The sequence below is a fragment of the Vanessa cardui genome, chromosome 11, assembly GCF_905220365.1.
Source record: "Vanessa cardui chromosome 11, ilVanCard2.1, whole genome shotgun sequence".
NCBI classification, from domain to species: domain Eukaryota; kingdom Metazoa; phylum Arthropoda; class Insecta; order Lepidoptera; family Nymphalidae; genus Vanessa; species Vanessa cardui.
Genome location: NC_061133.1, coordinates 11,698,534 through 11,805,216, shown reverse-complemented (window position 1 = coordinate 11,805,216; position 106,683 = coordinate 11,698,534). Strand labels below are relative to the sequence as shown.

Below are 106,683 nucleotides of genomic sequence, written 5' to 3'. Positions count from 1 at the left end.
TTATAGGTTATTTCGATATTTGAGTCACCTTCCGTAATGTGGTTATGTAATTATCGTTGTAGAATATTATAATCAACAAGCTACCCACCCCGGCTTCGCACGGGTGCGATACTGATACTAAATATACTACAGAATTTGTTTATTTACGACATCACATCGCAAACTTCTAAAATTATCAGTGTTTCTTTACTATATTGTTCATGTATTATATACACAAACCTTCCTCTTGAATCACACTATCTTTTAAAAAAACCGCATCAAAATCCGTTGCGTAGATTTAAAGATATAGAGACAGAGAAAGCGACTTTGTTTTATACAATGTAGTGATGGAACTCCTATACCGGCTCCAAATATACCAATAACTATAACTACGTTATATAATCGTAAATCGACTTTTAATTAGTCTAATATTTTTTATTTCATTTTACTTAGGAGGACTCTAAAAAATATGTTGAATACGCAATTATTTTTATTACTTTTTCGTGCATATTCATTTGTTTTAAAATAGTGTTTTGTTTGAAGTCGGTTTTTCTTTTTGTTAAAATTTTTATTTATTATTACTAACAAGCTATACCCGCGACATTGTACGCGTTTGAATTTAACAAAAAAAGAGAATATTGTAGCCTAAGATACTCTTGATTATATCAGTTATTACTTTTAACTAATAAAAATTGTTTCAAGCGTTCCAGAGATAAGCTGGAACAAACAAACAGACAGACAGACATACATATGCATTGAGTAAAAGAGGGCTATTTTAATATTACAAACAGACACCCCAATTTTATTACATGTATAGATAGATAAAACATAGATAAACACAAGATAGTTTTAGTAGAATTACTTAAGTAGTTGTAGTTTTATTAAATTTAGCAAATAAATCAGTTATGTTATGTGATTTTATTTTTATGACGGTATCTGTTATTGAGAGTCATTACAAAAAATAAATTCTAAATCTAAAATGAGCAACAAAATAAGTCAATAAAATATTATTTGCAGCGTAGGCGTACCGGTCGTCCTAAATAAAACTTCCTCGTAAAGCATTCGAAAATATTACATTACTGCTTTCCTAAATTTGGTCTAGTTTCCCTTTACCCCGAAATCTGATAACTGATAAGAAATCCATTAAACAATTTGTACATTCATATTACAGATAATATTATATTTTAATTACAGAACAATTTTTATTGCCCGTTATATAAAAGTTATGTCATGGAGCGTTTTTATCTCTTTTTTTATGATGAAGTTAAGTAGATTGCCAATGGACCTCCTGATGGTCAGTCATCAACACCGCCTTGCACTTGCAATGCCAATGCGCCACCAAACATGAACTAAGATGATATGTCCCATATGCCTGAACATATTACTGAACATAACTCTGATTTATGCAAATTTTTTATGGTATAGGTTGGTGGATGAGCATATGGGCCAACTGGTAAGTGGTCACCATCACCCATAGACAACGGCACTTTAATATATATTCACTATTCCTTGCATCACGAAAGCGCCACTAAGCTCGGGAACTAAGATATTATAACCCATGTGCCTGTAACTATACTGACTCACCCACGCTTCATATTGGACCACAACAATACTGATTACTGCAATTGTCGGTAGAATATTTGACGTACATAAATTCCTACCACCAAGTAAAATACACTGAAAGCCAACAATTAAAAATCAAATCCCAAATAACATACATCATTTTTATTTATTTTGGACTGATAATAATTTTTACGCTTTAAACAAATTAAAGTAATAAAAATTATTACATTTCGAAGTATGATTACATTACAAAGCAAATTAAAATATAAAATTCAATTTTAATCTTTGCGTTTATAGTCAGACAGGACATTGTCTTACATATAGATAGCTTTTAATCCAAGAGTATCTTCCCTCCTGCTAGTCTCATTAACTCAAAAGTTATTGTAATTACTATATAGTATAAAACAAAATCGCTTGCCTCAGTTTGTCCCTATGTATGCTTTAGATCTTTAAATCTGTGCAACGGATAAAATCTTAGAGGTATCTAATATCTTAAATAAACATATTTCTCTTTAGCTTACATTGCAAAAACTTGTATAACCCTACAAGTTGGATCCAAATAATGTACGACAGTATTGTAGACCTTTAAAAGGTCTACAAAAAAGTCCTAGATGGTCATTTTTTTGTATCTCAGGGGTAATCCACAATAAACATTTTTATTCTTTACTTTTTACGAGATATAATGGCTTATTTGCGAATCGATTTTAACAATACAGCATTAATCCTTAATATTTTAAGTACTTTAAGTACACTGTGCATTCAATAACGAAATAACAGAGAACTGATGTAAAAAGTTCTGAATGTTGTACATAAATTAATTCAAATAAAACATACTACATATTTAGTATTAGCTAAGTTCTTCTACGTACAGGAGTCCATGCACTATCATATTACACAGTGTGTCTATTGAAAATTTAAATTAAACATAAGAAGTAGGTATAATAAATAAAACCAATGAGATAAACCATAAAATTAGAATTGAGTAGAAATATCGTGGCGAATTTCGTAAGATCTGTATCTCGAATAGGTATTTTCATATATGTATATATAAGAAGCGTATCTATATAATCTGGTCTAAAAGAAATGCCTCATATTACTGTCATCCAAATTCATAAACAAGAACACTCCTGCACGACTTCTACGTTTTCTGTATTTATAAAAAGCTGTATTCTTTTTTAAACGAGCATCACGCAAAAATGTTTGACGAATAATTTGCACCATTATTTCCAGCATGTTTCAGAGAAGTTATTTTGCTGAACCTTAGCATATAATACAATGCGACTCTTAAAACATATATGAGGATCTGCTAGTATATACATACATTTATTTAAGTATTTTTTTATCTTATTGAGTAAATAATATAATATATAAATCTTCATTCCAAAGGTTGGTGGTGTAATGACGATGTGTTAATATTTCTTATTCACTGTCTATGGGCTGTGATGACTTACTTACACTCACCATATATTTTTTCATAATAAACAAATCTCTTTAAATAAGGATTATAAAAAATTAAATTCCAAGAAATATACAAATTAAAATAGTTACTGTATAAATTTTGATCGCGTGTAATAGTGGCAAGAATGCCAGCAGCCTTTCCCCGTTGAATCGTTATTTATATGTGTACCTATATATATATTATATATATATATATATATATATATATATATATATATATATATATATATATATATATATATATATATATATATATATATATATACTCTGGGCAAAAAACAAATATTATATCTACATATGTTATATAGCTTATTATTTATATTAAACTGTTACACTGCTGCGTAAACATTCGTGTTCTTCTCTATAGTATCATACAAATAACAAAAGTGAAATAAAGACAAAACAAGGGCAATACATTTAATTAGCAACGGAGAGCAACCGCATCTCACTTTGTATTCAGCGGAGAACACGTAACGATAATGAAATCTTCGCAAGAGATGTTCAGACTCGAAAATTACATCCTGCAATACGTTCTGTTAACCTGGAAATTGAGCCGGGATAGCCGAGTGGTTAGAACGCGTGTATCTTAACCGATGATCGTGGATTCAAACCCACGGAACACTGAATATTCATGTGCTTAATTTGTATTTATAATTCATCTCGTGCGCGGCGGAGACGGAAAACAACGTGAGGTAATTCAGCCACATGAGTATTCCACCAACCCTCATTGGAACAACGTGGCGGAATATGCTGCAAACCTTCTCCTCAAAGGGAGAGTAGACCTTAGCCCAACAGTGGGAAATTTACAGGTTGTTGATGTGCACCTGGAAATTGAAGTTGTGCAATTGGAATTGAACATAATAAACGCAATAAATTTCAAACTTTTAATTTTACTAACAATCTTTTCGATATGATTAAATACGCGTTACTGTCTTTTTTTTTGTGAAAAAATTACCCTACGTCTGTTCCAAGACATAATCAACTTTTGTTTATTGTTTTTGTATAAAAGGTTTTGTGAAAACAAAAGAAAAATACACGAAATTTCAATAGGAGGGTCAACGGCCTTGACCATGCCGCTTAGAAGAATATCTTCAAAGAAAAACTCAATAATTTTATTTGGTCCCATTACTTCCCTTCCTAAATCCCTTGCTTATTCTACTCCACGTCTTATCAGTTAGCTACTTGATGAAAGGGGCGTTTATTCTTAAAGAAATCTTACTTAGTAAGAGTTTATTTTTAGTTATTAAGAAACAAATAATACAGATATTTATGTACCAATTTTATATGTGTAATGTCGACCATTGAGGAGATCTTTCATCTGGAGACAATCATGTGTCATCTACCACAAAAATACACTGCTTTCGTGACTGATTCGATGACTAACAACTACATTATTCTGATGCAGTAATAGATTTGTTCGAAACAAACTAACATTACAAATTAACCTTACTATTAACGATTTGAGTTTTTCGGCGTTTCATCATAAAAGCAATAGCTGTTTTCACCACAAAGGCGCTGGAAATGGATTTAACAAAGGAAGCCAAAATTACTTTAGAATATAAAACTTCAGGCCATTATTTTCTATTGCGGTTAATCAGCAGAACATCAAACGATCCTTGCCACAAATATTCCCCTGTGATGTGTTGCTAGCTATCAAAAATATAATCGAAATATATTACTCCAAAATATTGTTGTTTTTCGTTAAATTTTGTTGATAAACCGATTTGGGCGAAAGGAAGATTAGTCTTTGGCGTATGTGAGGCTTCCAGACATTATATGGCAGATTATTATAATTTTCTATTACGGTAATCTAGAGTATGCTGTATGACAGATTATAAAAAATATTTAAAATAATATATATATATATATATATATATATATATATATATATATATATATATATATATATATATATATATATATATATATATATATATATATATATATATATATATTGTGTTTATATATAGATTGACATAACGAGTTTTGAAGGGCGATTGAGCCAGTATAAATGCATAGAGTAATAGTTACTCTTTTGTTTGGCAATGTATTCGTATCTACAACAGGATACCAGAAAATAAAAATAGTTCCAAAAAAAACCTCCTTGACTTTTTCGCCAGTTCTTCTTAGGTTAGGGAAAGCGGTCATATAGGGTACTTGGTGGTAGGGCTTTGTGCAAGCCCGTCTTGGTAGGTACCACCCACTCATCAGATATTCTACCGCCAAATAACAGTACTCAGTATTGTAGTGTTTCGGTTTGAAGGATGAGTGAGCCAGTGTAACCACAGGCACAAGGGACATAGCATCTTAATTCCCAAGGTTGGTGGCGCATTGACGATGTCAGAAATAGTTAATATTTCTTACAGCGTCATTGTCTATCGGTGATGGTGACCTCTTACCATCAGGTGGCCCATATGCTCGTCCGCCAAACTATTCCATAAAAAAAGGCGTCAGCCGAACTGATGGTAGTGTTTATTTGACTATCAATAAGTAGGTATAATGCTTCTATATTGAATGAAGACATTTAAGTTTGTGTTTGAATTACGGTCATAATATGTCCTTACATTGTTACTTAACAATAAACGGAATGTTTAATATTTCTCACAGCCCTTATGTCGCTAAGAACTGTAAAAAAATAAGGGAGTGACGTGCTTATAAAGTGTATGCTTGAGATGAAACTAAAAATAAAGTAAAGAAAAATATTATAATTATCAAAATTATTTCATTAAAAATTAATTAATTTTACGTAGAAAGCCGCGCCTTGGCGAATGAATAAGTCTATGAGTACTTACTATGGACTGTATAGTTGTATGTTGAAGAATAATTTTCCAAGAAGTTTTGTCTGAGTCTTGCTCATATCTAAGAAAAATACTAGAGGTCCTATTGACCTTGACTGCTTTAGGAGGAACATTGACATTCGCTCGGGTACCGTACAAGGTCACCTCGATTTACAGCTTAGATAAAAGGGATTTAGACAATTCACTACATTTAATAAAAACTACCAATACCCGCTACCTCGTGCGAATTTAAATTTAACAAAATAAGTTGTTGTTGTCGACTAAGTAACTACCTACTACATACTTACATCAGATACCTGCTAGTGAAGGTTCCGTCACAGTCGGTCCAGTCTTTCCAGATATTAGCCGGAACAAATAGACAACCAAAAAGTTAAAAAACGTTATTACTAATAAGCGACTATTTTAAAGACAAAGAGACATTCCAATTTTATTATATGTAAAGTGAAAAAAGGAACGACTTTTCTTCTACGTTATAAATAACAAGTATTTACAAAATATATAAATAGCTACCTATTCTTAAATTGAAGAATTTTCCCAAGATAAGAATCCTCTTTTTTTCTAAAGACAAACTGTAATACTTTGTACAGTTGTTTAGTGTTAGTGATAGTTGAATTGGTGAGTGAGCCAGTGTTACAATGGACTTGACGACTTAGTTTCCAAGGGTGGTGGTGCATTGGAGATGTAAGAAAATATTAAACTTTAATACAGTGACAATGAATACGGGCAGATTCATATTTGCCTATTACCTATCATTACGCATAAAACACAGTCGCTCATGGCCGTAGGCAGGCGGGGGTTTTGGGGGTTCAAACCCACCCCGAAATTTTTTTGCTACCCGCTATCGTATTATCAAAAAAATATTTTGCGCTAATTAAACAAACAAAACGTAAGTATTTATGGGTTTCTTCAGAAAATTAAGCAGTTTGGTCTAGATACGACAATAAATCTAAACAAAATGAATCATTTTATGCAAAGATTAGGCAATAATAACCATACTCTTATTCACATTATATTAAGATACTAATTTTTATGTCATAATGTCATGTTAGTAATTTTAGATACTAAAGAAGATAAACTTTTTACAGAATACCATTACAGTTTTAAATGTGCAAGACAGATTGTAAAATTTCTGATACATTCTATATACATGGTTATTGGTAACTCTACGTATATCCGTTAGGAGATGATAGGGGTGACTATTTGTAATAATTTTAACCCCCATATGTATCATCCGAAAGTGAACCAATTCTGAGTTATCACGTTTTTTTGCTTTTTTCAAAATTTATCAAAAATGCAACTTCAAAAATTTTGTTTAAAAAAAAGTATCAATTAACATCTATTTTTTTCTTTTGTTTTATAAAAACGAGTAAACACTGGATATTTGTCAATATTTAAACAATAATTATCGGTCCAAATTTAAAAATGCGAGACGAAAAACTAAATTATTTCAATATTTTTTTGATTTTTTTTTTCCTCAAAAACGCCTTAAAAACTAAAAAACATATATAAAACTTGGCCTGCAGATTACTTAAAAACATAACCGTTTTCTTAGCTTCCCACAAATGTATAAAAAGAAGGAAATTATTTAATATCAATCGAAATAAAATGATCAGAAAGGACGCTGGTGGAAATTCTTAGTCGAACATGAACGAAGTCGTACTCACTCTTTGTTCTCTTTTTTTTGTTTTAAAACAAAATAAAAATAGATTTTAATTGATACTTTTTTTAAAATAAATTATAAGTTGCATTTTTGACAAATTTTGAAAAAAGTTAAAAAACGCGGTAACTCAAAATTGGTTCACTTTTGGATGATGCATATGGGGGTTAAAATTATTGCAAATAGTCACCCTATCACCTCCTAACGGATATACGTCGAATTACCAAAAACCCTGTACATTTTATTAAGAATATTCATACTATATTATTAAAAAACGGATTCGGCACTCTTTACCGAATAGTCGCTGACTCCAGCCGAACTCCTGGAAGACTACTTTGGTGCATCCTATCCCTAAAAAGAGGAACCGCCCAGACCCGTCCAATTATAGGCCAATAGCCATCACCCCCTTGTTTCGTTTCCGTTGGGAGCGTTCAGCCAGTGATCTTCTGGATTACCTTAGTCATAGACTCCCCCGCTAAAATTAGTCCACTTCAACCCCAAAAAGAAACAAGTTTGCGCGTTAGCCGCTATAAAATTACCATTTCTCGTATCTCCACGATTTCAGAAGATTTCAATTGCCGCTACAGCTACTATTGGAATACTTGACGTGGATATTTCGAGCCTCGTTCAGTTCCGCGGTCAATTGGAACGCAAAGCCAAATTGGCATCAAAAAAGCTCGGTGTGCTCAGCAAGCCAAGACAGTATTTCACACAAGCCCATCGCCTAAAACTATACAAGGCGCAAATTGAACCCCACATGGAATATTGCTCACACCTCAAGGCGGGTGCTCCCCAATACCAGCTCCTTCCATTTGTCCGTATCCAACGCAGAGCGGCTCGAATTATCGACGATCAAGCCCTTTTCGACCTGCTTGATCCTTTGGCTTAGCGAAGAGATTTTACATCGCTCTGCATCTTATACCGAATATTTCACGGAAAATGTTCCGAAGCATTGTTTGGATTAATCCGGGCTGCTAAATTTCACCTTCGAACATCTTGTCAAAATTCAAAGTTTCACCCTATTTTTAAGACATTTTCTACCTTGCACAACCACTCTGTTGAACCAGCTTTCGCCGACGCTTTTTCCGAACCGATACGACTTCGGAACCTTACAAAAAAGAGCGTACTCCTTCCTCAAAGGCCGACAACGCTCCTGCAAGCCCCACAGATGTCCATGGGCGGTGGTAATCACTTTCCATCAGGTGAGCCTCATGCTCGTTTGCCCATTAACATGCCCAAAGAAGTCGTCGGGTGTCTTTTAAATAAATGTGTATAAATTATGTATAATTTTAATATATTTATGTTTATTATAGAATAAACCTTTTGCTTTTTTTTCTGGAGCACGAACCCCCCCCGAAATGAAATCCTGGCTACGGCCCTGCAGTCGCTTACCACTGTCTGTTACTGTGTATACTTAGATCTTTAAAATTACACAACGGATTTCGACGCAGTTTTTTTTTTTTATTTTTGTATATAATACATGGATGATATAGTAAAGACACTCATTGTAATTTGATGTCGTACATCTTTTGTAGTATATTTATTAATGTATCAGTATCTACCCGTGCGAAGCTGGGACAGGTCGCTTGTTTTATAAAAAAGTTGTATAAAAAAGAAAACACATATACTTTTATGTTGCAGGTACCAAGTTTCGACGTCTGAATATTTACGCTGGTCTATCTGAGTGGCTCATATAACGCTACACTGCCTTCATCACTTGAAAGTCTTTACATTAAAGTCAATTTTCAATTAATTAGATTTTTATGTGATATAAAATTTCGGGTATTATAAGGCAGGTTTTTTGCGAATTATAAAACAAACTTTAAAAGGATTTCAATTCTATAATATTATGTTTTGTTTCACATTTCCCTAACATTTTGACATATAGATATATCAGGATCACAGACTAACTACTTATCAGGTACCTACGCATTACTTGGTCCGTAAAAGTAAATTAACAGCCTGTTAATTTCCCAATGCTGTGGTAAGACCTATTCTCCCTTTGAGGATTCGGTTTGAACATATTCTAACACGTAGCTCCAATATGGGTTAGTTAATAGAAATTTGGAAAATATACGTTCAAATAGGACAAAGTTTCTTCATGATCTTTTCTTTCACCGTTGAACAAGAAATAAAGCACATGCAAATACAATGGTGCTTACCTGGGTTTGAAACCGCAACCATCAGTTAAGATGCACGCGTTCTAACCTCTGGGTCAACTTGGCTCCGAAAGCCATATATATTTTTTTAGTTTTAATTTTTTCCTACAATCTGCACACGACTTAATACGTGAATTAATGTAATGATGTGGGTTTGAAACGTAAATAAAACAGTATTTAGTCAAAGTTAGACAATTTTATTTATTCGGGTTTATTTATCTGAACTTTAAACAAAGCCTACAAACACAATTAAAACATTTTAATTGTGTTTACTTACAGCCTGAACAGTGATTTATATAAGTTTTTACAAAGCATTTTGTGAACTTCTAAACATCAATGAAAGTAAATTGGCACAGACCATCTGTAACCCTACAGATTATAAATATTATTTTAATAATAATATATATTTATCGAAATATTTTTCGTACATACATTTAATGAAACCATGGTGTCCTTCACAAGGGCGAACCGTATCTTAGGAACCAGTACCATCTCATTTGGTGGTCATATTTTTATTTACGTTACACGCGTATATACATATATGTATATATTTTTTTGTTTTTTTGTTACTTGTGAATATCTTTTTTACCTAGGATGTGATGAGATTTATGATCTTATAGCACCTCAAACACATCGTACCTTAAGACATCTTACATATAAAATTATAGTTTTAAAACTGAATTGACAAAAAATAATATTTCGTAATAAATTTTGTTTTATCCACTGCAGAGGTGGGATAATACATAGCGCATTGCATTACTTTATCATTTCATAAACTTAGAGGAAATCTAAATAAATGTATCTATACTCGTTTTAAAAATATATTAAAACAAATGAAAAATGAATATCTGTCCGTGATATGCCTATCCACTGCAGATTGTTTAGTATACATATGACATCTGACTATAACCCGATCCAGGCCGCATTCCAAAGTTTCTTTCATCACCGTGCACGAGATAGCTTTGAACACAAACATATAAAACCTACTTGCGCAGTTTTTGCTAGAACTACTGCCATCCTTTGTAAGAATTCCGTAAGCTATTAAGGCTTAGCCAACACAAATTTGACGATTTTAATTGAATGAAGTTGAGTCCGATTGCTGATATATATGTATGCTCACCAGTTCTGTTATCTGTACTTGGCTGATACGCTACCGCGTGTCTAGATTTTACGTAGGTTAATAATGATTACCCAACACCAATTATTCGCTTTAAACATCCTGAAGTTGACTCCAATTGCATATATGCAATTCCAATTGCATGTGACATATACATATATGTATTGCAGTTTTGCGGTAAAATACTGAGGAGTGGATTGCACAAATCCCTACAACCTATTAAGCAAATATAGTCTTTAATTATAGAGTCGAGATGGCCCAGTGGTTAGAACGCGTGCAATCGATGATTGCGGGTTCAAACCCAGGCAAGCACCGCTGATTCATGTGCTTAATTTGTCTTTATAATTCATCTCGTGCTCAACGGTGAAGGAAAACATCGTGAGGAAACCTGCATGTGACAAATTTCATAGAAATTCTGTCACATGTGTATTCCACCAACGCGCATTGGAACAGCGTGGTGGAATATGTTCTAAACTTTCACCTCAAAGGGAGAAGAGGCCTTAAGCCCAGCAGTGGGAATTTACAAGCTGTTTTTGTTGTTGTTGTTGTTGTATCGTGAAGTGCTCCTTATATATAATAACATATAATATATGAAACTTATAACAAAGTAAATAGAAGAGATGTTTAAAGTTTATAGTAAATATTATTTGAAATAGACTTATCGATAGTAAGTAACAATGATTCAACGATCATATTACTTATATTAAAAAAATGTTTGAGAGTTTGTTTGGTTGAATAACAACTAGAGTTCGATAGTGATCGAAAATATCATTAAATTAATTTAGCAATATCATGCATTGATGATGACAAGTATTCTTATCAGAAGTGGTTAACAATATAAATTAAATTCATCATGATTATCTTGCTTTCTAGGGCTGCTGATTTCTCTGAATGTATACAAAAACATATATGCTCTCTTCTTCTACTTTTTTTTTAAATTTGCTTTTATTGATAACCCTTGTGCTCGTCAAGCGCTACCAAAAAAAACCTTTGTCGACAAACATATAGCTGAGATAGAAAATGTTTATATAATAGTTAGTAGAATTGGAATCTAACTACACATATACTAGCAAGGTGATAATTGGCGAGTACTTTTTTTATGGAATAGGTTGGCGGACGAGCATATAGACCACCTGATGGTAGGTGGTCACCATCACCCATAGACAATGACGATGTCAGAAATATTAAATATTCCTTACATCGTCAATGCGCCACCATACTTGGGAACTAAGACACAATGTCCCTTGTGTCTGTAGTTACACTGGCTCACTCACCGTTCAAACCGGAACACAACAATACTGCGTACTGTTGTTTAGCGGTGGAATATCTGATGAGTGGGTGGTACCTACCCAGGCGGGCTTGCACAAAGCTCTACCACCAAGTAAAATACACTACCATAATTAAGTTGGATTTTAGCTATTAAGTATTTTAATGTGATACTCTATGCAAATATACATATACTAGCCACCCGTCCCGGCTTCGCACGGGTGCAATGCTGCTACTTAATATACTACACAATTTTTTCTTTACTGTCCATGTATTATAGACAAAAACCTTCGGCTCGAGTCACTCTATCTATTTAAAAAAAACTGCACCAAAATAGGTTGCGTAATTTTCAAGATCTAAGCATACATCCCTATGTATGCTCATATAGCGGTAAGCGACTTTGTTTTATATTGTGTAATGATGATATAGTCTAAAGATATTAAATAGAAGCAAAGTCGCATACATTGTAGAATAATGCAATTAAATTATATCAGCAAATGCTAAGCACCCGCACGTTTGACGTTCAAACATACTTGAGATTCTGATTTATTTTACGATTAGACACACCAACATACTATGTTATTGATTATATATATATATATATATCCATCCATTTGTAATATGAGTATATTATGTAGTATTATTAAATGTTACATATACTAATGATATAAATGAGACAGCCAGTTTAAAAATCAAGGAACGGTGTAGTATGATAATAATGTTTGTATGTATGTTAAAACAAATTGAAATTAACTTATTTAGAAACCATTTATACATTAAAGGTTAGTACTATATAGTACAGAAATGTAAACTAGCTTATTAGTGAAATCAGAAGTAACGACGACACCACAAACACCCAGACCCAAGACAACATAGAAAACTAATGTACCCTTTGTACAGTCAGGGTAAGAAAAGGTTCGTCAGCTTAAGATCTATTTTCGTGTGCTCAATATGAGCGGTAGTCTGCTTTAGAGCTAGCGCGCACCGGTGATTTTTGTCACGTCACGTTTCCAAAGTGGAGTGCGCTCATTAATAGAGACAGTGACAAAACATTTTCGAAATCGAAGTGTCATTTGCCACTATGGATTTCGAAGAGACGGTGGTTCTCTGTAAACTCGTGAGACTCGGCAGAAAAAGAAAGTCACCCAATTGTCACGTCGTAAATTTTTTATATATAAATAGTTTAATTATATATAAATAGTTGTCAGTTTAGTGCTTTAGTTACAAAAGGTACTAAGAGTTTACGACTTGGTAAAGGAATGCATTCGAAAACTGACGCAGGTTTTCTTGGACTGTACATCGACTCGGCTGAAAATCGAACCAGGCACCTCTGAGTTGTAAGCCCATGAAAACCGATGTATACAGTACTCGACCACGGAGGTTGACTTTGAATGTTAATAAGTTGTTATTGAGAGAAATACAACATAGCATACAATAGTATCGCAATCAATGGAAGACAAGTTTTAGTACACCAGAATGTGCATTCATTACTTGAATGATTTTATCTATTGCTTCAGCTTTTAATATATATAGGACAATGGACTAACGATTGTTGTTCTATTCTTAAATTAATTTCCAAAGTCATCACAAATATGATTCGGAAGTTATTTTTGATTTATACATTCCTCTATATAAATGGTTCTAGTTCTATGAAATTGGAAAATAATAAGTACAATAATTATAAGTATTATTACGTCAAAGGAGATGCAAGTGCATTGGATCATGTAAAAAACTATATGCTAGACAAGGATGTAAGTTTTTTTATATATGCTTTGTATTTTTGTACTACGCCAAACAATAGATCGTTTTTTTTTTCGAATTAACTAATTTGACTTTCGTCTAAATTGTGATTGGTCAATGTCAAAGCGACGTTAAACTGACCAATGAGCATTCAGTATTTAAAAAGGGTTTCAGAATTTGACAAATAATATGGGCCCTGTTTGTTATATTATTCATAGCAGTATGAAATATTACGAGCATTCAATAACATTCATAACATACATAGATATAAGTAGTACTTTTTGCTGGTCTGTTGCAAGCCAGCTCGGCTTCAACATTTTTTTGTTGTGTTTTGGATTACAATGTGAGTGACCATTATTGGGGACTCAACGTTATGAGAGAAATAGCTTATTAAATTTATCAGTCATTTACACGCGTTCAAATAGTTAATGTTTAAAACCCTATACTAAGATAAAAAAATAATGAATTATTTATTCATTTGATTTAATTATACAAATACGTATAGGTATTTAAATAAACGCAATATACTCAATAGTCGTTACCATAAATATTACAAATTGAAACACATTAACGCAGTTACGTCATAATAATGCCATCTTACACGTGTATCTGTGATTCGAATTTCAAAAATTACATATCTTTTGACGAAGGTACAAATATTAGTGGATTATAAAAATAATTAAATACTATGTGATCCAACCTCTTTACTGAATGTACTTTCTCGATGGATAGATAAACTAATTGTTTGATATAATTTGAGTACTGAACATATAATTTGATGCTAGATTAGAATATTTGATAAGTAACTAACATTTCATGACAAACTTTTATTAATTTATTAATTATATTACTGGTAATAAATAAAAATTTTAACAAAAAGAAAAACCGACTTCAAACAAAACACTATTTTAAAACAAATAAAAATGCACTAAAAAGTAATAATAATAATTGTCTATTTAACATATTTTTTAGAGTCCTCCTAGGTAAAATGAAATGAAAAATATTACACTACTTAAAAGTCAATTTACGATTATATAATGCAGTTATAGTTATTGTTATATTTGGAGCCGGCGTCAGCCACGGGCACAAGCCTCAACAATCAAAAGAAAGAAGCGATACGAGCCCCTTGATTAACCCAGTATATTATCGTATAAAAGGTAATTTGTAAGAAATATATTATAGGGGTATACTATAGGGTTTTCTTGGCTGACACCGACTCCAAATATAGCAATAATTATAACTACATTATATAATCGTAAATTGACTTTTAAGTAGTGTAATATTTTTCATTTCATTTTACCTAGGAGGACTCTAAAAAATATGTTAAATAGACAATTATTATTATTACTTTTTAGTGCATTTTTATTTGTTTTAAAATAGTGTTTTGTTTGAAGTCGGTTTTTCTTTTTGTTAAAATTTTTATTTATTTTTTGATTTTAAGTGAAGCTTATGTAGACTAACTATTTTTTCTTAATATGGATAGATTAAGCGTGCCTTTAATATGAATCAGAAATAACTTCGGGGACAATTTCAAAAGAAACTTTTGAATAAAGCAAAAATACACTTTCGAAATGTGGTTTTAATACGTCATGCGGCATAAACTACAAGGTACCACCCTCGAAAGAGTTGTAATCGACCTCAATAAAAATCTTTGCAAAAGAGTTATTCGTATGCTATGTCGTACATCATATGACATCACATCATATACACAAAATTTGATTAAAGACAGTAAGAAATTCTGCCCCAAATCGCACCCTAACTGTAAGTCGTTTAGGAGTTCCGTCAATACATAGTATAAAACAAAGACGCTTTCTCTGTCCCTATATCTTTAAAACTACGGAACGGATTTTGATGCGGTTTTTTTTAATAGATAGTGTGATTCAAGGGGAAGGTTTGTGTATATAATAAATGAACAATATAGTAAAGAAACACTGACAATTTTAGAAGTTTGCAATGTGATGTCGTAAATAAACAAATTCTTTAGTATATTTAGTATCAGTATTGCACCCGTGAGAAGTCGGGGCGGGTCGCTAGTTGATTATAATATTCGATTATGACAATTACATGAACATAACCACGTTCCGGAAGGTGATTCAAATATCCAAGTAACCCATAAATAAAAGATTCGACCGAGTATTGCTAACGTGCTCCTCAGAATTGTTCCGTTCCCTCCCGTTCCCTTAATTTGTGATGGATCCTATGCACAGAACCCTACCAAACTTTCACCAAACTACCCTTAAAGTATATCCTTTATAATAAAAAAAGAATCATCAAAATTGTGCGAACCAATTGTGAATTATTCACCTATTTATCGCGCACATACATAATGCAAATTTAAGACTTATGTCGTTTTCATACGGATACCATCATCGGAAAAAAATAAAAAAAAAAAGTGAGACCCCACGGGAAGCACTACCTTTCAAACAAAAAAAATTATCAAAATCGGTCCACCCAGTAAAAAGTTATAAGGTAACAAACATAAAAAAAAAAAAAAAAAAAAATACAGACGAATTGATAACCTCCTCCTTTTTGAAGTCGGTTGAAAATAAATATTAACGTCGTTACAATATAAAGTGCGATCTGAGTGATTATAGTAATCAAAGATAATCTTACTTGTTACTCTAGTGTCTTGTAATATGTCAGTCTGCCTTTCGATTTAAAATAAATATTCCAAGAGGACATACGAGTACGATTGTTCGTCCAAGATTCTAGTTAAATCAGTATTAGCAACGGCTTATATTATATATTAACGTTACATCCTACTATTTTTACAGGAATCTTTTCTATATATAGGCGATATAAAATCAGCTCAAGTAATAGTACCACCGGAATTGAACTCAGCTTTTCTAGAAATAGCTAAAAATGACAAAGTAAATGCGACGCTTCTTTATGATGATATTGCAGAGTAAGTTAATATTTTATTTATAGAATTAGAGCCGAGACAGCCCAGTGGTAAGAACGCGTGTATCTTAATCGATGATTGCAGGTTCAAACCCAGGCAAGCACACATCTCAGTAAGTCTCAAAAAGCAAGAAAATCAATTGTTTTTCGAGATACGAGATAAGAGAATTTATTCTTAAAAAAAAACTATCTATACATAAAAAAAATATATGACCTTACAACTTAAAGGTTTTTAAGTTGATAAGGTATCAGAATTACATTAAGTGTTATTTTAAATAAATACAATATCGAATAAAATGAAATTATGTAAACTTGTATTTTTAGAGTAATTCGTGCCGAGAAACCGTCAATTTTAAGAAGCAAGAAAAGAGGGTTTTCTTGGGACGCTTATTACGATGTTAACGACGTAAGTTGAATCATATTTTTGAACCGAAAATTCAATTTGGACTTAAGTCGTATACTAGCCAACCAATTAATATTCTCCCACAAACATCAAAACATTCAAATTTATTACAATATATAAAAATAAATGACAGCTACAAAATAATTAAATATCCTAATTTAAAATTTTCCTTGAATTGAATCTTTACGATGATATCCAATAGTCAAATGATAATAATTAATTGAGAAATAAATAAATTCAAGAAGATCACTCTCAAGACATTGGTTATAAAATAAACATTTTCAGATTTACAAATATCTGTCCAATATAAGTAAAACTTACCCTCAATGGACAGAGGAAATTGTAGGTGGCAAGACTTACGAAGGTCGTGAGATACGAGGTCTTCGTATCAACACACCGGCCGCGGAAGGCGTAGAAAAACCAGTGTTTTTCATCGAATCAGGTAAAAATTATTATTCTGCAATGATAAGAGTAGCCCATTCCCTACAGCTGACACAAAATTCCTACAGCTAGAACAAACAGCACTTATATTGTTTACGAAGTTTAAGGGCTCTTTTTCAAACAAAGCTCCGATACGGGTTGGTGAATAACTCTGTTATTATTGGAAATATTAGTCGCCAATTTTAATTAGATACTCTTGTCCCAATTTTGTGCGTATACTTAGATTACACTAGAATAAAAAGACTACAGCCCTCAAAATATTACAGAATTAAAGTCCGATTAAAACAAATACAGTCATCGATAACGCTTAAATTTAAATTGAATTGCTGCTAAAATAATAAACACAATAAAAATGATTCATTAAATAAACGAACAAATCGTCTGTGAAGATTTTATTACTTAAGAAAAAATCTTCAACAATCACACATGCGAAATTCGAATTGGGCACGAGCGATCGAATGACCACACGTGTCTCTTCCTTGACATACAAATACAGAATCCAAAAAGAGCAACGTAAATCTAATATTGACAGTTGCTTCTTAGGTATACACGCGCGAGAATGGATCGCCCCCGCCACGACAACGTACTTCATCAATCAATTGCTCACGAGCTCAAACCCTAATGTAACAAGATTGAGGGATCAGTTCGACTGGCGGATCTTCCCGACTGTTAATCCTGATGGATACCATTACAGCTACGTTGTTGTTAGTACTATTCAATATTACTATTCTACATCAAATACTTGTTTACGCTTTAGAAGCCTTATAACGAATAATAAAGATACAAGAATATATTTTTTGCAACAATATTTCCGAAATATGATAACTGGATCTTCATATCTGTCTTGGTGACGGCTGAAGATATATCTTTTCAATTGTTGCGTATTTTGACAATACTTTTAATTATTAACGCGATTTATCAAACTCGTTATTAAATAATTTATTTCAGAAACACCAAAACAATTATACAACAAAAAACTGTCCCAAAAAGACAAAATATTAGAGCTCTTTTTTCTCATATTTCTCCTGATATGTTCCGAAACTGAGATTATTCGAAGGATAAATGTTTTTTACCGAACTCGTATTCAATCAAGCATGGATAATTGTGTAATAAATGTGATTTATTGAAATGTTTTAGTGAACATATGTTTTCAGGACCGATATTGGAGAAAGACTCGCTCAATATCGTCCAACGGCTGTATAGGCGCTGACCCAAATAGGAATTGGGATTATAACTGGGGACGTGAGTAATTAATAACGTGAATCTCCCAATTGACTTTCGCTGAAACGTTCTAATATGTAATCTAACAAATTACTTGTCTTATGTAGGCGACAGCCAAATCTTCTACACCACAGATGATAATCCTTGATATAACAGTATTAACAAAAAGATCAACCTTAATATAAATAATTTTATAGCTATTGAAACGAAGTATTTCTACGCAGTTTACAGTAATATGAGCTAGAAGAAATCGTAATGTAAAGAAAAAGCGTTCTGCTCTGATCATATAATCTTCCCTCTCTTTCTCTCTATCTCTATCTCTTTCTTGTATAGGCTTATTTTATTATTTTAATAATACATTGTTTAATTATTCTTTTTTTAATTGTTTTCTTTTATAGAATATTCATCATCAGATAATCCTTGCGATTATCAAGTGTACGCTGGATCACGTCCGTTTTCGGAAATCGAAACTAAAACATTATCGTCATATATATCAGGAATAGATAACCTACTGTTCTATGTAGCCTTTCATTCTTATGCGTCTCTATTGTTGCTGCCTTACTCTGATTCTACTGAGCACGTCCACAATTACGAAGATCTAGTAAGTTATTTAGAATAACTATGATATCGATTAATTTTATTACCTTGAAAAATAATTATTTAGACTTCTTCACATTCATTATATTTATATTATTACAAATACAACAGACGTATGGGCCATCTGATGCTAAGTGGACGTTTCCTATTTGCAAAGGTTCTGTTAGAAATTTTAAATAATCCATAGAGTGCATGCTTATTAATGAAACTGTAGTTGATTGTGGCTTATGAGCCTCTTCGTCGCTTTAATAATAAGTCATTCAAATAGTATCCAATTAATTACTTTACTTATTTTAGGTGCAAATTGGTAAGGCTTCTTTAGAATACGGATACAAAGTTAATGAAGAAAAGTACAGTGGCCCTGGGACAGCTGCGGAGACCTTATGTAAGTGTATATGCGCTCGGATAAAGTATTCATGATTATCAGGTCATGCATAGATGAATTTATATACACATAGAATATTCTCACTCATTCTCTCTTGCACATGTTTCTCTTCTATTTTATTTCATATATCTTATCTTATAACCATGGGTACCTATATATACCGTGTCCTTATTATTCTGTGGACGAGATTTTCCACGTCAGGACACGTGAATCTTAATCAAATTTTACAGGAACAAAATCATCCAAAAACACATTTTTTTGGGATCATCTCGTGCTCATCGATGAAAAATAGTTCAGAGGATTTCGACTGCATAGATCGAATACAGGTCTCCATTGACATTGAATATATTGAGATGCAAAAAATGGTCTCCTCAAGAGACCATATATCAAGAGAATAAGACCCTTTGATCAAAAATACATTTAGGAGTTTTTATTATTATTGAATTATTTTTTAATTTACTTACCTTATTTGGTACTTTACCTTCGTGTTTTTTGGCTGCCTCGTTGATCTCATGCCTTGATGTAAAGCCACTGATTCTAATGTTCTGAGTTCGTGCTCCTGGTACTAATAAAAATGCATTGATTTTTTTCCGAAAAAGTAACAGCCCGAAGTTGGAAGTGTGTATTTTATAGTTAGTTCAATAGTTAAGAGCAGAGATGGCCCAGTGGTTAGAACGCGTGCATCTTAACCGATGATTGCGTGTTCAAACCCAGGCAAGCACCGCTGATTCATGTGCTTAATTTGTCTTTATAATTCATCTCGTGCTCAGCGGTGAAGGAAAACATCGTGAGGAAACCTGCATGTGACAAATTTCATACAAATTCTGCCACATGTGTATTCCACCAACCCGCATTGGAACAGCGTGGTGGAATATGTTCCAAACCTTCTCCTTAAAGGGAGAGGAGGCCTTTAGCCCAGCAGTGGGAATTTACAGGCTGTTACTTTACTTTTACTTTTTTATTTTATAGTTCGCGTCTGAACAATTTCCGGGCGTGTTAGATTTGTCGTCCTATCGGATTATGAGAGCGCACTTACGTTGCCGTGTAGACTTTAGCACAATAAAAGGTCCTGCTTCGTAAGTTGGGCTCCAGATATTGGCCACCGTCACCGGTAAATCGGCTAGACGACACCAACTTTCTAACAGGTAAAACTGAACCCTTTGTAATAAACTGTTTTTTTTTTAGATAAAGCCTCAGGTGGTAGCATGGATTGGGTGCGCTACGCTCTTAACACGCCGCTTGTTTTCACATATGAACTCCGTGGCTCCTCTTTCCACTGGCCTGCAGAAAGAATACCCGAGCAAGGAGAGGAGGTCACGCAAATGATGCTCGGTCTAGCAATAGAAGCAGAAAACTTAGGATACTTTTATAGTGATTCCTCATTAAGTTTAAAATAACCATTGTTTTCAAATCAAGTTATATATTTTCAAAATATGTCTATAGTAATCATGATTTATTATTGTAAAATGACTGGCAAGTCTACTTCATGAAATGCTTGAATATAATTAAGTAAATTGTACTACAAAAACGACATTTAATTGCACACCTAAGACTATATTTCTCAGTAAACTAAACACCTTCATCCTACGTTTTCTTATATTATATAAGGTTAAAATAAAACTCTATCAAAATGTTTAGCATTTTATAAAATATATCAGCAATAAAAAAATACATAACGCGAAACATATTTTTATTAAATATTTTCTTTTAACTTGTAAAATTTTGAGTCACTATTCAATAAATTCTCGAAATTTCATAAATTCTACTCTTTTATTAATACTTCTGAATCGTTTGTAACTTCGAAATTCCTCAGTTGCATAGGTATGGCATCCTCTATTATTTCTATGTCAGCCTGGAATTAAACGAGGATTATTTATTTAACATCTAGTATTGAGATTCTAGGCCCTAAGGCATGTAGTTGTAACCTATATGGCTTGAAATCCTAAATTAGAATGTTTGGGATACTCAGCACTCTTGGTATCCGGGCAAGCACTTATATTAATTAACATTACGCTTCATCTCTCGGCAGGCGTGTTGTATTCGTTCCTTCTGACTTTAATAGGAAGGAAGTTGAGAATGCAATTTTATTTGCGCATACTTTTTTTTAGAGTCGAGACGGCCCAGTGGTTAGAACGCGTGCATCCTAACCGATGATTGCGGGTTCAAACCCAGGCAAACACCGCTGTTTCATGTGCTTAATTTGTCTTTATAATTCATCTCGTGCTCAGCGGTGAAGGAAAACATCGTGAGGAAACCTGCATGTGACAAATTTCATAGAAATTTTGCCACATGTGTATTCCACCAACCCGCATTGGAACAGCGTGGTGGAATATGTTCCACACCTTCTCCTCAAAGGGAGAGAAGGCCTTTAGTCCAGTAGTGGGAATTTACAGGCTGTTGTTGTTGTTTGTTGTTGTTATACTTTTTTATTTAGTTTAACAACATCCACGAGCTCACATTTGTCCAAGCCTAATATGCCTATAATGTATTCCATTTCTTACAGTGCCAATTAAATGGGTGGTAGTGAACAAAGAAAATATGTGCTGCAGTTTTTGGAAAATAATATTTTCTTTTTATATGACTTTACCCTTGACATTATTATATCCCAATGAAATACCTTATATTTTACCATCTTAGATGCTGGTATATCAAAATAGAATCTGTCTCCAAGGTATAGCTATATCCTCAACTAATTTCGTTAAAAATCGACTCAGCATTTAGTCTGGACAATACAGCAAGCATACGTGATTACGATGACGTGTTTTAAACTTGAATATGATATTACAATTTATGACAAACTCTTTAGTTAGAAAAATAGAAGAAATTAATAATGATACATTATATAATTAAAATGATATGAAATTTAATTAGGTTAGATGATCAGTGATGATAAAAACCTTCAATAACCTGAGTGTCTTCATGGGATGAAGTGGCTCCATCGTCAGGATTGGGTCGACGCTGAAACCGAAATCATATCAATATTTTATTCATATTCACCGTATAGTAAACAATATTTTTTTCTGTACGGATAAAATGTCTTAAAAAATACACAAATGACGTTCGAAGGCTTTTCCTTTCGTCACTTCAATAACAGTACCCTTCATTCTCAGATTCAACCCATTTTTATTGGCAGAATCAGTATCATTTACTGTTTACTAGGTATACATTACATAGTATAAAACCACGTCGCTAACCACTGTCTATCCCTATGTAAGATCATGATTTTGGTGCGGTTTTTTTTAATAGGTAGAGAGATTGAGAGGAGAAAGGTTTTTGTGTATATAATACATTGACAACATAGTAAAGAAACACTGATAACTTTAAAAGTTTCTAGTGTGATGTTGTAAAAAAATCTGTAATATTTAGCATCAGTATTGTACCCGTGCGAAGCCGGGGCGAGTCACTAGTAAAAAAATAAGGCAATGTAATGGTGTATCAAATATTGCTTAATGATAACCGGTGTTAACTCTGCAAGGGCGTCGACATTATCGTTCGGTGTAATTGATACAGGCCATTAAGGGAATAAAATTACACTAAGAGGACACTTACGATACTCTTCTGTCTTATCTCCTCTTTCAGCGCGTTGAGTTTGGTCTTTTGCTTCCTCTTGAAAAAGCCAACCTAAAAACAACGTCCATTTAATTTCCCTTTTCACTTAACTGAGCGCTGACTCGCGACACGACTGTCTTGATAAAACTAACTATATATCTTTAGAAAACACACTCGCAATAACACCTCGCCTGATTGCCTCCACTGGTGACAGGAGGGCTGGTTCGTTTTTTGCTCAGAGGATCGGAATTGCGATTCAACGGGGAAATGCTGCCAGCATTCTTGCCACCATTCCAGACGGTCAAGATTTATACAGTAACTAGTTTTAGTTCATATTTGTATATGTTTAAGCATTTAGTGTTGTTAATTCTTATGTTAATAAATTTTTCTTCAGAAAACATATTCAAATAACAAAACTAGTAAATGCAATAGCGGTATTACATTTTTTTATGTCATACGTTAGTGGACGAGCATGTGGGCCACCCAATGGTACGTGATCTCCGTTCATAGACAAAGGCTGTAAGAAATATTAACCATTTACATCGCCAATGCCCCACCAACCTCGGCCACCAAGATGTTATGTCCAATGTGTCTATAGTTACACTGGCTCACTCACCCTTCAGACCGGAACACAACAATACTGTGATGATTTTAATTATGTTATTCTGATTTAGAAATGGTAACACTGTTGCGTCGTGGTTGGCTGGTTAAGATAGCCGACTTTGATCGACTGACCAATTGGATGACTGGACAGATTGTGAGATGACAGGAGAAATAAAAAAAGAAAAACAGAAGAGAGCGGTCGGTGGTCAGAATCCGGGTTGATAACGGGGTTATCTTAAAAATTAAGGCTGATTGATGGTATAACTTGGAATTATGCCAATTGAACGTATTTTGTTAAATAAATGTATTTATATCTAATCGAGTGAGTTTGGATTTATAAAAATACTAAGTACTATTCTTTAGTAGAATATCTGATTTGTGGGTGGTACATACCCAGAAGGACTTATGTAATTGGGACCTGGACGTGGAATAGGTCTAATGGTAAGTAGATACACCACCAATGCACCACCAACCTTTGGAACTATCACGCTATGTCCCTTATACATGCAATTACACTAGCTTAATCACTCTTCAAACCGACATACAACAATAAAGAATTCCTGATTGTCGCTAGATTGTATGCCAACCCAAAAATATACACAAGCCGTAGCATTATTTCCACCATTCTACGCGTTCTTGGTTTATACAGACTATTTTGATTCTAATGTTTGTAATTTTTTTTGTCCTTATAGTAACTAATAAACTCAGATTTAATTAACAGAATTATGAATTCCATATTATCCCTTCATTTTGCTATTGAGATTTAATAACCTGGTATCTAAAATGGTATACTAGAATAGAATCAGAGGGTCAATTTAATAGATATATCTATATAAATTTAATTGTATTTGATTAACATAACTATAATGGAAGAAGTGAGATGGAGCCCCTTTTGATGGATTTGTACAACCAGCTCCTTTCGGTATAGTCTGTATTCGAACCAGTGCACGTTCTTAAATAAATATTCAAAAGAGCTTGAATAAAGTTTATTTAATAATTTAGATTCATGTTTATGTATATTTGTAATAATTTTGAGTTTTGCTTATCATTTTCTATCACAATGAACAAGGATGTCAATAATGAAAGAAAGACGACGAGGCAGTTCCTAAAGTACATTTTCTACCAAATAAACCAGATGCTTAACAAAACTTCGTTTAAATTCTACAGATAAATAAGAACTTTTCATTATTAGGCAAACAAGCAACAAACTGCTCAATAAGAGCGTATAGTACGACACAACTTAGATGTAGCATCGGCAAATTCAATAAAACCGATTACTGCCGATTTACACAACCAATAGGAATAGCTCCCTATCGCGCCATTCGACGCTATCCGTCGCTATAGATTCTCGCGTCTCGCGTTCAACCCGAGAAAGTAAGTGAATGTAAATCGACGTGTCAAATTGACGAATATATTAGGTCATATGATATTCCAGTTATTACGTTCCTGTAAAGATCATATTCACATAAGAAATAAATATTGATAATTTGGGAAAAGTAAAATAGTAAAGGAACAGCCTGTAAAATCCCACTGCTGGGCTAAAGCCTCCTCTTCTATTGATAGCCCTACTCTTAAGTGGAGAGGGTTTGAAACATATTCTACCACACTGTTCCAATGCGGGCAGAATTTCGATGAAATTAGCCACATGCAGGTTTCCTCACGATGTTTTCCTACACCGCCGAGCACGAGATGAATTATAAACACAGATTAAGCACATATGTATATATATATATATATATATATATATATATATATATATATATATATAGCTTACCAGGGTTTGAACCCGAAATCATCGGTTAAGATGTACGCGTTCCAACCACTGGGTCATCTCAGCATTAATTTGGAACAGAGTAATTAATTCGGATGAGATCGGTTTTATGATTTTTGCCGATGCTACGTCTAAGTTGTGTCGTACTAAAGATATCAAACAGTCGAGACTGTTGTCTGCGTTACTCTCTTAGACTAAAGTTTGGAATGCATCAGCATTAAACCCAAAACGGTCGTCTTAAAATGAGTATAAAAAACATTTTACAAGCTTCATGCTTTTCTAAAACTTTGTAGCGAGCGTTTTTCTCAATTTAAAATATGTAAAGAAATTGATCCTTATGTTGATTAAACAATAAAGTCAGTTAATATCCCTCTGCTGGGCTTAAGGCTCCTCTACCTTTGAGGACAAAAGGTTGAAGCTTACTTCACCTTGAATTGACGGATACACATGTGGCGAAATTATATTGAAAAAAGCATATGCAGGTTTCCTCACCATGTTTTCCTTCACTGCCGAGTAGGTGAATTATAAACACAAATTAAGCACATAAGAACTCAGTAGTGCGTGTCTGGGTTTGAACCCACAATTATCAGTTAAGATGCTAATCTAAACACTGGGCCATCTCAGCTCAATGCAAAAGCTACGTAAATGAAATAAAGTCGTCTTAAATTTTCGCGATTATTACACATTTAAATAAAACTAGTTATAACGGATTTTAATCGCGTATAGACGATACGGGTAGATTATAAGTAGACTACCCGTGACCACGAACGCTGTAAAGTGCTCGAAACGTCGGGATGTCCAAAATAATTAATATACGCGATTAAAATCCGTTATAACTAGTTTTATTTAAATGAAATAAAGTCTTCTATTTATAATTTTAATTATAGCTTAAGAGCTAAGATTATTAACTTTGAATGCTGACTTTTCCTGTGGGTGGTTTGATAAAGACAAACGTTAATAGGAAACCTTAACTCGTATTAAAACAGAATGGCGGAATAAACTCTTAGTTATTTTCGAAAGATGGAAACTGTAACTTTAAGTATAATTTTCATTACAATCGCTTAACAATTATAATCATTTATTCTACATTGTGCTTTAAAATAAAAACAATATGTCATATCTAAATATTAATATATCTGACAAATATTCATGCTATTAATTATTGCTAATTATAACGTAGCGCTTTAGTGCTATCTAATTTATATGAAATTTATGTTCGGTTTATCTTAAAAGTATATAAGTACTATGTATAAAAAGCGCCTTCTCAATTCTTCTAGATATTCTGTACTGAATATATTGCGTGCTATTAATTACGGGACATTAACCTTTTTTTTTATTTTTATCCGTTGGTGCTCGATATTTCGACATTATCTATATATGGAAATATATGTAAATATCCCGTAGTTAATAACTGTTATAATAAAAATAACCATGTTAATTTAAAATCTTACATATCGCGTGCTGTTCCAAAATACTTTTAAAAATTTGCAGCCATTTAAGCAAATCAACATTACGTACTTTATGAGGAAAAAAGTTACTAGCAACTTTATTCGCTATTCAAGATAAAAATCTAAATCCATCCAAAAAACTAGAAATAAAACCATTTGGTGAAACGAGGCAAAATGAAATATATAAGCATTAAGTAATCGTTTCCAGCGATTATTCTAATGCGAAAACACACTTTAACTCCACAAATAACGCCATTATTTATATTTTACGTAATTATTTAACAGAAAAACCTAAATGACCCACAATTACAAATCTTTTTAGGTCATATGTAAAACTTGTACATTCATAACAAAATCCTTGACATTATCCGTTACAGTAAGAGCTATACCTAAAATGGAAAATAAAATTAAAAGCATTTACTATAAACATGAGCTCAATTTCGAAATGTTGTAAAAACATATTCAAAACATGAGAGTACGCAAACTTTCAACCACTCAGATAGGCCTTTTTACAACCTTTTATTCAACTTTACTTGTTAGAATATAATCGAGTTTTGTGTATGTTCATATCAAGTGAACTGAAATCCTATTAATATTATAAATGCGAAAGTTTGCGAGGATGGATGTTTGTTATACTTGAACGAAAAAACTACTGAACCGATTTGAATGAAATTTTACAATAATATAGGTTATACAACAGAATAACACACAGGCTACAATTTATAATGTTTTTGCGTAATTTAGTGATACATATCATAGATACATATCAAGTAGCCGTGTAAAACCGGGGCGGGTCCCTAGTATTCATATATGTATTTGTAACTTTGGTGACCAAGCAATGACTTTACAACCAAGAAAATCTCAAGAGGGATTATGAACACCTGTTTTACTAATATAATAATAGATACTGCTCTTCGCAACGTTTTTCGAACTCATTAAATTTTAGTAGGTACATGGCTTCAGAGAAAGGTTCTTTAATTGGTAGAACGTATCTTGAGCCAAGTTAAACGCATGAACAAGTGTTTGAGGGTAAAGATCCAAGCAAGAAGAACAGTTTTCATGTGCTTCATTTATGTTTTGTCGTGGTACGTGAGGTTAATATTGTGAGGCAATATCGTCAATTGATGTGCAACATATGTACCAAACTGCTTGGGTGGACGATCGCGGAAAAGGCCCCGAAAATGTCTATGGGCATCCCGTAAATCGTTAGTATACTAAGAAAATATTAATTTTGTTGAAGAATCTGCTAACAAAGTGAGGAAATGTTTACTGGATTGAGTGATTTTGGCTATCGATATAATTTATTCGTATACAAGTAAGAATCATTGAGCCAAGGTAGTTGCAGTAATAAGGGACATAAATTCTATTATATACCATTGGATTGCTTCCCATATGATGAGCCTGCATGCCCTGAACATGTTACCTTCGGCATTGGTGTATATGATCCCAAACGATGAATCATTACTCAAGTTTAATGGATATAGGGTTGTGAACTGTGGAACCACCAGGAAAAAGAATAAGATTAGATTACTAAAAAAACTAAAAGTATAATAAAGCAGCTTACTCAGTAATCCACCTATTGGATATCGCTGCTATGTACGAATACCGTTGAATAAAATATTATATTCTAAGGCAAAAAATATCTGTATAAAGTGGTAAGATTACCTTGTATAAGATCAACAGAATCACAGCTAGCACCAGTAATCCGACTATTATAGCTACCGCAATTATCAAGTTCTTATTGTTTCCAAAGCTCGTATCCTCTTGAATGTACAGCGTCGAGATTAATCTAAAAAATAAAATATATATTTACTTGTACTTATTCCTGTAAGAAGTTCTACTTCACCTGCGTAAGAAAAATAGTTTTTAAGTTAGTTTTTGCGTGCATATCAGTAAAAGTAATTTATTCTTTTTTCACCACATACATATCACAAATTTTAACATTCCATTTGTAAATTATTCGTTATATAAACATTGTAAAAAAGTCAGTTATTCTACCGCCAAATAACAGTAACAGTAACTACAGGCACAAGGAACGTAACATCTTAGTTTCCAAGGTTGGTGGCATATTGATGATGTAAGGAATAGTTAATATTTCTTACAGCGTCCTTGTCTATGGGTCATGGTGACCACATGTGCCACCAACCTTGGGAACTATGATGGTATGTCCCTTGTGCCTGTAGTTACACTGGCTCACTCACCCTCCAAACCGAAACACAACAATACTGAGTAATGTTGTTTGGCGGTAGAATAACTGATTAGTGGGTGGCACCTACCCAGACGGGCTTGCAGAAAGCCCTACCACCAAGTAACATAATATATAAATTTAAGGTTTAATTAATCTCTCCTTCATTAATAAGAATAGGTGAATATATATAACGGAGAAGCATGCGAGAGCCCGTTTTTAAAAAAACATGACGTCAGCATAGCTGACGTCACGAATGTCAGAGTTTCGCTCTTTAACCATCTTCGGTGGTATGAAATAAAACTCAGGAAATAATCCTCTCTGATTTATTCCAATATGAGACGGTCCGATCACTCCGACGGCTCGACCAAGTCTGTCGATACCGGCGGGCGCTTGATCTTTTATAACAAAAATAGGTGGGTAGACTTATTCACTCAAGATAACAGTTGTTTACAAACATTAAAATATTTCAGAGTAATTTAACATTTCAAAATTCACTAAAAATTATTCATATAACAATGAAACAGTTTTAAATTATTAAAATAATCATTTCTGGACACATGTTTTTCTTAAATGCGTGGCGCCGCGCCGACATATATTATTTGAGACATGTCATAAAAACATATATAAAATAATGAATTAAATTATACATACGTTTTGTTAAGGGTTTGTTGAGTTGGTTTCAAATATACAATATAAGTCGAAGTGACACTCAATTTTCCATCCTTAAAGTTTTCAACTGAAAGTAAAAGAAATATATATACAACATAAACTTATATTACGACACAAATTAGATGTAGCATGGGATAATGCAATGAAATGAAAATAAAATCGATTACTGCCGATTTACACGACCAATGAAATAGCTCCCTATCGCGCCATTCGACGCTATTCGTCGTCATAGATGCTCGCTTCAGTTCAACCCGAGAAAGCAAGTGCATGTAAATCGCCGTGTGAAAATGATGAACATATTAGGTCATATGATATTACAATTTATTACATTTGTGTAAATATCATATTCACATGAGAAATAAATATTTATAATTGGGAGAGCGTATTCAATTCGTATGTGACTCGTTTTACGAATTTTGCCAATGCTACTTCTAAGTTGTGTCGTACTATACTTTATTTGATTAGCGGATGCTTGTTTAAACATTGACCTTTCATTTTGTCATCACTGTTTTGACATTCGATAGAAAGGGACAGCATTTTTAACATAATCCCCAAAATACAAATTTTTCAATTGCATATTTAACAACCCAAGTATCAAATAGTTTTCAAGTATCAATAGACGGCGCTAAAAAACATATTTCTTTTTCTCGTTTCTGAATCGCGCAGTCAAGATCTTCAGAACGAAAGATAACAGAAGATATAAAGCGTCAAACCTTTTCTTCAATCGATCAATGAGGTTATCGTCCGATAACGTCCCCAATTTTTTATTCATCAATCAACCCTTGTTTACATCAATCAAACCATTGTTAAAATTGTACAGGTTGGATAGATATCACATAAGTAGATAAATATTAAATTTTTTCGACCATAATCGTTGAATTGTGTTGTTTATGTACATGTAACATGAAATAAAAAAAATAATATATCCCGCTGGATTTCTTTCTCCGGTTCCTCTCAGATCAACAGATTTAAATTCCGAGCCGGTGCTAGATTCTTGACTACCAATGAGCAAGTGTAATCATTTATATATTGACTAAAGATCAAAGTGACTTTTACTTTTGAATATGTACATGCTCGTTCAACACCCAATAATATTCAAAATCATTAGTGTAACACAAAAAAATGCCTCGTAATAATAACACTCTTTGCAATTGTTTAGAAACGATTATTAATAAAAGTTCTGATAACACAAGTCAATATTTATCGCCTTTTTTTTTTCTTTTTTTAAACCTTGTTATAACTTTCAAACAAACTTTTCATGTATCCGTTATAGTTACGGCGGGATCCGATATAAAAGCGCTAGGAGCAACAAAATCCCCGATTACGTTAGCACAATGAGCCATATTAGAAAATATATACAACATATAATCATATTACATAGCTTAGCTATTATAAAAGTTTAGTTTCCCTGAGAATCTCCAAAAAAACTCTTTACATTTTTTAGATTATATTCACAGCCTGTAAATTACCCACTGCTGGGCTAAGGCCTCCTCTCCCTTAAAGGAGAAGGTTTGGAACATATTCGCATGTGGAAGAATTTCTGTGAAATTAGACACATGCACGTTACCTCACGACATTTTTTTTCACCACCGAGTACGAGAAGAATTATAAACATAAATTAAGCACATACACACCCTCAGAAGCACATAGAAAATTCAGTGGTGCTTGCCTGGATTTTAACCAACAATCATTGTGTAAAATGCACGCGTTCTAACCACTGGGCCATCTCAATTCTAAAAACTCTTTGCCTAACTTAAATAAATTAGTATAATGATCTTGTTAATAATTTTGCGAGGCCTGAGACTATCGCTTGTATAGTATATAGCTTGTATATGTGAGGATGTTAATTAATTCGCAAAATGATACAATATAGAGCTATGACAATGATTGATGAAGCTGAACATATACGTATAAAGTATAAATTACTGGGTGTTCACAGTTCACTGTATAAGGGTAGTGGGTTGCAAAAAGAAATATGTTTGGAGAGACAAATAAAATCGAAGACACAGCTATCTATCTATTTTGTAATAGTTTTTAAGAGCACGTAATTTATAAATTAAATTAAAAAGGTTTAATGAGAATATAAGTATTATAAAAAAAATATTGAGTTAAGCGTAAACGTAATCTTGTAAAGATGCACAGACGCAAAAGTCTGTGGAGATAAAAATAAATTAAAAAAAAAACGAAGAAAGAAAATCATGCCCATTAAATAATACAAATGATGTAAGACTTAATTCATGAAATCTTTTTTATACACCATACTATCCATGTTCGAAAATCTTAGTGAAATTTAGTATCGTTACAGAATAATACGGAGCAAATATACAATTATAAGATATATCGCTTTTCCGTTTGTGCATTAAGCAGACATTTATTTACGGATTTAAACGAAACTGTGTAAGCCGATGCTTATACTTGGAACTGCGTCAACATATAAATCTATCGTTGGATATACTTACTCATTTTTTCCTTCAATATATTTGTCATTGTCGATATCTTAAAAGTCGAGTTTGCTTCGAGTGTTAAGGTACAGTTGAAAATTGTAAGATCATCTAAATTATCTTCAATACATTCACTCGCTTCTAGCATCATTATCTAAAAATTGAGAAATCCATTGTAATTTTGGTGGTAAATCTGGCAATGATATTCCATTGGAACGGTCGTAATACCAATAGTCAATATCATTGTACCAAAGTCTTTTGGACTAGTTATATTCAAATGAAACGACTACTTCGTTGGTTACTTATAAAGCGACAGTTTTATAAGTAACCAGTTTTTAATGACTAGAGTTCAAATTTGAGCTCTAGTCATTAAAAAGTTTTTGTATCTTTAAAATCTCAATTGAAAACAAAATTCACGTGAAGCCTGTACTCTTTCCGGCCATACTAGCCAATCTCCCTTGAGACTGGTCAGTATAGCCGGAAACGATCATAACGATCTAACCCCGACAAAATCTCATACCTTTATCTAGGGGTTATTTTGACATTTACAAGATCATCGTGGTTCATTATTTATTTTTTTGTGATGACGCTTACCGTATGATTTTTAATGAATGGACGTTTTTCCAAAGTTATCAATGCTTGGACAGATTTCCATACAACGCTTCCGTTATTTGTTATCTGAAACAAAAGCGAATTAGCAAAATTATAAGCGACAACAAATTGACATATCAAATTAAGAAGTAAGAACTAGTGCGCACTGGTAACTTTTGTCACGGTGACTGTTTCGTCACTCTTGTCAAATCCGTGAATATGCAGACACAAATGTCACCCAATTGTCACGTCGTAAAGTGCGCGCACCTTCATACATATTCATTTTGATTCTGATTCTGATTCGGGTTTGTGGATACACTTGAGACCGATTGATATCCTCGACAGGAACTTTTTACTTGGTGGTAGAGCTTTGTGCAAGCCCGTCTGGGTAGGTACCACCCACTCATCAGTTATTCTACCGCCAAATAACAGCACTCAGTATTGTTGTCTTCCGGTTTGAAGGGTGAGTGAGCCAGTGTAACTGCAGGCACAAGGGACATAACTACTTACTTCCCAAGGTTGATGGCACATTGACGATGTATGGAATAGTTAATATTTCTTACAGCGTCATTGTCTATGGGTGATGGTGACCACTTACCATCAGGTGGCCCATCTGCTCGTCCACCAACCTATACCATAAAAAAAAGAACTCTGAAGTTTTCCTTCCATGCCGAGTATGAGAACATACAAATTAAGTACATGTAAATACCGCGGTGCTTTTATTCATTTGAGTCATTGGGTAACTTCGGCTATTAACAGCTCAATAACTATACTCTTATATTTAGCCTGTTCTATACTGTTCGAAACGTATCGAGTTCAGGATTCTCCTTTTTATTATTAAACATAATATTCCTTACAGAAGACGGCCAAGGTTTCAAGGTTTCAAGGCCAAGAAAAAATATCGTATTATTTTCTTAAAAAAACTTACCGAAAAAGAATCACGAATTCCTATTACTGAACTTGTATCAACATCTTGAATTTCACGCTCCGTTATATTCCGATCATAATGTAAACTGTGAACAGAAGATAAATAATATGTGAACGTAAATGTTAAATGAGAAGAATTTATCATACAGGATTAAAATTTTGTTGCTCCAGCCTCGTATTACATAATAATAAGAATTTATTTATTACGCCAATTAACCGTTAAAAAACTGCCTGTACTTTATACGCTTTTTTACGTATTTTTAAGGTTTTGTGCAGAGCTGAATAACAGGTATTATCATCATCAGATATTTACATCGATATAGAGTATCAAGAAGTAGAAGGATAGGCCACATTTTTTTTAACTCGCTGTCTTTTCGTCATATAATAAAAGATTGTAAATTTTTTACTACTGGGCTAAAGATTTATCTTCATTTTAGGACAAGATTAGGAGCATATTCCACCACGCTGCTCCAATGCGATTTTGTGGATACACGTGGCAGAATTTCGTTGAAATTAGACACATGCAGGTTTCCTCATAATGTTTTCCTTCTTCGGATATCAATCCAAAAATAAACACATGTAAATTCAAAGGTTCTTGCCTGGTGTTGAACCCGCAATCATCAATTAAGATTTTCGCGCTCTAATCGCTGAATCTCGGCTCTCTCTCTATTCGTCATGCGCAGTGGCAATCTGTCATAACCACAGATAGTTTAGATACAGAACCAGGCTTTCATGTTTTCCAAGATGTCTCGGAACTCTTTCAGCTGCTACCGAAAATCTCTTGACTAACCAATATTTCTAAATTGATCCAGGAACAAGAGATTTACAACCTTAGACGCTTCAATATAGCAACAGATTTTATGTGAGATATCTGCAATAATAGTGGCAAAGAAATAAATCACTTACTAGTCAATAGAAATGTCGGCGGTATTTAATTCAAATGGTATTTTCTTGGTTTGTCGTACAGTCGCATTGATTCCAGTGGCAGCGCAGTTATTATACAACAGAACCTCTACTTCCAGGCCTTCATCTCTACTTGTTGTCTTGCTCATATCTAGACGTATATTTATAGGTCGCTACAAGAAATTGGTCAAAATGTTTTCAAATCAAATCAAATTACTTTATTCAATTAAAGTTTACAATGAATCGTTTTTGAATCGTCAATATTTAAACACTACCACCTATAAATTTATCGAATCGTAGTCGAAAATATGTCTACTACAGTGAAAATATAATTGATTTTAAAAAAGCCGTATCATCGTTAATACAGTAAGATATTATGTCACATCTTTGCACTTCAGCTTAATCCAATTTTCTGCCAAATTTTAACGCAAATTACAAAAAGTCATACAATGAAAATTGAATTACTTTGACGAGTTCCGCAGTTGACGATCAAAAGAAAGTATTAAGTGATGTTTCAGAAAACAAGCGTTTCAAGATTATAATTATTTAAAAGTTAAAATATACCATTTATCTTTAAAACTCCACAAAAATTAAGCAAACAGAAAAAAAACAGAGAGAAAATTTATTTCTTGGTAGGTACCAAAGTTATCCAGGTCTATAGAATAGTTCTTATTAATTATGAAGCAGAAATTAGTGATGTAAATAATGTTACACACCTCGCCATGTCTTTCAATATTTATCAAATCGCATTTGTACCACTCATCGTCAAATTGGATGCATCCCAAAACTGAAGCCTGTAAACAGACACTAATGTAATAACTTAAATATAAAATATGACAACACAGATACATCAAATTTATGGATATCAAGTTCAGAAATTATCATGATTTATTGAAGACTTTTCTTTTACATATATGGGGTCAAAACCTGGGTTGAGGAATAGCCTTATGACTTTTTCTGTAATCACTAAATATCTTTCTTGGTGGTAGGGCTTGGTGCAAGCGCGCCAAGGTAGGTACCACCCACACATCAGATATTTTACCGCTAAACAACAGTACGCAGTATTGTTGTGTTCCGGTTTGAAGGGTGAGTGAGTCAGTGTAACTACAGATACAAGGGACATAGCACCTTAGTTCCCGAGGTTGGTGGGGCATTGACGATGTAACGAATAGTTAATATTTCTTACAGCGCCATTGTCTATGGGTGATAGTAACCACTTACCATCAGGTGGCCCATATGCTCGTCCGCCAACCAATTCCTCAAAAACAAATTCTAGACATTGAAATTTGATAGGGCTGCTTCATGTCCCTTAAAACATGAAGTCATTTTCATCTTTACGGATTATGATTGCTTAAATACATTGGATAAATAGCTTGAAGGAATAATTGATGCACTCATTTTCATGCAAGCATTTCTCCAATGTAGATTACATTACCTTAGCAAGATTTTATTTCTACGATAATAATATCCACTGTGAGCAAATCAATAAGTTTAAACAAACTTTGCCTTCGCCTTCTTAGAATTTTCAATTTGTTTTTGGTCTGAACCCAATGTGTAAATTAAAACGTAAAAACATTTCCAAGTAATAAAAGGAAATGATTTTCCAGTTTCGACTTTTGTAATAGAATAAGATAATATGTATACAAGCCATTATTATAATTTCCTTACAAATGTATTTATTAACATTAGAATTAATAACATTCAATACTTAGATATATACAAATATGAACTAAAACTATTTACAGTGTAAATCTCGTCCGCGTGGAATGGTACAATAATAATTGTTACTACACTGTATAATAATAATATGCTGTAAATTGTTACAACAATCACAACAGCCGGTAAATTCCCACTGCTGGGCTAAAGGCCTCCTCTTCCTTTGAAGAGAAAGTTTGGAACATATTCATTCCCCCATGCTGTTCCAATGCGGGTTGGTGGAATACACACGTGGCAGAATTTCTATGAAATTTGTCACATGCAGGTTTCCTTGCGATGTTTTCCTTCACCGCTAAGCACGAGATGAATTATAAAGACAAATTAAGCACATGAATCAGCGGTGCTTACCAGGGTTTGAACCCGCAATCATCGGTTAAGATGCACGCGTTCTAACCACTGGGCCATTTCGACTCGCATATTGTTACTCGATACAAACTCAAAGGTAATTTTCATCTATTAATCTCAAAAGGGTCTTCAAAATATAACAAATACACATTGTACAATAAACTCATTAATCTATTATACCTTGACTCCATCAATCTTGATCCATGCGCAGGATTCGTAAGTGGCGTTACCATCATTTCTTACAATCACGTTCATATTCTCAAATGCACTTGATCCAAGTATGTACACCTCATCCGTACTGCAAAATATTATTCAGATAATTTTATAATGAAGTTTATAATTTGAATATAGAATCAATAAGCAGCAGAAAATATTAGAACGTCGTAAAACATATACATATGTATGTATATTAAAAATATTTTGGCAGTGCCCCTTATAAGTTATCTCCTGGAAAATCCTTTTCCTTTTACGCAAGTACACAAAAACTTACTCAATAGATTAAGGCTATAAATTTTACGTAGCTGACTCCGTTTTCTCTTAGAAAATATTTTCGGAAAATTCTCGAGCATGGATTTTTGAGATCTGTTAATGGGTACGATTAAAATAATATGTTTGTTACTAGCCAATATATTATGTGCTTCTGAAGAAATTTTTAAATAAACAAACATTTAGGAAAAATTTTGCTGATGACCTGATGATTTTTGCTGAACTTTTTTACACCGTGTATCATGCAAAAACGACTGAATATTTTGACGCGAAATTTTTACCAATATATCAAGCGTATTTCAGAAATTTTTTTGCTGAACAGTATCATATAACATATACATCAACGCACAGCTGAGTCTGCTAGTACTAGTAACATTATTTTTGCCGTTTTTATGAGAAAGTGTTTACATATAGGGTTTATCCATAAGGCAGTGTAAGGCTACTTCAGAGCCCCATAAAATAACAAAAAGTAAATTTAACTAGAAAATAAGGTTTTATAATTACTTGCTAATTTTGTTAATTAAAAATATTTCTGAACACAAATATTTCTCCATTTGAGTATAGTGTCGTAAGAAATTAACAGAAAAAAGTTGTTATAAATAAATATGAGTTTTCGTAAATTATATTTAAATATATACTTTAGGAAGTTAGAAAAGGGTAAAGTGGCTTCGAAATGTGCCTTGCCTCCAAGACAACAACAATTCCCTTTACCTGAATTACCAAGATATAATTAGGTTACCAGTCGACAAGGAACATGTATAATATAAGGTAATTAATATCTACTCATCAGAGATAACAAGTCGCACTAAGAACTAAAAAGAAATACTATTATAATTACTACCTGCCCAGCCACTCGAAGTGCATAGAGAGACGAGGAACACAATCGTTTCCTTTACAACGGCGTACAACATCCAACACCGTCTCCGGTTTGCTGTAATTGCTTATTGTAAATAATGATCTCTCGAATTCTGTGAAAAAAGTAAGAAAAAATACAAATTTTGTTGTTCTCAGAATAAATTACTCATATTAATCGCAAGCAATAATCAAATACAATACGCTAAATTAGCACTTTCATAATATTCATGCCCAAAAATAATAAACAATAAAAAAATAATTACTTATTACCTGGTGCCTCGAGGGCTTTGACATCTGACTCCACTTTAGCCGTGAACTTATAATTGCCGGGTTCTGTATCGTCCTAAAACAAAAACAGCAAATATTGAAATTTATACTTAGCTATTTTTAAAACGTTTTAACCGCTTTAGTAACAATAGATGCTGCAGCTAGACCTTATATTACGTATGTATTTTGAGGCTAGGGTGTGAGGCTTGTAGTTTCTATAAGATCTTAGCTCGTGATTCTCTATTTTGGGTTTATCCTTTAAATATAATATCTTAAACGACTTCGGTAGGCTGGCTGGCAAATGAGTCACCCTATGATAATAATCAACACTGCTCCTAGTCATTGCATATGAAATATTAACCGCTTTTGGTTTAACCAATGCAGCACGAACCTAGCTGAGATGTTATGTAGTAGTCAGTACCGGCGTTAGGGAGGGGCGCGATGGGGGGACGGCCCAGGGCGCCAAATTTATTGGGGACGGTTGGTGGAGGTGGAATACTTCCCCCACCAAGCTGGAACGCGTGGTGGATGGTGGGCATAGCTAAGCGTTCGAGGGCGGCGCGAGGTCGCCGGTTTTTGTACTTGGTACTTGGTCTCTCGTCTCGAGAGAAAACCGAGTCTACTGGCGGCTACGGCCATTTACTTGACCGTTTACCGAGTGGGCGCCAAAATATTCTTGCTCAGGGTGACAGTCCCTCTAACGCCGGCACTAGTAGTTACACTTGCTCTTTCGCCCTTCAAACCACTCCAAGACAATTCTAAGTATTGCTGCTTGGCAATAGAATATATAGTAACCCAGTTACCTTAACTACTTAACCTAGTACCTATCCAGACGGACTTGCACGATGCCCTATCACTAACTAACAATGATATGATATTTCACAACCACATTCTGCTTTGGGTTTCGAGTTTTAACATAGGATATCTCTGCTGACGAGTCTTATGTAAAAGTATTAATGGTATGTTCTTCGTAATCGCTTATACCTAAAAAAAACCCTACTTGGGAAATACTGGTACAATATTTAGACAAACAAACACGAGGCCACAATCGGTAAGGATTTTTTTAAATACTCAATCGTTATACTTAGAAAATCTCCTATTTTCTTATGTTAAACACAAATTTAAAGGTCAAATATACAAGGTACTAAGTCTTTGTTACACTTTTATCGCTTGATCGTTCACGTGTAATCATAGCTTTAGGGAATAAGGGAGAGCACTCATCATGGGCATTCATGTGTATTATACATAGCAATAAATAGTAACAGCCCGTAAACTGGGCCAAGTAAGGTAAGAAGCATATATGGAGATTTTCGTTGAACTTAGATACATCTTGCCTCACTGTGTTTTCCTTCATCGCCGAACTCGAGATGAATTATAAACAAATTAAACACATTAAAATTCAAGAGAACTTGGCAGGATTAGAATGAATGAACCTGCTATCATCGGTTATGATATACTCACTCTAACCACTGGGCTATCTCGGTTCTCATATATATTAATAAATAATAATAACTGTCTGAACTAACCGAATACGAATTTGTTACTTCAACTTATAATTGTAGATAGTCTATACAGCAATAGGTTATTTTCAATTCAATACAAAAAATCGGAATCCGTGCATGATATTAAACGCGCAAGAATGGACTCCTAAATATACGGGATAAAATTTCACGGACCGATTTACGATGAGATTTAAAATAAATAAGTCATCGAAAATGCTAATCTTAAGTCTAAAATCAAATTTTAAAACTCTTAAAATAAATATGCTAGATCATATACTGCCCCAAAGTTTGTGCAAAAATTTGTTAACATTCATTTGAAGTAAAGCTACCTACTTATTTTTTTTTCTTAACGTCTGAAAATCATGTATGCAAATTTCAAGATCCGTTTAATAATAGTTAAGAATTGAAATCATAACAAACAAAGGAAACAACTCGCTTCATTATCAGCTAAGGGTCCGTATCAAATCTATATGTCACCGTAAGATTACAATATAGCGAAAAATAATACGTTAAATTAAATTGCAATAAAATTTCACGGTTCACAATATCGCGGCAGTTTTTCGTTGATACGTACGTAGGTACTTAGATACAACTTGCCTCACGATGTTTTCCTTCACCGCCGAACTCGGGATGAATTATAAATAAATATATAAATATAAATATGAGACAACATCACATACATTACTCTGATCCCAATGTAAGTAGCTGAAGCACTTGTGTTATGGAAATCAGAAGTAACGACGGTACCACAAACACCCAGATCCAAGACAACATAGAAAACTAATGGTAATCTACATCGACTCAGCCGGGAATCGAACCCGGTACCTCAGAGTGGCGTACCCATGAAAACCGGTCTACACACCACTCGACCACGGAGGTCGTCAATTATAAACAAATTAAACACATTAAAATTCAAAAGAACTTGCCAGGGTTAGAATGAATGAACCTACAATCATCGGTTATGATATACTCACTCTAACCACTGGGCTATCTCGGTTCTCATGTATATTAATAAATAATATAATAATAATCAGTCTCGTCAGACTGTATTCTAACGAATTTTGTAATCTTACGGTGACATAAACATATTATGAAGGGATATTACAGAGAGAATTACAAAATATCAGACTTACCAACAACACTAGGACCTCGTTAGTATACAGTGATACTTTTTTCGTAACCTTAATTTCGTATGTCTTATCGACTATACGAGCTGCGTCTCCGATTATATTTGTAGTTACAAATAGTCCTGAAAGCAAAATGACGTAATTCCCTTTAATCACAGTCTCCTTCGCTAATTACGAGTTTTAGTAGTAATTTCTATTCTAAACTTATGCTTAAAGTATTCAATTAAACTACATACGATTTTACCTGTCTCAAGTTTTTAATTGTTTTTCTTATTAGAGAGATTTTAAAAACACATACAGAGCCACCTACAATTATACTATATATACCCACCTATAATTATACTTATAATACGGAATGTTTATTATTTTTATTTACAAGCTTAAATTGCGCCCTTTATATAATGAATTTGTATGTGAACAGCAGCATTGATGTAGCTTCACATTCATTTAATCCTGATGTTTTATCAATTAAGACAAACCACTGCACAGCCAAAGTTTATACTATCTCACCTTATAATATATATCTAATTGGCCTTCGACTAACCAGTTTAAAAGTTAATGTTACCAAATCAAATCAATTATATACGAGTAAACTTCACAACGAAGCGTTTTTGAATCGTCTATAATTAAATACTAACACCGTTTCGCAAAGCAGCCTTTAGCTATAAGCCTCTAGATTATAAGGAAAAAAATAAGAAGAAAATCACTAGTTAGTATTAGATTGATATTTTGGTGATCACGGTGCCAATACGTGCCAATCATTCGCAGCCTTATTAAACATGCTTAACTAGCATGGACGCTGAAATATTAGGTTCTGCTAAAGCCGTGACGCTTTGCGCTGTCGCTAACAACAGTTACTCATTACACTACAATTATTGCATGTTAAAATACTCTGTGCTATGAGCTATTGCTTCCACGTATCTCAACAACTGAGGTGCACATAAATAATACAATCAGTTGAGAAAAATGTCTTCGCGTTCCCATTTTGAGCGTTAGACCTTATTATTAGACAATTAGCTTAAATTCTTTATATGTAAGAGAGCGTGTATTATAAAGTTCGTCGCAGTAAATATTGTGTTAAGCGTTGAAAAGAGATAGATAGATATATTATATTTATTTACGTAAAATAAAGGGTAATTGAAAGTAAAAAACTCGTACAGTTTGCGGTGAGTTTTGAGTTTACTCTGTCATATTTCTCATCTCTTTTATTAAAATTTCTATTATTTATGACATTGAGATCATCATACCTTACTATTGATTAGTAAGATTCTATAGAGATGTAAGTAATGGTGAGCTAGGTAATCAAAATATGCGACAGACACAAAAAAAAAACAATAATAATATATTTCTGTTAAGTCGTTAAGAGCAAAAGTTGAAAGGAAGGCGGATATTTAATGAGGAATGTGTACTTACGACCAGATAGGACATTCGGCTTTACTGGAAACGTTACGTTTACAAACACGGTAACCGTGAAATTCATATCGTCCTCCTTAACTCTCTGCAAACATCAAATGTCAACTGTTAAGTTCCTAAACAATTTAATAATTTGGTGAATTCACGCAATATTTTACTTTTCTATTGAAGAAGATATTATAGGCCAGTCGTGTTGGTAAACCTAGCAGAATTACTTTAATTCTTAATGTAAATTTGTGCTGAGGGGGCCCAATATTAAACACATTCGTCTCAATTGACAATCGTGGGTTCAAACCCTGGTTTGTTATTCTGCTAAGTTAACCAACACATAACTGACTTATGATATTTGAATATATATTTATATGACCATAAAAGTAGACCCAGGCAAGCGTTAATGAATTTCCATTGGCTTAATCTGTTTAAGCCAATGGAAAATTCAGCTCGTGCTCGGTGGCGAAAAAAAACGTCGTGAGGAATTTCATGTGGCTAATTTCAATGAAATTCTGCCACTTGTATACCAAGCTGCTTTGAAGCATCGTGGTTAGATTTCAAGCCTTCTCCTCAAAGAGAGAGGAGAACATATCCCATTACAATACAATCGCATCATATTCTGTTACTTTATTTTATGCAGACAATTGGACGTTAGCTTTTTTTATGGTATAGGTTTGCGGACGAGCATATGGGTCAGCTGATGGTAAGTGGTCACCATCACCCATAGACAATGACGCTGTAATTAACTATTCCTTACATCGTCAATGTGCCACCAACCTTGGGAACTAAGTTGTTATGTCCCTTGTGCCTGTAGTTACACTGGCTCACTCACCCTTCAAACCGGAACACCACAATACCGAGTACTGTTATTTGGCGGTAGAATAACTGATGAGTGGGTGGTACCATAAAAAAAAAAAAACTCAATATTCGGTAAGTATTAATACTCAGTAAGGAATTAGTATATAAGAGGAAGTTTGGAAGTGACACCGATAGCCGAGAAGTTATGTGGAAGGCGGCTATCATGGTATGGGCATGTAATGCGGAGGAATGAGGAACACATTGTGAGGAAGGCCTTGAGCATGGATGTGGATGGATATAGAGGTAGAGGACGACCAAGGAAACGATGGTTGGATTGTGTGAAAGACGATATGGCTAGAAAGAATGTTACTTGTGAGATGACGTCTGACAGAGAAGTATGGAAGGAGAAGACATGCTGTGCCGACCCCAAATAAAATTGGGATAAGGGCAGGAGAATGAAATGATGATGATGAGTTTATGTAGTTTCTGCGATTTAGAGATTAATATGAGGTTGGTATTTTGATTTTATATATATATATATATACATATATATAGAACATTATATATATTTGTTTGTGTTTATATTTGTTTAACCAATTAATACAATAATCAAATATTTACTGTAACACGTTCAATTAAATTAGGCACGCTGATATTGCTTATATCAATAAGACGTATATATAAAATAAATAAAAAAATATATAAGGAATGTGATGTGAGCATTATTATATTGCTAACCTTTTTAAGGGTTTACATATTCTGTTTTAAGAACCGTGTAAGTATCTCACCTCTTTTCCTATCAGCAAAGCTGACACAGTCACATTGATGAAATGTAAACTACGATACAGTACCACTGTACCATTTTTTGGCGATCCTACCGCTAACACTGAAAAATCAAAATATACCTCATTCAAGTAGGCTTTCACAAGCAGTTATGAATCGTCATTTAACAAAACTATATTAATTAAAGCTACCAACGGTTCTATCGAGAAGAACAATTAGAGAAGTTATGTTAAATACAATAATATCTCTGTATAATATAGTCTGCCTGGAAGTCATAGACAGAAGACATTACAAAACCATTATTATATGGGGACTATGGCCCAGTGGTTAGAACGCGTGCATCTTAACCTATGACAGGCAAGTACCACTAAATACATATATGTGCTTAATTTGTTTTTATAATTCATCTCGTGCTCGGCGGTAAAGGGAAACATCGTGAGAAAACCTGCATGTGTCTAATTTAATCGAAATTTTGCCACATGTGTATTCCACCCCGCATTGGAACAGCGTGGTGGAGTATGTTTCAAACCCTCTCCTTAATGGAAGAGGCCTTATCTCAGCAGTGGGAAATGCAGGCTGTTACTTTACTTACTTTTACTTTACTTTACTATAGTCATTACATAGTATAAGACAAAGTCTCTTAACGATGTCTGTCCCTATGTATGCTTAGATCTTTAAAATTACGCAAAGGATTTTGATGCGTTTTTTTAATAGATAGAGTGATTCGAGAGGGAGGTTTTTGTATATAATACAGGGACAATAGAGTCAATATACAAGAAAAATTCTGTAGTATATTGGATCGCTAGTGCAGTAATAAAAATTTTAGATGTAAGTTCTTACCGCTTGCCCCATTTTTGTCAAAATCCCGTATAGAATGGAGACTAAAACCAAACGACTTGAAGGGCGTATTTTTGATTCTTTGCGTGTCACTCAACTCTGATACTGATATTACTGGGTTCGATCCCGTTTTCAGCAACATCCTTGTGACCTCGTAACCAGATAGAATATACACAGCTCCTTCACCATAATCTTCGTAAGGTGCACTAATAAATATCTCTGAAAAAGATAAAAAGTAAGCAATTTTTCGGTGCATAAGCGATGTTTTTTAGTACATTTTGGTGAACAAACAATTGCGCCATCAGAAGTAAGGTATCACAACAAATTTCTCCAAGCAATCCTTACATCGTCAATGGGCAAGGTTGACCTTGGGAACTAAGATGTTATGTCCTGTATGCCTACAGTTTCACTGGCTCACTAATTCTTCAAAACGGAACATAACAATAATAAGAATTGCTGTTTAAGTGTAGAAAATGTGTGTGGGTAGAAGGTCTTACACAAAACCCTATCTCCAAAAAGTAAATAATATTTTTCTTACTATTTTACTTCTTATTTTTGGTAGACAATAAAAATGTCGATGATAATATGGCTGACTGCAAAATAATTGATGCTTATGGTTGACTTAAATGACGTGTTTGTGTAAGTATATAAATGAAAGTGAATGAGAAGTGGCAGGTGGACTCAAAAATAAACAATAACTTTTCATATTTAGATCACTTCTGAACGATAAATACATAAGTTACTTAATTTTTATCCTGGAAAAATGTAATAACTAATACCTAACATACACATATATACGGGTGGAAACAATGTACAAATAATTCACAAGAGCGTAATCTATATAAAACTGTAGAGTCTGTATTTCATATAGAAATAATTGCATATGTATGTTTTACAAGGTTGATTGTTGTTGTCTGTTTGTTCAGGCTAATCTTTGGAACGCTTAGACCGATTTTGACGAGACATTCATTGCCTGAAAGCTGATGTTATAAGAAATAACTTAGGCTATAACGATAACATTTTTGTTAAATTCAAACGCACCCGAAGTGGCGTTCACAGCTAGTTATCTAATATATTGAATATCTTACCTGGGAGACTGTCTCCATCAATATCGTTAGAGGCAATGGCCGTTCCAAATCTTGAAGCATCTTTGTGACCGCAAATGCAAAGGTTCGAACTCGTTTTTGAGGTGGGCTGTAAAAGAAAACATAATTTTTATACTGACTTAATTTATTATTCTAACGACCTCAGTGGTCGAGTAGTGTGCGCACCGGTTTTCGTGGGCACACCACTCCGAGGTCCAGGTTTCGATTCCCGGCCTAGTCGATGTAGAAAAAGTTCATTAGTTTTCTCTGTTGTCTTGGATCTGAGTGTTTGTGGTACCGTCGTTACTTCTGATTTCCATAACACAAGTGCTTTAGCTACTTAAATCGGTATCAGAATAGGGTATATGATTTTGTTTAATATTTATTTACTTTATATAATTTCAAGTAATAATATCCTATAGATTTGAAGCATTACAGGTTTTTGTATATCTCTATACAAAAACCTGTAATTTTTAATTTCATTTTTCTCTTTGTTGAGATATTGTAATTGCTGCTATGGGTACCATATCGAAATTAATTCTAAGTATTCTAACAATTTTTATTAGTATTACAGCTAGTATTTGTTTTTATCGTTTATATATTTTATATTTATTTTACCAAATTATCGCATTTTGAGCTTTGAAGGAAAACAGCCTGAGAAAGCCTAAAAATTTAACCTTTATGAGAGCAGCGCAGTCTGAATTATTCATTTAGAAATATTCTCATCGAGAGAAAATGGCGACTGTAAGCAAAAACATAGGATTCCTTTCAAAATCTTAACAAGGTAGAATTGATACAATACCTATTCATACGTTTTAAGCTAAGATGATTAATAGATAGCATACATAGAATTATATAGGTCGAAAAAAACATCCTTAATAAAATATATATAATATTTACCCGACCACCTCCCAAATAGATGAATACAGCGCCATGCTCATACCCGCCTTCGTAGATAGTTTGCGCAGGCGCACCAACTAGAAGCTCCGAGAAACTGTCACCGTTTAAATCAACGCTATGAAGTGATGTTCCGTACATTGAATTCGTCAAATTGTCTTCTATTTGAACAGGCTGCCTTTTGTTTTCTAATATTTTCATCGTTTTATCACTACCTTCGTAGTAAAGAAATGCTATCTGAAATAATTAACGGTATTATTAATAAATAGTATTTTCATAACAGCTATATCAAATCATTATTGTTCGTAAATTTCTTCTAATACAGGCGTGGCCCTTGTCGACATAGAGGCGACAATTATCAAACTTTACTTATATAATCTGATTAGTATTATCTTTAATCTTAGTCAGCTCACGCACTCTAAGACATTTTGAGTGTATAAGTACGAGCTCACTCAGTTATAGTAATGCACGCCGATAATTCTTTTAACGCGCTTTTGTAAGAATGCTCTCACATCTACAACAACTGCAATAATGTGTTCAGATTTCTTATTATCCTATAAAATCAAATTATACTTCTATTTGCTTTAGATTTTATATGTTGTAAGAAAATAAACTCTATTGTATACTAGCGATCCGCCCCGGCTTCGCACAGGTACAATGCTTATACTAAACAAGTCCCATTTATTCCCTATCCCTTGGGAATTCTGAAATATCCTAAAACAGTTTTTAAGTTGTGGTATACCCTACTTGCATGCTAAATTTGAAACCCCTAATAATTATAGTTACGGAGATAGAGCTACTTTGGTTCGAAAATATAAATCCCATTTATTCCCTATCCCGTGGGAATTTTGAAAAATCCCTTCTTAGTGCACAACTAGGACACTCAAAGCATACGTGTGCCAAATTTTATGTCTCTAGGTCCAGTGGTTTAGGCTGTGCGTTGTCTGTCAGTCACTCAGTAACGGAACAGTTTTATATATATTGATTAAAAATGTTCATATAAAAAAGAAAACAAAATAAACTGATATAGAACATTAATAACATGATTTAAAGCTTAAAGGCATTAAAATTACATATCACTTTAAGCAGTTTTGAAAGGCTTTACAAGTTAACTTCGAAGTGGGACTTAAACTGTTTTAGCAACTGTCCACACAATCAAGTCACTTTTGATTTAGTGTATATCATTTGATCCAATGACACTCGCTCTAATGAATACAATGTTATGTAATGTGTGTTTATTTCATATATATGTATATAATTACTCACAGCGCCCGTGAGTCTGCTTCGCAGGATCATGTTGAATGCGTATAATACCTTGTGATTATTAAAAAATACTCCAACGGCAAAGTTGAGACCTGAAAATCAAGTTTTGAAGCAATAATTCGATTAAATATAATTTATAATTATGTAGGTAGGTGGACTAGCAAATGGCCACCAGATAGTAAGTGGTCACAACTGCCTATATACGTTAGCAATGTTAACTACACTAATAATTCATAATATCACCAATATCCAACCAAATTTTGAAGTAAGATATTATGTCCCTTGTGTATATAGTTACACTGGCTAACTCAGCCTTCAAACCGGTACATAACAATAAAAATCAGTGGATGGTACCAAAATATACGGACTTATACAAAGTCTTACCATGAAATATATTAAAGATGAATTCATTTGAAACAAACCTTGTTTTCTATAAATGACAAAGATATACTACACATTTGCAGGACCTTAAAATACTTTTTGCAGATAATTCTTTATGATAACTTTTATATCTTTATAAAATTAAATATTGTTAAACCTAGTCAGACTCAAAATATTGGTTAATAATAATGACAGGATTAAAAAAAAAAGGAAAAACAAATGAATACCTAAATTTTCATATTGGTTAAACGTGCTGCCCAAAAGAACAGCCGACGTTGGTGCCAAAGGATCGCCCATATGCATCACACTGATACTACTTTTAAGAGACGACTTGGCTATGAGGATCAAGTTATTATTTGGATCATAGAGAGTATTCCAACCGATGCCACCATATATCTCCTCTGAAACAAGACGTGATTAATAAATAAATCGAACTTAATCTAACCAAGGAGTATTTATTTAAATATGGCAACATAGAATGCATGGAAGGTGATTTAGAAAAAAAAAATAAAATAACTGTTAGCATTTAATCTATTTACACGGAAGTGAATGATGAATGTTTACATTCAAACAGTTCAATTCCAATTCCGGATATTCAGGTTTTTGTTTTTTAATCTCAAACTTTTTTTTATATTAACACCTCCGTTAATATTGATTTTATTTTATTCAACTCTAGCTATTTCAAGCTTATCAGTTTTATTTAAAAAAATACTTCCCATACATTCTAGTTAACAATTGCAAAAAATTAAATGGTTCAAGAATGAAAAAAACATTACATCATAATACAAACCAATTTTAGGAATTCGTCTTTCATAATCTTTCTTGACATACTGTTCCAGTAACCCAGTGTACCGATTGGCATGAGTGTCATTAGATATAAAACACGTTCCCAGTGCGCCAAACTTCAACTTATTGCCATCTTGGATATCTGATGTCCATAATGGTGCACATGTCTGAAAGTATTTGCCATAACTGTATTGATTTCATTTACGATTGCGAATTATACTTTAGCAGCCTTCGAATTATCTAATAATCTATCTATATAAATATATATATTAGTAGGAATAGGCTATTTGACCATGCGAAAAATAAATTGTGAATTAATAATGTGTATATTATGAGTTTAAAAATTGTTATTTACTAACAAAAGTTGAAAGTAATAGTTAAATTATTCAAAAATCCATATATAAAAATGCATTTTTTCAAACGTTTGTCACGTGATACAAAACGCTCCTGATTGGCCGGGCTTATGATGAAGTCACTTTCTTGTAAACCTTGCTTTTCTACTATATGTACCGCAGATTAAAATACAAGAAAGTGACGTCACCGACCCCATTGCAGCGCCATATTGTCCAGAATGATTCAACGTTCGAACGTCGTCGACTGAGGTTGTGTTGAATAGTGCGATAAGATTTTACGATTGAAGATTTAAAACGACACCTGCTTGCCGGTTTTCGTTATCTCTGACGCGTAACATCTGGACTATTGGCTTTGTTTATCGGACACTTGTTTTGTTTAAGGATTGGTTCTATTGTTGTTGTGGAATAGATCTTTTTAGATCTTAATTGTTTCAGTTTAATATTTATTATTGTATATAAATATTTTCGTTTGTTTTATTGTTTTGTTTATTGATGTTTTTCGTTTTCGGCGATGGACGTCGACACTGAGTTGTCGTCCGACGCCCTGGTTCGTAGAAAACGGCCTTATGGGGGCCTTGCTATTTATAACTCCGGCTCTGAAACGGAGACGGAGATGAGGTTGGCTGCGAAGAGCAAGCCTGCGATTCGCGGCAAAACCGCGAAAGGACGGGGTAGTGGCCTCGCTCGGGCAAAGGCTGAGCTGAAAGCCAAGGCCAGCGAGGCCAGAGAGGAGGCTTTCGAGCGGTCCCTGCCTAGTCGGGCGTTTCGAAAGGACGCTCCACAGGTTGTCGTGGACTCCGAGGAATCCTCATCCTCGGATGTACACACCGAAGATCCCACGAAGATAGGAGCAGAGGAACTCCGGGCACAAGCTGGCCGAAGCGCAGCCCTAATTTTGGAGGTGGCCCAAAAGTCCACCAATTTAAAAGGTGGCTTTGCAAAGAGGCTGAAGGAGTCGGCGACTGCACTACAGGGCATTGTAGACGCCTTAGCAGCTCGGACAGAAGCCGAGAAGACGCAAAAGCTCCGTGCCGATAATGGCCGCCTGCGCAAAGAGGTGGACAGCCTCAAGGCCGAGGTAAAGGCTCACCGCCGCGAGTTTGCGGAAATGCGGACCAAGGTGGCAGTGGCAAGTGATGCTTCCGGCTCGGCACAGGATGCTCAAATGGAGAGATTTATAGCCTCCATAATTTCTTCGGTCGGCGACATGATCAACGCACGGTTTGCCGCACTAGAGGAACGGTTGCCTCCCGCAAAAATACCTCGCCCTCCGTTAGCTGCGGATAAGAGGCGGGAGGTGGCGCAGCAGATTGCTATGCCCTACACGCAGGCTGTCCAGCCTGCTCCACCGACGAAAGCTGCACACGCGCCAAAACGGGCGCCACCTGCTGTTCCGACTGCATCTATTGCTGGTCCCCCAGGCGTCCAGCCTACGTCGGAGATAATTCCGCCACAGATGGTCCAGGAGGTGTCCTGGTCCGCTGTGGTTAAAAAGGGAAAGAAGGGAAAGCAGGCTTCCCTTCCGACTGTTGCAACCACCACAGTTGCGCCTATGGTGCCTAAGGCAGGACAAGCAACTAAGCCTAAGCTGTCCGCGCCTCGTACAGCTGCAGTGGTATTAACTCTGCAGCCGGAAGCGGAGAAGAAAGGCATCACGTATGCTCAGGTCTTGGAGCGCGCTGAGCAGAGCGTAAAACTCCAAGACCTTGGGATCAATTCTCGGCTCGGCCAGAGTGTACGTGATGGAGCAGCGCCCTCTGCGCTGCTACTCGGCCAGAGTGTACGTGATGGAGCAGCGCCCTCTGCGCTGCTACAAGTGCATGGGTCTAGGCCATACAAGGTTGCTCTGCCCATTCAGTGCGGAACAAGGAAGCCTTTGCTACCGGTGCGGCGTTGATGGACACATATCGTCTACATGTACCGGGAAGCTGCGCTGCGTAGTATGCGCAGACGCCGGCAAGCCCTCCGGGCACGTGATGGGGTCTAAAGAATGTAGCCCCCCCATCACGAAAGGTAAGGTGGCCCTCGCTACTCAGACTACCAATAACGTCGGACGAAGCTGAGGAGGAAGCTGCAATGTCAACATGAGCGCAGACTTCAGCTTCCTTCAGACGAATATCAACCACTGCGCCGGGGCTCAGGATCTTCTACTGCAGTCAATGGCGGAGTGGCAGGTAGACCTGGCGGTGGCCTGTGAACCCTACTACGTCCCTCCCCTACCTCACTGGCTGGGAGACTTGGACGACACCGTAGCGGTCCTCACGAGGAGCGGAACGGGGCCCCCCCTCTCACTCATCGAAAGTGGTTCGGGCTACGTAGTCGTGGGGTGGGGGGAGTACGTCGTCGTCGGGACGTACTTCTCCCCTAACCGCAGCCTGGCTGAGTTCGAGACCTATCTCGGCTTGGTCAGAGCTGCGGTGGCCAGGCAGTCGCCGAAACCGATAATGGTTCTCGGCGACTTAAACGCGAAGTCGCGTGCCTGGGGTAACCCTGTCACGAATCCGCGAGGGAGGGCCGTCCAGGTGTGGGCCTTGCTCTCCAACCTGTCCCTTCTCAACAGGGGACAGGTTCACACCTGCGTTCGCCATCACGGGGGTTCCGTGGTGGACGTTTCGTTCGCCACTGCTGTCGTAGCACGCAGAGTGGTTGATTGGAGAGTGGAGGAGGAGGTGGAGACTCTATCGGATCACCGGTACATCCGATTTGAGATCTCCACTTCTCGCAGGCCGGCGGAACCCCAGAGGGTGCCGACCACGTTGCCGAGGTGGTCTCTCGGCCAGGTCGATCGAGAGCTGGTCAAGGAGGCCGCAATCGTGCAGCGGTGGGGTTCCGCAGCGTGGAGGGAGGGCGCCAGCGCAGAGGAGCTGGCAGGCCGGATGCGCAGTTCACTCAAGAAAGTCTGCGATGCGGCCATGCCTCGGACCCGGCGCAGAGTTCCGCGCCGACACGTATACTGGTGGTCGCCCGAAATCGCCGACCTTCGGGCGACGTGCTGTCGGGCACGGAGGGCCTACGTCCGCTGTCGAAGACGCAACGGCCTCGACACGGATTTGGAGGGACAGTTGCTGGATGCCTATCGCCAGCTGAAAAAAGAGCTGCAGCTGGCAATACGCAAGGCTAAGGAGAAGGCCAGGGAGGAACTTCTGGCGGGCCTCAATCGAGACCCGTGGCGCCCGTACCGCGGTGTACGCGGGAAGTTCCGCACCCAAGGCGCCCCCGTCATCGAGACGATGCCACCGGAACTCCTCCTTCGCCTGGTTGGGGAACTCTTCCCCCATCCAGGCGAGCACGTCCCTCCGCAGATGGCGCCCGTGACCGAAGACCCAGTGGTTTCACCACTGATTACGGAGCGGGAGATGGAGATGGCCCTCGGTCGACGGTGATCAAGGTGCAGGCCCAGATGAAGTATCTGGGCCTGATCCTGGACGGACGATGGAGCTTCGGGCAGCATTTTGTTCATCTCGGCCCAAGGCTCATCAACGCCGCTGCCGCTCCTGGTCGCCTCCTTCCGAATGTGGGAGGGCTGGGGTCGCTATGCCGGCGTCTTTATTCCGGCGTAGTGAGGTCGATGGCGCTGTACGGTGCCCCGATCTGGATAGACGCCCTCACCGCTAAAAATCGGGCTCTGCTGCGAAAGCCACAGAGGGTCATAGCGGTGAGAGGCATCAGAGGGTACCGTACGGTGTCGTGGACTGCGGCTCCTGGGACTGCTGGGAGCTCCAGGCGGAGGTGCTCGCGGAAGTGTACCGGTTCCGGGTCGAGGCGAGGGACCGCGGCGACCGTCCAGGGTCGGCGGAGATCGGGCGGATCAGGGCTCTAGCCCAGCAAGCCGTGATCGCCCGATGGCAGGAGGATCTGGGGACTCCCACGGCGGGCCTAGCGACAGTGGAGGCGATCCGTCCCCACTTGAGTCGCTGGGTCGAGAGGAAGCACGGCACGCTGTCGTATAGAATGACGCAGGTACTTACCGGACACGGATGCTTCGGTAAGTACCTGCACGGGATAGCGCGGCGGGAGGAGTCACCCTCCTGCCACGAGTGTGGTGCGCCAGTGGACACGGCGTACCACACCCTGTACGAGTGTGCTGCGTGGGGGCCCCAGAGGCACATCCTTGCGGCGACTATGGGAGGAGACCTCTCGCTACCGAGCGTTATCAACACCATTCTCGGTAGCGAGGTGTGCTGGTCAGAGATGCGCTCCTTCTGCGAAAGTGTCATGTCGCAGAAGGAAGCAGCGGAGCGGGAGCGGGAAAAAAATGCCGCCGCTGACTCACTCCGCAGAAGACGACCGGGGAGAAGGAAAAGGCGCTACGCGCATCTTCTCCCTCCGCCTCAATAGGCGCCGTAGGGACCAGGGGGAGTCCCAGTACCCTGGGGATCCCCCCTAGCTGTTGAAGGCCCGTATAAGCGGGCCGACCGTCAGGGCGTCACGGTAGCATGCGTAAGCGATCCCGTGGCGTCCGCTGAAAGACGGAGAGGGTACCGCTGGTTTTTTAGTAGGTAAACCCGGTGTGCTTGGGCGCACTCGGCGTTCAGGGCTCCGGGGAGTCCCACACACCCCCCCACTTTCCATAACGTGGGGGAAGCGCGTAAAGCGTTTTTCCAGCGTAATAGAAAAAAAAAAAGCGCCATATTGTCCAAGTAGGGTTTTTGCGCGCTATTTAAATATGATATTTTTCAGCAAATATGTACTAAAAATAAAAAAAATCGACTTTTACTGGATTCCTTAACTTCTAATATTTTACATACTTACAAATATATAATCAGGCGTCGCTGATATTGAGGCACCGAGACAAAAATTTTGGTCAGTGCTATTATCTGAAAACGATTTAATGGCCTAAAATTAATTATTTAAGAATAATATTATAATTATGCATTTAGGACTAAACAACATTGTATAATACGACAGCGTATTTCTTGTTCCAAAATTAATTATTTTCCGTTATGGTATTATAACAATTCCAAAAATGAATAATTGTTATTAATAGTTAATAAAAAATAAATGAACAAGTTAATAAAATGAATATAAGAAAATGAAATAGTTAATAGGTTAATCATAACAGAGGCAATCCAAGACTAGAAGCCATCAGAGAGATGAACCAAAAATCATATACATTTCAAATTGACAAACCATCTAAAAATAGATGTACGATAAATTAATAAGGAAGTTATTGATGCTTTATATTTTCGTAAATTCGAAAGCATATTTTCTGTATCTTTAATGTGCAAAAAAAAATAGTTAAGATTTTTTTGCTTCATCTGGATATCTAACATATGTGATGTTATCCAAATGACGAAAACATAAATACATTGAACTGAATCTGGGCTCAAAACAAATGTATTTTACTCGAGTAAACATTACAAAAAAGCGTTATTACATCGTCAAAATTTCAACTCTAAACATAATTTTATTCATTTAATTATATACTTGTTGATTTCGTTTCTGAATAATCAACAAAATATTATTTAATAAATAAGTCTCCTGTTTCGACCATTCCTGGATCCAGTTTATTAAAAAAAAAAGCGGTAACGATGACATACATATATATGAGATAGACAGGAGTACTTACGTCTGCTATAGTCACCAGCTAACTTATCTATATTGATTTCAAGATGGCTGCATATTAGCTTTTTATTTTTAACTGCCGCGCTAATGGGACACTTGAACAATTTTCCATTTAAATCGGCATGAGGTGCACCGATCGCTACAATCAAACATACAATCTTATTTCCAGAAAATTTCGTATGATAGTGTAAATATACCAATTTCAGTTTACCCTAACACAGAACTTATTTTCATTAATGTTGTAGATCAAGATATATTTGTTCGATAACATATGTATATACGCTTCTAATAGGTTGATTATTGCTTTAAATATGAATTGTAATTAAGTAGTGAATTTCCAAAAATTTTAGACATCGTTTAAGTAATCGAACCTATCCATCAAATATTGATTTGTACATATCAAGTCTGATGTTTCATGTAAGTGGATTTGATATTCTGATTTTGAATAAATTTGCTGCAGGACTTTTTAATGATTTTTTCAAATGGGATAGCCAATCGTAAATGTTCACTGCCACCTACACATAAATAATGAGGAACTGTGTCTGTAAGTTAGCTAGCTCACGGATACAGAAATACATAATATTACAAACTTGCACATAGCCTTACCAACACTAATACTTGTAGATTTCGACTTACCTAAACTATTTAACTTAGCTTGATATGCAATGGAGAAGCCAAAATCGGTTTTTGCATCTGGTGATCGTAATTCCAAGTAAGACGCTTCGTGAAAGAATACAGATCCATCAATGTATTCGATTCTTAAAAATATCAATATCACAAGAAGGTATTCAATGTGGAACGGGAGGCGATTCCCTGGAAAAATATAAACAAAAAACATTTTAAAAAAATGTAAAAAACATGGTATATATATATTCTTCAATATATCATATCACCAAGTCATTACAATATTTGCTGTATATATTGTATAAGAAACGACCACTACCTGATAAGAGTTAGAACTTTATCATAGAGATTTAAGGGACGAAAAATTAATACAAATTATGAGATCAAAAAAAAACATTTCTTAAATATATTAGCAATAAGATATAAAATGGCTCGTAGCAACTATTTATGCGACAAAAGAAATTATGATAAAATGTTTCATATTTTAAGATAATATAAAATCAAAAGCATATCTACTACAAATCATAAAGTTTATATTACTATTAGAACAATTAATTACCACTAGTGTAGATTTTTATCTATTTTAACTAATCAATGACAGACATACTATCTCACAAGCAAATAGAAAAATAATTACTGCAATAATATTAGTCTTACCTTTCATTGTGACACACTATACTATAAAATGAATTCAAACGATGCCCGTTTAAAACTAAAGAAGGAAAATTATTGCATAAGGATAATACTTTTGTGTTTAAATTAACATTCGAATAATAAATTATTTAAAAATTTAACATTTATTTAAATCAGACTTAATACAACAATGTATTATAAAATATAAATTAGCATCTGATATATCAGTAGTATGTGATACCTCTATCGATTTTATAGGAGGCTAAATTTAATCGTATCTTACATAAACTATATGAAAATAATTATAGTTTACAAAAAAACCCAACAAACAATCCGTTTCATTACGTTGGATAGACATCAGACCGGCTGAGTGCGCGAGTAAGCACTTGGTACGAGACTACTATGTTTAATTATGTTAAGGAAATATAAACGACAAAACATTTTAAATAAACAATGCTAAAATGTATAGTGTTTTTTTTTTCGGACTGCAGGATCTCAGATAGGTGCAAAGAACATCTTAAAACATCATCAGTAATGCATTATTTGCACAATCCCGTATATATTAATATTATGAATGTGAAAGTAACTTTGCATCTGTTGCTCTTTCACGACCAAACCGCTCAACCGGATTTGAAGACATTTGGTATGACGCAAACTTTAACTCCAGGAAAGGACATGGCTACAATTTTCCTTAATAATTGATTTATCGTCGATTCAATATTTCAATATTTAAAAGCGAAAAAGCGCACATTCGTGTCTTTCACACTTTAGACTCCGAAAACTTTGTACATTTATATGCTTTAATAACTGATTCAGCTGAGCTGAGATGGCCCAGTGGTTAGAACGCGTGAATCTTAACTGATGATTGCAGGTTCAAACCCAGCCAAGCACCACTGTATATATGTGCTTAATTTGTGTTTATAATTCATCTCGTGCTCGGCGGTGAAGGAAAACATACACGTGTCTAATTTCATCGAAATTCTGCCTCATGTGCATTCCATCAACCCGCATTGGAACAGCGTGGTGGAATATGTTCCAAACCCTCTCCTTAATGGAGCAGGAGCCTTATCTCAGCAGTGGGAAATGTATAGGCTGTTACTTTACCTGATTCATCCTTCGAACATCAGAAGGCAGGCGAAGACTAGAACTAGGCTACAATCGTTGGCAACATCTTGTAATTCATTTCAAGCCATTGTCGTGTTTCATGGGCACGGATGGGATGTGGAAATTTCCAACATTTATGTTGTTTTGTATTTATTGTATTTCTGTGACCAAAGTGGAAAATCATCTCTTAAGCTATCAACGCTCTGGTGCTACTTGTTGAATGCCGAAAAATAATGATTAATAATAATCGAATCAATTTTAAAAACAAAGTTAATAATTTACGTCATATATAGTTTACCATCTAACTGTTTCACAGAGACTTTGGCCGGTGACGACCACTTGCCATCAGGTGGACCATTTGCCCAATTTAGACAGAAATTTGACACTTATGGTTACTGTACAAGACCAATTATAAAATATCAATAAAGGTAAAGAAATAAATAATAAACATAACTAATCTATGGAACAGAATAATTATAAAATCGGTTGACATACACAAAAACAAATACGAATATGAAGTCGTATGTTATTATGAGGAAAACCAAAATATGAATACTTGAATCTTATTCCTGGCTCAGTTGTAATTATTCACGCTAAACATACGGCTATGTATAATAATTATGCTATAATTAGTGCGTAAACAGTAATTTTTACCTACATCATGGTCTTCCGTAAGTATTTTTTTGTATCCTGATGTTTAATGAATAAGGTTTCAATAATTTGGTATTAAATTATTTTAACATTTCTATATTATTTTATGTATGTATATTGAGGAAAGGATAGTATATAATTCTATGTAGCTGAAATGATTATTTTGAGCATGGATGTGGATGGATATAGAGGTAGAGGACGACCAAGAAAACGATGGATGGACTGTGTGAAAGACGATATGGCTAGAAAGAATGTTACTTGTGAGATGACGTCTGACAGAGAAGTATGGAAGGAGAAGACATGCTGCGCCGACTCCAAATAAAATTGGGAAAAGGGCAGGAGGATGATGATATAACAAGACGTTAATAGCCAACTTGAGTACTCAAAAGAGGAGCCTGAAAGGGGCTTTACAGATAAAAATAAATACAATTGATACAGTAGCTAAATCAATATTGTGTCCAAGGAAATATTAATGATTGATGATAAAGAGATCAAAACCTATTTCTCTCTATGTATAGTTTCGATGTGTGAACCTCATGTTTTCTGTAAAAAAAAAATTGCGTTTACTTTTGTGAGACGTGTTTTTTGATAACAAAAAAACACGTCTCTTTAGTATCTTGTACTTCAGGAAAAGACGACATCAATTGTTTATAAATTAATAATGTATAAACCACAGTTTTCGTTTAATTTAATCTCCATACGAGCTAAGATCAGAAATCATTTGTCAAATATCTTGTTTTGTACAAAGGTTGGTATCGAATTTCAGCATGATATTATTATGAGTATTAAGATATAAAAACATATGGCCTAGCAGACAAGTACGTCAGTCTGTGCAAAGCGAGTAATTAATGCATCTAGCGATGAAATAACTTATAATATAGTAACTTATATTTTTAATTGAATTAAATCCAATTTTCAGTCACAACATTTAATCACAGAAATGACTCGCCTGACTTTTTCATGTCAAATAGATTACTTTTGAACCGTGCTATTTATTCTTCCAGCTGTAATAATTATGCTAATGGGTCTGACCATTCAGTCGCTTGGATTATTTCATCAGAAATCAATGCAAATCTTCAAAGGACCTTCTTCACTAAGCGAGGGATCTCTGTTTGGTTACAGCATGTCTTATGAATCGAAATTTCAAAGGTACCAATAATACTTAAGTTAAAATTTTCTTTGGTAATGACCTAAACTTAATTAATGAAGTAGTACATTATCATTATATTATATAACCTAAGTTACGAAACAAAAATAATAAAAAATATCTTTGATGTTATTATTTTCAGTTTAATAGTGAGTGCTCCGAAGGCTAATGATATTGGGCGTATTTTCACCATCAACATTAACAGTTCAGAAGTCACAGATGTTCGTGTCCCTTTAAAAAGATGTAATGTATACAGAAATATATAATTAATTAATAGTTTTTTTTTTTTTTCATTTTACTTTAAGCTTAATAGATTTTGTTTGTGGTTCAAATGAGACAACATGCCCTTTACAACTACGTGAAATGTTCCCGAGGCAATTACCAGGAAACTTTTTCCAGATTACACAAGTCAGTGTTTATACAAATGTCGACCGAGTAGATTGTAGCGATTAGTGCTGTCTACGTGCTTATTTCTAGAGTAATAGGCGCTCTACACTCACGGAAGAACTTCTCGCGAGAATCTCGGCAATAATCTCGCGCCAGACCTTGTTCTGGGTACACACTCACAAGGTTCTCATTACAGCGTTCTCGGCTCCTTTGTCGCGCCCCACAAAACTGACAAAAATCGGAGAACAAAACGAGAACCATGCGAGCACCCGCGAATCGGTTCCACATTCATGTTTCTCGTGTATTTCTCACGTTACGTATTCTTATTATATTCTTCACGTTACTCCTCAATACGGGACGTATGTATGAAAAATGTTAGGATAATGACGCGAAACATGCGCGCTCGCTCTCAAAGAGGTAGCAAGCAGCGTGTCGTGTAACATAAAATGATATGTTGAAGGCTCTGTGCAATGTTGCAGCAACATATGGAGTGCAGCAACATTTTGTCCCACAACATGATGTGCTGTTTGCACATCAAAATGTTCCCTAGTGTGTTGGTCACAGTAAAAAGTCTTAGTATATAAATATGTTTGTTTGTCTCGTGGTAAACAGTAAACAAGTTATTGAAAAATTCTTTAATTTTAATAAACTAAAGCGTTTACTAATTTAAATTTATGTTTGGTATAATCTTGTTGTCTCGCTACAAAACTAGGTTAATGTGATGATATAAAACAAAGTTTTGTAGAGAATATTTTTTTCCAGTAACGCCAGAATTAATAAAACATGACTTCTGGCTAGGAGCTACCGTGAAAGCAAGTTCAGATTATTTTGTGGTAAGTTAGTAACTCCAGTTTTTTTAACGTAAATAGGTAGGCGGTCCGGCAAATCGGCCATGATTGATGTTAATTGGTCACCGCTGAATTGGCGCTTGTAGAAATAATTACCAACTTTGAGAACTAACATGTTATGTCCCTTGTGCCTTTATTCACACTGGCTCACCCTTTAAACTAGAACATATCAAGTATTGCTGCTTGTCGGTGTCCATTTCTATACTCGAGGTTTATTGAGAATTTCTCAAGAGAAAACTTTTAACTTAAATTACCCCATACAACAACAACAGCCTGTAAATTCCCACTGCTGGGCTAAAGGCCTCCTCTCTCTTTGAGGAGAAGGTTTGGAACTTATTCCACCACGCTGTTCCAATGCGGGTTGGTGGAATACACATGTGGCAGAATTTCTATGAAATTTGTCACATGCAGGTTTCCTCACGATGTTTTCCTTCACCGCTGAGCACGAGATGAATTATAAAGACAAATTAAGCACATGAAACAGCGGTGCTTGCCTGGGTGTGAACCCGAAATCATCGGTTAAGATGCACGCGTTCTAACCACTGGGCCATCTCGACTTTGTCGTTTTTAATTTCCCCATGCTTTATCCCAAAAGTTGATATGACCTTATACTTAGCTACTAGACTAGTGAGCAGTAAATATAAAACTAGTGGCACGAAAAACTTCATGTTTATTCAATAGATTTTTAGGAAATTCGAAACCTATGATTTTATATATAATATATAACCTAAGTTTTGTTTTGATTTATTTTCATTCTATACTGATGAAACCTCTTTTAAATTAAAGTTTTAGTGTAAAATACATTAGTTCTTTATAACTAGCCAGTTATTTCTTTCCACTCTCCATAATTATTTTTTTATTAAATTTTAAAAATTTCCCTCCTTCCAGACTTGCACTCCGAGGTACAGTGAAATGAAGACTGCTGTATCGGAAAAAAAACCAGCAACAGTCGGTGTGTGTTTCATAAAACAACAGAACGACAAAATCGTTCCCTTGAAAACAATAACCAACAGTGATCGCAATCGCAATACAGATATGAAATTTAGTAAGTACATTTATGCTCATAATAAACTTTTATTTAATAATTTTTTGAAGGCTTTTACGCAGGCGAGTTTTCGGATCCGATACAAGATGTGAATCTTTAAGAAAAGAGCGCACATCTTCCTAAAAGAACGGCAAGGTATGCGCAAGCTCTTCGGTGTTGCAGATGTTCCTTCCTCCTGCTTTTGCCACCTATCACATAAAAAAGATTTATTAATATATGTACAGCAAATGAAGGCTCGGTTAAATTCGATTAGATTAGGATCGATTCGTTTTGTTGACGATATTTGTCATTGATACGCAACATTGACTATAAATATTATTTAAATAATAGGATACACGAATCAAAATGGCGTATCATTGTAGGATGGTTATGAAATTTCAGGAATCAGAAACGAAATGAATTATTTCTGAACACATTGCCGGTTTTTATCAAAAAAGAAATTTAACAGGGCTACTTGTATATATTATCCATCTTTAGCGCGATACATAGCTTATATGTCCCATAGCATAGCTAAATATAAAGTAAAAAGTAGTGTATAAATGTGTCTTCTTATAGAAACAAATTTATAAAATACCATCACGGTCTCAACAGTTTTGAATCATTTTGCATAAAACTTTCCATGGAAATTTAACGGTGAAGTTTAAACCTAAATACATTATGCATGAAAAACGCTTCGTCTTTGTGGCTACACAGTTTTTTCATCAAACATCGGCTAGATCTTTATAAAATCTTGATTATATAAGCCCACGAACACTTCTGGTGCTTCACAGGACATAATATCCAAGCTTCCAAGATTGATAGCTTATTGGCACTGCAAGGAATGCTAGGAGAAAATTGTCAGTTGTGATCACCAACCTATACTTAAGAAAACTTCTCTATTTTTTGCTTGCTATTTACAGCGTCGATTATTATGGCCGTTGGTGATCACTTATCATCTGTTGGTCCATTTGCCCATCCAGCTGAACGCAGCGCCACCTACTTAAACACAATCTAACCCATCCACCCAAACACATAAAAGATACATAAAAATCAGCCTAGTCATTGATTCCTTCAATCTCTGCTAGATCAGTCATATACCTAAAATATAATTATGTATACGTCGCAGAAAAATTGTAAATAGACAACATAAGTGTTATATACAACATATAATAAAACATATACAATTTCGATAATTCATAATATTTAGTTTAGGTTTGGTTAGAATTTTTATACTTTAACTGAAATTTACTTCGATATAATCTACCAAAAAATATATTCGTTAAATTATAAGCAGTATGTTACGATTCACAATCTTTCAGCAGTTTACACTCTCGCGAGGACTATAATGTAACGGCATTTACAATTTTACGCTGACATATATAAAGTCATTGAATTTCAAAATGAAACATATTAAAAAATGCAATTATTATCAATACTTTAAATATTTTATATTCTTTAAAATACGTTGGGTAAATTATAATGAATGATTTAATAATTCTATTAATTCCTTTAGAAAGAATGATGGATTCCTTCGGATGGAGTATGGACGTGACATCACAGAACGAGTTACTTGTGGGTGCACCGGCTATGAATAAAGGTAATACGTATGCATTAGTAATAATAATAACATTAACTTTTATACTACTTACTAAGTAGCGGATACTTTATTCAAATCGTATATCAAATAATTCCTATCAATCTGTAATACCTATTATTTACACAATACTAGAATATGTCTTGTTTATTAATATTTGACCCAATTTTTATGGGACGTTATGTACACATAAGTCTCATTTTGAAAAGCTTCAGCCATAGATTTGTATCATGGCTATTTGAAATGCACAAAAGCGATTAGCCGAAATACGATCACAGTGGCGTGAAATTGAAGAGGCTTATGTCCAGCAGTGGACGAATATGGACTTATGATGATGATGATGAAAAGCATGCTTATTGCTATATTTATATAATTTTAACCTCAAATAAGAAAAGTTAAAAATGACACAAGTATATTTTTGTCTTAAATTTTCGCGATTATTACACATTTAAATAAAACTAATTATAACGGATGAATCGCGTATATTAATTATTTTTAAACATCCCGACGTTTCGAGCACTTTGCAGTGTTCGTGGTCACGGGTAGACGTGACGGGTAGAGTCTACCCGTGACCACGAACACTGCAAAGTGCTCGAAACGTCGGGATGTTTTAAAAATAATTAATATACGCGATTCATCCGTTATAATTAGTTTTATTTAAACAAGTATATTTGTTAATTATTTTGATTCGATATGGTCAAAGTTACAAATGTCACATTATTTTTCAACAAATTGTATTCAATATTTTTCAGGGCGGGTGATGATTTACAAAAACGATCTACGTTCAGTTACTCCGAAACTGATTTACAAAATAAGCTACGGGAACCCAGTTCTTTATAATTTCGGTAAGTACTAAAATAAATCGTCAAAATATTGTACGATATTTTCCAATGCGTCCCGAAAGACTGTCCCGTTATTTACCAACAGAATACAGAGAATATCGAGTTCGGTTTGTTGTATCCTTTACTGATGGGATACATCGATTGCAATAACAACGTAGAATTCTGTTATGTAACCTAACGTTTTGATATGTGTATAACGAAAACACATCTGTTAAGCCTCGACTCTTCCCCTAAGAATGTATATCATCCATCATTCGAGCTTGGACAATAACTCTTCGACTATCGGATATTATCCCATTATTGTATTTAGCTTGGACTAGAGAGCTACTCAAGACTTAGCTCTGTGCTTAGCAAATTTAGCAGAGTCATCTCACAATGTACCCTAACACATGTGAACTGTCTAATCCCTCACTCAAATGACTGATGGTACTGTTACCGTAGCCGGAGTGAGTCCATTATAAATTAATCTATGATTTCCTTTATAAAGTTTTAATGTTTGCAAGCAATTTTTATCTACTATTTGACATGAAAAGTTCAGTGTATCATACACATCTATTGAGTAATATTTTTTGTAACTCTAGTAAGTTTAAAACTATGTATTTCTAAGTGATGTGTTTCGACGCTTCCATGTTGCAATTATGGTACCAAATATTTCCTAAAACCTTCCACCTTATAAATTGATTATTTAATTTTTAATATATATATAAGGGATAATATTATATAGATAATATTTAATATATTTATATGAGCAAGTTGAGTTTTTAAATTTGACCAAATAATTAAATATGTTTTAGGCTACAGTATAGCCAGTGGAAAATTCTTCTCGAAGGAAATTAGTTACGCAGTCAGCACGACTTTTGGTGAATTGGGATTTGGCAAGGTATTGTATTATTTTTTCACTATATTTTGTCAAATATTCTTTTACGCAGCTTAGTAGAGTGTGGCATAGGGGATAAGTTTTATGCACTTTTCAGTCAACCTTTCTCTCTCTCTCTCTAAATTTTTCTTCTTTTATTATATAGTTATATTACTACTCAATTAACTATGTTCAAACGTTGTTAATTTATTTCATCCTGTCTGTTGTTTAAAACATTTTGTAATTTTTTTAATTGTATGATATACAATGTGCTCTGATATTACTTTAATATATTATTTTCACTGTTATGGTTTATCGACTTAAACTTCAGTTAAAGCACAAAATGAATAAAATCAAATCATAATAAACTTTATTCAAGTGGGTTTTTACAAGCACTTTTCATCGTCATTTTACAATTAAGTGAAGCTACAACCGGTTCGGAAAGTAGATTCTATCGAGAAGAAGTGGCAAGAAACTCAGCAGTTACTCTTTTTCAACATTAAAAAAATACAAGGCGTTATAAGCTTATCCTTACTTCTAGTGCACATACAATCACATTTCGATCCATTGTACCAGACTACATATATTTGACGGCTATACAATCTGGAGTAAGTTTCAAACCTTCAGCTCAAAGTGGAGAGGAGGCCTTTGCCATAGGACTTTAACAAGCTGATACCTCAGATTTTGTTCTAAAATATATTTATTATCTATACAGGTATATTTCTTTAATTCGAAGTATGAAAATATTGGGGCAATCAATGATGATAACCTCGGGACGATGTTCGGTGCTACACTCTGTTCTGCGAATTTAGGAGTTGACGCTTTGCTGGTTGGTGCTCCAGCATTTGCTGACAGCGATTACACATATGACGTCGGCGCTGTTTATATTTACATGGCGCAATCCGGAGCTAGTTCAAACGTAATACTTTTATTAATTATTTATCAACCAGAAGGTACTAAACGAAATTAAGATTATCATAACAAACCCGAAATGGGTGACGTTTGTAGGTCAAAAACTGATCTCCTTTCTAATTCATTTATACATGTTGGTCAAGTTGATTGATAAAATAAGAGGATTCTGACATTATATATAACATTTTTTATAAATGTTTCTTATTTTTAATTTCTCTTATATGTTTTTTTTAATTATTAACAGCTGCATCTGTGACTACAAGCCGTATTTAATAAAAATCATAATTCACCATATTTAAAAAAATATATTCTCCTATTATTTTTTTGTAATTATTTTATATGCGGCAAAAAAAAATAATGTAACTGTACTATTATGTAGTATCAATTCGTATATCACTCGTAAAATATTGAAAAATCATTAACAATGATAGGTACGATTTTAATATAGTAACACAAACGTCACCTCAGTAAATACACTATAGCTACTATGTAAAACTGTCTAAATATGAAATGGCATAAATTGAGTTCAGGACCACAATTTCCAAAAATAACATTGAATCATATAACAACGCACCAAAGTTATTAATTTCTCCAATTTTTGCCCTGTGAATTGCGATTATTTTTTAACAAGTATGTGATACTATTATAAAAGTTTATGTAAATATAATTAGGTACCTTGATTTACAATATAACGCAATTTTCAGGAAATGTCTTTAAAAAGAAAGCTCGTGGGTAAATCTAGTGGGGGACATTTTGGACACGCTATCCTGAGCATTGGTGATATGGACGGAGATTTAAAAGATGGTAAAACAAAAATTGATACATAAAAATATATTCTAGGCGAAATGGCCAGAGAAGCCGAGATGGCCCAGTGGAGCCGAGATGGCCAAATGGTGCGAGTGCATCTTAACCGATGATTGCCGTTTCAAACCCAGGCAAACACCACTGAATATGCATGCTTAATTTGTGTTTATAATTCATCTCGTGCTCGGCGCTGAATAAAAACACCACAAGGAAACCTGTATGTGTCTCATTTCATAGAAATTCTACCACATTTGTATTCAAGTAATCCACATGGGTGGAACAACAACAACAACAGTGTGGTGGAATATTCTCCAAACATTCTCCTCAAAGGGAGAGGAGGCCTCAGCACAGCAGTGGGAAATTTACAGGCTCTTGTTGTTATAAAAATATATCGAAACAAACGACTGCTTACATATTCAATTACAGAAATCCAATAAATCCAAATTAATAGTTGTTTTATTTACAGAGATAGCAATAGCGGCACCATACGATGATGACGGCAAAGGCGCAGTTTATATTTATACCGGAGAAGGAATTTTACAAGGAAAGCTTTTACAGAAGATTCAACCAGAAGGATTCTATGACTTCGGTTACAGCTTAGCACTTGTGAAAGACTATGATGGAAATGGGTGTAATGGTATTATATCTTAATTACATACATATGTACATGATTTTTATTGGATTTAAATATAGGGATACATTTTTAACTTTACAAGTAGATAGACAACGAGATAATTTGACGTAAATTCAAATGTAATTTGCATTACGTAGGCACTGCATTCTTAATGGCTTTTTATATAAGATTTATACAATTTGTATTTTATATGATAGTGTATCATTACCCTTTTAACAATAAACTAAAGGACTACTTAAACTTGGTGATAAGGCTTACTCTTATGTTTAGCCCTTCTAGACAAGGGCCTAAAATCTCAGTTCCAAAATTTAATGTCACATTGCCGAAAGAAGAGATATTTAACAAGAGATATTTCTAACATTATTAATGTCTTTCGTTGAGGTGATCAGTAACTGTGAATATCAGATTGTCTACTACTCAAATTTCCTATCTGTTAGAATTAAAGTAGATTATTTAAGGTATTATTATTCCACTTTGTTACCTGTATAACTGCAAACAATGAAACCAATTTGCCAAGAATAATGCTAAGTATTCAGAAAAATTAAACTCGAGATCTGTTCTTAAATGAATAAATGGAGCTGTTCCCTACAAGGACTTGACAGGGCTCGTCTTCGTCAAAACCAGAAATAATATAGTTTACTAAAGACTAGATAAATTGTTTTTTTTAATTAATTACAGAGTTGGCAATTTCTTCACCCAAAAATGCAAGTATATTTATATTTCGGAGTGTAGCTGTTATAACGGTGAACTTACGCACAAAGTTTCCAAATCTTCAGGTATGTAATATAATCTTACTAAATTGTGATCTCACTTTATATTTAAGCCCAATCATTATATATGCTACATTTAATTTCCTCTATCTATATTTCAGAATCACAAAAACAAAACACACTTCGCATTTGATTCGTGTCTAGAGGTCTCGCCTCCAATCAATCCAAAAGTTTTTAGTGTTGGTATGTAATATTGGTAAAATATTTAAAAATATCACTGAAAGTGTATTCTAATTGTTTTATTATGGTTTCAAACATTTATTAACATAGTAATTAAAAACATTAAATGCTTAAATATATATACGAATATAAACTAAAACTAGTTACTGTATAAATCTTGACCGCGTGGAACGGTGGCAAGAATGCTAACAGCATTTCCCCGTTGAATCACAATTCCGATCCTCTGGGCAAAAAACGAACCAGCCCTCTTGCCACCAGTGGAGGCAATGAGGCGAGGTGTTATACTTTTGTTGAAGCTTTTTGCATCACTACTCCAAGGGCCAAGCGTTTCGGATTTTGAATCTGATCTTCGGTGTATTTATAAATTATTTCGTGTGACAGTGGAAGTCTTTGTTGAGGAGGACACGTGACAGACAACTATAACAAGTGTATCCACCAACCCAATTTAGTGGAAGGATGTAGAATGAACGCAGCAAAACATCCTCTAAAAAAGGAGGCAATCTCTTTAAAACAGCATTCGAACAGAAGCTGTTGTTTTTAAAATGACACATTTATTCTTTACAGATTTGATAGTAAAAATTGAAACGACTGACCGAAATTCAAAACTGATAGGGTCTAATGGAACCAACACATTTACCTACGAAGTGTCACTGAATGAAAATATTCCATCGTATTGCAGAAGCATTGGAGTGCAGAGCATACTTACTCCTGTAAATATACTTTTGACGACTTTAATTCAAATTTTAATAAACGCGAGGGGAACCTTTTTTGTGAAAAATGAAATTCTACCATATGTTTACTAAATCAGAGTGAAACAGAGGAATAGAATAACATTCATTCTTCATCTTCATTTAACATATAATTATGTATTTTATCCATTTCTTTTAAGTCAAATAAGTAGGTAGACTGGCAAAATCAGATGGTAAGTGGTCACCACAGACATTGATACCGGCAGAAATATAATCATCTCTATCGTCACAAATGCACCACCAGCCTTCAGGATTACGATGATACAAATAAACCGTACACCAGGAGTTCCATCAAACCAGAAAATAACAATAACAATTGTTGCTGATTGGTGGTAAATTACATACAGTGTACTTGGCCATATTTTTTTGTGACGGTTTTAGGGAGGGGCGCGATGGGGAGACGGCCCATGTCGCCAATTTTGGGGGGGGGGTGATTGATGGAAGTGGAATACTTCCCCCACTAAGCTGGAACGCGTGGTGGATGGTGGAGATAGCTAAATTGAATTAGGGATAATTAAATTTCCTTAAGTAAAATATTCTTGCCCAAGGTGTCAGACCCTCTAACGCCGGCACTGATTATATATTTGGATGAAAATACTATACTATTAAAAAAATATCTTGATGTAAAATAAATTATAATTTTTAGGTAAAAGAATACAATCTAGTAATAGCGTACAAGATATCCGTCTCTTTGAAAGACGATCCCCTGAAAAGAGACGATTTTAATATTTCAAGAGCGATTCTTAGCGAACGAAGTGTTTTGGATGTGAGCGGCGAAGAATGGACAAGTGACTGTGGAGGTCAGCTTTGTGTACCGGATTTGAAGCACACCGTGAACTCTTCTATATCGTGAGTTTTATACATCAAAGCATTTTCTCGTATCATTCAAAGTGCCGTGTTCAATATAATTTACTAAAGAAACAATAGACGATCTCCGTGGCCGAGTAGTGTGTACAACGGTTTTCATGGGTACGTCCACTCTGAGGTCCCGGGCGAGTCAATATAGAAAATTCATTAGTTTTCTATGTTGTCTTGGATCTGAGTGTTTGTGATCAACACAGGTGCTTTTTAGTTACTTACATTGAGTTCAGTAATTTATGTGATGTTGTCCAATATTTATTTATTTAGAATATGAATATGATTTTAATAGATAAACTGTAATCTGTATGGTACTAAGCGAATTCTGACAGAATAGGAAGTCAAAAGAACTTTTTAAGTCGTAAAAATTTAAGACAGAAAATTTTGACTCGTTTGATTGAGAAATCTTACAATTATATAAAATACATATATACTTGAGCAGAATTCCATGCTATGTATATTTTATTCAGTCTTGAATTTAGAGAATCTTTGTAATGATGAGAATAAATGAATTGGCTGGCTTCCAATCTTAAAGACTGCTGAAGATATCGACAATACATCATTTCTGAGACAGGGGTATGAAATGCTACCAGAGTCCTTAACGCAGGTACAATTATAAAAAACCTCATTTTACAAGGCTTATCAGGAAAAATCATATTTTTCGTTTTATAGGGTACCTTATCTCGTGGGCTCTTCGAATATGGAAAAGTTTACATTATCAGTGAAAAACGTCGGGCAAACCGCGTACGGTGCGTGCGCTATCATATCTGTGCTCGAAGCTCGCGTACTGCGCCCCCCTCCTGGGTGCACGTTACTCAAAGACGGTACACAATTCATATGCAAGCCTGATCAACCGCTTCGTAATGGGGAGATCTGGGTAAGTAAGAGCTACGTATTGACAAATGTACGCAAAGATAAGAAATATTCGTATTCAATTACAATGACAGCTTTTGTCAAATTCTGTAGAAAATTTTAGAAAATAGGTATGGTACGACACCACTTAGATGTAGCATCGGCAAAATTCGTAAAACCGATCACATCCGAATTAAGTACGCGATTTTTATGTGAATGTGATCTTTACACAGACGCAATAACTTGTAATAATATATGACCTAATATATTCGTCAATTCGACACGTTAATTTCACGAGAATCAAGGAGCTGGTTGCGGGCTGCACAAGACCGGTCGTTGTGACGATATTTGGGTAAGGCCTATGTCCAGTAGTGGACGTTCCTTGGCTGACATGTTGATGATGATTATGATGGAGCAATAGGGAGCTATTTCTATTGCTTGTATATTCGGCAGTCAATCCGTTTTATTTATTTTGCCGATGCTACATCTAAGTTATGTCGTACTATATATGTCTACGTATAAAATACAAAAGGTGATGCGACGTAAAGGATTGATCATTTCATTTTAAGTAGAACAGTAGATACAAAGTGACATCAGAACAAAAAAAATACATTTCAAAACAATCTTGGCAAATGATCTATAATAAATACAGGTAATCTCAACACGCACTAATATATTGCACAATATTTATTAAAAACATATGTGTTTATTGGTGTATAAAAAAAGAAAATACAGAGTAATTTAAATTATTTTACAGATAATTCATCCAATCGAAGTCGAAACAACTTTGCTTACAAGTGAAAACGATAAGCTTACAATTCGAAGTGATTTATATAATAACTGCAACAATAAGACGGACAGAAATATATTTGAAGATAAATTTATTCTTCGCAGCGACATTGAGAACATTTCACTTAAAGGGTAATTACTTATTTAGACTATAACTTTGAGAAAAAGTGGCCGAGAGGTTAGAACACGTGCAACTTAACCGGGTTAAATCCAGGCAAGCAACACTATATATATGTGCTTAATTTATGTTTATAATTCATCTCGTGCTCGGGAAGGAAAACATCGTAAGGAAACCTGCATGTGTTTAATTTCATCGAAATTCTCCCACATATGCATTCCACCAAACCCCATTGGAACAGCCTGGTGGAATATGTTCCAAACCCTCTCCTCAATGGAAGAGGAGGCCTTATCCCAGCAGTGGGAAATATACAGGCTTTACGTTTTTTACTTTTTGAGAAAAAAAAATTATCAGCTCATTTTTATACATTAACAATCTTTCATAGAGATTAACATTCCTGTTAACACAATTTCTGTGTATTTTATTAATATACAAGAAATAGCTAGAATATACAATAGCTACATAAATATTTATGAAACTGAATTGTTGTACATACGACCGAGAAGGATCCTTTCCCAAACAAAATGCCATTATAGATTTGTCTTCAAAAGACCTAAATTCTACTCGTGAAAGAAGCAGATAAATACTTTTCATGAAATATAAAAATTAAAAAGAACTACCGCCAGGTAATATAAGGTGACAAATAAATACATTCGATTTTATATTTCATCGTTTTAACAAAAAAACTATTCTCATCAAAGTAACAATATAACGCAGTATTGTTCAAAAATATTTATATTGAGTTTTAGATTAGATTTTTTGCTTTTTAATATAGAATTGCTGCGCACATTTTTAAAATATATTCGAATATAAATAGTTGAACCGATTGATTCGATTTATAAATATTAACTCGTTTTATCAAATTCTTTAATAATCTGTGTTTTATTTCCAGCCAAACAAATCCAGAAGAGGCCGTTAATATGACAAGAAGCGATGTATACGAGTTAGGAAAAAGTATGGAACATGTTTACACGGTAAGTAATTATCTAAATGTACATTATGAAAGACAAACCTTCAGTACAAAATATTTAATCATATTTTTTCAACCGTTTCTTTTAACAAGTGACGATCTTTAGAATTAACAATAATGAATGTAACGGTAAAAAGTCAATGTACGAATTTCGAAATTCGAATCTCGAAGGAATATAGAAATTGGTCCAGTTTATTTGGCATTGAGCTTTAAAATCGATATTAGTATTAAACAATTAATTCGATAATTTGTGGTACTTAGTGATTACTTGGTGGTAAGGTTTTGTGGCCTTGAAGGTAGGTAGTACCTATACATAATTTAGTATTGTTGGTTTAAATGTTTTTCCCCAAGTATCTGGGCAGTGATGTTCACTTATCATTAAGTGGCCCATTTGCAGGTTCGCCCACCTAAATCGTAAAATAAAACAGTTCTTCCCCGGCTTTCTGTTTCACGCTTCCGTCCCTTTTTACAAAATAACTCCCAAATATTACAGGAAGTCTGACGAAAAATGTTACCCACATAAAAAATAACGATAACACATTAAAATTGAATTTATATAAAATTTAACAAACCCAAACAAATACAAAATGTATTTGAATATTTCTGTCAAAACAATACTTCATAAATCAAAGAACTAGCATTTTTACAAATTCTTTTATTACTATGCATAGACCTAAAAGGTCATATATTATGAAATAATTAATAAATATAAATAAAATCTGTCGCTTTTTTAGACAAGACATCAAAACGTATGCTATTATATAATGATAAAAATATTGGAATATTTGTAAACAAATGTTTTCAGCCGGAAAAAAGAACTGCGAATTTTTTTAAAATAAGAACTGATAATTTCCATTTTTTAATCCACAGATAAGTAATAATGGGAAAACAAATTGGATCGGTGTCAAAAGCGAAATTGTTTTAGACAACGTACCATATATCAATTATTCGGGAGCTCCCATTATAGTAAGTATTCAAATATTCGCAATAGTCTTGCTTCGACGTTATTGGACTTTAAATTTTCCAATTTAGATGTACATTGAACTCAAAGAAAAAAGAGAAAAACCTCTGAAAGATTTCCTTTTGGCAGGACCAATTTTTGGACCATAACATTAATAGGTACATACCATTATAATGTTGCTTTCTTGAGTCTTAACGGGTGATGAAAAATTATATGAAAATGCAAACTATTTTTTATTAGAAACGTGATCTGGCAAAAAAACGTTATGCAAATGCACAGCGTGGAATGAAAAAAGATAGCTAGCAAAATATATTATAAAATGTAAAATTGTCAAATGTTCTTAAGTCTAGCTGTAACCTAGTCGAGGTTATAGTCTAGATCACTGCAAATATTTAACCTTTCTATACTTAAAATGATTGTAATAATTATAAACAAAAATAGTTATGATCATGACTGCGTTGATAATAATAATAAATAAGTTTGTTAATAATTATCTAAATAAAGTTAAGTCTTTATTATGATAATTATCTAAATGAGGACTAGCTATTAGATAGTTTTACATAAATATCAAAATTTATGAAAATATAAATCTTCAATAATAAACGAAATTAAAATTATTTTCGATTTGCATGTTTTAGATATTTATTTGAAAAAGGATAAATATCTTTTGAGATATTTATTATATTCTTTAAATCGATATTACTGAATGTTAATTTGTTATCCATAGATTTCCAAGGACAGATCGTCAGGGATCGGGTGTTCTACGATCAACAGCAGCCGAACCGACTCTCAGATCATAGTATTATGTGACATTGGAGACTTGAAGAGAAACCAAAAAGCCAACGTCATTATTGCGATCACCATCCCACCAAACACATTAGGTGATCTTACAAATACGTTTTGCAGGGCAGTTTCAGATTATATACAACAGTAACAACAACAAAAGCCTGTAAATTTCCCACAGCTGGGCTAAGGCCTCCTCTTCCTTTGAATAGAAGTTTTGGAACATATTCCACCAAGCTCTTTCAATGAGGCTTGTGGAATACGCATGTGACAGAATTTCTATGAAATTAGGCACCGTCACGATGTTTTCCTTCAGCGCCATTCATTATAAACACAAATAAAGCACATGAAAATTCAACGGTGTTTGCCTGGGCTTGAACCCGCAATCACCGGTTAAGATGCACGTTTTCTAACCACTGAACTATCTGTATATTCAATTATCAAGTAAATGTCCCTATATTTTCAGACTTTAAGGAAGAAAATGAAAATGTTACTATTACAACAACGCTTAATTTACTCCTGAACGAGGAAACTATATCTCTAAGGTATGTATTTAATATAATATGTTTATTTAGTGATGACAATTACACATTAAAAAATTAAATTATTAATATTGCAGAATGGACAAAGTAAGTATGTTTTAACATGTGTGTACATTTCGATCATTTTTTTAAATTATATGTATGAATTTCAGTTTGTACACAGTTCTACGATTCATAACAGTTCCGGTCGCTCTATGGATCATCATCGTCTCGTCTCTCGTCGGATTGTTAATCCTTGCGATAATATCCTTTGCATTGTATGAGGTTAGTTGAATCCACTTATTACTATATGATTTTTTTTTTCTGTCAGTAAGCATATATTTTTTTGAGATTGTCACAAATTATCGTTCCCACTTATAGCACAAGTTAGGCTTAATTATAATAGTAAAAATGATTACTTTTAATAAAGGAATCTTTTAATAGAATCGGTTTCAGTTTTAACAATTATAACTGCAGCTTTGGGTCACAATATACATTAATTGATTAGTATTTAGTAGTAACAGTAAAGTAACAGCCTGTAAATTTTCCACTGTTGGGCTAAGGCCTCTTATCCCTCTAAGGAGAGGGTTTGGAACATATTCCACCACAATGTTCCAATGCGAGTTGGTGGAATGCACATGTGGCAGAATTTAGATGAAATTAGCCACAAGCAGGTTTCCTCACGATGTTTTTCTTCACCGAGGAGCACAGATGAATTAAAAACACAAATAAGGCAAATATATATAGTGGTGCTTGCCTGGATTTGAACCCGAAATTATTGGTTAAGATGCACGAGTTCTAACCACTAGGCCATCTCACCATCTCATCTCGGGCCTGTTGCTTGAAAATAATATTAAAATTATATTCTTACAATCGTTCACTTTAAACTTGTAACTAAAAACTAAATTATACAATTTTTAGTGCGGATTTCTGAGGAGGAAGAACAAAGACAAACTTAAAGTACTTAAGAGAGAAGTGCATCGTCAGAGCATGGTAAAGTTGTTTTGTACTACTCGTACTTTGGTACTACTATTAGTTTTGAGGTTATAAATATATTGTTTGATATTTCGTTTTATGCGATACTAGTGGCGACTTCAAGCGCTTTTTATTTTAACATGAATGGTATTATTGTAATCTAAGTTACTCCTTATTGCTCTCTGCAAGTGAAAGTCCCGTCAAAATCTGTCAAGCCTTTCCAGATCACCCGGAAACAGACAGACATAGCAAATTTGTAAAAAAGGTTATACTATATTTTTTTAAAATACTTTCAATCCCAGCTGAAAGTCACTCATCTATATTTGACGCCAAAACTATTACATTTTTTTTTAAACATAAATATTTAATGACAAATAATACATTATTTCAGCTATCATAGTGACGGATATCTGTCAGTGCAAGCCGCAGACACCTTCCCTCCTAGAAATAAATCTTGGAACCTTAATCTTGAACTCACATTCATTTTCCCAAAACTAATGTACTTTTTGAAATTCCAGCGTCGATCCATGATGAGAGAAAGCATGCGCGCTGCGGCAAGCAGACGCAGCACAGAAGACAACAACCATCTCCTAAAACCTGACCTGGATAGTGACCAAGCAGATATAGACAAGAAACTGTTAAATGAACTCAAAAACAGAATGAACTGATTAATAAATGCTTCCAAATCCAAAACTTTGTATTACTTAATTATTTTTTATTTGTATTACTTAATTATAATCAAGGTCAATGAACTGCACGTTATGTTATAACTTTAAAAGCTGACCCAGGATTGGATAACACTCCCCCTGTGCCTGTATTTACACTGTCTAACTCAGTCTCGTGTCTCATCAAAATAGAACACAAAAATAGTAAGTATGTTGTTTTGCAGTGGAATATCTGATGATTGGGTACCTTCCCAGATGGACTTACAGGAAGGCATACTACCTAGTAATTAAATGCCATTTAATATTCTTCTATAAAACGAATGTATTAATTGATTAATTATTAGGTACGCTATGTTTACATACTTGAACGCTACCAGGATAAACTTAAAATAATATGTAGTCTCATTATAAAAAGCGATAAAGCTATTATGAGCTCATTCCTCATTTCTGTTGTGTTTGACCGTGACATAATTTGTCAAATAGGTAGACCTAGGCCCTAGTTATAGAAATAAATTACAAGAGTTGAGAAAAAAATATATAACTATATTAAAAAGTTTGACAAGAAACCAAGATGCTCTATAATATTCGTGTATTTTTTCTTTAATATTTATTAATTCGAATTTTAAAAAATGTTGTTTAAAATGTCAGCCTGGTCGAAATCGGTAAACTAATCATATTAATTTGGTCAAAAAAAAATTTTATTCAATATAAACCACACCTTATCAATATCAGGTACTTATAGTCACATAAGGCAAATAAGCGTTGAAATTAATTTTCCTCGAGATATTTATTGGGATTTTAATAATCAATACAGTTTTTTTCCTTACTTTATTTCATTTAATTTTATCTAATATTTTATATATCGTTTACTTATTTATTTGTTCGTGTTTAATGGTTCATAGATAATGCTCCGATTCGCAACTACGATCAAACTAGTAATCACACATATGTAGATACACTATAAGTGTGAGTGGACAAACACAAATGCATTCTCTTATCTCTACTTCCTGATTGCCATATTCTTACGGAACGCTATCTGATCCGACCAGAGAGATAGTAAGCGCAGACTCTACAAAGCATTTAATAGTAAACTAACAGATTTTGAATTAACAGCTTGTGACTGAATTTATTTACGGAAAAACCTATTAAAACACAAACACACACAAGCACACGCGTAGACATGCGAATATAAACACATAATAGGACTGTTGCTTTATTACTGATTTGGTAATATTTATACCGCCAGAAATTTAACCAATTAAAATAATTTTAAATATCGAAACGATTCCATATTTGAAATTGGAATTGGCGAATAAGTAACACTCAATGATAGCACACACAACTGTGAAGTAGCTTTACTGTTTATATTTATAATAATGACGTTTCAAAATTATTCATAATTAATGCTTAGGCGTGACCACACAAGTCACGTATGATAAATTTTTTTACATATAAAGTGTTAGTGGTAGTGTAAGTTTTATATATAAATTATTACATTATGAAACGTAAGTCTTATTTTTATATTATAATAGTTTTTATGTGTAATTTTTGAAGTACTTACTTAGTTCTTTTTTTGGGAATTGTTGAATCACATCTTCTAACTGAATTTAGGTCAAATGAGGGTCGTGGTCAGACTTGGTCACTGGACGTGGTTGTGGACAAAGAATCCTCACGAGAAAATAATTATCATACAATCATAAATCAAAATCAAAATATTATTTATTTTGAAATCATTCACAGTAATCATCAAGCAATAAGTCAAAGCTTTTTTTATCACTAATATAGTCATGTATTCAAGAAACTATCACCGTTTCTTTCAAAAATATTTATATTTGTTTAAATAGGTACATAATATTGTTAAGCATCTGTAAGTTCACCTACTTCCTGATTGACTGGAAAACATCCTGAAGAGAGTCTAGCTCCAATATTGTAAATTGACCGGACAGATCCTTTTAGAATTATGACAAAAACAAATAGAAATCTACTATTCTTATTGAAAAACCGATTGATTATACATGTATTTGAGACACCTATAGTTATCTCTGGATGTATCTTCAGACGAGACAGAGACAGAGATAGCACCATCCAGCTTTGCTTCAAACATGGTTCACCATTAAGTATTAACGTTTGGACGTGAAAGTTTAGGCATGATTATTTTGATAGATTCAAGCAGGCAATTGCCATCATGTAATTTTCTCTTCTATTTTTGGAAGACCGATTTGACGTGTACGATTATGTAGGAATCATGTTAATTATAAATTTCGTTTTTTAGTATTTGTTATGCTAAATAATTTGTTTTCAGTTTTACACTGCACAATAGTGTTATGGTGCATGTACATTTCCCCTATAACGCCTTTTTATCACGAGGTATCTACGGTAAAACCGAATGTTCTGTTATCAGAGGGTTCGTTTTTTGGGTACAGCATAGCTTCCTTAGATAACGAGTAAGTAGTTTCCACTTCCAACCAGGTATCCTACACATCCCAGATAAATATTTCATTTTTATGATCAACATTTTTGTTTATCAGGTTTTTACTAAATGACAAACAATGAAACATAACATTAATTTTGTTACAATAATTTGTTTGTTGTTTTTAATTGTACCTTTTATATAATCTGTATTTAATTATTACAGTGAAACACAAATATATTTTGACGTATTCTTATATATAGTTTCTAATGTTATTCTACTTCTAAAAAAAATTTAAAGTCAAAGATTTTAAACCTTTCAAAGATAAACATTGAGTGAGTTAGTTTGTCACAACAGTTTTAACATATTTATGATGAAACAGATAATGGATGAACAGATAATGGATTTACTTTTTTTCCAGAATAGTGATAAGTGCACCAAGAGCCGATAATATTGGGAAAATATTTAGTTATGATACGAGAACCGGTACTACGAGTTTACTATTATTGAATCTTAAAAGAGGTAAATGTTTTGAAAACAAATTCAGTAACATATTACTTAACGATCATGACCTCATTAACTTAAATATAGTGTTTCAAGCTATGTGCGAAATGCAAGTGTGACGTGTTTACATTTCTGAGATTAATATGCACTTGGTGGTAGGGCTTTGTGTAAGCCCGTCTGGGTAGGTACCACCCACTCATCAGTTATTCTACCGCCAAACAACAGTACTCAGTACTATTGTGATCCAGGTTGAAGGGTGAGTGAGCCAGTGTATCTACAGGCACAAGAGACATAACATCTTAGTTCCCAAGGTTGGCGGCACATTGACGATGTAAGGAATAGTTAATATTTCTTACAGCGTCATTGTCTATGGGTGCTGGTGACCACTTACCATCAGGTGGTCCATATGCTCGTCCGCCAACCTATACCATAAAAAAAATTAAAAAATAAACTTAAGTAGTCTTATCTCTATAAGATTTCTTATAAGAAAGGTCAGCCGTTCTGTTGCAATTGTTCAGCAAACATCCAACCTGATCTTATCTAAGTTTCGCATTTATAATATTACTAGCTGGTGCATAGGCACAGGGCGTAGAATCTCGGGGTCGCAAGAATAGACAGACTGTGCAGGACTATTGTTTTTTGGAAGCGCACGAGCGTATTTATGTTTAGTGTTTATCGTTAATGGGCAACGCATTTGCAGTAGTGAATCTGCGTTTAAGTTTTAGTGAGTGAGACAGTAAAATAGGCAAATGGTCTGCATAAATAGGACGCAGTTATAAAAGCTCGCACAGGGCAGTGCTGACTCCGCGGATTTACCTGAGCAAAACTATAAAACTTTCTAGTTACCTGATTGGTTAATAATGCACAAACATTATTTAATTTAAAGTTGCTTGTGTTTATGTATTTTATATGAACAAATTTTATATTAAACTTAACACGATTGTTTTGTATTTCATTACCATTATAAACTTCCCTTTACAGGATTAACGGAATTTAACCACGACTATTGGCTTGGAGCCACTGTTACAAAAGGGTCTTCATTTTTCGTGGTGAGTAATGATATTCTGATCTCAATATAGATTACTAGTAGTCGCTCGCGGCTTCGTTCACGTCTTAGGGTGTCGGTTGTCATGTGTTAGACAAAAAAGTAGCCTATGTGTTTTATTGAAGTTCAGGTTTCCTTCATACAAAATTTCATCAAATTCGGTTCAGCGGATTGGTTGTGGAAGAGCGTCAAACAGACAGAGTTACTTTTACATTTGTAATATTAATACAAATAACATAAGACAAGATCGTATGACTTAATATAACAACAGATGATGTACATAAAACAAAAACCTTTTTAATGAACACTGAGTTTTTTTATTTCAGACATGCGCGCCGAGGGTCGTAGAATACAGTAAGTTTCATAGAGTCATCACTATTGTGACTTTATGTCATAGACAATTTTTTATTTTTTATTTTGTGTCATCATCCTCCTGCCCTTTTCCCAATTTTATTTGGGGTCGGCGCAGCATGTCTTCTCCCTCCATACTTCTCTGTCAGACGTCATCTCACAAGTAACATTCTTTCTAACCATATCCTCTTTCACACAAATCAACCATCGTTTCCTTGGTCGTCCTCTACCTCTATATCCGTCCACATCCATGCTCAAGGCTTTTCTCACAATATGTTCCTCATTCCTCCGCATTACATGCCCATACCATGATAGCCGCCTTCCACATAACTTCTCGGCTATCGGTGTCACTTTCAAACTTCCTCTTATGTAGTCATTCCTTACTCTATCCATCCTTACACCACACATTCCTCTTAGCATTCTCATCTCCGCAACATGCAATTGTCTTTCAAATAAAAACAATTTAATCGTTTATTACTATTTCAGTAAACATCCTTGGCCAAGTCTGAATTTAGCCTGAAATAATTGGCATAATAGGTAAATTTACATATACAGCGAAAGCCTAAGAGCTTAGTATCTTTGAGTGCGCGCGCCTGGCAGAACTAACTAGCCAATTATAGCGCACACGAGCAAATGGCTTAATGGTATGTGGTCACCACGGCCTATAGACAATGGTGCTGTAAGAAATATTAACCATTCCTTACATCATCAATATTGCACCAACTTTGGGAACTAAGATGTTATTTCCCTTGTGCATAGTTACACTAGCTCACTTACTATTTACACCGAAACACAACAATACTAAATACTGCTATTTGGTGGGAGAATACTTGATGAGTTGGTGGTGCCTACCCATGCTTGCACAAAGCCCTACCACAAACTAAATAATGATAGATGTCTTAAAGTATTACACGTACGTATTTATTTTCCAGATATAAACCTTCCTACATACTCGTTCACATCAGGAACATGTTTTAGTTTCAGAAATAAAACAATTCTGAAATTGCCAGGAAAATTAGAAAACACGAATATCTTCAGTGAGTATAACAATAAGTGAAAAAGGTTCTATGAGCTTAGTGCAGTGACGATCTGTAATCTGTATTCTTATTATTTATGTATTGTAATCTAATAAAAACAGCTTAAGCGTAAAATTTTCCTTTACTTATAATGTATTCTTAGCATCGAGCAATGAAATCACGAGGTCACCTGTATGTATCGGATGTCATTGTGTCAAACTGGTGGAATAAGCTTAAAACCTTGTCCTTTGTGAGTTGGAAGGTTAGATCAAATATAGTAGGTCTTTGAGCTTCCCGTCGGGGGGATACGGGTTGGTTTTTAGTCAGTAGGAGTCTGTAGGAGTCTGACAGTCCCATTCGCTCTTCCCCAAGGGCGGAGGGTCTCCATGAGAATTATCCAACCGAAAAAAAAGGTCTATGAGCTTTGATATTATTACGCTTAAAGTAGTCAAAATAGCATTTAATAACTTGCTGGGTATAGCAGTTTGAATATATTTTTTATAGATTATCTTTTAAGATTTTTAATGTTGTTTTTTTAAATATGAATAAAATTTAACGCCAAAAGTTACAAGTAGAACCCATCTCTATTGGAAGCTGATTATTAAATCAATAATTATATCAAATTAATGTAAATGCCAGTGTTATCCAGGATTTCAAGGTTTGAATGTCCAAAATGTCACCAATATTTAAACGCTTCTCGTTCCTCAGATGGAAATTTTGATTCTTTTGGATGGAGCATCAACGTGGATCCAGCTAACAGGATTATGATAGGTGGTCCTATTTTAAATGGCGGTAAGTAGTAGTTATAAATTGTGATTATAAAATAATTTATTATATTTTTTCCAAAAATAAATATTTTTGCACCAATTTTTTTTACATAATATTATCTATGATCTGTTATGTTATTTGGACAAAGTTCATAACTTTTTCGAGAAGATTTTTCTAAAAGGAGTTTTCATATTTTATGTTTATTATAGGCTATGTAAGGGTTCATCAAACGAACTTCACTACTCCGTACATTTTGAGGAATACAACAACCACGTACAATTTTGGTATGTATTTTGATCCTATTCTCTCTTATAAGCGTGACAGAATACAGAACCTTATGAACGTAGGCCAGTCAAACGTGCTCTTAAATCAACGTTTAAATTAATTGGATGTTCCATTTTTACTGTCTATAAATTTGTTCAAATAATTCTAAAAAAAGTTGCAAATAAAAATAATCCCTGTGCAATGTGCATGCTTGGAAAAACAAGTATAACTTTATGTCAAAAACATACACGAAAATTGTCTTTATCGAAAATCGCAAAGCTTAAATTTGGATTTAAGTCCTTGTTCGTCTACAGCATCAATAATTAATTAGCATTTATGCGCACAAAACAATGTCTCATGTCCAAAATCTACTTATTGAATTTAAGCCATAACGACCATTCCCAACGTAATCAACTCTTAACCAAAACACCAAAGCTCTATTATTAGTAGATGCAATAAGACGAGCGTTAAATTTAAATGAAATAGAATTTTCATTTCAGGATACAACATCGCGAGTGGATATTTTCTATCAGATAAGGAAATTACCTACGCCGTTAGTACCACTTACGGATCGTATGGCGAAGGCCAGGTACCACAAAACTTCTTACATTAAAACAACTGACATTATACTCTCGCTACTTTTCTTTCTTACTAACTTGGTTACACTTTTGATGAAGCTTGTTGCACCACTAGTCCAAGGGCCAAGCGTTTCGACAGCAAATGGAACAAAAAAAGTAATTTGATATATAATACACGAATATTTAGTTTACTGTTTCGTTTTTTGCCCAGAGGATCGGAATTGCGATTCAACGGCGAAATGCTGCTAGCATTCTTGCCACCATTCCACGCGGTCAAGATTTATACAGTAACTAGTTTTAGTTCATATTTGTATATATTTAAGCATTTAATGTTAATAATTCTTATGTTAATAAATGATATATGTTTTTGACTTGGTTACAGGTATCTATATTTAGCACAGATTTCAATGAGAAATATAGAATTATCGGGCTAGTATCGGCTGGAGTTGGGTCTATGTATGGAGCTACGCTATGCTCTTTACGTTTGGAAGGCAGCCGTTCTTCTTTGCTGATAGGGGCTCCAACTTTTACAACAAACCCTCACGAGTACGACCAAGGCGCTATCTACCTATATGTGCCAATTTATTCTCCTAACGCCACTGAAGTAAGTGTGAATGGAATGATTGCTATTATTTTTTAAAAACTTTAATATTGATAATTCGACCTAGATTTTAAAATGTTTATATCTTGTGAGTTACACATATGTCTGATTTAAGACGCTGGTGCTGAAGAGAATAATAAATGGGACCTCGAGCGGTGGTTACTTCGGTTACTCTATTATCAATATTGGGGATTTAGATGGCGACAGCAAAGATGGTACGTAATTCTTATCATTTAAACGAGGGATATTTCATATATTCGCGTATAGTCTAATTTTCAACATTGTGTTAATATATGTATGTATATTCTCGATGGCAGTGGCTTTATGTAAGCCCGTCTGGGTAGGTACCACCCATTCATCAGTTATTGTACCGCCAAATAACAGTACTCAGTATTGTTGCGTTCCGGTTTGAAGGATGAGTGAGCCAGTGTAACTACAGGCATAACATCTTAGTCCATCCACCATCCCAAGGATGGTGGCATATTGACGATGTAAGGAATAGTTAATATTTCTTACAGCTTTATTGTCTATGGGTGAAGGTGACCACTTACCATCAAGTGGCCTACATGCTCGTCCGCCAACCTATATCATAAAAAATCTAGTTAATTAAAAATTCTTATGTCTAGAATATTTTTTAAAACTTCACTATACCCACTTTTGATGCTTAAGAAAATTGGACATAAATAATCTAAATTGACATAGAATATTTAAAAATATTAAACAATAATTCTACGACACAACGTTTGAAATCATACTTTTTCTAATTGTAAGCAACACAAATAGGTGAATCTATTATTCACATTCTGATCTAGTTAAACCTGTATTTTAGAAAACTCCACAAATAAGACATAGTTAAATTGTATGATTTTGAGACAAATATTGTTTTCAAATAATCGAAGCATTTAAACTAGACATTTTTAGTTACTCTATTGCCAAACATCGTATGTTTCCAGTTTTAGTCGGTGAGACTGTGAACTAACAAACGATAGGACCACACAAGGTTATTAACACCTAAGATCCCATTGGTCACGACGCTTTGACAGTGCAAGGAATTGTTCATTCACACAATGCAAATATCTATTATTATTAATGGCGACATCAGACCATGTACCGTCTAGCATAGCATATATACCCATAGGGCAGCTTCTTGCTAATTTAACTGAGAATAAAGACTTAGATAACAAATACTATATCTGTAAGTTCGTTTATTTGAACGTTGAATTAATTACAATCTATATTAATATTTAAATATGAAAGTAACTCACTCTGTCTGTCTGTCTGTCTGTCCCTCTTCCACGCCCAAACCGCTGAACCGAATTTGATGAAATTTGGTATGAAGAAAAGTTGAACTCCGAGGAAGGACTTTTCTTTAATTTTATTTTTTACGAGCGAAGCAGCGAAGACTAGTAGAAAACAATAAAAGAGTAATACTTATCAAAGTATCGAATTCTGATTAATTTTTGATGAATGTTCTAGAGGTTGCAATTGGAGCGCCTTATGAAGATGAAGGAAAGGGAGCGGTGTACATTTACTCAGGTCATGGTCTTATTTCTGGCAAACCTTGGCTGCAGAAAATATATCGAAAGGAGAGCCGATCCTTTGGATTCAGTCTTGCGTCATTAGCTGAATCATATGAAGACGTATGTAATGGTAAGATTTTTTTTTGGGTTATCATGGTAGTGTACTTAAAAAGGAATAAGTTGTCATTTAAAATTATAGTAATACTATGTACGGTATGAAATTCGCAATTTAACAAAATAAAATAAAATAGACGTAATAAAAACATTATTATATGTATATTAAAAATACTAATATCCTCTTGATGTTGGCCTCAAGGTTTAAACTCGAAAATTAATCGCCTAGATAGTTGACCTATCATAAGCACAAGTTAATTGGGAGCGCAAAAACAGATGCACTTTAGTCTCTCACTTTCGTAGCCTGAGAGAGATCACACTCTGAACCAATGGCTTTACGTTTGTTGTGAAGCAAAAGAGAGCAACGCTACCAAAGTTGTGATTTCTTTAACAAGATATTTCATAACGTTTAAATTACCCGATACGATAAAAGCACGGGGCGCCGGTATGTCTTCCCTATAGCATTATAGCTATAACACCAATCTACAAAGAAAATCTAGAATACCTGAAGTTTTCTTGAATTTATGTCACCAATTCATTTCTATATGATTCTATGATTTATCTGAATCTGAAAATACTATATATTAGTATTTTTTTATTTTTATATTTACATACACAAAAATCACGATAACATTTATTTCAGGGCTAGCGATCAGCGCGCCTCTCGACAACAAAGTATTTCTATACAAATGCACGGCTTATATAACTGTAAACTTACGCACAAAGTTTCCAAATTTACAGGTAGGATATTTTCCACTTTTTATTCCTAAATGAAGTCATACAATTAATAATTAAGTAAAATTTTACTAATACAGTAGAAGACCAGTTAAAACCAGTTATAAATTATTAAATAGGCTGGTCTGCTGCTGCCGCTGGCTGCTAAGTGGTCTCGGCAACCCATAGACATTGGAGCCATAAGTAATATTAACCATTACTTTAAACAATAAACACCACGTTAGAAACTAAGATATGTCCCTTTTATGTACAATAGTTACTTACTTACAATACAAGCTATTACTATTTGGCGAATTATCTACATACCTAGCACCGAATACATAAGTAGGTAGGTAATTCGTATATATAACATATTTACTCTTAAATGGTGATAGCTGATGTGTATATTATATATTTCAGAAAAGAGAGAATCAACGTTATTTTGAATTCGAAGCGTGTATAGACTTCATCTATCCTACTAAACCCGAAGTAATTGACTCAGGTATGTAAATTGTTACATTTTATATATGTGAATATTAATTTAATTTAGAGAAACACAATAAAACACAAACTGTGGAACTCTTGGCCCTTGGAGTAGTGGTGCAATAGGCTTCATTAAAAGTATAACACCTCGCCTCATTGCCTCCACTGGTGACACGAGGGCTGGTTCGTTTGTTGCCCAGAGGATCGGAATTGCGATTCAACGGGGAAATGCTGCTAACATTCTTGCCACCATTCCACGCCGTCAATTATATTTATTCAGTAACTATATTTAATTAATATTTGTATATATTTAAGGAATGAATGGTATTTATTCTTGTGTTAGTAAATATATATTTAGAGAAATGACTGTAAAGCACTTAGTTAAAATCAGTTTTATTAATCGTATTCAATATGAAAAATATGGATAATTTATTTTATTTACTAATGTATGTAAATAATTACATACCAATGCGTCACCAACCCTTAACCCTTAGTTACTAGCTCATTCATCCTTCAAACCAGAACTCTCTAATACTATAATAGCTGTTGTATGGCTGTTGGTGATGAACTATATTTACAAAGTAGTAAAGGCCGTTTTTGTAGAAACTAAATTCTGAATCAGTGGTTATATCTGTACTTTAAATTGATTCTTGCGTAATGATGATTCAAAATTGTTACAAAGGGTTTGTTATTAGCATACATTGATTTCGTATTGACGTATCATTATTATCTCTATAGTCCGATCCGCAAACAATTTCAAATCTCGAAATTGCATGTAACATATAATTTGTGAATTATTTAACTATTTGAGTTCAGTGAACTCTGCGTTGACTATGTAGAGTTCACTGACCCCAAATTAGGATAGAACTTATAATTACGTTGTGCAGACGGTAGCGCCATTTTACATTCAAAACACGTTCCTGAAACTCGATGCTGCCGTTACTCGAGTGTCACTATTTGTGACTATATTTTTACTAATTAATACGAATTTTTGAAATGTAGATTTTGTTATATATAAATAAATACATAGAAAGAAATATAAAATTAATTAATCCAAAATAAAAAAATGTATCATAAAGTCATATTCAATTAAATAGGGTTATTTAAAATATTTTATATGTTCTATACATTATGTAACTATCATCAGTCAGTATCAAGTTGGTAATATATATAAATGTATCTGATTTTCTAAAAAATGGTGGATGATACGCCAAAAATATTTGTGGTCAACTAAGCACTGACTTTTGTAGTATGCTTGGTGGTAGGACTTTGTGCAAGCCCGCCTGGGTAGGTATTGATATGTTCCGGTTTGAAGGGTGAGTGAGTCAGTGTAACTACAGGCACAAGGGACATAGCATCTTAGTTCCCAAGGTTGGTGGCGCATTGATGATGTAAGGAATAGTTAATATTTCTTAAAGCGTCATTGTCTATGGGTGATGGTGACCACTTACTATCAGGTGGCCCATATTTGCTCGTCCGCCAACCTATTCCATAAAAAACAAAAAAAAAAAACAGATTAAGGCATGCAAATTCGCGCAGCGTTTGGTATCGGCTGTAAACATTTTAAGTTTCTATACCTACATTATATTTCTAATATTGTGTTGATATCTTACGTTCAACGTCATAGGGTTCCCTATTGGAATTGTATTATTTAAGAAAATAGTTAGACTGTCCATACCTAAGTTGAAATTATACAAATTGTCATAATTATGCAGTGTTTATCATACATATGTACATACATAAAATACAAAGTACATTCATGGCAATAACACAAGAAATGAAAAGATATTTTTAAATTACAGAAATCGAATTCAAAATTAAAATAACCCATACATTTGCAAAACTGGATAGTGCTGAAGCTGATGGATCAATCACACATCATATATCTCTTCAAAAACGCCGGAATAGCCTTTGCGATAAACTCAAAGTATTGACACCGGAAGTACGTACAAAATTTGTGTGTGTTTTTACATTTATTTACTCATTAGTACTTATACATTTATTTATTAGTTCTAGTTCTACATCCACGTTATTTTATTTCAAACTCAAACTACTTTATTCAATATAGAAGTATTACACTTTCTTATTCATAAGGCCTTGAGCATGGATGTCGATGGATATAGAGGTAGAGGACGACCAAGGTAACGATGGATGGATTGTGTGAAAGACGATATGGTTAGAAATAATGTTACTTGTGAGATGATTTCTGACAGAGAAGTATGGAAGGAGGAGACATGCTGCGCCGACCCCAAATAAAATTGGGATAAGAGCAGGAGGATGATGATGATGATACACTTTCTTATTCATATATTATATCTTATCTTATTTATTATGGCAACACCCAACTCGTACTTTATCAGCTATCCTAACCTAAGTTGGTTGCCTGGAAGAGATCGCTATGCAGCGATGAGGTCGCCAAAATTTTACGCCTCTTTTATAAAGGCATGTTGTTTTTATTTATTTCTCTGTGTGGTACAATAAAGTATAAAGGAAAGTAAAGTAAAAATAATGTAAATAATAGAAGAAAACCTATCGTTAGAATTGTTAGAGGACCTCTAACAATTCTATTGTATTCACAAATAATTCACTTGACAAATGTCCACAGGAAGGCGATTACGGAGAAATGATAAAATATAACATAACAGCAGATTTGAGTCAATCGGTGCTGAAAAAGACCAAGGAAAAGTTTAATAGAGCACGGGTGCTTCTGAGTGACAGGAGCGTGCGGTCTTTGGAAGGTCAGCTCTGGGCAGCGAACTGCAATCGGACGTACGGTCGCTGCGTGCCACATCTTACCCTTAAATCGGAGACGACCATATCGTAAGTTTTACCGAAGCTATATTAATATTGTAAATTTGAAAGTAACTCTATCTGTCTGTCGGTCTTTCACGGCCAAACCACTGAACTGGATTTGATGAGTCGAGATGGCCCAGTGGTTAGAACGCGTGCATCTTAACCGATGATTGCGGGTTCAAACCCAGTCAAGCACCGCTGATTCATGTGCTTAATTTGTCTTTATAATTCATCTCGTGCTCAGCGGCGAAGGAAAACATCGTGAGGAAATCTGCATGTGACAAATTTCATAGACATTCTGCCACGTGTGTATTCCACCAACCCGCATTGGAACAGCGTGGTGGAATATGTTCCAAACTTTCTCCTCAAAGGGAGAGGAGGCCTTTAGCACAGCAGTGAGAATTTACAGCTGTTGTTGTTGTTGAATTTGATGATGGTATGAAGCAAACTTGAACTAAAAAAATGGACAAAAGCTAATTTTTGCTAAACCTATGACAACCAACAACGTAAAACGAACAAAACCGCAGGCGACTACAAGTCTGTTATAAAATTATCGCTTACTATCGAGTCAATACGTATACTTACTGCTTTCAAGAAAAATATTAGTAAGGCTTTTGATAACTAACATTGACTAAGACTATCCCTTGATATAATTCCTTCATTACCATTATTTGCTATCCCGCTTTCACTCGCTCATGGTTTTGTTTCTATGAAGGAGTAGTTACACTGACTCACTCTTCCTTAAAATCAAAACACAACAATACAAAGTATAGCTACTTAGAGGTATATTATACGATTGTGTTTCTCGTTTGCTCGTATACTGCATGAAGCTGCATGAAGCTTTCCATCATTATAGGAGATGTTGTGACGCATACATATTTGACAGATAAATTGTTAAAAAATCTACTACTATTCTTTTCCATATTAGCGGGACAAAGGTTCTCCACACTGCATATAGTAATATGATTAATGCAACATAAAGATTTTGCATAGAACATCACAAAGAATTATTACTTTTCAATCAATTTTTAATCAGACTTGTTCTTAATACGTCATGGTATTTCATAACTTAATGTAACTTTGTCTCAATTCTTCAACAGCGACCAGTACTTAGTCGGCTCTTCAAAAGAGGAAAGCTTTTCGCTAATTATTTCGAACTCTGGTGAGACTGCCTACAATCCGTGCGTGATTGTGTCCGTGTTAGGCGCCCACGTGCTCAGCCACCCGCCCGCCTGCACGCGAGGTAATGTCTCCTCGCAAGTGATCTGTAAGCCAAGTCAGGTGTTACCCAGTGGATATAAATGGGTAAGTTTGTTGATTAGTATTTTATAATATTATTGAGCTTATCGAATAGCAATACTTCATTAGTATTAGGTATAAGCAATGAAAGTTACGTATTTTTTTTATTATTGTTATTTATTAATTTGTACCTCACAGTCAAGGCGTATCTATTGTGAATTTTAAATGTTTTTGAACATTTTGATATACTTCATACTTATATTTATATTATTATTAATATATATATATATATATATATTAATAATATTAATATATATATATATATATATATATATATATATATATATATATTAATAATATAAATGTGGAAGTAACTCAGTATGCCTGTCCCTCTTTCACGACCAAACGGATGAAACGAATTTGATGAAATTTGGTATGAACGCCAAGAAAAGCCATATGCTACTTTTTTGCCAAACATATGACAACCAACAACCTAAATAGCGATTAAAACAATTTTGCTCTTATATCAAAATTTATGATATTTAGATAGTGTAGACCCAGCTTCAGATAAATGTAGTGTTATAAGTAAAAAAAAATGTTTTAAATTTAATATTTGTAAAAAATAAATATTGTAAACCATATTAAATATTGTTAATTATTTGATGTTCCTGTTTATGTAATATTAAGATCGTTGCACTAATTAGTCAACGATCTTAATATTATACGCCATCTGACTTACATACTACTTATAACACTACATAAACATCAAATAATTAACAATATTTAATTTAGTTTACAATATTTATTTTTTATTGTTTTCTTTACAATCATCCATTATCTTCCGTATTTAAACCCAGATGAACTATTCCCATGTCAAATTCAATAATATTCTATTTATTCTTTTTTTTTATAAAAATATCAAACCAAAAAGTATTCATTACATTTATATAATTCTGTTACTGAATATAACTCAACAGCTAGAAGTTATACCATCTTTAATGATTATTTATAAATATTATATTTAAAATACTTTATAGGCTTACAATAGTGTTAACGTAAAACGTTTTGCTATTTTAGTCCACTGGTAAAATCGAGATCGACACATCGTTTGCAACGAATCAATTAGACGAATTGACGATCCAGTCGGACCTCTACGACAATTGCAAAAACAGAACAGATAAGAAAACGGTACAACAACAGTTCGGTTTAATATATGACTTCAGTAAAATTAACATACAGGGGTGAGTCATAATATCCAAGTGAATTAAACAAATAAGAATAAAAAATGTAATTAAACCATAACATATAACTAACTAACAGCGCCATTGTCTATGGACGGTGGTGACGGTGGTGGCCATATGCTCGTTTGCCAAGCAATAGCATAAAAAAAATTTAGAAGCATTATCGAACATATGCAGGTTTCCTGACGATGACATTACTGAGCGCGAGATAAATTAACACACATTTAAGCACATAAAAATAATGTATTGGTTTGAAATGAATGCCCAACTTTCGGTTTAATAATTAAGTATCAATCAGTCTTCAAATTGACTGATCTAAATAGTGACTTATATCTGCTGTCAATAGTGTCCTGTCAATCAGATGATTGTAAAATAACGTGACATGACGACCTCCGTGGTCGAGTGGTGTGTGCACCGGTTTTCATGGGTACGCCACTCCGAGGTCCTGGTTTCAATTCCCGGCTGAGTCGATGTAGGTTATCATTAGTTTTCTATGTTGTCTTGGGTCTGGGTGTTTGTGGTACCGTCGTTACTTCTGATTTTCCATAACACAAGTGCTTTAGCTACTTACATTGGGTTCCGAGTAATGTACCTATGTGATGTTGTCTTATATTTATTTATTATTTATTTATTTATAATATGTGTATTATTTATGCGTGACTGCCTCATGGGTATAGTGACTAGGGCAAAACAATAAATGTTTTCGGGTTTTTCTGACGAAAAAATTTATCAGGAATCCGGAAGTCAGGAAGTAGAAAGTTTTGCGCTTATATTTTTTCTATTTGTGACGAATCTTCCTTCTGTTTTCCTTCCAATCGGTTTATGAGAGTGTCCTTGTGATGAGTTGGCTAGTTTCCCTTGAGATGGAACCGTTGCCGAAATCGGTAAGGTTGCCAACAACCAAATTTATTTTTGACGTATTCATTTCGAAAAGATTTAATTTTTATATAATTTTTTGCAGTCTTTCTAATCCGAGTAAATTCTTGAATATTACAACCGTTGATGTTACACTTGGGAAGCAGTTTCACCACTTATACTCGGTAAGTTTAATGGCAATTAGAGATTTACCTCAAAGACAACTTCACGTTTTAGTAATTATACGGTAAGTAATAATTCAAATACTCCGGAACACGATTATGTAATTTTAAGCAGTAATGAAGCGGAAAATACACTCATAATCAAAATATCATGTCACAGTAAGGTTTCCAACGTTTATACAGTCAGATAAGAAATACGTCCAGAAAAATAACACTTCTAAAATATGTTTCAACAACAACAATAAAAGCCTGTAAATTTCCCACCGCTGGGCTAAGCTTAAGGTAAGGCATGCTCTCCCTTTGAGAAGCTTTGGAATATATTCCACCGCGCTGTTCGAATGCGGGTTAGTAGAATACACATGTGGCAGAATTTGAAATTAGACACATGCAGGTTTCCTCACGATTTCCTCATTATAAACACAATATAGGTTTCTATACAATTTTTAGATTGAAGAACATAAAAAGAAAACGTCCTATATTTTTCCGCCTAGGAATGCTGAAATTCGCAGCTTTGCTCTACTATATTACATGTAAATCTTCCTCTTGAATCACTCTATTTATTCACGTAAACTGCCTTAAAATTTGTTTCGTCAGTAAAAAGATCTAAATGACTTTCTTACATAAAGTTCATTTCCCATTGCTGAGCTAAGGCCTCCTCTTCCATTAAGGAGAGGATTTGGAACATATTATCCAATGCGGGTTGGTGGAATGCACGTGTGGCAGAATTTCAATGAAATTAGACACATGCAGGTTTCCCCACGATGTTTTCCTTCACCGCTGATCACGAGATGAATTATAAACTTAAATTAAGCACATATATACAGTGGTGCTTGCCTGGGTTTGAACCCGCAATCATCGGTTAAGATGCACGCGCTCTAACCACTGGGCTATCTCAGCTCATTTTTCTCTTTCTTCCCTACAATATCTTACTGTCCCAATTTTTTTTTTAACAATAACTAGAAAAAAAGCAAGCATGCCAAATATATGTATTTAATCCAATACATTTATAATTTCAGATAAGAAATGATGCTCCAACAGATTATTTGAACGCAAAATTTAAAATCTTGCTAGAAAAAAGAAAATACCTAAGTTACTCAGTAGAGGTAAGTTAAGAACTGACAAATCAATGTAACAATGTAATAAAATTTGTTAAATTGTTACACGATTATTTAATTGTTTGATGGCGAAGAAATGTAGGAAAATCAAAAGAGGGGGTATGAGTAGTCCGTTAGTGTTCACTCTTATAGACATTTGAGCTGTTAGAAATATTAAACATCCCTTACAACAACAAAACGCAACCAATCTTGTGAACTAAATTGTTATGTCCCTTGTCGTTACATTGGCTTACTCACACTTCAAAGCAGAATACAATTATACAATGAAAACAACAATGAACAATACAATATGTATTGTAAAATTTGTGGTGCGTTGGTGCCGACTGATGTTCAGCCATCAAGATATTGATATTTTTTGTCACTGCCATGTGTAATGTTTATTATACTTCTAATGCTGCATCAATAAATTTGGTTTCAATTCAATTGTCTTATAATAAATACTAGCTGCGCCCGCGATCTTGTAAAAAAATATTGTAGCCTAAGTTGCTCACTGTTATGCCAGTGAAAGCCCCTTCAAAATCGGTCCAGCCGTTCCAGAGATTAGCCGAAACAAACAGACAGACAGACAGACCGATAAAAATTGTAAAAAAAAAATATTTTGGTATATGTACCGTGTATAGATATAGTATGACATATGCATTGAATGAAAAGGGCTATTTTAATATTACAAACAGACACTCCAATTTTATTTTTTGAATAGACTAGCTGAATAATTCCGCAGTCTTTATATAATTTCTAAATAGATATGAGTGAATAATTTGCCTCGATGTACAATCAATAACAATTCTCATAATAAAAATACTTATTTCGTAAGGTTGCCTGCAAATGCTACATCATAAAAAAGAATGAAACGGACAGCACGATCGAATACACGTATAAAGTCGAAGAGCTGAGCAGAAGAAACGAAACAAATGTGTATCTGTGTATTAATATCGTGCCAGACACTCTCGGTTCGTATATTAGCGATAATCTGTAATAGTCAAAAAATCTAAATCAAATCAAAATCAAAATAAACTTTATTCAAGTAGGATTTTACAAGCACTTTTGAATTGTCATTTTACAATTAAGTGAAGCTACCACCGGTTCGGAAAGTATGTAGATTCTACCGAGAAGAACCGGTAACAAACTCAGTAGTTACTCTTTTTTTAGTGTAATCTAATATAAGAAAAGAATGAAGTGAGCTGAAGAAATTTTTGTTGGAACGCACTTGTGACTGGTTGGATTTAGTACGAGTGAATCTCCTGCCAATCTACGCAAGTCATTTATGTATAATTTGTTTTAATATTTCATCTCGCTCTTGGTGTGGATGGGTAATATCACAATTAAAGTATGAAAAGATGTATACCACCATGTCATCATTTATAACCAGGACTGATAGTGTGATGAACAATGCTCCGATCCTCGGTTTCTCTAGTAAAGTCCCGCAAATATTTTTCAGTTTGTGGTTTCATAAATTCAAATCATTTGTAAAAAATACATTGGTAAAGAAGGCATATTATCAAAGCGTAGAGCTATTGTCTTCCATACAGGAGGCATTCATATACAATTGTATTTAACTAACGTGTCTTTGTATTTTTAATTGTTTAGAAAAACTAACTACTAACTTTATCGCCTCGGAATCTTCATTCCGAACAGATGGTACACTTAATATATATATAGTTTGTTAAGTGACAATTCAAATGTGCTTGTATAAGCGGACTTGAATAAAGTATATATAATTATAATTGGATTTTGATCCATGATAAAAACACAAATACCTTGTCACTTGTACCTAAAAACTTGTGTTACGGAACGCCTTATAGATATCGTAACTTTATATAATACTTAATTTATAGTTACATTATTCATATCGTCTATTATGTATTTCATTGTATCTTATATGACGCAGGTGTTAATATGATTTACAATACGAATACCAGATTAACATCTAATAAATTCTGGATATTTTATTACCCGCGTAAATTGCTAAAAATGTTATGAATTTATTTGTTTTCGTGATATTAAAATATGCCTTATTTTGAATTGAAATATATATGTTTACAAAACACAGCGTAAACACGAACTAAATATGATATCAATGCAGTATAAATTAAAGTCCAAAAATGCTTACGTCGTAATGCAAAGCTAACCTTGTAAATAAAAATGTATATTGATCAATATATTTGGGTTCATGTACCGATCACCAAAAAATTCATGAATAAAAGTTTTCTTAACATCACCAACTGCTATACTCCTGATCTGCAAATATGTAAGTCTGCCAGACTGTGCTTTTTCTAGAGAAACTAACACGTAAATAAATAACTTAAATTATATTATTTGTATCAATCTATTACAGGTGATTTAATACCAGGCGGAAATGTAACAATACCGTCAAAACTAACTTTATATTTGAAAGAAGATGTACAAGAATTAAGGTAACTCGCCTGTTAATTTTGCAGAGCTCAAATCATTACCTCATTGGCGGATTTACAAATCTGCCGCTAGTAGGCTATTAAATTTTTGTCGACCCTACGTTTTTTTGCAACATTTATGATTTGTTTTCTATCGTCCTCATTACATCGGTTTTTTCCCGTTATTAGTATAATTATAAACTAAGTAATGTTTCTGTCAGTTACTATTATAAATTATTTTTCCAACCCGCTATGTAGTGACGAGTATACGGATTGCAGACGTAATGTAACGTAGACGTAATGTAGACGTAATGATAATAACAAAATTGGACTAAATTTGCCGCCCCTCTAAATCTGCCGCCCTAGGCTCCAGCCTACTTAGCCTATTGGTAAATCCGCCACAGCATTACCTCTCGGGTAAAATTCAAAGATTTTAGCCAAATATACCGAATAAGTCACCACTGAATTTTTAAATGCTAATTTTGAGTTTATAATTCGTAATTGTAAGCAAAGAAAAATACTACTAGGAAAAAAGTCTGTTGATCCAACAACCCGAAACGTAGCTGTGTGAGGGAAATCCATACCTTCTAATTTAGAAAATGATACCTTTTAATCATCTTATGTCATCAAATTATAAAATTAAACTCCTTTCAATATTATTTGGTTTTTAAAATATCAATACTTCTTTCAGTGTCTCGACGACTTTGATTCTCAAGTCAACCAACGTTGCCGCGTGGATAATAATAGTCGCAATTCTCATGGGTCTACTTATTCTGCTCTTAATGGCGTTCATATTACGTGAGGTAAGTCAATTTAGAATATGTATTATTTTACGATAGGGTCATGAGGATCCAAAGATCTGGGTGCTGCTGCGTGTCTGTTTAAGTTCTTTGAGGTAAGCTTTGTGCTTGCGTGTGGGCAGCAATACTGGCTATTGTTGTGTTCCGGCACCGTGGTCCCAAGACTGGCGGCGACTTAAAAAGTATTATCTATAAAATACGCAATGATTTTTTCCCGGGAAATTTTGATTGTTGCCTAGTGTAATTAAACTTATCTATATATTTATCTATTAAAAATAAAAAGCAGTTTTAGACTGGAGATCGCGCCTTAGTGAGCTCAGTAGCATGGTTTAGCGATGATGTAGATACGGAAGGTGGTTCCTACAATGTCGCGCCTTGGTGGAGATCTTTGTCCAGTAATGAACTGGTACCGGCTGATTCTGATGATGATAAACAGCATATAATTTAAAGTTTTCAAACTAACATATATTTATATAAGTGTAACGATATTCGAATAATGTTTCAGTTCGGCTGCTTCCAAAGGAAGAATAAGAAAAAATTAAACAGCTTAAAAGAATTTGTCCGGACCCAGAGTATGGTAAGTTCTCACAAGACAATAAATTTAATTCAATATTATACGGAAAAGTTACCAACGTATGCGTATAAAACCTACCGAGGTATTCGTATTTATTTTAAAACAACAACGAGCGCTTTCTAGTTCTGAAATATTTTTTATCTGTTGATGGCTGTGATTAAAAATGGAATGGATGGGATGGTTCTAACCTCTCTATTATATAATAATAACAAAAAGGACTTTTTAATTTTCACAAAGAATTTTGTAAGAAAATTGTATGAATATTTTTTTTAAACGAGACCCCCATCTTATAAAAACAATGCAAAACAAACCCTGACAACTATAAATTTTGGTACACTGGCTCACTCACACTTCAAACAGAAGCAAAGCAATATGTACAAGTATTATTAATTAGCGACATAAGTGATGAGAAGGTGGAATCTACCCAGTTTACATACAGCCAAACATAGAATTGTACTTTTTAATAATTCATATTTTGTTTGTATTTTAGCGTCAAAACTCTAGAGGACATAATAGGCTGCATGGAGACCAGGATACTGATTGCCTTACATAATCTATGGTTGGAGTGAAGAAAAATTTGGAATTTATTGAGAATGTTTTGTAATTTTAATTATCATTATAAGAAAAAAATGTAAAAACAATATAATCTTAAATAGTTACATTTAAATATATTAATAATATGTAATACTAAAAATATACGTTTTTTTTCACGTTTATTTATTTATATTCAACCTCTATAATCTATACTTAATGACGGCACTACACTTGGTGTACCGTGTCTCTGCATTAATTGACTATTGCGTATAGAGCTGGATTTGATGATAGATTGACACACAAAGAATAAAATGCTCTTTGTTTGTATTTGGGGACTTACAGACAGGTCAATCGTCATAATTTCTTCTAGATCCTCTAGGCACTCTGGAATAATATGAAAATCCCAGTAAAAACAGGCCGTTGTGGAAATTACTTCCTGCATATAAAATTACATCTTTCTAACATTGGTATAGACATGAGTCGAGATTGCCCAGTGGTTAGAACGCGTGCATCTTAACCGATGATTACGGGTTCAAACCCAGGCAAGCACCGCTGATTTATGTGCTTAATTTGTCTTTATAAAAACATCGTGAATAAGCCTGCGTGTGACAAATTTTATAGAAATTATGCCACATGTGTATTCCACCATCCCGCATTTGCACAGCGTGGTGGAATATGTTCCAAACCTTGTCCTCAAAGGGAGAGGGGGCCTTTAGCCCAGCAGTGGGAATTTACAAGCTGTTGTTGTATAGACAAAGATTGCAAAATTGAACAAAAATGGGCTAATACTACTATTTTATCTGTTTGGCGTTTTTTATAGAAAATACTGTTATTTTGTCACTTGTGTGATAATTTACTTTGTTAAACTTTTCATTTCCAAAACCAGTTTCTTCAAAGGTTGATTAAAAAATATAATATTCGTTTTATATTATCTGTGAGGCAAAAATGAATAGTTGAATTGTTTTTTCTGGTATAAATTATACAGGAAAAAATTATTAATAATGTAAGTTTATTTATTTGTTCGGCTTACCGACGATCATTTACATCACACATAAGGAAAAAACTGATGTAATCCATTAAAATATCTAAATTCAGTGATTCATTATAAGTAAACACATCATTTATTTAATATTAAAACATATTAAAATACATATAGACAAATCAAAAAAACAAGAAATATGCATTTTTTTTATTTTATAACAAATGAAGTTATTGGGACGACTTCGAAATTTCCTTGACTTCGCTTTCACAAACAAAAGCGTAGAAATGTCCACAGTAAACGTCGTTATACTTTCCATCAGCTATGAATATGGTTCCGCAGTATTCGTTGTTTAGAGCATTATTCGGTTCGTTGTCAGACCACTGGCTGTAGCCTGCCTCTTCTAAAGTCTCATCTGAAAATATCACATCATTAAATGCACCTAGTTAGTATTTCATATATTGTCTATGGGCAGTAGTGACTGGTGACCACTTACTATTAGGTGGATCTAGTGGCGTAGCTAGGTGAGGAAGGGCCTCGCTGCATAGAAAAAGAATCTGGCCCTCGTCCCATCCCTCTTTAACTAATAATTACCCTTTAAAATTAAAGATACCAAATAAGAAATCTTGGGCGCAAGGTCGTGTGTTTCTAGCTTCAAAAGCTTAAGGTTTAGAGGGCCCCCTAACTCCGGGGCCTTGGTACACTGCACCACCTGCCCTACGGTAGCTACGCCACTGGGTGGATCATTTGCCCTGTATCATTAAAATTATGTATTTACACATAATTATATCCCTATTTATTCCTCAATACATATTGACACTCCAATTAACGAAATATTTTCTTAGGTGGAAACTTAGGTTCTTACAAGGATTATGTTATGCAGAGCAAGATATTATTAAATTGAACAAAGCAAAACTTGGTACCAAAAACTTCAATGATTATTGCACAGTACACTATACTAACATATTAATGAATATTAGATTTACATTTTGTATAAATATATATATATATATTATCTGTATAATTATGCGTCTGTCACCTCGAGTGACGCACATCGCAAAAGCGCGGGAAAGAGAATTTATAAAAAATAGGCGCGCAATGAAGATGGTGTGAGTGCACAGCGAGCTGATATTTACATATCATATATATTTAATCTATTTGGTAAATCGATCTTAAATGTGAACATTCCAATTATTACACGTTATTTCATATAAATACGTACTGAAAACAGTTTTGAAGACAATCGGAGAACCGTCGGTTTTCTTCTCCGCTCGTATGCCAACGAAAAAGAAGAAAGTCGCCTGGGCGCCAGGCACGTTTGGCGTGGCTTTCAAGAGGTTACGGAGAACCTGCCGTTCCAAGTCCGAGTTCAAGATGGCCAGGTGAGCTCCTTCGGCGCGACACTCATCGTACGCCTGGTCCCAGGAATACGGCAGACGAGGTATTTTGTAACAGCTGCTTACGTTAGCAAAGTATTGATAATCTGAAAAAATATATGGCTGGCTTATACAATAGTAAAGGTTTGATAGCTAGATTCCTGACTGTACAAAAAATGTTCCTCAATTTTTCTTGATTTGTTGTATTACTGTTTAGCCCTTCACATTTATAATGCATACACATTTTTTATTAATATTTACATATATTGTCTAACGAAAAACTCTTAGTTAAGCAAACAGATCGTTTTTAAAAGTAAACTTTCTTAGAGTTTTGGCCTGTATAATATTCCAATTTTCATTTCATTCCAAACTTCATCAAATTCAGAAGACAGACAGATAGACAAAGTTAATTTCAGATTTATTATATTAGTATTGATTTATATTTAAGTCACTTCACTTTCTCTTTCTTACATGAGTATATAGAAATATTTCTTTCCATAGAAGCCAGCTTGAATGTTTTCATAAGAAATATTTTAATGGTGTAGTATCGGATGTCTATTACCATATTCAGAAAATTAACATCTTAAAGGTATTTCAAACGTTTGAAGAAATGTAGAAGACGAAACGAAAAATCATAAAAGTAAAAGGAGGAAAATGTAAATGATACTGTACACCGATTTAAATATTAATTGTAATGAAAGTTATACCTATAATCAAAAGCAAGCTTGAACCCCAAAGAAGGGCAAAGACTACGAAGACGCGAGCAACTAGTTGAAAATATATTTTAGATCATGTATATATGTGTATGCTATATGTATCCAAACACTTTAAGTTTTTTTCGGCGTTTCTTCTTTAGATAATACTTGATATGTTAACTTAGTTTAGTTTTTAATTGGACCATCAATATTGGTAAGGGTACTTCTAAAAAATAAAATTCTCCTCCAACTCTTTCTCTTTCTTACCTCGTCCATAGACCATGCAGCGGTTATCAAAGTATGCTTGCTTAGCTTCAACTTTGCAGACGAATGGCAGCGTCCTGTGGCACTCAAAGCTCTTGATTTCACCATCCCTTGTCAATACATCGCATCCTCGGTACATAACATAACGGAACAAATTCAGATCTCTACTACCCCAATCATCCACTAAAATATTAATAATATATTATATACATAAAAATATATTGAACTACTTAAGAATAGTTTACATTAAGGCTTAAACTATTTACTATTCTGAAAATATATAAATGATTATAGCTGGAAACTGCTTAGTTGAACACGTTACCCTGTGGAACTAAGCCTCTCCCATTGAGCAGGTTTTGAACTTGGATGCCAGTTAGTGGATACAAATACATGCGGCAGAATTTTATTAAAATAAGACACATACCGATGTCCATTTTCTTTGAAAAAGGTTGGTTCACTATGCAAATTATTGTTAACAAAAAACCAAAACTTCTAATTCTATTAAAATATATATCAGACTCCTTATACCGGATTTGCAAAGGTTTTTAAAATATTCGTATAGAAAAAAAAAAACATTTTTTGTTGGACCTGGAACTTACGCACGCAGAACAATTTACCAATAATTCATCGCAATTAAACCAACATAACAATTTATTTAAGAAGATAAATCATTGTGCTGCAAAAGCACTTATTAAATCTCAATGCCCGTCAAATTGTTCCATATCTTTGAGCGGTTGTGGTCTGCGATAAAGGTATATATGCCAGAGTTTCACGTGATACACGGTGTTCTCACAAAGTTTCTTCTTCATCACCGAAGAGTAAGTTATTTAATCATTAACAATTGTAAAGTGTCAATCGAGTAAAGAAATGTATATTTTTTATACATAAAGCAAGTACTAACAATTAATTAACGGTTGCTCCTCCGCCGATTCGTGAGTCTTTCCATCATATCCGATCCAAACAAAGTTCCCCAAATCAGGATAACTTTTGAACATGCCATGAACCTGAGACACGTCGTTATCAGACGTCGGTATCATCACACTGGCCCCCTCCAGCTGGCAAATGGATTCTGCTCGTGAATACCAAACACTTTCGATGTGGAATTTGTAAAAGGCATCAGTTTTCCGGTTATAGACATAATCTGTACGAAACTGTTTTGAATATGTGACGGGAATTTCTGTAATAAGAATTACGTTTAATTATTTACAGTGTTAGAATAGAACAGCTTAAAAATAATCTACGATAAACTTTATCTATCCTCCTCAGGTCGATTGCACTGCAATTATTCTCGATGCAGCACTTTCTAATATTAATACTGTTTTCTTTCTCCAATAAATTCGATACGATCGAAAAGTCTAAGACACAGTTCGAAAGACCAACGGCTTTTTACATGTACGTATCTTGGTATTGTGAACGCTGCCAATGTCTTAATTATTTACCTACTGAGAAATTTCGTGGTTTCAAACCAGTGCGTAGCTTTATACTATACTTTCTCGTCAGATTTCACTCTAGCTGATGGCTATTAAATGCACAAGTCGTGACTTACCTTTCTTTTATAACCACATTGACCAGATCAGATGCTTGCAAAGGAAATGTTAAAAAATAAATTTAGTGTAATATATCATTCTTAACATTCTCGGAACATAACATATCTCAATGTATGAGTCAAGTTTGACAAGATTATGTGAAATAGTTTTTTAAGTTACGAGGGAGTCAAAATTGGCTCTAAACGGTTCGTGTTATATTATACACGGTGCTGCTCGCCAATTCTCTTAGCTTGAACTTGGCGTATTACGCTACTGCGTCTCTAGATAGATAATACAAGAAATAATCATGACCTATGGTCACAAGTTCATTGATGATCTCTTATAAGTTTCATAATGTTTTTAAATATGAGCTAATTTTTTTCAACAAAATAATTTAGACATAATCTTTATATATCCCAAAAGTAGGCTTACTCTCTCTTTCGCTCTTATCCTCTCTTTTTTTTAAAGGTTGCTTTAATACTACTGTTTATGGATGGCGATTGTAGCACTTGTCAAAAATGATGAATAAATAATTATAACATAAATATTTCTTTCCAAGTCTATATTGATTTGAGTAAAAAAAGTGAGTCTTACCAATTATAAATGTAAGTAGCAAAATATACAAACACTTCTGAACACAAGACATCTTAATTTGAATACGAAAATGAAACGTCTTAGCCTATCAATATAAATGGACATACTAAGGAATCTGTCTGATAAGTTTATTTTAGTTTACAGAAGAGATAATTTGAGTGACTAATGAGTTATCGAGTTCCCATATTGTGTAATTATATAAACAAGGAGAGAATAACACATTTAATGTTGTTACTATACTATTACTTACACAATTTCCAGAAATATTTTAACATTTCTTTGCAATTTTAAGTACATATCCTTGTTTGAAGCTGAGATGGCCCAGTAGTTAGAACGCGTGCATCTTAACCGATGATTGCGGGTTCAAACCCAGACAAGCACCACTATATATATATATATATATATGTGGTTAATTGTGTTTATAATTCATCTCGTGCTCGGCGGTGAAGGAAAACATCGTGAGGAAACCTGCATGTGTCTAATTTCATCGAAATTCTGCTACATGTGCATTCCACCAACCCGCATTGGAACAGCGTGGTGGAATACGTTCCAAACCCTCTCCTTAATGGAAGAGGAGGCCTTATCTCAGCAGTGGGAAATTTACAGGCTGTTACTTTACTTTATCCTTGTTTAAAGTTGTTTTTAATAATTGTATGTGTGTGTGTGGATTTAGGTGCACTTGAACTTACATAAGTTGTTTGTAAACAAACCATGCCCCTCGATAGCAGTAAAGAATAGATATAAGTATCACTTTAAATTACTTAATGTGAACTACACATATCAAAAGTTTTTAAATTATTAGATGTGGTTGCGACTTTGGGGACGTTTGAATATGTCAAAAAACTGGTGTTATAGCCTAAGTTACTCCTTATTACATAAGTCTGACAGCGAAAGTCCCTCCACACTCAGTTTAACCTCTCCAAAGATTAGCCAGAACAAACAACAAACAGACAAATATCACAAAAAAAATGTTATTTTGGTTGGTACCATCTATACATCATGGCCGTAGACAGAGGGAGGGTTTTGGAGGTTCAAACCCCCCCCCCCCAAGTATTTATTGGTTTCTTCAAAAAATTAGGCCGTCTAGCCTTTAGTCTAGATACGACAATAAATCTAAACAAAATGAATTATTTTACGCACGGACTAGAGGCATGATATTAACCACACAGCTTACATTTTATTAAGATACTATTTTTTTTATGTCATAATATCATGTTAGTAGTTTTAGGTACTAAAGGGGATAAACCTTTTACAGAGTACCATTACATTTTGCGTATGACTGATTGTAAAATTTCTGATACATTTTGTATATATTTTATGGAAGACTGCTTTGGTGCAACCGTTCCCTAAATAGGGTAATTGCTCAGACCCCTCCAATTTTAGGCCTATAGCTATCACCTTCTTGTTCTCCAAGTAGTTTCAATTATAAAAATAAAAGGACAGCTTGGAAATAGCGAAGGCCTTCGATTGCGTATGGCACAAAGAACATATTTCGAAGCTCCTATCATATTCCCGGGAAATTGTGCAATTCACACACCACCAGCTTTTTGGCAGATCGGAGCATTAAACTCGTTATCTATGGTGCATGTTCTCATATAAAATACATCAATGCTGGTGTTCCACAAGCCTGCGTTCTATTACCCAATCTGTTTTTTCTGCATATCGTTGACTTGTTACAAATCTCTAACATTCACTGCTATGCAGACGAGAGCACCGTAGATACCTCATACACTGGGCGGACTAATATTTCTCCGGAAAAACCGGAACAAATTGTGTCTCAAATCATCATTCTCCTGCCCTTATCCCAATTTTATTTGGGGTCGGCACAGCATGTCTTCTCCTTCCATACTTCTCTGTCAGACGTCATCTCACGAGTAACATTTTTCACTTCAACTCTAAAATAAGGCAAATTTGCGCGTTAACCGCTAAAAAATTACGTTTTGTCGTATCTCCACGGTTTCAGAACATTCCGATAGCCGGCACAGCTAGTATTGGAATACTTGACGTGGATATTTCGAGCCTCGTTCAGTTCCGCAGTCAATTGAAACGCAAAGCCAAATAGGCATAAAAAATCTCGATGTGTTCAGCAAGGCAAGACAGTATTTCACGTCGGCCCATCGCCTGAGATATACAAGGCGCAAATTCTGCTCCACATGGAATACTGCTCTCACCCTTGTGTGGTTGCTCCTCAGTACCAACTCCTTCCATTTGAGCGTATCCAATGCAGAGCGGCTCGAATTATCGACGACCAAGCAGGTCGGAACCTGCTTGATCCTAACGTTTTGCGTAGAGATGTTGGATCACTCTGCACCTTCAAGATATTTTCATTCTCGCACAAACTTTTTTGGAACCAGCTTTCAGCGGCGGTTTTTCCGAACCAATACGACTTCGGACCTTTAAAAAAACGTACTCCTTCCTTAAAGGCTGGCAACGAAACTGCAACCCCCCGGTGTTGAAGATGTCTATGGGCGGTGGTGATCACTTTCCATCAGGTGAGCCTCATGCTCGTTTGTTTTTTTATAAACTAAAAAAATATCCGGTTGTCTTTTAAATAAATATCTATAAATAATAAAAAAAATTGATATATTTATGCTCATTTTAAAATAAACCTGGTACTTTTTATTTCTGGAGGTCGAAAAAATGAAATATTGGCTACGGCCCTGCTATACATACATATGTATT

The 106,683-nt window shown here is 34.4% G+C and overlaps 5 protein-coding genes across 5 annotated transcripts; 3 read left to right on the top strand and 2 right to left on the bottom strand.

Moving 5' to 3' along the window:
- Window positions 1-13,541: 13,541 nt before the first annotated feature.
- On the top strand, window positions 13,542-21,213 carry LOC124533756 (zinc carboxypeptidase-like). Its single transcript, XM_047109239.1, has 9 exons — window positions 13,542-13,748; window positions 16,512-16,642; window positions 16,963-17,044; window positions 17,327-17,483; window positions 18,026-18,186; window positions 18,637-18,724; window positions 19,102-19,304; window positions 19,598-19,685; window positions 20,871-21,213. The coding sequence occupies exons 1-9, from the start codon at window positions 13,590-13,592 to the stop codon at window positions 21,080-21,082; spliced, it is 1,281 nt and encodes a 426-aa protein (XP_046965195.1). The 5' UTR covers window positions 13,542-13,589; the 3' UTR covers window positions 21,083-21,213.
- Window positions 21,214-21,313: 100 nt separating this feature from the next.
- LOC124533401 (integrin alpha-9-like) lies at window positions 21,314-56,513 on the bottom strand. Its single transcript, XM_047108632.1, has 26 exons — window positions 56,507-56,513; window positions 55,862-56,038; window positions 55,230-55,364; window positions 54,413-54,477; window positions 49,312-49,474; window positions 48,749-48,922; window positions 48,144-48,232; window positions 46,881-47,114; window positions 45,984-46,089; window positions 44,899-45,114; window positions 44,064-44,161; window positions 42,487-42,571; window positions 41,080-41,195; window positions 38,448-38,520; window positions 38,164-38,290; window positions 37,017-37,134; window positions 35,492-35,569; window positions 34,779-34,948; window positions 33,874-33,958; window positions 32,949-33,032; window positions 32,373-32,508; window positions 29,896-29,980; window positions 28,722-28,845; window positions 23,235-23,306; window positions 22,593-22,643; window positions 21,314-21,537 (listed from the first exon to the last, which is right to left on the bottom strand). The coding sequence occupies exons 1-26, from the start codon at window positions 56,511-56,513 to the stop codon at window positions 21,448-21,450; spliced, it is 2,958 nt and encodes a 985-aa protein (XP_046964588.1). The 3' UTR covers window positions 21,314-21,447.
- Window positions 56,514-58,172: 1,659 nt separating this feature from the next.
- On the top strand, window positions 58,173-76,504 carry LOC124533875 (integrin alpha-8-like). Its single transcript, XM_047109421.1, has 24 exons — window positions 58,173-58,257; window positions 59,242-59,386; window positions 59,527-59,627; window positions 60,534-60,604; window positions 61,508-61,664; window positions 63,157-63,240; window positions 63,990-64,082; window positions 64,874-64,959; window positions 65,651-65,854; window positions 66,552-66,651; window positions 67,118-67,288; window positions 67,964-68,061; window positions 68,157-68,238; window positions 68,800-68,945; window positions 69,631-69,833; window positions 70,515-70,719; window positions 71,452-71,615; window positions 72,494-72,575; window positions 73,442-73,537; window positions 74,260-74,413; window positions 74,782-74,860; window positions 75,010-75,121; window positions 75,758-75,829; window positions 76,330-76,504. Exons 1-24 carry the CDS (start codon window positions 58,248-58,250, stop codon window positions 76,477-76,479), a joined length of 2,865 nt encoding a protein of 954 aa, XP_046965377.1. The 5' UTR covers window positions 58,173-58,247; the 3' UTR covers window positions 76,480-76,504.
- A 1,031-nt stretch (window positions 76,505-77,535) lies between these two features.
- Window positions 77,536-98,747, top strand: LOC124533843 (integrin alpha-8-like). The gene is made up of 25 exons (XM_047109380.1): window positions 77,536-77,981; window positions 78,779-78,920; window positions 79,308-79,408; window positions 80,372-80,439; window positions 80,762-80,789; window positions 81,719-81,823; window positions 82,511-82,594; window positions 82,780-82,854; window positions 83,335-83,423; window positions 83,795-84,016; window positions 84,129-84,228; window positions 85,490-85,663; window positions 86,291-86,388; window positions 86,782-86,863; window positions 88,647-88,786; window positions 89,450-89,664; window positions 90,738-90,942; window positions 91,954-92,117; window positions 93,079-93,157; window positions 94,171-94,257; window positions 95,084-95,219; window positions 96,605-96,683; window positions 97,351-97,462; window positions 97,965-98,036; window positions 98,524-98,747. The coding sequence occupies exons 1-25, from the start codon at window positions 77,975-77,977 to the stop codon at window positions 98,584-98,586; spliced, it is 2,727 nt and encodes a 908-aa protein (XP_046965336.1). The 5' UTR covers window positions 77,536-77,974; the 3' UTR covers window positions 98,587-98,747.
- An 809-nt stretch (window positions 98,748-99,556) lies between these two features.
- Window positions 99,557-104,142, bottom strand: LOC124533845 (macrophage mannose receptor 1-like). The gene is made up of 5 exons (XM_047109383.1): window positions 104,002-104,142; window positions 102,783-103,058; window positions 101,885-102,064; window positions 100,769-101,029; window positions 99,557-99,961 (listed from the first exon to the last, which is right to left on the bottom strand). The coding sequence occupies exons 1-5, from the start codon at window positions 104,051-104,053 to the stop codon at window positions 99,777-99,779; spliced, it is 954 nt and encodes a 317-aa protein (XP_046965339.1). The 5' UTR covers window positions 104,054-104,142; the 3' UTR covers window positions 99,557-99,776.
- Window positions 104,143-106,683: the final 2,541 nt, after the last annotated feature.

What these genes read in the sequence shown, in the direction of transcription:
- LOC124533756 (XM_047109239.1), top strand. Translation starts at nt 13,590, where the DNA reads ATGATTCGGAAGTTATTTTTGATTTATACATTCCTCTATATAAATGGT. An exon ending in AGTGTTTTTCATCGAATCAG is followed by an intron (nt 17,484 to 18,025) that starts GTAAAAATTATT and finishes GTTGCTTCTTAG; the next exon opens with GTATACACGCGCGAGAATGG. An exon ending in TTGGGATTATAACTGGGGAC is followed by an intron (nt 18,725 to 19,101) that starts GTGAGTAATTAA and finishes TTTCTTTTATAG; the next exon opens with AATATTCATCATCAGATAAT.
- LOC124533843 (XM_047109380.1), top strand. An exon ending in ACCCGAAGTAATTGACTCAG is followed by an intron (nt 86,864 to 88,646) that starts GTATGTAAATTG and finishes TTTAAATTACAG; the next exon opens with AAATCGAATTCAAAATTAAA. An exon ending in ACCTAAGTTACTCAGTAGAG is followed by an intron (nt 94,258 to 95,083) that starts GTAAGTTAAGAA and finishes TTATTTCGTAAG; the next exon opens with GTTGCCTGCAAATGCTACAT.
- LOC124533401 (XM_047108632.1), bottom strand. An exon ending in CGACGCCTGATTATATATTT is followed by an intron (nt 49,475 to 54,412) that starts GTAAGTATGTAA and finishes AAATACTTTCAG; the next exon opens with ACATGTGCACCATTATGGAC. An exon ending in TCAAGATTGATGGAGTCAAG is followed by an intron (nt 35,570 to 37,016) that starts GTATAATAGATT and finishes GTCTGTTTACAG; the next exon opens with GCTTCAGTTTTGGGATGCAT.
- LOC124533875 (XM_047109421.1), top strand. An exon ending in TCCAAAAGTTTTTAGTGTTG is followed by an intron (nt 68,239 to 68,799) that starts GTATGTAATATT and finishes TATTCTTTACAG; the next exon opens with ATTTGATAGTAAAAATTGAA. An exon ending in ACCGTGAACTCTTCTATATC is followed by an intron (nt 69,834 to 70,514) that starts GTGAGTTTTATA and finishes TTCGTTTTATAG; the next exon opens with GGTACCTTATCTCGTGGGCT.
- LOC124533845 (XM_047109383.1), bottom strand. Translation starts at nt 104,053, where the DNA reads ATGTCTTGTGTTCAGAAGTGTTTGTATATTTTGCTACTTACATTTATA. An exon ending in GCTACTTACATTTATAATTG is followed by an intron (nt 103,059 to 104,001) that starts GTAAGACTCACT and finishes TTCTTATTACAG; the next exon opens with AAATTCCCGTCACATATTCA. An exon ending in CTGCATGGTCTATGGACGAG is followed by an intron (nt 101,030 to 101,884) that starts GTAAGAAAGAGA and finishes ATATTTTTTCAG; the next exon opens with ATTATCAATACTTTGCTAAC.